This window comes from Calidris pugnax, unplaced genomic scaffold, assembly GCF_001431845.1.
Source record: "Calidris pugnax isolate Ruff unplaced genomic scaffold, ASM143184v1 scaffold24, whole genome shotgun sequence".
NCBI classification, from domain to species: domain Eukaryota; kingdom Metazoa; phylum Chordata; class Aves; order Charadriiformes; family Scolopacidae; genus Calidris; species Calidris pugnax.
Genome location: NW_015090922.1, coordinates 32,704,638 through 32,848,816, shown reverse-complemented (window position 1 = coordinate 32,848,816; position 144,179 = coordinate 32,704,638). Strand labels below are relative to the sequence as shown.

The window sequence follows — 144,179 nt, the reverse complement described above, 5'->3', positions numbered from 1 at the left end:
CAGGGAATAAACAATTAAAAATGAAGAGGCGGATGCAGGGACTCCCCGAAAGGCAGATTAATAGAGGGATTTTCTGAAAGTCAGTACCTCTCCCGTGAGCCCCAGTATACAGTCAGGTGAAATGGCAGCACCATTCCTGGGGAATATACAGGAAAATCTTCTGGTGTCCTGCTCCTACTAGAAAAGAAATGCAAAGTGGGATTCAACTTACCTAATTTAAGATAAAGTTAAGATATTAGCTAAATACAGATTTCTAACTAGTCTGTGACTAACTGGTCACCTTTCAGGTTCCCTTTCCAATTGAGGGATAGGTTTTTGTAAACAATTTGTCTGACTAAACATATGTCTGCTTTGGGATGAGCCACATCCTGGGAATTCTCATTTCTCTCATTCACTACAAAAGGAATTTAGTGTGATGAACTTGGCAGGAGACATCTACACTGTAGATCTCTGCATTCGATCAGATAAATCCACCTACAGTGTACATAGTTGCATTGAGACATAGCTTGCTTCACTTCCATCTGTTCTCAAGAATATGCTGAGCAAGTTCTCCTTCCACTTCAACATGCTCACCGTTAATGGGAAGGGAAAAACAGAGAACCTTTGGGCCTTTTTATTTACTCAGAGAGACTACAAGAGGTAACTGATTTGTCATCAAGACCCTCATATGCCTTTGGTCAGGGGACTGTGACTACACAACCTTTCTTTGGACAAGGTAGTCAAGCAGTCTCTTCTGCCATAATGTGAGTTTTTGCATATGATCATAGACTCTTCTGTGTGCTACCTTTCTATTTTTATTGATGGTTCTTCTTTCTCATACCTATGTAGCTTAAGGCTTCAGCCACTTCATTAAGTTATAAGGGGACAAATACTGACAACCAAGTGGCAGAATTTAGCTGAGAGAACAAAAAAGTGAAGTACTTTCCCTTGCCTGGAAAAGGAAGAGGCTCTGGAGAAAAGAATTTTACAGAAATGCAGAGAGATTTTACATTCTAGGCTGGAGTCACCTACCTGGCTATGAAGAGCCCCAGAAGCTGCTAAAGCTTCAGCATTTTGACATTTTCTTAAAATGGTTTTTGTGATAACCTTTGAGGTACTGTGGTTCAGACTATTACTTATTATGATTGCAATATCTAAGGAGCTTTGACACTCAAAATCTTTAGTTGGGGTGTGCAATTGATATAGCATTAATTTATTCAATTTTCCATGCTAGTGGCACTCATACAGATCTTGACAAAATTTCCTCATTTTCCACATACCGATATGTTCACACCATCAAAAGTTTTTTTAACCTTTCCATACCTTAGGTTTATCACTCATTATTTTATTCTTTTTATGGTTTAGTTTTTATTGTCATACGATTAACTGCTAAGAATTTCTTTCCTCTGCACAAACTAAAATAAAAATGTTAAACAGACAAATAAATGACTATTATATTTCATTCAATGTGCACATAAAAATGAGATCATCAAAATACTGCTGTAAGCAAGGGGAGTTGGCACAGACTTCAACGTAGTCAAAATACCATCCTCAGCAATATGGTGCAGGCAGCTGAGCAGACTTTAAAATGTACAAGTGTCAAGAAAAGAAACTCAAAAATACCTGGTCTATTTGCAATGCTATATAAATATTCTCAGTTCATAGTAATGTAGTTTTTTATGCTTCAACAAAAGCATTATCACATGTCCATTAACAGAAAGACTCTATTATTTTCTCAAGAAAATATCTGCTCCTTAAGGTATGGCATCCAAGCCTACACTCATGCATACTTGTAAGACTCAAGTTAGTCCACGGAAATCTGTCATAAACCATCATTTGTTTCTTTAGAATAATAGTGTATACTGTTGCTATTGAGAATATATAACCTGATATTAAAACAGTTAATGCATTTCCTTTGCATTGACAAATTTGGTTTATTTGTGTTTCAAGATGTCTTGAGTCAGACTTCACAAATAAGACAAATACCTCTATTGCCCTTTTCATCTATTCTTTTACACCATGCATAGGATACAGTACTGAGAAATTACATACATCGTTCTGAAACCCTCACAATACCTCTTCCAGTAATCAAGTTTGAGGACAAAAAAGAAAAAAAAAAACCAAAATACATTTTTTCCACTGGAAACACATAGACATACTCACGTTCATGTCTTTTCTGTAGCAGGCAACATGAGAAGTCCATAAGGAAGAAGATCTTCTTTCAAGAAAGAAGGAGAGCTCCCCACTGAAGGCTGCACAGGTATGGCATTAGCACAGACATTGCTAGATTCCACTGACAGTCTTTAATTTCAACAGTTGCACCCTTTTTTAAACCTGTATCATGTCTTTCTCATGCTCACTGTATTTGTTGTTTATCACTAAGATAGTGAGGACCGAAAATCACAGCTCAAAAATGTGTAACAGCAATGAAAATCTTTTCCTTCTTCACAGATTTTTTTAATTTCCTGAGGGAAAAAGCAAAAATAGGAATAAAATGCATGTACCTTCCATGTAACTTCTAATTGGTCTGCCTCCAATTTACAAAATATTATACTGTGGTTGCAATTAACTGAGCATTATATAAGAAATGTGGGAGCCAGCTTTTTGTCCTTAGGCAGCAAAAAGTCATATAGCCTAAGTGTAGACATGTGATCTGAAATCCTACTTCAATTTGGGCAGAAGATAGTACTGGTACATTTTTTGCCATTGAATCTGCTTTGGTCTCCAGACCAGCCAGAAGGGTGGAAGTTAAAGTAAGCTTTGCTTTTAAAATCATCAAAACTAAATTTTTGCTGATCCAATCCATCCTTTGGTCTTACTACATATCTGTACAAGTTTTCTTTTAAAAAGTGCTGTTCTGTGGATGTCTGTAAGAGTGCTGCTTGTCACAATTTATTTGAGAAAAATGTATAACAGCAGAAGTTCCAAAATTATAAGGATCCTAGTAACCACATTGTTGTACATAGGCAGGAGGTATTTGGTTATTAACTGAGTTAATTCACAGCTCCTTTGCGATTTCCTTGCCTTTTCCACTGAGCTAAATTTATACGGAAACTTGATTCCAGTCCTTTCTCCTCCCTCTGCTTCTTTCTCCCTTGTTGAAATGATTAAAAGGAACAGAAAGGAAAAGTGATTCAAGATTGAAATGTCAGTGCTGATGGAAAGAGAGGAGAGCTGTGCAATGGAGAATTTAAACATGATACCCAGAGACAGACTTTCACCTGTTTTCATTTGTAAAATCACAGAAACATTGCAGAGAACAGTAGCCATTATTTCCAGAGCTCGATCGCTCCCATAACATGAATGGTGTCTTGCCAATTTGAACCAGCCTCCAACAATAAACCGAGTAACAACGACAAGGAAGGTCCGAGTAAAGGTAAGAAAATTCAAGGTCTTACTCATATCTTGCAGCTTGGGAGCCAGATAATTGAATCACTAGCAATTTCTTTCTCTCCCTAGGAAAGTAATTCATTATTGAAATGAGAACTGATCAGAATAGCTTGTGGGTGCAAAAGTTTGACCTTATTAAGTGTATTGCTAGATGCCTCCTTCATTAAACCCAGGTGAGAAAAGAGGAGCAGACATCAATTAAAAAGTGGAGGAAGACTAAGTAATTAGGAAATCAATGATACAGACATTGGCAACAAAAGGACAATAGACGAAGCTATGAAAATGCTTTGAAAAGCATGAAGAAAAGCAGGCCAAAAGTCAAGCTTTCACACCAATTTGAACTAGAAGACCTCAGTACTCATTAATTAGAAAAGGTGCCTTAACATTCTATTTAATGTGCAACACATTTTAGGGGAAAAAAAAACAGTGGGGGTAATGAAAGGACATGTATTTTAGGGTCTCAAACTTTTATGGATACTTAACGCTTGCAAAGATCTGACTCCACATGGAGATCTGAATACCACAGTCACTGCAGCAAATGAAAAATGTGAAGCAAATGATAAGGCATATAACAGGGAAAGGTGAAGATTCAGAACAATATATCAATAAGAAATATTTTTCAGCTTTGTTTTACTGACTTTGAATGCATATATGTTTACTTTTTGTTCAGGGCTGCCAAATCCATTAGCCTGACAGCTGCTGCAGCTCGATGTTCCCAGCTCAGCCCGTAGCGAGGCTGAGCACATATTCCCAGTGTGCACACAACCACGTACACATTTACACACACACACATGGCCAGCCACATGAGCATGGGACCCACTTGTCCTACTGGTAACCAGCTCTCAGCCTCTCTGACCTCTCCAGTAACTGGGCCAGGTTTATGGCTGCTTTGATAACTAGCTCCCAGCCCTAGACCCTACTTACTGGCTAGTTGGGCTCGATACTTTCAGACCACACACTGACATACACAGTCACACAACATACACACACTGCTCTCTCTGTTTGCCACAATGACCCACGGTGTCACTCCAGTTGCTGCACTTAAACTTCCAAACACACATATGCACACAGAAAAACAGAAATGGAGTTTAATGGGAAGGCAGGACAGACAGTGCTGATCAGGTACAGATTGTGGCTAGACCCAGCTGTTTACGGGCTATCAGCCCCTTTTGTCCTCTTTTCCCTCTGTTTCCCCACACTTGTCCCTCCCCAAATGATGTTAAAACCTGCCTTTGTTTTCTCTTCTAAGCATCCCAAATTAAGTACTGTGTGATCCTAAAGTTCTTCCCCTGCATCCCATCATGAGTCCCACACGCCCCAGGCAGTAATCCCCCTTCAATCTGAAACAGATGTGGTGATAGTCCCTGCCCCTTGGCTCATCTAGACAGGTTTTCCACCTGCTCCCTGGCTCCTGCAGCTGCCCTGTGACAGCCCTGGGAGGAGCTGGGGTAGGGACTGCCTTTCTCCTGCTGAGCTATTTGACCAAACACCTGAAGGCAGTGGTAAGGATCTGCTTCCAACAGCCTCTCTATCCTTTCTGTCAAGCCTTTTATTATCTGATGTGTATGCCTTAGAACTGAGTTACAGGAACTTGGAGGAAAAAGAGTGTAGGGAACATAAAAGGAAACAATAATATTTTTTAGACAACTAAATGGAAAATTAGACATATAGCACCCATTTTACATGTGTTTTATTAGGGTAGGAAAAAGCATTTCAACACTCAGCTCTTTATACGTGAAGACTTGTTATATGGAGGCAGCAGCAAGTCATGAAGTGTGAGTACCTGTACACAGCCCTTTCAGCGTGGACACTATGCAAGCTCTTTCATTTGCTACTCTGCATTTTTTTCCTCTGATATCTGATGTTTCACAGTTCTCTCTCTCACAGTCATGACAGTGAAAAAGGAGTAGGATAACAGTCACGGGGAGTGGTGTAATAGACAGTAGGCACAGTGTTGTTCACAGTATCGCAGTGTTCACTTGTTTTCCAAAGTGAATGAGCTTGGTGACCTTTAAATCTGTTCCTGCTGCTTCTGCAGTTTGTTTCTTACCCACTGCCACTCCACCCAAGCCACTGGACCCCAGTATACGTTTGGCATAGTACAATTCTGGAAGAGAACATTATTTATGCAGTAAGTAGAGGAACTTTCTTTAAACTATTGTGTTTTGCTTTATTTGGATTTCAGCCTTGCCTGGGTTTTTTGATTGCTTTGGTAGCTTGGGGCTTTTTCTGTTTTGTTATACAAGATGCCATATCTAAAAGAATTGTTTCTTCTTAGTCATAACTATCATCCTGATTAGGATTGCTATGAGTTCTCCCTGCAGAGATTGGGACCCAGGGCTTGATGCCATACAGCTAAGCAGGCCAGCAGAAACAGCTTGGAGGTGAAATGGAGGTGCAAAGAAAAAAAATCTTGACCAAGGTTAGGGAACAAGAGAGCGATAAGGCCAAAACCTTTGATCACTTAGGCTCATTGCAGAATGCTGCTCGTTTTTCTCTCGTAACTTCTCTCGCAACTCCTCGCCACCTTCCTTTCCACCTGTGGTGGTAGAGCACGGAGGCAGAGGGGAGCTGCCGCCCTCTGCAGGCACCCCTGGCCTGGGCACCCCAGTGGGGTGGCACCCCGAGTCCTGCACGCTTAACACCAGCACCTGATGACCCACCTTGGGTAAAACAGTGCTTGCATTCCCAGTGAGTAAAGTGAGGGTGACAACATGTGGCTACCTGCTTCCTCAGTTTCTGGCTAGTGAGTTTGTGCTTGTTAACAGCTTTGAAAATGAAAAGCATTGCCTGCCTGCTCAGATAGTGTTACATGAGCTACTGCTGAGCCTCAAGTTCCTACTGAACATGTGAGGGGCTGGTATTTTAAATACCTAGCCTCTATGATTTTGTCCAGATCACCATAAGACTAAGTTTAACTTAAAAATAAAAGAACCTCTGTATTTGCAGTAGAAAGTAAGCTTTTCTTTTCTCGTCAAGAAATATTATTTTTTTCTTGTTCATGCTTTCCTAATCTGTGAAGCCCCGATGTGTGGTACATTTCTAGAGGTGCTTTAGGCTACGTAGGGAGCCGCTTCTTAGGGGAAGTCCGACAATAATTTTATTTCTCTCTCCTTTCTTTCCTACGGATGAGAACAAGCAATCAGACTGGGTCATTTGAAAATTTCAGTGCCCTCTGCATTCTAGAAAAAATAACTGAAGTGCCTAGATACTATTACTGTATGATATTACAGTTACTTACATAAAGTTAGCAAACCATCAAGTTTATCTCGGTGCAGTTAGAACTTAAATAATTTCTGTCTCTTGAGAAGATTTTGCCGGAAAACAAAACCAGTATGATGGTCTGCTGCAGCTTTTCTGAGTTGTATATCCCATATATGTGAATTTGAAATTTTCAGACACATGAGGGCAAATGTAAAAGATCATTCTATAGGCACAAAATACTCAAAATATATTTTGCTTTTGTAAAAGTACTTTAATTATTAAAATATACCTTCTACAAGTACACTGAAAATTCAGATAATCTGGAATTTAAAATGCTGAACAGGATGGCTTAACCTTCACGATACAGCCAGCTTTGGTGCTTTAAGATACTATTGCCTACATTTGACCATTTGTTCTCAGCTGTCTGCTCTGAGGGATCACCATCTTAAAGGAGTGCATCATCTGAGCCCTAGACACCAGCCTCTGGGCAAAGCTGCCTGGCTGAGTTTAAAAACCCCCATCTGCCATGGCACAGTCTAAGCTGGCTGCTTGTGTGCAGGAAAGCAACCTGTGGGGGAAGCTCAGTGAGACGGGCAGGAGTCGCCTGCAGAAAAAACCTACACTGTTAAGGGACAGCTAGGAAATGGTAACTTTTTAAGCCATTACAGCTGTTTCCAAATAAACCCAGGCTAAGATCGCAGCCTGATAAACTGTTTCAGCTGTCCCTGAGACCAGATTATCCCCCAGACTATTTCACACCATTAACCCATCCCTCCATATTCTGCCATTAATGGGTTGCTCGGTTTTCTCCTTCGTAAAATTTCACAGAACAGAAGAGCTTCACAGTAAAAGCACTGGAGGGGCAAAGCAGCAGCAAACAGCTGGGATGATAATCTTTTAATCCAGCTCCTCATAAGCGTTCACCTGACTTGTCTTTACGAAGCAGGTTGAAATGGCTAAGGCAGCAGAAGGGATGGTGTGACCGGCGGCGGTAGCAGAGGTGACTCCAGCCGCAGTCAGCGGGTGCAGGATGTTCCCGGCTGTGTGACTAACAGGCTGACAGGGATAAGGCCATCATCCCCTGATGGCCAGAGGTGTGACGGCTGCCCACGCCGCTGCTGCGGGTGCTCGCTCTCAGCAGGCTGCTGTGAGCTCCCACACCTCTCGCCGCACAGCGGCAGCGGAGCTGGGAGGGCTCGGCACATCTAAAACCCGAGGCCACACGTGCGGTTGAACTGGGGAGACCTGCTGCCAGGGGTGCTCTCTGGCAGACAGCAGGGTGTTGTGAGACAAAGGGCAAGTGAGGTGAAGCCTCCCCAGCCCCACAGGCAACCCGTCAATACTGAGGAACGCCCCACAGCGGCTGTTGTTCTCTGCTGGCCACCTGTAATAACCCTGGCCAGAAGAGCAGATACCATCAGAGGCGAGCTCCCTCGCAGGTCACCTCTGAGTCACCTCAGTGAGTCACCTCTGCCTGGTCTTGCCGGCTAGAGAGCGCACGGAAGGAGCAGTCTCCTTTCTGTAAGTCTTTACTCCATTGTCCCACTGCCACTGGTCCCTCAGCTTCTGCCCCAGCATGTCCTGTGCATGCCAGGCACAGCCACCCAGGAGGGCTGCTGACCATAAACGACTCAGGCAGTAAATCACTCCCTGGAGGGTAACAAGCAAAGATACAGCCTTGCCATGCCATGCATTTAGATGGAAATGGGAAAAGGTGCAGCTTCTCCTGGGTCGAGGGCAGAGCTGCAGCTCCCGGAGCCTGCCAGACTGCTCGGACCAGCCAGTGCAGGGGCAGTTTGGTGAACGAGCTGAACCAATAAGCCCATCTGTTTCACTGACGGGCAAGAAAACCCTTTCATTTGGCTTGTGCTACAGGTGCCAGTTCTGCCTCAGGATGTTCCTCCCCAGGGCTAAGCAGGGAACAAAGGGGCAGGGAACCAAGACGTCTAACACGGACAATAAAAATAAATAGTGCAAACACTTAATGATATCAAGAGAAGGCTTCTATGCTTTCAGCCACTCTCTCTGGGTCATACCATCTTAGTGCAGGAAAAAAACTCAAAAAACAAAACAGCCGGCTCATACAATTTTTATGAGGGCTTCTGCCATTGTAGTAGCTATTTAGTTTCACAGGTAGAGGAGTCATTTAGGACACAAGAAAGGCATTACAAGCAAAGGAAATCATTTAACAGAAATAAAATGATCTTGTGCACATACTGCAATGAAAGAATTAGTTCTGCCTCTCTATATAATGCAAACTTTCTGTTGTTATAATTGCCCATCTATCCAGAAGTCTTTTTAGCTTCATGTCCTTTTAAATCCCTTCCTTTTCTTAGCAGAACAAGCTGGCATTCAGCACCATAGGAAAGAATCCAAGCTCAGAGGCGTCTTTTTAAAGAAAAAAACTGTGAACAGTTTCTCTCAAAGGAGAAATTGAGTGTTCGGGGCACTTGGCTAGCTGTCATCCTTGTCCCTGCAGATGCACAAATGTAATACTAGCAAGGACCTTTTACATATTTTTTTCCATGCTTACGTTCACTGTGACTTTTCCTGCTGGGTATGGGGTTGGAAGTTGGGCTGACAAACAGGCTGTGTGTTATTATAATCACATTTTTTAAATCCTCTGGAAGAGCATGTGGGTTTTGCATTTCACTCTAAAGCATTTCATTAGGCAGCTGAGTAGCACAATAGCAGTTACCATTAATAAAATGGTTTTTGTCTTTTTTGTAAAATGACAGAGCTGCAGTACATGCAAATATCAAAAAAGTACAGCCAAGTATTTTGCAATTTTTACATCTACTTTGCAATATTTTTATATATAAATATATATATGAGCAACAGGCTGAAAGAACTCAACTGAAACAATTTGTGCTATCATTTTTGCAGGTAGCCTTGAAAGGGTGGCTCCCCAGGTAGCTGGTGTGAATGTTGACTGAAGAGCAGGATTTCACTTCTACAGAGCTAGAACCCATAGAAGGACAGAAACCCCCTTTTATCTCCTGTGGGGCTCAGGCCTGTTTGCTTTTCAGTGCTTTGCTGCTGAGACAGTTTGCTGTCCCTGAGGGAAGGTGGGGAGGAACTGCAGATGGTCAGGTGACAGAAGATCTTGGGGAGAACTGATGCAGAAGGGCTGCTGTGGCAGGTCATATTGCATAGTTATTGGCATAGTTCACTCTGCATATTGTTTTGTCTTACACATAATCATAATTTCTGATACTACCTGGATAAATCACTTGGCAATGTGTCCTAACGTCTCATTAATACACTAATGGTGTAAAATGGAGTAAGCCCGTCTCCTGTACAATCCAGAACAATCGCAGGTCATTCCTGAAGGACATTAGAGAGATAAAAATCAGGGATCCTTCCACATTCATCTTGTACATACTTAATGAAAAGTTAAGCTCTATTGAATAATGTGGAAGAATCTGCCATGCATGAGCTATCATTACACGGCTAGATAAATTTGGCAAATAAAGTAATCCAAAACACCTTTGGCATAGTTTTAAACCTGTTACTCTTTAGATTCATTGCCAGAGTTGCATATGCCACTATATTTTACAAACATGTCCCATTAAAGTATACGTAACATGTTCATATAGGTATGTATGGATAAGCAAGGTACAGAAGCAATAAATAGCTCGAATAATGCAACACATGATTTTGCACCACAGCGACAAGTTTTAGAAAAGAAGAACATACAGGAATTCTAGGCAGAATAAGTCACTTGAAAATCAAAATAAGACATGGAGAAATTTCCATCCTAGTATCTTCAAGGCAACAATGCAGGCACAGGCTTGCATACAGGCCAGTGTCTTGCAATATTCTCTGTTTTATTTTAGAGAAAAAGAGTCTCCCACAAAAGAACCCTGTTCTGATTGGAGCAGGATACATTCCCTTTTTATATTCTTCTCTTTGTTTTGAGGTTAGAGGGGGTTTTTGTACTGATCAATACAATGACAGACCCACCTGTGGTCTGTCCAGCTCTCCTGGGCTAGCACATATGGACCAGCTGGTGCCCTGAGGAGGTGCAGCTGTGGCTGACTGGTGCTTTCACAAGCCACACCTGGGTGAGAAGAGTCCGGTTGCCTCTCTTAGCAAGGGGATGGCCAGGTTCTGATTCTGGACATTAAAGTACCCATATTTGCGACTGGAGAAGTTTTAAGGAGTTTCTCTAGTGTTGAGGCTGCCAACATAGAACAGGAGGGACAGATTTTTAACATAACGGTCTTAATTTAGATCTAAAATACATATATATGTCAGAAGGCACATACGATAGAGAAGAAAACTTATCTGCACCACTCCAGATGTCAGCTTTCAAAGCCTGTATACTGAAATGAGGAAGTCTCCCAGATAAAGACCCAAACAAATTGATTTCCAGCACTTCCTTTGCTTTGTATTAAAGCTTTGGATACAACACTGAGACTAGGAACTGACCAAAGTTGTTGTTTATTTAGCACTTAACAATGTAGCAAGTGAAAGCCAGATTATCCACTGTTGTTTTAAACGAAAAGGAAAGTGATTATTTCTGTCCCAAAGAAACAACTGTCTAAAAGATAAGATATATTGAGTGGATAAGATCAATAAATTATTCAGACTGGGGCAGACGAGCAGGAAATGCAGGCAATTGGTTAAAGCTTGTCTGCGTTCAATAAGGAACACTTCCACAGTTTTCCAATTACATAGTTTATGGGATCACAGGGGCTTTCACTGTAAAAGGAAATAAATTTTTTGCCTGGTGAACCTGCCACTTGTGGAATTTCAATCAATTTGCATACTGTTGCTTTATGCATCATACTTAAAGAAAGAGTGATAGAAGGGGAGGAGGAGTGCCTCAGAACAGCTCCTGTCAGTCTCTGGCACTGTGGGGGGGCAAACTCTGAGGAGCAGAGAACTTCAGATTCAAGAGGCGATGTTGCATATTGATCTTTGTGGACATGCCCTGCTGACTGCCAAGGTCTGGGTTTCTTTTTTTAGCAGCTTAGCATGGCTTTTAGCAAGCATAAATATAGCTGCACAAATAGTGAGAAGCTATTTTTGAACATTTTGGTCACTGCTAAATACAGAATTGCTAACCCAAGCATTCAGAAGTCATGATTCAGGTCCCCAGAATGAGAAGGCTGGCCTAAGCATGCAGATCCCTATTTATTTGCTCTCTGTTTGCTTTGCTTAGTGAAACTTTAGAATATTTCTGGATTGTGTCTTCAAGCACTTTGCTTCAAAACTGAAGATAGAAATTTAATCTGAGTTTATATTTGCCACTAATTCACATGGCTCCTGGAGCTGGGACTTAAAATTTCTTCCTAATGCTCTAAGAAAAGTGGAAATCTTGGGAAACATAGTAAAACAATTTTTCTGCATCATGGTCTCACCTCTTGTTAGCTCTTTGAGAACAGTCAAGAGACTTCCTTTTATCTGCCACAGCGTATGTCATACTGGTAAATGAAATTTCTTTAATCAAAACCAGGAACGTCAGCAGTGAATGGACAGAGCAGCAGAGGACTGAGGCACCATTCATCTCCCACCTTCCCCTGCTTTCAGAGCTCTGATACGAGGGGAGCACAGTGCCTCCCTGTACAGGGGTGACATTAGCCAACCCACGGCAGAACAGCAGCAACCTTCTGAGAGAAGGCGCTTGCTCATGCAGCACAAACACGTCATGAATGTCACACAGCACACAAATATCATGGCACAAATGTCAAATACTCTGAGGAATACTTGCAACAGGCATTAGCTTAAACTTCTTTGATTAATGTTTTGCACAAGTAATTCCAATTTGTGACGCATTTGGGAGGGTTTTTTGTTTTGCAATTTTAAAAGCTGTTAATAGGCTGCTCATAAGCTGAACAAGGATCTAACTTTGTTCAGTGAAATGAAAATAATAAATTGCTTGTCCAGTTGTAACCTTAAGCCCAATATGATTTAGTACATCCTCAGCTCCGACTCTCCAGCAAATTTTAAACTTGGCCAACGTTGCTAGCAACTGAGACGTCCTGCAAGAATGGTTTATTGTCCTCCTTCCCTGGAAAGGATCCATTTTTAAGCAATCAGTGTCATAAGAGCTGGTGACTGTTTCATTTCTAAGAGCACTTGAAAATATATTTTTGTGGATGAGGCACCCTTTATTCACTATTGTATTTTTCCTGGAAACACCTCAAAACCAAATTAATACACAGTGAATACATTGGCCTTTTCAATAGTACAGATGAGCAAGCTTCCTTTCATTTAGTATCCTTCTCTATTGCAAGACTCTCAACTGGTCTTTGCTGAAAATGAACAAACTTGTCCTAGCACTGTAATACCTGACTATTGGTCTAGTAGCCATTTGCCAAATACCTCTTCTATCTTCTGCTTGCTCTTGTGAATTACAGAATTCCATGTTTTGTCCTACAGGGGCATCCTTTTGCCTAAATAAATTAACTAAATATACTTCTGTACAAATACTGTAATAATGCCAGGTTATTTCAGTCTGTAGCTCTCAAAGATGGCTGTTTTACCCTCCCCCCTGCTTAAAAGCTTCAGAGCCTGCTTGATACCTGTGAAGGAACAAATAGTCTGGCAGGGAAGGGCATGGGCAGGGCTTGCATCACCCTGACCCGTTCCTGCTTGTTGAGCCAGCTAGGCAGCCCGAGTCAGAGGTTACACCTTCCCAAAACAGGTGTAACTTGAATGCTCCTCCAACTCTACTGGAGAGCTTGGGGGGAAGAACCAGAGTCCCTGAACAACTTCTTCTGGGTTTTCTTCCTGTGGCTGAGTGTTGACATCCAACCAAGAGGCAAAGCACCTCCCCGGTCACACTGTTGGTACCCCTGCTCTTGTAGATAGCGTGGAGCAGGGTTATGACTCATACCACAGTAACCTGAAAGTCAAGTCAGCGTGGGCCACGCGCTCCGCTGCTGCCCATGGAGGTAAGGGGATGGAGCACTTGGGCAAGGGAGAGCTGAACAGACAAGTGCAATTTTCCCCCCAGGCTCCTGGCAGGTCAGGACTCCGCAGAGCAGGAGCGAGGAGGCCTGCAGCAAAAACGAGCTGGCCTAGGGTATGTCTGGCCTTCTGTTGTGACCTCATCCTCCTGCAGAGCCACAGGGATTTCTCACCAGGTCACTGAGCTGAAGTTGCAGCTCTTTGATTTTGCAAATGTTTTCTTTCAGGTTTAGCACTACCAAATGCAGATTAAATGCACAGCTATGTGCCCTTGAAAAGATGTTGAGCGACACTGAACATTGCAATTCCCTCTGTGCTTTTGCATTTCACACAGAAAATGCAAAACAGGCCAGCTCGGTTTAAAGACCTTGAACTACATTGAAAAATGTTAACATTAGGTATCTTTCTTACTTAGATGGGGCTTAAGGGCTTGAAAAAATGTCTTTCCTTATCTAGCACTTTAGGGAAATATGAACCGTGAATATCAAGGGCTGCTGGTGGCCCTAAGGAGAACATCCAGGCTTTTGTTTATAAACAAGAAATCTGGGTACTGCTCTGATAGTATATATTTGGCAGATGGGGAGCACGCAGCTGGATGTGCATTCAGCAGCTAAACTGTGCAGTGCAGTCTGTTCCTTAGAGAATTCCTTGTCCTTGGGAGGGAAAAAAGAAAAAAAAAGTGCATCTTTGGCACTGAAGCTGGATCTTATTTTATTGATATGAATAAACTTTTTTCCTACTTGTCTGCACAATAAATGAGACTTTCACAGTAAGCTAATCATGGGTGTCTATGATGTATGCCACTAGCAGCTCTATTATTGATTTAGTTATGCTGGTAACATTGCACACTGTATTATAGTTTTATGCTGTGATGGGTAGAGATTCAGTTATGCTCATAAGTACTGCTGGAGCTGTATTTATAGTCCTGCCAGTTTTTCCCAGTATAAATACACCAAGAAACCTTTTTCAGCTAGGCAGATCTAACAGAAATTATGATCACTCTGAGTGAGGATGCTTTGGAACAAAGTGCCACATAATCCAAGCACATGGAAGCAGAAAAATCAATCAATAGACAGAGGTGAGAAGCAGGTTCATATATGCTTCAGAATAAATGGCATAAATTAAACCTCAATTAGTTATTCTTAAGGCAGAGTTCTTACTTTGAAAAAAAAAACAGCTAAATTCGGTGCAGTCGACCATTGCTAAATGAATACTTAAACCCAGTTAGTAAAAGGCTCAAGTTACACTAGATGTGCAGTACCTACAGCATCCTCTTGTTTCTCCTGTCCACCCTTTCTACATCTGCTGTATATAAGTACACTTACTAGCAGAATCTACCATTAAATGTTACATCTGGATGTACCCTTTCATGGCTGTATTTGTATTTATCTAAGGATATTTCTTAATGTCCCCGCCGCTCCTATTATACAACATCAATGTTATATTTCTAAATTAAAATAAATAAAAACAACAGGTGAAGTATGGTAAAAAGTAACAGTTGGAAAACCTTCCGGATTTGCTTTGTAACATCATGTAGGTAAGCTGGCTGATTCTTTGTGTAGCTCTGAATATAGACACTGTACATTTAAACAGTATCTTTCCATTTCTTTTTATATGCAAATAGCCACATTTTCATAATCAGCTTCTAAGACTCTGATGACCAATATGACCACAACTGATTTATGTTGAATCGTCATATTTATGCATGAATATAAGGCTTCATGGATGCCAAGCTAATAATCAGATTCACTTCTGGTTTGCACTAAAAATTGCAAATAGTATAATATGAAGAAAACCTGTCAGTGCACTTAAGTTATTGATCTGTGGACCAAAATGCCAATGATTGAATAGGAAAGGAATTCAATGGCATATTTAAAAGGCTGGTTGCTTGTTACTGGTTTCTCAGGCAGAAATGTTTTAAATTCACATAAAGATCATTTGACCTTACAGGAAACCGGGCTCTGTGCTGACAACACTACAAGCTGTGACTGTGACACCTACAGCTTGCAGCTTTCTAGGAGACTCATATTCACTGCATTACATCAGAGAGTAATTTTGTTAGCTCTGCCCTTACCCTCTTTAGACAAGTGATGAGGTACGCAAAATATCCCTTCCTGAAGTCTATGACGTGAGCTGGTTACTTGAGGAAGAGAGATCCATTCACAGTTAAATCCTCTTATTCCACACTCTGTTTGGCAGGCTGTTGTGGATAGAACAAGGAGATTTGGAATAGCTGCAATAAACATAGTATGAAATCTAACTCTGAAAAATATTGGTGATGCAAATAGATTTTAGGTTCTTGTGACACTAAACGTGCTTAGAGATATTATTTTCAAATATTTTCAAGTTATTTTCAAATGAAAGCAGTGTGATAAAATACATCAGAAAACTCAGCTGAGGTGCAGTGCCATGAATGGGGAATAACACAATTAATCTCTTGGTTGGACAAGCCTCACACAGGGAAAACCACTGTTAAAATCAGAGGATTATAAAGTTTTCAGAATCTGACTTTGTACAAATGAATAAGGGTGTCATATTCACTTCTTGCAGTGCAGTAAAGCTGACCACATCCAAATAACGACAAGCTTGGCCTATTTGACATGTAAAACACAATGATTTATAATTTATAAAATTTGAATATCGGGATTTTGTATCGCTTGAAGTACAAAATCAAAAGACATTGTTTATGTTGTTCTTTAAAAGTTTCTTAAAACAATTAACATACAGTCCAAGTACAAAATCCCAAAAAAAGGCAGTATGATCAGCTTGGTTGTAAAACTTTATTAGCAAGAAATGACACAACTTTGAAAAGGAGGAGAATCCATATAGACTTTTGTGCACCTTCTTCTGACAGGAAGTTATAATTTAATATGCAGAAGTGGATACTTAACAGCAGTGTGAATGATATATTTTAGAATAACACTTCTTATCTCCAATTGTTGTTTACTGAAAATCCATAATTTAAAAAAACACTATTTGTTACAAAATTATATATAACACCAACAGTTTTATGGTGCTTTCTGCTTTCAAATAGTTGTATTTTCTAACGAACTTTCTGTATTAGAGATGGCTTGTAATTGAAAAGTATTTATGAGATTGATCACAAAATGGTTGAAGAGGAAAGGTTGCAATGCAACACTTTTAACTGAAGTGTTATTCTTGAAATTTTAAATCCAGAGAAGAATAGCAGTCCTGTTCTTATAGTAACCTTAACTGTCCCTTTAGAAATATAGTATGCATTACAGTCATCTTCCATAGCTTATAGAATAAATATCTTTGCATTCCATGAGTAATCATCTACGTCTAATGAAGACAATGAGACACCACCTCAGACAGATGGGCTATAGCTCAAACATCCATCTAAAGAGTTAGTGTCCATCTAAAGAGCTAGTTAGGAGATAAATAATGCTGTGATCTCATCTCAGGCAGGTTACAGTTATGCAACATGATGAAGTTTTGTGACTGACCCATACTGAATGCTTCCAACAGGTGAACAAGCAAGCTTTAGTCAACAGTCCTTCTCCAGTGCTACTGGCAGAATAATGTGTGCTCGCCTGGTTGAAAACTGGGTGCTGAATCTGCAGATAAGAATTCTTTCCCTAGCTCTGTATGCTGCAACATCCGTGTGTAATTAGAAAGCTGGAGTCTTTTAACTGACTTTGGTGTATTTCATGTTAGTATCTTAATGTCTAGGATAAGTAGTAGGCCTCATTGAATGATGTCTCTGCTGGGAGTAAGGGTGAAGAAAAATTCTCTCACAGACTTCAGACTATCTATAAACAGCAGAAAAAGGGCTCAAACTTGCCATAGCATTCAGCCTGCAAGAGAGAAAGAATTGGGAAATGGCAGATCCTCACCTTCAACAAGGTCATCCCGTTCTCCACCAACACACTATCTGATTCTGTTTTCCCTGAATAGAAACAAGAACTAACAAAATTTTGACATCTTTGGTTGTATTTCTGATTATTACCACAGCTGAGAGCCACTGCTGTGGAATTGAATGGCTTCAGAGTGCAATTTAGAGTTAAAATAGCTACTTTTAAAAAACAAAGCCCATTGTGCCCTCACAGTCATAGTGAAATCCATCCAAAGATGCTGATAGCAATCATATTTTAAAAAAGAGCATTTTCAAAAGCATTCCCAGTGACAAGAAAAACAGAATACAGTTACAAGTTAGTTTGGGTTACATAGTATTTTAACATTCTAATTGTTTAAAAATCAGTGACATCACTTTGGTTTTTATCTCAAGCAAAACAGTCATAGTATCGGTGATTTCATTGTCATATATTAATGAGCCTGACTATATACCCATAGGGATAACAGGAACTTCATCTCTGAAGCCAAAACAATATAAACATCTAACACTTGTTAACAGACACTGCTGCCTCAGATTGTACTACTGAACTTTCCTTTGGCAGATGCACTAGAAATAATTATTTCTCTGCTATTCTGCTCTTCCCTGAGCATTAGTATGGTAGTGACTGCAAAGCAGTAACTGTGCTGGCCTTAGACTGAGGAGAATTTTCTCATGGATTGCCTACCTGTGCATGGTTACATTGGCAAATGATGTTTTCCTCACATGCTCTTCACCTGATCTATTTCAATGCCACTTCACTGGGGTTTTTGGAATTTTCTTTTGTAGGAAAAAAGAAGGAAAACAATCCATATTTTTTTTTCTTAGAAATGAAAGAACATGAATGGGATTCCAAATTATTAAATGCATTTTGTCCAAATTTTGACAAAAACCTTTACTGGACGGAGTCTGAACCTGGAAAGTATTGGTTCATTGTGAAGATTTTTGGAAAACTGTGAGCCCAGGAAAAAAAGCAAAATGCTGCACCCTCTCACACTTTCAGTAAGGCCATTGCTATGGTAATAAAAAATACTTACATTAAAACAAAACCTTACACTATTTTTTAAACTTTCCCAAAATGTCTTTTCCTTTTTCAAAAACATCATGGTTACATGGGTAAATCTAAATCACGTTAGCCAGCACAGTAAGATTAGATTCTATTTCATTTGTAACATATTTTCCCATCAGCAACTAAAAAAGAAGGAACTGTTTTGCCATGTGTGAGATAATAGGATTAACAAGCATATGTAAATCTCCACTGGGCATCCAATGGCAAAGGCAAAACGTTTCCAAGTCATCTACAGAGGTAGTTCTGCTGGTTCTGTGCAGCCTCTGCAACTGTGATGGGGCATTGTTCAGGCAAATGGGGGAGAGGAAGGAGGATTTTAGAAAAAAGGTGTAACTGGGGTAAAATTTGTGCTCATCGCAACTATAAACTTCTGTAGAGCTCCACAAGAAGATTCTGCAGCCACAGAAGAAAACCCCTCAACAATCTGATTTCCCGTCTTTGTACCAGAAACATTTATTCTGGAATAATCTAATCCCTTCAATTCCATGGTAAACATTAATACTTCATCTCCATAGAGTACCTGGTTAAATGTTTGAGTTTCTTACTTTGGCTAATATGCAGTTTAATTCAAAAGACATACATGCTAGGGTTGAAATATTATAGTTGTGAATTTAAAGATGAAAATGTGGGAATTCTGAAATCAGAAGTCACATGATGCTTCAGTAACTTTGGTCATGGTTCAGACAGTCAGCTTGGCATTGCTTTTGATTCTGACCCATGTTATTCGAACCTATATCCATCCTTAGGAGAGGTAAAAATGTAGAGTACTTGTAGACAGGTTTCAGAAAGGCAATGAGCATAAATACGTTTGATACAGCGTCACTTCTTACTCACAAATACATGAAGGCCATCCTGAATAAATTCTGAAACTCTTAGAGAAAGGCTGCATGTGTTATGGATCTTACAAATAACACAGTTGCAATTACTGGGATTACTCATTTTCTTTTATTTAATCTACCCTCCTATGCTTCTGGAATAATAGGAATGGTTAGATCCTCCACTTTATCTGCTACTTGTTCTCCTCAGTCCCAAACAAACACAAGCCTCCCTAAACAATTTAGAGAGTCTCCTGGCTAATGAGATGAGCAGAGAGCTGCTCATGCTGGCAAGAGAAAAAGTCAGAGGAAACGGACTCAGAAACCTGTCTCAGTCAAGCAAACCAACAGGCATAATACATTGCCTTACAATTTATCACGTGGGCAACAAACAATATGTATTTACAATGCACCTGGAGATCCTAGGGATCTCACATCTCTGTGGGACGTACTGAGTAGGGCAGCCAAATGCTGTGTGATACCTGCAGATCTGTGGTGCTCTGATTCTTCACAGAAGGACGTGTGAACTCCATCATAAAAAATGGATGGGAAAAAAGACTTTAAAATCCTATAGAATATAGAAGTTTTCCTTGGTTGAACGTCTCTGGGGAGGGAAGAAAAAAGAAGGAAAAAAGAAGGAAGAAAAAAGAAGGAAAAAAGAAGGAAGAAAAAAGAAGGAGCTGTTAAGCTTTGCTGTCCAGCTTTTCATAGCTCTTCCAGAGATTCCAGCACTGTCCTTTATGGTTCTCCATTATTTTTGTTTAGGAAGCTTTCAGAAGTAGTGTCATTCATAACTACCGTCTATGACTCTTTTTGAACTGCCTCACAGAGGTGCTAAGTGCGTGGAGGCTACCTCTTCTGTAGCTGCTCAGCAGAGAATGTCACACGGATCTCAGCTCCCTAATACAAGGGTCATAAACTGGATTCCTCAGCTGGCTGTAGGTGGAGACACTGCTGCTGCCAGGAAAGCAGATCAGCTCACATCGTTCAACAGTTATTTCAAGAGCTGTGTGCTATATTTCCTAGCATGGATGTCTCTTAAAATAAGCATCAGTACCTGTGAAGAAGAGGAACTGCAGCACAATTATAGAAATGACAGGGGTCAATAAGACTCAAATGAGAATAAAAAAACTCTGAACGCATTGGAATAATGTCAAGTGGCAGTTGATTATCTCTTTAGAGTGTTTTATTCTGTAGGAACTGTGTAAGTATTTAGAAGGATGAAAAAAGTTATGTTCACAATAAGGTGACAGCTTTTTTAAGTAACGAAGTGGGCAGAAATGGAGGTTTAAGATAAAAACTGAAAGAACTGCAGAATTGGAGACGACTGGGAGTTGTAGAATGAGCTACTATCTTGCTATCCTCTAGTTAGGGGGGCGCATCACAACAAGTGGAGAACATCTTATTTCCTATTGCTGTTCACCAGAACCAAGCCATTAACAGGATTACACCCTGAAACTTACCTTGTGAAGTTGTGGGTGCTTAATTATTCCAGATGATTCAGAGCAGGAGGAAATGGATCGTATGAACATTTTCATATATGAGTAACTGTTCTGCCAGGGTTGTCCCATTGATTTCAGCATGCCTGTTATGTAAGTGAACTGATGTGTATGTAAATATTTGCAGGGATTAACATTAAATGAAGATTAAAATTTTCTCATGGCTGTTTATAACTCCAGGCAGCTGATGCAACAGCCAGGAACTGCTGGGGTAAGGGGCTGCAGGATTCTGTGACTACTCCCACTTTATAGAAGGAGTTGTTGGAAGGAGAGGAGATGGACAGGAGCTGTAGAAGAAACCCTAGGCAGGGAACTTTGATATAGATCTCACAGCTGTTTTCTGCTGGGATAACGCAGCTGCTGTAAGGCGGATATAGAAAGAATCTCAGATGCACAACCAGATATTCTAAAATATATAGTCTGGAACATTTTTTTGCTTTCTGGGCTGATGAAAATAAATAGCATCACTTTAAAACTTTTAATATAAGCAAGTGGTCAAATTTGCAAGATGCTTGAAAACATGAGTTTGCATGGAATGATGCACTAGATTGCACTGTCAGACACACACACAAACCAGATGGATATGGTCTGGGTCTACAAACACGGTTTCAGTGGATGGGCCCCAATTCTTCAGTGGAGCTTCTTTGAACATTAAATTACAATACTGAACGCAAATACAAACAAGCACTTCAGTGATCTTGGTCTTGTTTATAAATGTCCCACAGCTGAGTACATCTATTATACAGTTGGGGAAAGAATTACAGTGCGATTTAGCAGGAGCTAAGCTAGCTTTAAGCAAGCTTACTCTGTTCTTGATGATCGACTTCAAGTAGCACTAAATTCAGTGCAGTTTATTTTCACAGTTCCAGAGTAAGTTCTTGGAGTGACATAAGCTACTGTCTGTTGTGAGAGACTGTTAAAATACATCACAGAATCACAGAATCTTCATGGCTGGAGATTCTTCATGGACCTTTGAGATCATTTAGTCCAACCACAAACAAACAACACACAACCACAAACAGACACAAACCAACAATCCCAGGCACTAGAGCATGCCCTGAAGAGCCATGTCTACACGTTTCTTAAATACCTCCAGGGATGGCGACTCCACCACCTCCCTGGGCAGGCTGTTCCAGTGCCTGACCACTCTCTCAGTAAAGTAATTCTTCCTAATATCTAATCTAAACCTCCCCTGCTGCAACTTCAGACCATTTCCTCTGGTCCGGTCATTATTCCCTTGGGAGAAGAGGCCAACCCCCACCTCTCTACACCCTCCTTTCAGGTAGTCGTAGAGGACAATGAGGTCTCCCCTCAGCCTCCTCTTCTCCTTCTTTTTCTCAACATGTGTTGACTCAGAAACATTTTCAGCCTTTTTCTATCTAAGGTCAATCAGTTCTATCTCCAGTGTCTAGGTACCTTTGAACACCAGCCAGCTGTTTTAGCTATGCCCAGCTTAGCAGACAGTAAGCCCAAAGACAAGCTTTACAGAGCAGAAGCTTACTGCTTTGAGAGCAACCAAGGTTTACATGTCTCTTATGTGGGTCACACCATTTTAATAATGTCAGAGGCGGTGTTACACACACTTGCTTTTTAGGACAGGAAGTATCAAAAAAATTAATACCCAGTTCAGGTGATAAGACAATAATCCCAGGAATGCTTCTGACCTCATGCTACTCTTACTAACAAATACTCCTTTAATAGTGATGAGTTAATGATATCAAGCCCTATGTGATCTGACACGCAGCATGTGAGATGACAGTGTGTAGACAGAAATACTCTACCTCTGTCAAGCTGGCTGGCTCCTGTTAGAGCACGGGTGTTACACCGTGCTGCTGAACGAGCTTTGGCAGCTATCATGCGAGCCTCTGAAGTGAATGAATCACGGCGGTAACGGCTGATTGAACAGGGATATATACAGCATGACTCCTTAGTTTCTTTCAGTGGTTCACACTTCAAATCAGTTGCAGGAAAGCTCAAGCTATACAACATTGAAAGCTGAGTTCAGTTTCTTGCAAAAAAAACCCCCACCCCAACCTCATCTCCTGTGAAAGCAACAAAACTGTAGATGGAAGAATCTGCATATTTCCAGGTAGAAATACATCTTGGTATTTTATTTTGATTCTGGAATAGCTAGCTGCAATATCTACTTAAGAAATAAATGGTATCAGATTGTCATAGATATTAAATGCAGGTATTATTCATGTTTTACTCTGCATTGCATTCCAGAAGAGCATTTCTAACCTATAACCAATAAAAAATGTAGATTCTATCTTCAGCACATTTAACTTGGTCTAGACTAGCTTTATCTAACAGGCTGCTTTCCAGTGTTTACTGCTGAAAGTGGGACTACAGCTAATTAACTTTGCTTTTACTTTTAACAAGCTTTTAGTGGAACTAAAATAAATAATTTATTGGAAGGAAAAACTAAATCTACAAAGCTGTTTTTGTTGAGCATTTCATTTTTTGCGTGTAGTTCAGAGTGAAGAACCATCCAACTACTATGTTTCATTAACTGGTTAAAAAAAACAAAAACAAATCGTGCCTTATTCTGCATAACTTTCATAATGTGAAAAAAAAGTTTGGCCTTATGACAGGTACTGGGAGAAAAATTTTGAAAGATTGTCTTATATTTAATTACCTACATGGACCCAATCTTTCTTTTTCTTCATTAGGATTTGTTGGATTAAAAAAGAGCTGTAGAGCTCACTAATGATAAAGGCAGAGCTGCATGTGCAATCCTGGAGTCTGATACTTGTGATGAAAGGAGATGAATAACAGAGTCTATGTCCCAGCAGTAGATAGAAACATAAAGGGTAGTTGCAGTAGAAGTTAAAAACAAACTATTTGAAAGACCTATTTCTGTTACTAGAATTCTATTGCTGTCTCTTAAATTTTTATTGCAAGTTCTAGGATTGCTGGTGTAACAAAAGGCATGGAATAAAAAGCAATTCCTAAGCAATCGCAGTACCTGTACATGGTGGGTGAGAAAAAGAAGAAAATTTATCCTCAAACTTCAGAAAACAGAAGCTGAACTCAAAAAAAGTTTGTCTATTTTGACAATTGCCTGTTTTATTTTTAAATCTAGAATTTTTGGGTCATGATTTTGCAACATCAGGCAATAAAATCCATTAGCATTACTAATATTTTTAACTCAATTTTCTGACAGTTTAAGACATAATTTATTGTGACATCTGTTTTAAATTTGTGCCACCTCCTTTTTCAGTAGTGGAACAAGAGTGAACAGTTTAATTTATCAATTTCCATGCACCTGTGCTCTGTTGATATTTTTAGACTCAAAAACTGGCAGTCAGGGAGTCTTTGAAAGAAAAACACATTTCTTAAGACATAAATCATTAAAAGATTTTTTTGCATATCAATTTATGTAACACCTCTGCAACTTCTTTAAATCTTGTCTTTGCTAAATGTTATCTCTTTATAGGCTCTGACAGTCTTAAGACATCTGCTTTTTCCTGTACTATCAGCCCCACAGGTTGCTGCATCTCTTTTCCTTTCCTTCCAAGTTCTCTGTAGGCCATTCATAAACCCCTCCTCTTACAATTTTCTTCTTGAGACCAGGAGCTATGTTGCTCACTATGACCTAGTGCAGACAAAGAACTGCCATGGCATCAAACTTAGAGCCTTGCTTTGCTTGGCCAGTTATCTGTACTTTTAGCACGTTCTCTATGGTATACCACAAGAATGTGATGCAACCCAATCTACTGGGTTGCCCTAAAGGGAAAGGGGAAGAGGCATGAAGGGAAGTTTGTCCTGGACCTCCTTGTTTGCGAGGCTGCAACGAACCCCAATTTGCTTCAGTAAATCATCTTAATGTTTACAGAAAGTAGTGGCAGTGGGCAGTCCCAATTTCCACCTTTGCCAAGGGCCCCCAGGATGTCTGCGCATCCACACCATCGTGCCATCACATCTGTGGCAGAAGGCAGCATCAGATACTTTCTTTCCTAGCTAATAAAAACTCTGGGCTTCTAACATACCACTACACTGATTGTTTTGATTGAAGAAGCAAAGAAGCTTAAAAATTTTGCTGTGATTACTAAACATAAAGACTTCTCCACCCTGCAAATATCTGAAGAGATGCTGTCAGATAACGATCCATAACATAGTCTGAAAAAAATGCTAAAAGCCATTGCTATGCAATTATTTCATCAATGACATTGAGCCTTTGTTATCTGCAATCATACGTCAAGAAATGCATACTGTGAAATAGGCAGCTTTGCTTTAGCTTTAGAGAATTTGTGGTTTTATGGAGACGACAATTAATTTATTAGGTTAGCACTTCAGAATTTCTAATGTTGACTTTCTTCATCTATAGCTTCTATGTTTAGTTCACAATAACAAATGAGTAGGGATGTATTGTTTGTATCTGCCCTTAGAACTGCTTTTTGGTTTTGGGCTCAAGTATTTGACCAAAAATTATTAATGTGCTAAGTGTTGCTTTTTTTCCATTATGTGAGGTGATCTTAAGTAATAATTCTGCACGTACATACTGAATGTCTTGATGTTTAAATGTCACGACCATCTGGGTTATGATGATACAGGTATTTTTCTTCAGCTAAAAAAACAGGGAACTGGCTTCCTGGATAATGTTATCCTGGACCCACATTTTAATGCACTTATTTATTACGATGACAAATGTATAGTAGAAACATCTTCTGCACTTCAGCTTTTAAAAATTTTCTCTTATTTCAAATGGACTGTTAAAATCAATTTGTAGAAACTTCTTTTCTTAAACTTGGACAGGTACATGGACAACTTTATATCATGAACAGTGACTTTAAAATTGAACTTTAGTATTAGGCTAGAAACCCGTGTAAATTTCCTGTACAGTGCATAAAGCAGGATCTCGCATTGATTCCAGCCCAAGCTCCAATGTCACTCTTCAGAACAAACACTCGGTGTCTGTGTGTGCTCCTGATGCCGGGGTTTGCTCCTCTGCTTCCAGCCCGATGGATGAGGCTCTCTCTCACCAACCGTAACCATTCAATAACTCACGGCACTTTTCTGCCTTTGAAGGGCGTAAACCCTGGCGCTCCAGCCAAGCTTACAGTTCAGGAAATTACATTTTTCCTCTCTGCATTTCCAAATGGATAACGTGGCTCCAGCTCCCTGTCCAAGGCCGATAACCAGCGCCGCTGGAGGCTTTACCAAGCCTGGGTTTATGAAACGAGACAAGTCGCTCCCCGCGCCGCAGAACAAAGAATGCCTGCTCGCTTATCTCTTTATTTAATTATTGCCTGCAGCGCTACGAGCACCCCTGCTCATTCTTACACCTCCCCCCTCCCCGAGGGGACCTCCAAAGGGGCTCTTCATGCTTTCGGTCTCCCCGGAGAAGGCCGTGGTAGCCTCAGCAGGCGCCGGCCCCCAGGGTGACCTGCCGAGGCCACCACCTTCCTTCCCCTCAGTGACCACGTTCTACCCCTGGCTGCCCAAGTCGTGCCAACTCGGCAGCTTCTGAGACCCCCCTGGAGCGGCCGGTAACGGCGCCCAGTCCTGTGGCGGCTGGGGAGGGAGCCCGGCGCCGGTCCGGCAGCTCCCGCCGCGCCTCCACCGCCGCCCGGCGCCGGGACACACGCCGCCCCTCCCGGCTGCAGGACGGAGGGGAAACCGCCTCCCCCGCTGAGGGAACAGCCGCAGCCCCGCAGCCCCGTCCCCGCCGCCGGCCTGAGGGGCGGGGGGAGCCCACGCCCCGCTGCCGCTCCCCGCCCGGCCGCGCCGGAGCGAGCGCCTGTGGCTCGGCCGGTCCCTCCTCGCCCGCCGTAGCGATGCTCCCGGCTTCGCTGCCCTGCGAGGCTGTTTCCAAGATGGCGGCCGCGCGGGCGGCTCTGCGCGGCCGGGTCCCTGCAGCTGGGTAGAGACACCCCCTTCCTCCTGCTCCCCTCCTCCTCCTCGCTGCACCCCCGGCGCCGCAGCGGGCCAAGCCGGGCCGCGCACTGGGATCCGCCGCTATGGCGGCCTCGGTGCATGCATGAGAGACGTCGCCGTGCTGGTCTCTGCCGCCGCCATGGAGGAGCCGCCGCCGCCGGGGAGGTCAGTAGCCGGGCGCTGCCAAATAGGGAGCTCCGTGCAGACCGAGAGCGCCGCGGGCCGCCGGCTGGCGGGGCGGGCCGGGCCGGGCCGGGGGGTGTGAGTGCCCGCCGCCCCTTTGGCAGGGCTCTGGCGCTGCCCGCTCGCAGGGCACGGCCTCGGGAGCGCTGCCTCGCTGGGGGTGCGACTTTAACCTTCCCACACCCCCCACACCTCCAACCCCCCCTTTCCGTCCCTCTCCCCCCCGCCCCGCTCCCTTTGGGCTGCAAAAGCTCCGTCTGCTGCTTCGGCGCTGCTGGAAAGCGCCCACCGAGCGGGAAGGTGCCGCGATAAGGAATCTCTAGTGGCTGCGGTGGGTAAGGCAGTGTTTTGTGGGCACTTTGCAATTAAAAACAAATCGTTTCCTTCCCCCCTTCCTCCCCCGCCTCCCCCTTAGTTGAGCAGCAGGAGCAGGCGGGTGCTGCTGGGGCGCTGCCACGGCCACCTCCCGGGGACAGCTTTTACCGGGGATGGAGGGGAGGGGAGGGGGGGCGGCTGCTGCTGGAGCCCTCCGGCAGGCGGGCAGCGTCACCCCCGCTCCGGGGCTCCTGTGATCCGCAGCGATAAAGCCCCCGCCGCCCGCTGCAAGGGTCCCTGCTCTTCCCCGGGCCCTTGGGTGCTCTCCGGAGCAGCGATAGAGCAGCCGGGTCTGGGGAGTATCGCTCCTGGCCATGTTGCAATCGGTATTTGTCAGAAGATGCAGAGGTTTTTGTTTTTTTTAAAAACATAAATAAATAAATAAGTTGCACGAAGTGGGCTCGCCTTGTGGTGCCTGGAGCTTTTTGCAACTGCTGTTGCCTCCTGAATGTGCTGACCTGCAGATTGGCTTTTTGCAAGTCTCCATCTGTGCCCTGCTGAGAGATGGGGATGCAAATTACTTCATGGTTTAGTGTTTCCAACTGGCTGTGTACGTGTTGCATAAGTCCAAGTTATTAATTCCCTGGCAATTATTTCTCGTTTTAAAATAACATCCTGTTGATGCGCTTCACTTCTCACTAGGAGGCATTCAGGAAACGTTTTTTAAAACACTTGTGTGATCAATTAGTACCGAAAGGCAATAGTCAGGCATGTTGTATTCCAGGTGTGCAGTGCAAAAAAGCTTCGTGCTGTCACGTTCCTCAGCTCGTTCTTGCATATTGCAAGGTACTCTTTGTACCGATACACTAAAAGGGAAGTGGTGATGCACTCTGCTTTGGATGGAGGCTGTGGAGTTGAACAATGTCTGGTTTGAGTTTTCATTAATGTACTTTAATGGTTTGTTTTTCTTATGTCGTGAGAATGTCAAAACCAGAAGGTATATAACAGTTAATTAGATTTAACAGAAATATTACGAAATACAAATGCCACCAGGGCAGCTGAACTCGTAAGCTTCCAAGCTCCTTTTTACAGTATCTTCAAAGAGTAATAGTGCAGGTCGAGCAGAAAATGATTTAAAATTAAGTTTGTACAACGGCATGACCCTAGACCTGGGCTGTCTTCATGTAGAAGAGTGATCTGCAGCGCCTGAATGGAAAACACCCAGGCATTTCCTGTCTCGGGCCATTTCTGACCTCTGCTGGATTCTGCTTATTAAAAGACAGTTTATATGAGTCGGATGTGGGTGTGGATAGTGCGGTGGCAACTTTACCCAGTAAATGAAAATTGAATTAGTTATTTCAGAGTGAGCTGGTGGGTGGTAAGGAGATGTCTCAAAACAATTAATTGTGTGGGGTAATGCATGTACTGCACCGTGATTCACTTCAGTGTACTTCGTGTATCAACTTCGCATCTGCTCTAGAACAGAACTGCTTGTCTGGCTTTACGTAGTACTTGCTTTTTCTTAAAAGTAATGCAAAAGTAAGGCGTCTGAAGCTTTTTCAACATGATTAAAGTTGATTTAAATTTTGGAGTTATTAGGGGTTCAGTCTTGAGCTGTGAGGTCAGAATCTTGTTAAAATCAGTGGGACTGTGTGCAGGCATGAGAATTTTAAATCCATTTGGTGGCATATAGCTTTTAATCCTGTTTATAGAGTGTGAGTGTGCTCTTGTGATAAAGAGTTCTTCTGGCTAGCCCTGAAGTGCATTGGTATAATGCATTCTTTTTACAAAAGAGACCTGTAGGTGTGCATTTGTTTAAAAAAAGAGGCTTATTGATTTATTTTGAGACTGCCTTGTGTGTTGGAAATCTCTTTCTTTGTGCAAGAATTCTGTGTCTTGTCAGAATCTAAATGCAACAGTACATTTTGTAAATCTAAAGCAAGCATACGATATGTTCATGTCTTTTTTTTAATTATACAGTCCTCCATCCAAAGCATTTGATCGAGAATCTGTCTCCAAAAGCAAACTGGTTTTCCCAGGTCTTCCTTTCTTTCTTGAAACATATACTTTGGGGTGGGGAAAGAGGGGAGGAAACTCTAAACTTAAAAATACTTTGGGGAACTATGAGCAGATGTTGATTTTGAGATAGGATTGCACTTGGACGTTGGACAGCCTGCTGTGGTTATGGATAAATGAAAAGATACTACTAAAATGTTTTGGGAAGAATTCACATTCAAGTATCAATCCTTGCAACAAAGCAAACAGAAAGTTTTCAAGTTAAAATGTTTCCACTTCGATAATTTAGAACGCTAATTTAAAAAGGTACATTTGGTTCTTCTTGATTATGGCCTATAGGCTTTAAATTTTCCGAGACCAATTTTAGGCTTTCCCAAGAGTTTTCTGGCACAAAATCCACTATAGAGAAAAATGAGGCCTTAAGCATTTCCTTTGTTGGGATGCCAATTCTGGTGGCACTGCAAAAGCATGAAGAGCCGTAGGGCTACTCTGACTTGTGCCTTGATTGCTCGTAGCCCTCTTTCTCCTGGCGTGCATCCAGTGCAAGGGGTGAAGGAAGGAGCAAGGCTGTTGAAGAAAGCAGGACAGAATTGTGAATAAGGTGGAGGCTTCCTCTGTGCTGAGGAATTTTGCAGTGGTTGGTCTATCAGATTTGTTGGCTCTGTGATGACAATGGATTGGGCTGTCAGTCTGCAGCATCTGTTGTTTGGGGGAAGCCTGAGGTCGTGTCATGAATTGTTCTCAACCTATTTTTCTGTTTGCCAAACTAGCTGTATGACTGATAGTGAAAGAGTTTAAAATGATTTTATTAACTTAGGATTTTTTTTTTTTTTCTCATGCATTTAAATGAGGTAAGATGTAATCTCTATTCTTCATGTATTGCATTTTCTTGTTTACATGTGCAAGGTTGGGATGAATGACTGATTGCTCCACCTACGCGCAAACACACACGAAGTGCTAGTTGAGATGTCTTTGGCATTTGTAGCAGCAAGGATTAGTCTGCCTTGTGTGGCTGCTTGAGTTGTTTTTATGTCTGTTAATTAGTGCTGTCTGTGTCAAGGTTGGTTTTACTATTATGTAAGCTAGTGATATTGGCCCTTGTGGAATGCAAGCTGTGCTGTGATGAAAACCAGATCTACTGAATTTAAAGGAAAGGATAAGGGATATGCAGTAATTTTTATTTTAGGGAGCGAATTGAGGATTTTAAAGGCTTAGAAAGATTTGGCTTCCATAACAACCACATTTCTTAAATTGCATACAAACCATTCTTTTAAACTGCGTCTAAAATAGATTTAGAAGACAATTTTTTATACTACCCACTGCTAGTCAAGTAGAATGTTGACCTCTGTCAGCGCAGGAAGATACGGGTATCTCAGCTCATATTTCTTCAGCTGTGTGGTTGGATTTGCTGCTGTATATGCCATTTATGTTTGCAGGGCTATTATGTTCCTTAAGTGCTTTTCTGCTCTCAAGTGTTATGTTTAGGCTGTAATTTATTAATTTCTGAATTTTTAAAAATATCTTAGAAGCTCATTTGTTTAAAGAGCTGATGATTGTCCCGTGCTCATCATTGGCCAACTGCAAACATAAAGCCAAACTGGAATGTTTACTCTTAACACCTGAGTTTGAGCATTACTGAGTTGCTGGATGTTCACTCTGTCCAGTCCAAGAACCCTGCATGTGAAATCCCATCAGCTCGCCCTGAACCTTGATCAGGTTTATTCTGGATCCAGACAAAACGGGATGTAACTTTATTGCCCTGATGAATGTCTCCTGTTATTACGGGGTAGGAGGAGGACGTTTATTCTTTTCTTTCTGTGTCCTGCTAATATTTAATGGTATACACGGTTGTGTGTTGCTTTCTAATGTGGTATACATACATGATTTATCCTGCCATTGGCTTACATGTGCTGCTGGTTTACTTGCTGATGGCTTCCCTGGGAGCACCATTTGTGAAGGTTTTTAACATTTTAGCTATGAAGCATCTGTCCACTAAGTGGTAACAAGGCCACAGTTACATATGGCTCTGCTACTTCTGGGCTGCACTGTAGAACTCTTCTTGGACATGTCCACTTTGGGATGCTCCACATAGCACAGAGTACTTCAGGTCCATTGCATTGCCTGGGTTTTCCAAAGATCACGGACTTGTAGTCCAGCATCCAGTGCTTGGGACTGGCCTTCCCTAAAAACATGTTTAAATTTTAATGCTTCACCTTCAGGCTTCTTGTAGACTTTGGCTTCATCTAAAAGATGAACTGAAATTTTGGGATCAAAACCAGTTGGAAGCGTTTTCTTATCTAGGAATGGAAGTTTCTGCCAGAAGAGTAAAGTTTGTGCACAGGAGTGGGGGGGAAAGAATGGCTGTTACAGATCTTCTTGTCTTTTATCCTAGGTCTGTGTCTGACCCAATGTATCACCTTTATATATGATATATTTATAGTCGAGCCTAGCAGACTGATGCTTGGAGTAGAATATACATGCATATTCTGTAAGTGCTGTTATGTAATAATCCAAACTTGCATGAAAATTTATAATAATCCAGGATGGGAAAATTAGTTAACTTTTCTCTGTTTCCAAATTTACTAGTAAAAAAGAACAGGAAGTTCTGATTATTATTTTTTCTGAGATGAGAATGTGAACAACTGCCAATCTATTTTATTTATTTTTTATACTTATTTCTAGTTAGTGTAGCTCACAGAAGAAAAAATACTTCATTAGATCATTTAAAGAGGTCTCACTAACTCTTATGTCTGCTTGCAATAAAAAGATATGAATAGTAATATGCTTTATTTATTTTTAACTCGTTTGACAATTTCTGTCTTTTTGAAGTTTATCACATTTTTATAGCGAGTCAAAAGGTGCTTCAACACTTGTCCACTGTTTCAATAGCCTTTGCTACATTTTTCTGTGACTTTATTTCTTTCTATCATAAATAGAATAATTAAGCACTTAAAAGCTTCTGCCCAAGAATATTGGAGACTTTTTTTAAAAAAGTATTAGTAATTTGCAAGATTTGGCAGTGGTAGTTTCTAGATCTTGAGAAGCAGAAGATTTTGTTTGAATTTCTCTCTTGAAATGAGCGTTGCTAGTCAGTGCAGTAATGTTCTAAGGACCTTTGTAATGGGGAGAACTTATCCCATGGTCTGACTACAGTCAGACATGCACTTGAGGTCTACTGTAGAAATGAAGTGTTCACACTTGCTGGGTCCTTCTGTTCTAATTAAACAGCTTAATTGAGAGTTAGCAAGGAGGAAAAGATGTCATTGGGAAGCAATTAAAAGATTTAACTGTTTAGCTCTAAGCTTTACATTAGTCTTTTCCCTAATAATGACTTTTTTTCCTTGTAGGTTTCTGCAGCAACAGTGGTGGTTCTATCACAGTGAAGTCTTGCTAGAAACCACTGTTGATCTGGCAGCAGAAATACTTTGTAATTCTCTCAGGCCTGAGCTGTTCTGGGATTTATTGTACTGTTTGCGGGGCTGGTGTAGTGTAAACCCATAGTTTGCAAGCAGGTGGTGAGATGTAGGTCAGGGCTTCCTGGCAGCATCGGGTGTTTGCATTTGTGCAGCCATGCTACTGCTAGTCCCCAAAGATAAACAAGGCACAAATAGTGAGCAAAGCATAGCTATTACAAGGCTGTTACCTTCTGACTATTTACTAATGAAGTTTTAGTGTTTCTGTAATTATTTCTATGTTGATGAGCCCTTGTTTGTAGGTTAGTTTATAAATAAGATACTGGAATTATGTAATTCAATGAGTTCTTGGTAGTGATTCAGATATTACCTTAAGCGTCTTCCTGCCTAAGTATTTTGTTTTTGCATTGTTGCAAAGTAAAAAAAAAATGCATTAGTTTTGCAGACTAGAAATTACTATTCCCATCTCCTAACATCACTCTCCCCCTCAACTAGGAGTATCTGCCATGTGAAACTTGCTGATGTAACATTTAGTGCATTTGGTGGCCTAATCAAAATTCAACTGGTGAAGTTGGAAAAATCCTGCTAACAAAGACATTCCAGCTGAGATGTATTGTTTCTGCAGCACCAGTGAAGATGCAGGGTTGGTACTTTCAGTTGTACCTGTGCATCTTTGGGGCTGGTGACTTCTGGTAAATGTCAGTGGAAAGCACAAAGTCATTTTATAAATTGCTTCAGCTACAGGCAGAAGGGAGTGCGACTGAGGGCACAATTTCACGTTACACTCAATGTCTTGGAACAGCAGGTTGCTTTCCTCCCCCTGGTCTCTCCCCAGGAGGAAAAGCCAACCTCCTTCATTGCATCCTTTCTGGATCTGGCAGTCACACGTCTGCAATTTTCTACTTCAGCTTATTGATCTGATGAGTAACTGACACACCAAAACAATTAATGTGTTTTTTTGGCCCATCGAATTGGTGACTGATTTCACGATTGTTGGCTTCGGTGCAGAGGGTGCAGGGGTGCGCAACCTGGGAGACAAAAGGTGCACTGGAACAGGTTCCCCTTTCTGTATCAGCTTACTGCGACCATAGTCTTGGGACTTTCTGAGGCTCTTTACATCATCCCTGTAGAAAATTGTGTGAATAAGCTTCATTATGTTCCATACTTGATTTTAAAAGTTTAATATTACTTCCTGGTTTTTGTGCTCTTACAAGCTTCTCTGCTGTAAGCTTTACTAAGGAAAACTTAGATTCTATAAAATCTACATCTGTGGACTTACGTGCTGAAGGATGCAAGTGCTTGTTTTTTCAGTTAGCATCAGCAGTAAATGGTAAAATTACTACCTTTGGTATAAGTGAATTCTTCCCCCCTGCCCAAGTGCCACCTTTCCCCAGCACAGTGGTTGTTCATTCCTAGACTTTAGAGACAACTGATGACATAACCTGCCTTCCCCTGAATCCCGTGAGAGGAAAAATATAGCTATGTACAGCTGAATTTGAGTATTTTTTAAAACTGAACTTGTTATGCTGCTACTATTTCTTCTTTAAAATGTTGTTTTGAAATACTTAGTGAATACAGAAAACCCCTAGATTTCTGCCTTAGGATGTAGTTTTAAGACAGCAACATGACAAAATGTTTTTTCCTGTCCTCAAATTATTTCCAGACATTATCTTTAGCTTCTTTGTCTCCTTCAAACTTTCTTCTAATTTTACGATAAGTTTCAAGTTGTGTTTTTTTCCCCCTGTTCATTTTACCCTTGACATTGCTGTGCCTTACATAATACCTGCTTTTATGGTTAGAGAAGTCGATGAAAGGTTGACTGTGACCCTCATAAATATTTATGTCTTGGTTTTCAGAAGAGATGGGAAATGGATGCATTTAGCTAGATAGGATTAGCCACCTCCTGTAGAAAGAAGAATAGCGCAGATGTAGGGGTGATCATAGGGATGCACAAATTGAGTTAGAGAAGTGTGCTTGAAAAACAGGTCCTGAGAAATGAAAGGAGTTAGCAATCTTGCTAACTGAAGGAAGGTTACAAGGGCAGCAAGTGCTTTAGAGAACAGTGTTTTTCTTTTGTGCTTCCTCCCTGCCTGTTTTTGTATAGCCTTCATGCCAGAAGAGATGATATTCTGAAGTTCCCCTTTTTCACTATGAGATTGCTGTTAGGTGTTTCTCTGCCAGGCTTTCTTGTCAAGTTAAGTTGTGCAGATGCCTCAGTTCTAGAGTAAAGATCTTTGTGAGCTGGACACTTGGAACATCAGAACTCTTGTTACTGCTCTTCTCTCCATCTTGAAGTTGCTTTCAGTGCTTTTTGTTCTACTGGTGGGATGTGGCATAGGTCTGTGCGCTCTTGTTCTCTCTAAAATTTGGGAAAGCAGAAGGTAACAGATAGTCCTTGCAATTTCTTACCCAAAAGCGTGGTTATTCTTTTGCCAAGCAGTGATATTTTTCCAGAAGTAATAAAGTTTGGGTTTTTTTTGTTTTTCTTTCTCAGGAGGAGGCTGATCCAGGCCTTCATAGAGACATGGTGCTTTTTACAAGTCTAATTGTATTCACTGTTCCTAATTTGAAGACTTTTCCGTTCTTACAATTTTTTTTACACTAAAAGAACTTTTTCTAGTTCTTCTAGAAAACAGACTCTATGTGCAATTTATCTTTGTGGTGGTGATTCTCATTTAAAAAAACAAACCCAAAACTTGGTGCTTTTCCATGGCTTACCCAAATTATCTTGAGGGTAACAAATTAAAAAGCCAGATGTGTCCTTAGTTTCAGGTTGAATTTAATTAGACCGTTAAAAACATTAGCAAATGTATTACCAAGCTTGTAATAGTAAGTCTTATTAATATGTTGGCAGCAATCAGAAGTTATTGGTGACTGAGGTTTGATGTTGAGTGCTCAGAAATGTTGAGCTCCGGCATACGAGATTCAACTGTGAATACAAGGTGAAGTATTTTCATTACTTTATGTCAGTACTAGGTTTTAATGTGAACAATTATTTTTTTTTACTGTCTCTGGAGGTATAGTTACAATAGGAATATGTGACATGTGCACCATTTAAATGTCCGTACTAGTCACAGAATTCTCGTGTCTTGCTAACCAGGCTATTCTCCCCCTCTCCTTAAGCATTGTGCCAGATTTACACAGGATGTATTTAGCAAACAAGCCCCAGTTTTATTTGTACAAACTGTGACCAAATTCCTGGTGCTCTGTAATGAAAAATAAAATAAAGACAAAAAAACCCCAAGATTTGTTTTTTACTGAAGGTTTCCTTGGAATTGCACTTGTAGTTCTTCCTTCAAGGTTTTTTGTGTTCCTGTTTCTTTTGCTGCCCTTAGAGCAGTTTCTAAGAACTGCTCTGAATGCAGTAGCTACAAACACTTAATTTTAGTATTCACAAATGTAGCTGATGTATATAAGAAGACTGTATGTAAAATTGGATTTATAGACCTTTCTACTTTCAGTTCAGGAACTTTTCAGAACCAAGTCCATTTACTTAAGCTTCTCTCAGAACAGGGAATTTTTAAAAGGTGATTAAAAAATAGAGATGTTTTCATAATGTTGGAATGTAGCACTAGGAGTTTACACCAGATAGCGGTCCTGTACTTCAGCAGAACTTCAATTCCCTCAAATCTCAGCTTGCTTTCCTGGTCAGGTTGTCTAATCCTCAGTCTTAGTTTCCCAAAGTGCTACAGGTTGATAAATGGGGTTCCTTCCTTGTGCTGTTGGTCTGTGAGTGCTGTCACCTTCTCCTGTGCCGTGCATGTACGACAAAACCCAGTGCTGCCCCACGGAAGTCAGAGCTGCTGACTCCAGAGCTGCGTTGTGCCTGGTGGTGAGCAGCTCCAACTGGACACCGGTTTGTTTTCACAGTTGCAGAGATGGTTCCCTGAAAATCACGTTTGCTTTTTGCGCTGCCAGCACCTGTGGGATGATGACATTTTGCAATTATGTTCCTATCAAGAGAATGTTTATCTTTGAAATAGAATAGAATGTTTAGGAAAACCTACTTTAGCTTTGATTGGCAATGTGTGGTGCCTATGTTTTCTGCTACTTTAGATAATTGACAGTGTCAGTTACTAAGAACAGGCTTATGAAGCTTTGTCTTCCTACAAACTTGAATTATCAAGCTGAATGCCTGTTAAGGGGCATGTTTGAAAAATAGCCGCTTTGCCTTTAAAACAAAGGGAGTGAGTGTCAAGAACCAAGTGCCTGGTAATTCAGCTGTGGACCTTGTACAGCTCTTGTGGCTCTCTGGCTGCTGTGGGAAGCGTTGAGAAAGAGCCTGCCTGATGCGTGAGTGGTGTCCTGGCTTTGAGACTGGAGGGAGCCTCTGACGGCAGCAGCTTCGGACCTGCGCTGGTGGGTGGTTATCCCAGCTCCTGCCTCCTCATTGCCTAACTCCCATTCACTGCTGGGGGCTCCTGCTCCACTCAGTTGACCTCTCCTGCTCGGATTCCCAGCAAGCTTCTCAGCTGCGTGCGGGGTGATAACCGGTGGCCGAACCCCAGTTAATTATGTAAGTGCCTAATGCATTTGAACTGTTGATTATGAGGATCAAGGGTAGCTGATACAAAGGGAAGATTAAAAAAGCGTTTCCCCATACAGCTGTCATGGTTTTTAGTATTGCCTCTTATTATGGGCTGTTACAAACTTTGAAAATTTGAATAATGCTTCCGTAAAGTGCAGAAAGATTATACTGGTTAAAAATCATACTCTTCAGTGTGACTTTAGCCTACTGAATTTTAATGTCCCCATGTGATCTTCAGTTATCTTTTCATGTGTTAATTTATTTTTAATGATAAATGACTTTATTTTTCCAAAGGCTTATGGCCTTTATCAACAGCAACAGCTACCAGACTTTTTGCTCCCTGTCCTGCTGCTTCAGATTTCATACCTCCCTTTTCCCCCTCTCCTAGTTTTGTTTTTCAGGCTTTTGAAAATCTAGATGATGTATCTCAGTTTTCATGACTGAGCTGAAATTGTAGATATGTTGCCAACACTTCTACTCAGTTTAAAAAAAAATAAAATAGAAAAAATCTCGTTGTCACCTGCATATGAAAAATGGAGAAAGTCTGTATTCTGTCTCTTCAGATTCTGGTTCAAGTGCACCCTAGTGTAATATAGAGTAATTATTTGTTGGAAACATTCTTGGTTATTCATTTTTTGTTGGATTTCAGAGCTGTGAAGATGTTTTGTTTGTTTGTTTTTTACCATACTGCCTTTGTAATTTTCCAAATATTCCTGACTTATGCATCTTGGCTACGGTCTCTTCTGTATTCCTAGAGTAAAACTGATGAGAAGCATTTCCTTCATTTAAATTGAGGTTGGGTCCAGCCTGTAAATAGACTGATGTGGAAACTATGCACTTCCAGTTTTCCATGTAAGCATTGGGTTTAAACTGTCCTTGGCAAATAGTAACTTTAGTTGTCACATTTCTAGCTTTCGCTTTTTGGGTGTACGCCTAATTAAGATTAGGATGGTTATCACTGGCTGTGGGGGAGAAAACCTGCCGTTCTTGGTAGCAAATGAGAAATTAGCTTTGATTAATGTTTCCCAACTCCGGTTGCAATGATAGCTAGGAACCAACAATTCTGTGTAATAACCAGTACTATAATCTGATTTAGGGTTGCCAGCAGAGCCTTTTATAGGTTTGCAGATTTAATTAGTCTTTGGTTATGTTGTGGCTGAGATACACTCTTTGCACACAAACCCTAAACTGAGCGTGCTGAATTTTTAAACTTGAGTTGCAACCTCTGCCTTCCTCCCTCTAAGCAGACCAGCCAGCTCTGTTTAGATCATCTCATCAGCTACTAATAAGAGTGTTTGTGTAGAGCATGATTGCTGTTTGGTGATGGGACTTCTACTGTTGGATGTTTTGTGATAAACCTGCTATGTTCTTTAACGAATTAAAGAACAGTTTACTAAATGACCCAGAAAAAAAATCTGAATGTTAAGTCAGTCATATTGAATCCCACTCTATAGGTATGTATGTTATGCAGGTGTGACATTGGAGGTGTGTTTTGAATACGTTTGGACTTCATGCTCTCATCAGGTGTAGCAAGAAACAAACAAGGTAGTGACTGTTGAGGGAAGAACCAGTTTATGGTCTTAAGATCAATTCAGTCAGCTTGGTGTAGAGGATTGATCATTATACTCTTAGAAGAGAATACTCAAAATCAAAAGGAAAACACTGTGTTCACTGGTCTTTTGTAAGGAGATAACTTTTCCTAGTTTAAAGCTGCCTTGAAACCGAGACTTAATGTGAGTGCTGAGGATCTGCTCTGCCAGGCCCTGCAAGAGCATCAGCACCCCACCCTGCGCCTTGCCAGGCCAGTGAGATCACTGAAAAAATAAATAGCTCCACAAGCACTGGAACTAATGACTTCTTGTTTCATGTGGTTTAGTCTCCTGTGGTTGATTTGTCTTTGGCAAAATCAGAAGGGCGTGCTCTGCCCAAAGTTTTTTCTGCAGTAGGGTTGTTTGAAGTAGTTCTCAGGAATAAAATGTATCTGCTGTCCAAAAAGATGCATGCTTGTGTTCTTCCTCCGCAGTTCAGCGTTTACAAGATCCTTTTCTGTTACTTATCCACCTGTTTTCACACAGTCTGTAGGAAAAAAATTAAGACTTTTTTGTTATATTTGGCGCATAGTGGTTAATTGAATCAGATTCTTAGAAGACGCACAAACAGCATGATTTCCCAAGGCAAGCAAGCTAGGCTAAAAGTATTGGTAATTCTGTGTGGTTGTCATTGTGGCCAAATTCTCTGTAGGGCTCTCCTTAGACTACAGGTGGTGCTACGGTACCACCTGAGTTGTTTTTCTTAGGTAACTTCTAAAGTTTATCTGTGATGGTGAACTTGCCTGCTGCCTTCTCAAAGCTGTAATGTGAGAAGAGTAATTTCACACACTAAATGTTTCCATGACTTTGCAGAGAACGAAACTGTTCTGCATGTTAAGGTGTTTATTTCTGTTTATAGCTAAAGGCAAAGAAAAAGCACGGTATCTGATTTTTAATTTTTTTATGTGTGTGTGTTAGCCTTACTGCTCTTCTACTGCCTGGGAGTATTTTGGCATATTTCTTTTTGCAAACACTCAGACTCGCTCCACCAGAGCATGAGTAACATTCCTCGTCTGCCTCAAAAATAGTAGCAAGTAAAATGTCATTTGTGATTCAATTGAAATTGAAATGGAAGTTATCAGGTACCGATGCTAATCTTTCACTGTCTGATGTAGGTTGAATGTTTCTTTGCTTCTATGTCTTTTACTGGAGTCAAGAAGGTGTTACTTGCAGGCCTGCTTCAGAAATAAAATACGTGAGAAGGTGGAGGCAAACTGCGTTTTTGTTCCCCTCTTCCAAGCTAGAGTGATGCATGTTCTTTTCCCAAATGTATGTTAAAGCCACACACGTATGGCACGAGTGGGGGTGATGAGAGGACTCTGCTGGGGCAATGGGCCCTATGTTCTTGGCGATGGCAGAGGTCTTGGTGTCACTTTGAGCTCCAGCCTATCCATAGGCTTCAATCAGTTAGGGACTTGTTTTGGCCTTGGAGTTCTCTCCTCCCCCTTCCTTTTTTCTGCCTTTTCTATATTTACCCTGGGTAAATAAACATCAGATGGGTATAGAGGGATAGTGAGTGAAGTTAAAACCCTGTCTGGCTGCCACTACTTTCCCCTGAAGCCTGAATTGAGCAGAGGATTTAATTATTTTGTGGAGCTTCTTTAACATTGTGAAGAATTCAAATGATATGTTATTGGTGGGGCAGTGATACAGTTCACAGATTGTCTTAAAATATTTCATTTCCATGTATGGATTTGGAATTTCCTAATATGTCAGTGAGCAGCATAAAACGTGCTGAAGTTTGGTTGTTCACAGTCTGAGAGTAATTTTGTTGTTGTGTGTCACTTAATCATGCAGAGGAGATCCAGGTATTAGTGGTATCATGCCCAACTGCCACTCTACTGAAGTAATCTTATTTGGTGGGACAGAGCAAGTGCCCAGGATGAAAGAAAGGGTACCTGACATGATTACTCATTTACTTACTGTATTTGTTATTTTATTTTTAAACCAAGTCCTTAATATAAGAGTGCATGCATGCCCCCCGTTGTGGTTGTTCTATATCTGACGTCTTCTTATGAGAGGAAGCTGGCACTGGAAGTTGTCTTTGAGCTTGCCCAGAGTTTACATGAAAAAAAAACTGTAGCTTTTCCTCTCTTTTTTTGCCATGTGAGTTTACAAATAGATCAGCTCCTGGAGTTGCTTATTGGGCAATTGCATGAGTGGCAGAACTGACTCAAAGGAAAGGCTATATAGGAGATTATGGCTGTGAACAAGTGGGAGGACTGAAATCACAGCAGCCTGGACTTTGTCTTGTTCTTCAATGGAATTGTGCCCTTGCTAAGGTTAACTGGGTGATAGCATGCAGCTATTGTTTTGGGTTTATTTGAAAAGGCCTATACTTCACTGAAGGAAAAAACTGTTGCTGTCTAGTTTTATCTTTGAACAATTTAAATCAAAATAGTTTAATGTTTTTGAAAATTAGGAAGACAAGTCAGCATTTTTTAAATAATGAAATGTTTTGTAATACGGTATGCAATGCTCGTCTGCAGTGCTTGATGATACTGCTAGATGTAATAGCAATGAAGGGTGGTACTTGGGGTTGGAAACCTGTCGTGCTGGACTCTGCTGACACAGGTACTAATCCTGCAGAGAAACATGCTTTCTGTTGAATTCGGTGATAGAATATCTAGCGGGTAAGCTGACCATCTGGATTTGAAGAACATACATACATTATCTTAATTTTGTGTTTGCATGAGCTCTTTGAGAATTACCAGTGTTTTTTCCAAAGCATCAAAGTAATCAGGGCTAATTAAAAGTTACTATGGAAACTCTGTTATTTTTTTGCTATCAAAAAAAAAAAGTTCTGAGGTTATATATACTTAATATTAAAATCAGTGGAAAATATGTGAAATACATTCAGGTCTTCTATGCTAGATAAAAGTTTTGTGAAGGGTGGAGAGCCTTTTTTGTGAACTTAGAAGTTGCTGTCATGGTATGCACAAGTTAGGGGGTGAAGGATGAAAGGGAAGACCTCTGTTGTTGTCCCTGCTGCTGATTAGATTGACTGTCTTGCATTATGTTTGTATTTTTGAGCCTTTGTTTCAACTACCTCTTAGTTCAGGCTTGTCACAAGTTTTCTCGCAAACGAATATATTATGTATACTGTATGTCTACGCGGTGTTCTCCTGGTGACACTCTGGCTGTATATCCTCTTTGTTGTATGTTGCTTTTACTTTGATTGATTCAAAAGTTGCCCCTATGGGAGTGAAAAAGCTTGGGATAAATCATAGAATCAATAAATATATGGCTTGAAATTATAGAAGGCTGGCTGGGGTTGGGATTTGTTGATGAATCCATCAACAGATACTGCGAGTAAAAATTCTTTATCTTGAACATCATGGTTTAATTTGTTCTCTACAGGAAAGAGTGCAAATCAGAAGATGCTACTTGCAAGATCTCTGAATCTGACCCTGAGGAATTATCAGATGAAGCAAGTACTGACACTTTCTATGGAACTTCTCCTCCTAGTACACCCCGCCAGATGAAGCGTATGTCAACAAAGCATCAGAAAAATAACATTGGGAGACCTGCTAGCCGCTCCACTTTGAAAGGTAGGTGTGGTGTGTTGTTTTTTTCATAAAATGATCATAAAGTCATAATAGTAGCCTTTTATTACCTGACAGAGGATATATGCAGAAGATGGAGCCGGATGCTGAGGGGGCAGTGAAGGGACAGGAGGCGGCTGTTGTAAGTTGCAACGAAGAAAAAAATCTTTTGGGTATTAGAAAAAAAAATTTACCACGAGAGTGGTCAAATAGCGAATGGTTTGCCGGAGAGGTTGTTGGGTTGTTGAATATCCATCTTTGGAGATTTCCAAAACACAAGTGTATAAGATCGTGAGCAAGCTAAACTAGTTTTGAAATAATAAACCCTGCATTGAGCAGGAGGTTGGAAAAAATTACCTTCAGAGATATTTTCCAATTAATTTTTTTCTACGATTCTATGGTCTCTACTAATGGAGTAGTCTCTTCTGTGCTGCAAATTCAAACTATGAAGTGCTTCAGAACATATTTTATAGAAAAACAGAGTTTTCAGTGATTATTCTTTACTCTTTCATGTCACTGAAGCAATTAAATTGTAGTTAGCACTGTTTACTTCAGTTGATGCGTTAGTCATAAAGTCATAACTGGGAAAAACAAAAGATCTTTGATATGTGTTGAAAAGATAATTTTAAAAAACGTGCAGTAGCTACATCTTTTCAAGCTGTCCTTTCAAAATAAAAGGCAAAAATATGCAATTGTAGTGGTTTTGCTGAGCTTGAATTTTCTAAGATTAAATGAGCAGTATTTTCATATAGAATATACTGAGGTTTGGGGTTTTTTTGGGATGTGTGTTTTTTGTTTGTTTCTTTCTGGGTTTTTTCCTGTTTGTTTTGGGTTTTTTTTTGGTTTTGTTTTGTTTTTTTAAAGCTATATCAGGCAAGGTTATTTGCCAGAGTTATTATGGCAGCTTCACTATTGCCAGTTAGTATTTTGGAAGCAATTTTTTAAATTGCTTCACAGAAAATGTTATCACAGAGTGCGTTTACTTGTAAGGATTGCATTTTCAAGGTAAAGCATAGCGGAGAAGAAGGTGTATGGTTTAGCATGAATAAGGGAATACAGTCTATTCTTCAGCTGCATAGAGTTGTGGAGTGCAAGTTCATAATAAAAGATGCAAACATCTTCCAAAGCTTTTGGTTCCCTTCCATTTCATACAGCCTCTGAATACTGTCACTGTGAAGAGAGCATTCACCAAAAGACACCTTCCTTAAACTGAATTGAAAAGAAATCTTGTTATACTTGCCAGTTAGTTATGTAGGCATTGGAATTATTAAAGCTTCTTTTACTGCTTTACTTTAACTTTGCCTGTATGTACGGTCTCAGAAAATGTATTCTGTATTGGAAAAAAAAACAACCCAAACCCAAAAAACAGCACCCTAAGCCCAAGAACTCAACAACTTTGAAGTGGACTAGTTGATTGACCTTCAATGTATATATGCATATGCTGTTATTCAGATTGAATTGGTTGTATTTCAGTAAGATAATTCATTCAGAGGTCGGTTTGATGTAGCTTATAAGTTTAAAAAATAAATTTGAAATAACTTTTCAGACATTTAAAAAGAGCACAAATTTAATGTATCTTTATTTAAACAACTGAAAGAATCCTGGGGACAAGGGGCTTTCTTACTTGCATTCCAGTGTTTGTTTAATTTCTGTCATACCAAGTTTCCTATAACTTGTATATAGTATCAGAAAATAAACTGATGCAACAATCTGTTTAAACTAGTTCCTGAATCGTTTCTAGTTTCTGAATCGTTTCTTGTGTAGACCAAGACCCGTGGGATTCATATTTCTTTGCTAAATGCATTTCAGAGTATTTTTTAGGTATGGGGATTGGAAGGAGGAATGTGGGAGGTCACACCCTTATTAAATTGCTTATTGCTCATTAACAGTTGAAAACAGAGTTTGTAATTGAAACAGAGGAAGGTGTTCTGACCACATACCTCTTCAATTTTGTTTTAGATGTCTCTGCAGCCTTAACACAGTGCCTTTGTGTGCCTACGTTTGATAGTCTTTAAACTATATTACAGCTCTAGTTCTTTTCCAGAGAACTGCTGTCTTACATGAGTAGAGATTGTTTGGAATTTTGTAATGAAGGAAACAGATTTCTGTATGACTGTACCTTCTTTTGTTGCAGATGCTAGAAGATATGTAGTGAATCAAACAAGAGTGAAGGGCCATCTGATAATTAAGTCAGTGAAGTGTATCATGTGATAACAGCATTCAGTCAGGAAAATTTATGTGATGCTAGGCAAATAGCACAAGCAAAAATCTTCTGTCTGTTTCTTGTTTTCCTAGAAGCAAGCAAGAGATTCTGGGATGTGGTTTGCAAATTGTTGAGAATTCAAGGTGCAATTGAAGTCAGGGAGCGTTAAACACGAAGTGCTCAATGTTTTTGAAATGCTGAGCAATAGCTCTTCCCATTGTTGGCAACCAAAAGTATGCTGGCTTGAAGGATTTTTCTGTGTCATGATTTTCCATATATAGAAAGGGAATAATACTGTTCTTCTGCTGAGCAGGCTTGTTTTGCAAATCAGCTTATTAGTATTTCTGCTATTAATGGCTGTTACAGTGAGGAGCACAATAACAAAGACTGTAAGGAAATTACTACATCTGGAGTGGGGAATGAGCCACGTGGAGCAGATAATCCTTAAAGTCACAGTGAAGAGTGAAAAGAAGACAAAGTATTCAGGCATTGTTCTGAAAGTCGCTTCTGTTCTTGAATAATCAGAGAGAGAGAGAAAGAGTGGGAGAGTGGGGAAGTAGGCTCCTGGTGTTAAGGCAGTGCATTAAGAGTATGGAGGGGTTCCCAGAACTAAGATCAAGAACCCCGAGAGCCAGTATCAGATCACTCAAGCTAAATTTCAGAATCTGTACGTGCTGTAGTTTTTTACGAAATTGCATGTGCAATGGAGTCTCTTTAATTCTGTTTGACTTGGGAACCTTAATAATGCTCTATTGCATTTTTAGTTTTTGTTTGGGAGGTTGTATGATTGCTCAGAAAATGTATTCTGTATTGGAAAAAAAAACAACCCAAACCCAAAAAACAGCACCCTAAGCCCAAGAACTCAACAACTTTGAAGTGGACTAGTTGATTGACCTTCAATGTATATATGCATATGCTGTTATTCAGATTGAATTGGTTGTATTTCAGTAAGATAATTCATTCAGAGGTCGGTTTGATGTAGCTTATAAGTTTAAAAAATAAATTTGAAATAACTTTTCAGACATTTAAAAAGAGCACAAATTTAATGTATCTTTATTTAAACAACTGAAAGAATCCTGGGGACAAGGGGCTTTCTTACTTGCATTCCAGTGTTTGTTTAATTTCTGTCATACCAAGTTTCCTATAACTTGTATATAGTATCAGAAAATAAACTGATGCAACAATCTGTTTAAACTAGTTCCTGAATCGTTTCTAGTTTCTGAATCGTTTCTTGTGTAGACCAAGACCCGTGGGATTCATATTTCTTTGCTAAATGCATTTCAGAGTATTTTTTAGGTATGGGGATTGGAAGGAGGAATGTGGGAGGTCACACCCTTATTAAATTGCTTATTGCTCATTAACAGTTGAAAACAGAGTTTGTAATTGAAACAGAGGAAGGTGTTCTGACCACATACCTCTTCAATTTTGTTTTAGATGTCTCTGCAGCCTTAACACAGTGCCTTTGTGTGCCTACGTTTGATAGTCTTTAAACTATATTACAGCTCTAGTTCTTTTCCAGAGAACTGCTGTCTTACATGAGTAGAGATTGTTTGGAATTTTGTAATGAAGGAAACAGATTTCTGTATGACTGTACCTTCTTTTGTTGCAGATGCTAGAAGATATGTAGTGAATCAACCAAGAGTGAAGGGCCATCTGATAATTAAGTCAGTGAAGTGTATCATGTGATAACAGCATTCAGTCAGGAAAATTTATGTGATGCTAGGCAAATAGCACAAGCAAAAATCTTCTGTCTGTTTCTTGTTTTCCTAGAAGCAAGCAAGAGATTCTGGGATGTGGTTTGCAAATTGTTGAGAATTCAAGGTGCAATTGAAGTCAGGGAGCGTTAAACACGAAGTGCTCAATGTTTTTGAAATGCTGAGCAATAGCTCTTCCCATTGTTGGCAACCAAAAGTATGCTGGCTTGAAGGATTTTTCTGTGTCATGATTTTCCATATATAGAAAGGGAATAATACTGTTCTTCTGCTGAGCAGGCTTGTTTTGCAAATCAGCTTATTAGTATTTCTGCTATTAATGGCTGTTACAGTGAGGAGCACAATAACAAAGACTGTAAGGAAATTACTACATCTGGAGTGGGGAATGAGCCACGTGGAGCAGATAATCCTTAAAGTCACAGTGAAGAGTGAAAAGAAGACAAAGTATTCAGGCATTGTTCTGAAAGTCGCTTCTGTTCTTGAATAATCAGAGAGAGAGAGAAAGAGTGGGAGAGTGGGGAAGTAGGCTCCTGGTGTTAAGGCAGTGCATTAAGAGTATGGAGGGGTTCCCAGAACTAAGATCAAGAACCCCGAGAGCCAGTATCAGATCACTCAAGCTAAATTTCAGAATCTGTACGTGCTGTAGTTTTTTACGAAATTGCATGTGCAATGGAGTCTCTTTAATTCTGTTTGACTTGGGAACCTTAATAATGCTCTATTGCATTTTTAGTTTTTGTTTGGGAGGTTGTATGATTGAACGACACTTTTTCTTATTGCTGCAGTCACATTCTTGTTTGTTTGTTTTTTTCTTACAGAAAAAATGAGTGTGCCAACTCAGTCTGTGCATAAAGACAACGGGAAAACCGTTGAGAACGTGGAGGAGCACAGCTATAAGCAAGGAAAAAAGATCCGAGACACCCTAAGGACAACAGAACGAGATCACAAGAAAAATGTGCAGTGTTCATTTATGTTAGACTCAGTTGGTGGGTCTCTGCCAAAAAAACCAATCCCAGATGTTGATCTCAATAAGCCTTACCTCAGCCTTGGCTGTAGCAATGCTAAGCTTCCAGTCTCTGTGCCCATGCCAATACCCAGAACTGCTCGCCAGACTTCTAGGACTGATTGCCCAGCAGACCGCTTAAAATTCTTTGAAACCCTGCGGCTTTTGTTAAAACTTACCTCAGTCTCAAAGAAAAAGGACAGGGAGCAAAGAGGGCAGGAAAACACCTCTTCTGTCTGGCTGAACCGATCCAATGAACTGATCTGGCTGGAGCTACAAGCTTGGCATGCTGGCCGGAGCATTAATGACCAGGACCTCTATCTCTATGCAGCCCGTCAAGCTATCCCTGATATCATCAATGAAATCCTCACCTTCAAAGTGAACTATGGAAGCTTCTCCTGTGTAAAAAATGGAGCCAGTCTCAATGGTACTTCAGAAGGAGTTTGCAAAGCAACACATGGAACTAGTGCTTTGGGTTACTCAAGTTACCATGAACACCTCCAACGCCAGCGGGTCTCATTTGAGCAAGTGAAGCGGATAATGGAGCTGCTAGAGTATATAGAAGCACTTTATCCATCTCTGCAGGCTCTTCAAAAGGACTATGAAAAGTATGCTGCAAAGGACTTCCAAGACAGAGTGCAGGCACTCTGTCTATGGTTAAATATTACAAAAGACTTAAATCAAAAACTAAGGATTATGGGAACTGTATTGGGCATCAAAAATCTTTCTGACATTGGCTGGCCAGTGTTTGAAATTCCTTCTCCTCGACCATCTAAGGACAATGATCCAGAAGATGATGAAGTTGATAGGGAAACAGAAGTAAAGGAATCCTCAGGAACATGCACAGAGGAGAGCGATGGTGATGAACAAATCTCTGAGGAGAATGTTGAGGAACTTAGACAAGCCATCAAGAACAATTTTAGTAATAAGCCAAATTTTGACTTTCAGGACCATTTTTCAAGAAGGCTTGATAGGCTTGAATCTGAGGATGACTCTGCCTCTTGGGCTATTCCAGAATGCAGTGCTGAGGCAAGCTGCAGCCAACACTGTTTGACCTCTATTTACAGGCCGTTTGTAGATAAAGCACTGAAGCAAATGGGGTTAAGGAAACTAATTTTAAGACTGCACAAGCTAATGCATGGTTCATTGCAAAGGGCCCGCATGGCGTTGGTAAGGAGTGACCACCAGCTGGAGGTAGGTTGTGTAGGTTGCTACTAGTGTAAATGGGTAACAGGAGTATCTCCCCTGCTGTGTTGTTTTGAACTGAAACTGGAGGAATTGGGTTCTTACGAAAGTTTTGGTTGCCTTGCTGGTTTTTGAAACAGTGTATGTTATGATTAAGAGCCCGGTTCTGCTTCTGCTGAAGTGAATCTGTCATTTGACCTGAATTAGAATTTATGCGAAGCACAAGCTAGTTCTCTGTCTTGTTTGTAATAGAAACGACAGTTTTATGGTAACATCTTTGCTCCTTACATTTTCTAATGTCTAAAGCCATAAGTCAGAAAAATTACAATGGAAAACAAAGCACAAAAGTTAAATAATGAGAAAAAATTGTGATGGAAGTGGTCATTTTCTTTTTCTTGTCTTCGAGACTGGATATCTCTGCAAGACATCCTTTATGAAAATGTCATTATTGTTTTGGGGTTTTCCTCATCGAAGGGAATGAAGGACTGTGGTGGCACGTTATGCTTGAGGCCAGATTGGATAAATGAGTGGACTCTCTTAACCTGTCTATGAAAGCAAGTCACGTTAGCATGTTGCGTTCTTCAGCTGGCTCTTAGTCTAATTATTTTTTTCCTTGCGTCATTTTATATTCTTAATTAAGAATGATTGTGGGTTAATAAAAACAAAAATGTGAAATAAGCAGCAAACTAAGGACAGTCACTGAAGTTTCATATGGTAAGTTGTGGTCAGTAATTCTTTCAAGGCGGAATATAATTTCTTAATATAAACTGTTACCTAACTTAGACATTTTTATATTAGGCAGAACTAGTAGTAAGGATTACTTTCCCTCCTCGATAAAGTGGCACTGTGTGGGGCCCTAACCATGGATTCGGGACGAAGAAGTTTCTTAGCCGATATGCCCATTCTAATATGGATACTGCATGTGGTCTTTGACACGTTGCCGATCTCTCAGTGTTGACTGTCACATTTGCAAAAAGAGCAAGAGTTGTTTATCTCCCCTGGAAGTTATTTTTTTAGAATGAATAAATATATTTATAAAGTTATTTGATTTTCAAAAAGTTTTTATTTGTACTGTTGCTAATGTAGATACCGCTGTAAAAAATGAAGCTTTTACTTGAATTTTTATTTATTCTCTAATTGGTTTCAACTTGTATTCTAGGAAGTTTTGAGTTAAGAATATTTTTGTGTATTTCTAGAGTCACATGCCTAAGTAAAACTTGCAGGTGTCTGTTACAGTAACCAAAAATACCCCCAAAACGTATATGTAGACAGAAAGTTTAGTTTAATATGCAGGTAGAAATACCTTAAAAAAAAAAAGAAGACTAAAACATAATTTAGGGGTATTGAAAACTACTTTGAATGTATTTTTGAAATTGCTAAATGCCTCAAATGTTTTGACTTCATAAGTGTTCTTAAAATAAGTTAATGAAACGCTAGTAGCTAGAGTCTTTGCTGCAGCTTCACTGAATTAAACTTTTTAATAATTTAGCATTGGATGACTTGTGTAAGATGTAAGGTTAATCTTTTCTCCCTCCTTCTGTACTGTTGCGACTTCTTTGAATGTTCATTTTCAGTAGTTCTTACATTTTCTTTGGAATATTGTCTCTTAAGAAATACTTTTATGACTAAAAGTGAATATTAATAAAACTGTAAACTTCTTTCCTGCCCCAAAATTAAAAGAATGCTGTCAAAAAAAGGAAATAGTTTGTCAGAAGTGTGGTACCTACTGCAGCAGAAGATGACATCAGGCTCAAATAGATGGTTTTGAATTGTTAGGTCTTTGCATCTGACAGTGCTTTGAATGTAGTGTCTTGGGTTCTTTTAGTGCAGCTCAGTTTGATATTTGTAGGCAACCAGAGCTGTTAGTGTTCTGTTAATGTTGGTACTTCTGTTATTTTTGTATCTTGACCCTGTGTTTATGTGTGTACATACATTTTAAAATCTCTGGGCATAATTTAATTTCTATTATTACTTAACCACTCTTTCATCTAAAAAGTGCTTTCTGGATTCTTCCACTGTATCCATTTTAATGCTCATTTCAGCTTAAATATATATGTAAATGTTTTTACAGACAGCTGGTTTTAATGGTTTTTAAAGTACAAGTTCCATTTATCATAGGCTCTGATAGAAGGCTCTAGGCACTATAGAGTCTGTTTTGTATAGAAGTGTATGATTTGATTGTTAAAGAAAATGGCTAATATTTCTCATTTTTAGTTTAGAAAATCAGATATATTATTTAGTAGAACAGTATTTAAGCTGCTTGTTGGTTATTCAACTGGCTGCACTTCTGAGCATGGATTTTACGTATGACCTCAATAAATGTCTTGGACTTTGTTTTTTTGGGGTTTTTTTAAGAAGTATTTGGTAGTCGCTTGAACTATTTCAGACTGGGCCCTCTGAAGATTAAGATTAGTCACACTGAATGATAGAAGTTTAGGTATCTAATACTAAGCCCGAATGTCATGTGCTGTTATCCGTAATGTTAGGAAATGAAATGACACCTTTATTCAATTTCATTGTGTCGTTTTTGCTCATCGACTAGTTCTTTAATATTTTTGTAAGAACTAGATTTTCCAACACTGTGCTTGTGTCACAATGAGGATTGTATTTCTTAAATATTTTGTTGTACTCTAGAAGTGTAGTATTTTCATAATCTGTTACTAATGAAAACTTCTTGTATAAAAGCATTTAGCTCTGGTGCTATACGTTTTTTTTAAAAGAGAGTTAGTAAAAAGAAGACATATCATCTAAGAAGATAAGTTCTTATGCTGTAGATCAACTAGTGATTAACTTCAACTAAACTAGGTGTAAAGGAAATCCCCACTCATGCATGTTTGCTGTCTCTGCATAACAAGCTTGTGGTTTTATAAACCACTTAAGAATATGCAGTGCATAATATATTTTGTGCCAATGTTAGACAGTATTGAATATGCTATCCTGTCCCCCATGACAGCTAAGAAACATAACAATATTAAAAATTAAAAACACTGAAAAAACTGACTTTGTCAGTAGCTGTGATTTTATGTGGCTCTTCTGAGAAAGCAGAGCTTGTATAAAACTGTAGGCACAAATGTCAGAAATGTATGTGTTAAAGAATAAACAATTTCTTTATTGTTTTTAATTTTCTGCTATATAATAAGCTTAAAAGTCGCTTAATTTTTTATTTTTAGCTTTCTGGGTAGCACTTAATCATTTGATCTAGTTTCTGGTAATGTTTTCTGCTCCTTTGAAGGAATGCTTTTTAAATTTGGCATTGAAGAAAAACCTAAAAAATGCTAGTTATGTCTAATATATGAATCAAGAATATTCAGGTGTCATAGCAGCTGTGAAATCAGAATTAGAATAAAGCAAACTTTATTGGAAACAAATCTTGTCCTTAGGCGATGTACAGTGTGTTTTTATCTTTAGGAGCTGCACACTTACTGCAGTCTGGATTTTCTTCCTAAATTACATCTCAGTCCCTCCTTGTACAGCTTTGTCTATTTCAGATAATTTGAATTATTTTCTCTAATTAGAAAGGTATTTTCATTTGTATGTAATGTAATTTAAATGAAAAATATGTTTATTAATTGACAAAACTAGCTTGATCTCTGTATATTTTATCTTCCTTTTTAATTTCAGTTTCAATTTCTTAACATCTACCAAAATTCATAAATTATTTTTTCAGTAGTTTTGTTCAGTTTAGCACTTTCTTGGATGTTGCATTACTTTACAGTACAGAGTTTTATATAATATATGCTCTGTGTATTTGAAAAGGAACGAGGTTACTTACCTGACATAGCCAAGTGTAAACTTGTTTTTCTAGATATAGTGAGTAGTGTAAGACCTTTTTATTTATTTAATTTTCTAATATATGTTGAAATTCTCAAGTATTGTATCTTACAATGACCTGAATATATGTTCCTATATATTATGTTAGGCTTAACTTGTATGTTCATCATAAACAGCAGTGTCTTTCTGTAGTGAACTCCAACTTTATGGATGCTTTACTCATTTTAAAACTGAAACATTAAGTAAGAGATTGTTTTGTTCACTTCCAAGGGTTCCGTAATTGTTTTCCTCAGCCTGCTGATCCTTAAAAGAAAAAAATTTAAAAGTTAGCTTAACAAAAAACAAAAAGAATTTGAAACTTCTGTGGTTGATTTGCCAGTTAATAGGATTTAAATTTAAAAACAGATTTTTGTGCATGCTACTTTGAGCAAATGCTAAATCCTAAAGAATTTTAAGGATCTTTTTCATGATACCTATTTCTTGTTACAGTTTTCCGAATTTCCAGATCCGATGTTGTGTTCAGATTATGTGCAGTTACTAAATTCCCCACCTTGTTGTGAGCAAAAATGCAGCACTGTATCATGGGAGGAGCTGAAATCCATGGATTTACCATCTTTTGAACCTGCATTCTTGGTCCTCTGCCGAGTTCTGCTCAATGTTATCCATGAATGTCTAAAGCTAAGGTTGGAACAAAGACCTGCTGGGGAGCCTTCTCTTTTGAGTATTAAACAGGTTTGCTTCGACTCTATTTTTTTTTTTATTTAATATTTGGTGTTTGACTTTGTAATTTCGTTATGATAAAGTTGTCAATTTAAAGAGGAATAGTTTAAACATGGCAGTGTATAATTATGTAATAACTTTTATAAATAGTCTTGTATTTCATATGGAGATCTGGTTTTTGCATAGTAAACAATTGGTCATAGATACATCTCTAATTCAGACTTCCAGGAATCAAAACTAGTGATTAAAGAATTATCAGCCAGCAAAGGTAAATAGTATTTGTTCCATTTGCATTATAAGCTATATAACCTTCTCCAGCACAGTCTTTCTCCATTTGGGTTTCTTAGTCAGCATAACCAGTTTTCAGGGTCTTCATATTTCTTTTTTCTTTGATTTGATCCTTTATCCTTTGCAAATGTAAGACCTCTGCCAGCATAGGTAGACACCTAGTGAAAGTTGATTAAGAAGAAAAATGAAATAAAAAATATTTATTTCCCAGCATATTCTTTTATATAAATATCTGATATTTCCTGTGGGTAGTGATCCAAGATTGTCAGTCCTGTCACTAGTTAAGAATGTTGTATGAGGATTTCTTTTCTGGTGGTTATCTGATACAATGAAGACTCTTTGCATCAATGCCATTTTTCAAAGTCTGGTCCAGGGCACACCAAAATTATGTGAAGTCATCTCCCTGCTCCCTGGCAAGCTTTACCAGGTCAGAGTTTTATCAGGTGATCTGTAAGGGTAAACATTTAAATAAGGTCTTGGTCTGATTATGATTTCACATTCCAATTATCTGCTGCTCCAAAATAAATTGCTAAGTTGCTTTATGGTCCCAAATAAATTTCAGTCCTCTCTTTTCCCCTCACCTCACTTCCCCCCACTTTTAATTTCTTTGGTACACTAGGATTTTGGATGCCCTTATATCCAAAAGCACAGTACCTACAATTTCAGTCTTAAGAGTGGTAGTTATAGTAAAATATATAATATAGCATACTGTATTGTGAAGCACAATATATCCATTTTTCCCAGAGATTGAGGCTATTTTTTTGCTGTTATATTTTGTGTTGTCCTTGTGGACTTTGAACCAAGTAAAAATGACACTTTTTTCCTGGAAAACAATGTGTTTGTTACAGACTGTTTTAATGGTGTATACTGTCTTGCGAATTACGTTGAAAAAAGTGAATTCAACTCAGCAAATTCTTGCTGTCCCACGCAATATTTCTGAGCAGGCAAAGGAGCTGTGGAGGGTATTTCATAAACAGATGTATTTGTTTCCTGAAGAATTATAATTCCTAAAACCTTGGGCAAGCTCAAAACAGTCTCCAGGGGTTTGTTTTGTTCTGCAAGTTCACAGAATATTACAGAATTACAGTGAAGTCTGTGTTGAAGATACTCTGGTCAAGCCTTCTGTGGTGGAAGCTGGGCCCTGTGTCAGGTTATCCAGGGACTTAGGTCAACACTTCTAGAAGATTTTTAGAGAGAGATTTTAGATAGAGAGGTGCAATTTATGAATAAGTAATTTCTTCTTTGTTGACATGCATCTAAATCTACAGCTAGAAGCACAATAGTGTATTGTATGTTAATGCAGGTGCTGATTTCTTAATTACCAATTCTGTTATCCACACACCTGTTAACCAGGTAGTATTTGAACACATGTTTTAATGGTTAAAGAAGCAGCCAGCTAAAGGCTGGGTGTTTGGATAAGGGAAAAGCATATCTGATGATCAGCACTCTGTCTAGATGATCTTAACAGCATGTCCTACCTCCTGGAATTTTTGGGTCAACAGTCCTCAAGATTTTGTGCAGAATGCTTCTGGTCTGTTACTGCCGTGTGGCACGTGCATTAACTGGAAGGTAGTCTGACCTAGTGGAAAAGTGAAAAGTCACACCTCCTTGGTTTCTGATAAGTGACTGAGACCACTGGGAGCGGGACCGCAATGGACTGACCAGTTACTGTGTTCTGCTTAATCAGGTTTTGTGCATTGGGTATATAGGCCACTTAGAGTAGGTGTGATGTAAATTTTGGAAATTACTGGAACAGAAAAATTTGACTGTTTGATGGCACATTCTTATTTTATAGGTCAAGTAAATGTGGGAGGGTGCAAGGGGAAACAAAAAAAGCAGACCACCAAAACCCAGAAAACTTAATATAAACTTTCTTGCTCTAAACTACAGTACCCTGGAGGCTGTGACCTGCCCCACCTGCTTTGCAGAAACGAATTTATTATAAAACTACCTAAACAAAAAGCAACCCATCAAACAAAACAGGAATAGTGATAACATTATCAGTTTAAGCTGCACTTTCTTTAGAGTGCTCATTATAGACAATATTTTTTGTTTGCCTTACTGCCTTGTGAGTTTCAGTTCCAAAAGCTGACTCTTAAAATAAGCACTACAGTTTATTTGGTAAATCCTCTATTATGTTATTCACTACAAGTCACTGTATAGCGGTATTATTTAAACAAAATATCTGTATTTTTAATGAAGTTTTTAGAGTATTTTATTTTGGAATAGACAAATTAGTCTCTGCAAGTTTTAGAAGTGAACTTTGCTTGTATCTGTAACATATGCCATACTATATAGTAAAAGTATTATGGATAAGTGATATCACCAAGCCCCATCTGTCTCTCTGATGGATAAATACTAATTTTAAATTAATTTTCTCTTTGTGGATCCAAGGGCAAAAAACCCTGATAGGTTAACAAAAGAGTACACTAGATGTGATTGAGAGGAGAGTGAAGAATGCACATTCGTTTTTAAATATATGACATGTTAGGAATATAAATGTGTAACTATTGGATTTCCACATTATAAAAAAAATATTTTTTTTCCTTTTTTCAGAATATTATCCTTGTTCTCCTTCCTGTGGGGGAACACAGCATAACATGTTCTGGCCTGTAAAAGATTCTAAAGACTGTTGTCATATTAATAACGTTGTCTATTTTTTACTTTTGTGCCATTATAATTTCTCATACTTTAAGTCCACTATATTGATATATTATTTTGCCAGGATAGCCATTATAGAAGATTTTTAAAAGCAGATTAACCAACAGTTCCATTCCCTGGCCCTCCAAATGAACCCCTCTCTTCCTCTCAGACTCTTGATGTAGTGAAGTTGTTGCTCAGAAAAGGTCAGAGGTTGTCAGACTTTTCAGGTTGGAGACTGAAAATACCAGAAGAATATGCACTTAGCACTGGAAAGACTTCTGAAAGAAAGAGATTTGTTAGTGTTGGTCTTGCTGCTTGTGTACTCCTATGTCTGTGGTTGTGCACGTTTCTCCAAATGAATAAAAGCTGGAAGCTTTCGGGGCGGGGTGACAGCTGTTTGGCCAAAAGTGACCACTTCTGCAGTTGAAAACATACCTTTTCTCATGTTTGCCTTGTCCAGGGGAGCAACAAAAGAAACACTAACTATTTTCCGGTCTGATACTGGTTTTAGAGTTGTGGACACCTGCCCCATAGATTGACAGTGAATTCCCTGCAGTAAAACATTTCTCATAGGTCTCTAAGCATCTGTCTAACACATTGCATATTATTCCTGACTTGATTCCATTTAAAGTGGTGAGTTGATAATTGTGAGCCTTCTTGCCCGCTTTTAAACTTTTTAACTCTCCTGTAAGTTCCTAGCTGTGGCCCTGAGCAGGGACTGAAGTCTGAAACATCTTTATTTGCAGTTATGTGGCAAATGGGGGCAATTAAATAATCCTGGAAAACTGGTCACATCTTTCCTGCAGACATGTAGAGCGACTGTATTTATTTCTAAAAACTGTTGAATGTAATGATAAACTGAGTTATTTATACAAACAACTGACAAATTGAGTTGGGGAATTTAGGAGGAATGCTTTGACTGATGGCAGTTTTGGGTTTTTTCTCTTGCAGCTAGTGAGAGAGTGTAAAGAGGTTCTGAAGGGTGGCCTGTTAATGAAGCAATATTACCAGTTTATGTTGCGGGAGGTGTTAGATGACTTACAAAAGATTGATTGCAACATCGATTCTTTTGAAGAGGACCTGCATAAAATGTTAATGGTAAGCCTCCAAAGGAGAAACTATTTGGAGTTCTAGTAAGTGTATTAATCTGAATACTGCTAATAGAAATCTGTTGTTCCTGTTGGGTATAGGTCTTGCTAATTTTTTTGTTGTTTTGCTACTTTAAGTAATTTTATTGTTTTAATGGACTTGTAAAGGTAACACGGTAGCCATTGCCATTTTAGCAGTGATTTTAGCAAGACTGATTTTTGTTTACTGGACTGTGGTACAGTATACTGGTAAATTGCCTGTATTTACAATTAAATGGTTCGTAAATAGAACTGTAAATTCCAGACATTTAAAATAAACATTGAATAACCTTTTCATGTCTTAATCTTTTGATATTGCATGCATCCATTAATGGTACCTTATTTTTAATGTGTATTCACTATTGCAAAAAGTTAAACCCAAAGAAGTATTTTCAAGACACACACTTGACCTCTGAAAGATATTAAATGAAGTATTCTTCAGTAAATTTAGTTTAAATTACTGTTCCCTTGGATGTGAATGGTTTTTATTCTTTGAGTTGTTTGAGTTTTGTCTTCACTATTCTGGGGGAAAAAAAAAACCCAAGATACACCTCAATAGCTTATTATTAGTGTTTTGTCAGCAGAGCTGTTGGTGCCATCTCTTGTTGAGTATGCATGGATTTTCCTATTACATGCTTTTCATTGCCTATAGTGGTGAAAATACAATGTTTTATCTTAAGTTTCTTATGCCTGAAAACAAGAGGAAGTGTCTTAACATTTCTAAGGAGGGACATTAGTTGATGTTTTGGATTACTGAACTAAAACATTGTAAAATTGCAGCTAATTTTTTGCACTCAGTATGATCCTGAAGGGCAGATCCTTGAAGAAGAATTGTACTTACCTGGATTTTTATGCTGTTTTAAAACAATAATAATTAAATAAAGGTGAGATATAAGATGATATAAAGGAAAACAAAGGTAGAATCTGATGAGGCTGTTCACTGCATTTATCCATAGCCAGGAGGGTATGTTCAGATAAAACCTTTTGGAGTAATTCACCTAATAAAAGATTTAGAAACCATTCAATAGTTCAGCTTTAAAAACTCTGGCCACTGCGGGTATTCACTGATGCAATGGTGAATGGCAGCACAGCAAGCAAGGTGGTGATACTGTCAATATTTTCAGAGAAGGATCATGAGGACATAGTATTTGACACTTGAGTAGCACTTTCTACTTCCAAAGCCACCTTTCTACTTACCAGTGCACCTTTTGGGTGGAAATGTGTAGCTTATTTTCAATCATAGCAAACAAAAAATATTGTAGAAATATTTTCTACTAATTGTATAATATTGAGATTGTTTGTTGATTTGAGAAGTTATAGTTATGTGTTGTATAAAAATTTGTATTTAATTAATCTTTTTCCATGTACAGGTTTACTTTGATTATATGCGAAGCTGGATCCAAATGCTACAGCAGTTACCTCAAGCGTCTCATAGTTTAAAAAATCTGTTGGAGGAAGAATGGAATTTCACCAAAGAAATAACTCCTTACATAAGAGGAGGTGAAGCTCAAGCTGGAAAACTATTCTGGTAGGTTTTTTTTTTAATTACTCTGCTTATGGTGTTGACTTGTACCAGATCTGTCATTCGTCTCAGTGGCCAGTCTGGTCCGAACCACGACAGTACTCAAGTCAGCACTTGTTCAGGGTTCCCAGATTGTGCTTCTTGAGGCCTCAGTAAGCAGCTGATAGGCTTTGTGAGTTTTCGGTTATTACAGTGACTGTTGCTATAGGATGCAGTACGTGCAGGTTGCTCTCACTCTAGCTGTAACAGGAATGACTGCTTCCATGGAAAGTCCCCGTTCCTGCGAGCCCGGTGCGTGTAGAGTAACTGAGGGCCCCCAAGATGCTGCTTGTTTCTGCAGGCGGACTTGGCAACACGGCTCTCTTGCGTTGGACAGAGTAGGAAGAAGTTTAAGGTGCCGTGCTACCCGAATAAGACTCTGAAGTTCCACCATTTCTGTTGCTACAGTGATATTGCAGGAATGCTGCTGAAATCTACAGGAATATTTTTAGATTCTGGACTACAAGACAGTTGTGATGAATTTTGGGCCAGTGCCGATGACAGTACTGCATCAGATGAAATCAGGTATTAAGCTCTTCAGCTTAATAATTAACACACTCATCTTTCTGTACCCCTGACAGGCTGGCAGGTGCATACCGCTTCCTATGTCTTAGAATGAAAACTTCGTAAATGCAAGACTCCATAGGCTTTATTGTGATATTTCTGTATGCAGTAGTAATGAAACATCATTTTGTTTGTTTGAAGACTAGTAACCTTCTTTTTAATTCAGGGTATGAGAGATTGTTTATGTAACATTCTTTAAATTAAATTTTTATATCCTTATCAAAACGGTGTCTGTGTAAGTTCAAATTACTTCACTCAACTGCTTGTAAATATTTATATTTTCTATGATCTTTCTGTTGACATACATGTAAATAATTCTTATTTTCTGATAGCTATAAAAGTGCAATATGATTTATTAAAACATTGTCACTTCATTCTTACCAATGTTTCAGGAGGTCTGTTATAGAGACGAGCCGAGCACTCAAAGAACTGTTTCATGAAGCTAGAGAAAGGGCCTCCAAAGCTCTTGGTTTTGCTAAAATGCTGAGGAAGGTACGTTAATAGTAGAATTTCATCTTATTTATATGTTTTAAAGAAACTTAGTCTGAAAGCATATTCTTTTGTTTTGTCACTGCTTGTAGGATCTTGAAATAGCAGCAGAGTTTGCATTGTCAGCCCCTGTGCGAGATCTTCTGAATGCTCTGAAAACAAAAGAGTATGTGAAGGTAAATTCAGTTTAGAAGCATGGAAGTAGATTGGGGATGCTAAGCAAAATGTCAAAGGATATTTATTGACGTACTTTCAATTTTTTAATGTGGCATCTATATCTCAGCATTTGGGAGTTGGACTAGATGACCTTCAAAGGTCCCTTCCATCCCAAGCCATTATATGATTCTATGATTTAAAATGTCATGCGTTTAATATTGCATTGTGGGAGTCAGATTATCTCCTGTACCTGTGTTTGCGTGAGTGAGAATGCTAGTCTGTGTTTTGGGAAATCAGTGTCAATCAGTGACAATTCCTTGTCTTCCCAAAGATTCTCTTGGTGACTTGGGAAAAGCCATTTTGCTTCAATAATACTTACTCATTTCTGAGAGGGGAGTAATAACACTTAGTAGGGAGTGTTATGAAAAATAAATGTTTTAAAGTTTATGAGGTAAACATATACATCAGTAAATGGACATGTTTAAGCAGCTAATGTCAGACTATGGACCTGTGATTTGTGTGCTTTTATAAAGCAAAAATATTATAGTGGTCTGCTCTAGCAAGCTTCTTTAAGAGTACTGAGGATGTGAGAAATGTAGGAACTGTGTTCGGTTCCAGAGTAACTGTTGCTGGGAAACTGTTGTACAGCAAAAGTAGGGTAAACTCTTGGTGACCAATATTTACTGCGTTATAAATTCCTGCATTTGTGGTTTTGCTATTTATTCCTTAAAAATTCCTAGGTCAACAAGTCTTTATTGTAGTTTGAATTTAAGTTGAGAAATTGTTTCAACAGATTAAATTTATTTGGATCTGCTGATTTTTTCTGAACTTCCATATATTTAATATATATGATTCCCATTTGGGAAATAATCTATAATTTTTGCATGACAAAATTCTTGTTAGATTTATATAAATGATTTCTAAAAGTAAAAATTGGTTCAAGGGGAGATGAACAAATTATTAGGAGAAAAGATCACAAAGGATTGTTAAATACATGGATGAAACATCTGGCTCAGCAGGAACCCTGGTCTGTGAATTGTTTAAGAGTGGGAAAATAGTCAGGGAAATCAGTATATGTTTACTTTTAAAAAATATTATTCCCCGGGTATCCACTCTAGGCTGCTTTAAGACACAATATTAAATTTGGTAGACCTTTTAGTTAAAGATAGTATCATTGTTCTTATGCACATGTTTTGAAGAAAAAACTGAATCTTGAGTTTGAAAAAATTTGTGTAAACACATAGATTATTTTGATCTCAAGATTTATCCTTCTTTATGTATTACCATTCCCCTTTTTTCACCACTCAAAATGACATGTTTGTGACTAATGCTTCATATGTTGGCCCTCTGCCATCATGTAGGGAGTTTAAATTTGTAACAGCCTTTTCAATTGGATGCTCATTGGTTTGGGGAAACTATTTTAGCTTTCAGTAACAACCATCTAGTTTTTCAATTGCCTGTAGATTATAATAGTTTTAACTATAAAATATGTCTGCCTGATAGTGAAAATGTTGAGTGCAGTGTTTTGTCTTCGCTTAATGACATCAAACTCTGAAAAAAGAGAATTAAATTTCACTGTAAGTCAGTTACCTTGTGTCAAATCACAGCTATCAACTATTTTACTGTTTTCACAGTCTGATTCTGATGCCTGATTTTGTTAAAGTACTGTTACCAATGTGACAGATATAATGGAGAAGTAGTTTTAAGTAGTATAAGTTGTATTTTACTAAAAAGAACACTCTTATTGGACTTAATCTCTCTTTCATGAATAGTAAAAAAAAAACTGATTTTTTTTTTTTTTTAGCCATATTTTTCCTTAGTCTTATCTTTTGTAGCCACTGAGAAATGTTACATGGATTCTTAGAGACACTGATGGAATCTTTCTTCTTTTGCTATTCTAGTCTGTGTGCTTCATAAGTCTTGACCACTTTACTTTTTAAAATACATGTGTATATATATTTTATACATACATACACAGACATGTATAGTATATATGTGAAATCGGACCGTTTGTAAGAGGATTCCTTTAAAAGAACATGTTGAAGAATCACTTGAAGGTGCAAGGAAAGACGTCACTGAAAATTAATGATCTAATGGATTTCAAGACAAATAGCTTATTATAATGCCTTTTGACTTTTAGTACAAGATGGCTGAATGTATTGTTTTAATATGTATATTGTACAGATGTTTAAGATGGAAACTCTTCCTGTTGCTTAAATGAGATGAGATGTATCTATTTTATCTTTGTTATGTATCATGGAAAACCATGAGATTCACTCATTCGGTATATCTGTAATTTTTTTCTGCAGGTACAAATCCCTGGACTCGAGAATTTACAAGTATTTGTACCAAATAGTATTGCAGGTGAGAAATCTGTGATTTTGCAGCTCCTCAACGCAGCTGCTGGAAAGGATTGCTCAAAGGATTCGGATGAAGTTGCGTATGAAGCCTACTTACTGATGACCAAACACAGCGATAAAACCCATGAACTGGATGACAGCTGGAGTTCGTGGGAGGGCCAGCCAGTCAAAGTAGTGCCACAAGTAGAAACTGTTGATACACTGAGAACCATGCAGGTTTGTTTTTTTCCCGTTAATGTGTTCTCCACACTTCTATGAATTCTTACCCTTTCAGATTACCCACAGTAATTTCAGTCAGGCATGTGTCCTTTTGTAGGTAATAAAAAGTTAAATTCAAGGATAGGATTGATTCTTACTTACGTTCATGCAAATATTAAATTATATGGATTTGTTAGAAGGATTAATCTCTACAATGTGCATTTTTCAGGGTTGGATTTTTATAATAAAGAGATACTTTCAATATCTAGGGGGTGTTCAGTATCAGAAATGTGGCTAGGACTTGAAAACTGTGCATTTTATTGAGGAGTCACCAGTCTCCAAGAATGTGTGGCAGTTGTGTGCTTTCCACACACTGAGACATGAAACCAGTTACTTTCAATCTTGGACGAATCGTGACATTTTAAAATTGAATTTCTGTGGAAGCTACTGGAAGTTCAGCAGTTCTGCAGGGAGAAATCTTTCCAGTCATACTTTCCTTCATCCCAGGCCAACAGGGGTTCCCTGCCAGCAGTTCTGCTACGCTCTGGCAGCTGAGCCAGCTGCAGCTCCTCCTCTTCTCATATCTTTATGTTAAGCTAAGTGAATTTTCCTTTTGGTATGTCATGCAGTTCCTTGGATCCCAACCATAAATGGGCTCTACTGTCCACAGAGTGACTTTCCATGTCACTGTGCCTGGCCTCTAGCGTTCAGAGGGCTGTAGCAATTACAGGCAGTTGAAAAAGTCACTCCTGTACATATTGCTATTTTTAACATGCAAGCATGTTACTTCTTGTTTGTCTGTTGCCCAGACTGAACAATAAAAAAATAGCCTTTGATTAAGTGCCTAGAATTTCATTGGACTTCTATTGAAGTTAGCATTTCATTCAGAAAATGAGAACAGTAAAAGATGGAATTTGGTTTGCAAATGGTGTTCTATCTGACATATATAAGTACACATAAAACACTGTGTGTTTGAGTATGTGTTTTTATGTGTGTTTGTATAACACCATTTATTAATTTTGTAAAATCCAATATTGAAAGATTAGGAAGTAAAAAGTCCAGCAGAAAGATTGTGTCCTGTGTTTTTTAAAAAGGTATTTTTATTGCAAACTATAGAAAATGTAAGGTGTTATTTAAAAAACAATAATAAAAGAGAAGAATCCCATCAACATTTAAAGAATTTTGAGCATGAGAATAATCTTTGGGGATGAGGTATTGAAAATCTAGATGAGTAACTTGTTGGAGATTCGTTGTCTGTAGTTTGAAATCAACAGAGCTTAAGTATGTGACTCATAGTGCCACAGCAAAGGCAACACCATCTGTCACTCGGTACTTTTATAGACTTCTGCAATATCAGAGCTCTGGTTTCCAAAACATATTCTTACATTTTAATAATTTTCAAAATTTGAGCAAATACTGCGTGGTAAATCTGTGGTTTTCCCTGTTCAATAGTAGGTTTTGTCCTGAGGTCAATTACATTACTTGGATAAAATCTGCTTATTTATGTGATAGTTGTTACCTCCATCTGCTTTGAAAAAATACAATTGTTTTGCTTAGGTTCTGCCTTTCTGTGTTTATACAGAGATAAAATATAGAGATATACAGAGATCTCTATTCTGGAGATAATTTTAATGCAGTGTTTCCCAAGCCTTTTCATAAATGAATTGGAGTATATTTGTTGAAAACTTGCTGTGGCATTTGCCCAACGGAGCTCTGCTCATAACATGAGGGTTTATCAAGTTCAGTTACCAGCATGAAGATTTTCAGTGGGAATTAAAGATTTTAATGAATAACGACAACAGAGGTCTTTAATATTTTAGAATTTAAAAAAGAAAAACAGTTGGAATTTTCTGTTATGGGACATGTTTTAATAGAGAGGGTATTGTTAATAAGAACTATTGGTATTTTGTATTCTTAGGTTGATAACCTTCTCCTTGTAGTCATTCAATCTGCCCACCTTGTGAGTCAGAGGAAAGCTTTCCAGCAGTCTATCGAAGGGCTAATTTCTCTGCACCAGGAACAGACATCCAGCCAACCGATCATCGCCAAAGCTCTACAACAGCTAAAGGTAAGCAGTTCTCAAGATGATCTTGGTCAAAATTGATTATGCTTTGCTTGCTGATAAGTAAAACTGTGGAAGGAGACTTGATTGCAATGAAAACAACATATTATGCAACTGTGGTTTATGGAACCTCTATGGACCTTATTTTCAGTACAGTTTTCGTTTTGTTTTTGCAAAGGATTTGAGAGTGTATTTTTGAGTAATATTGGTGTAATCATTTTTACACTGGCTAAGTGGGAAAGAAGTCCATAATGCAATAGAAATATTAATAGGAACAGAATAAATACATCTTTGTATGAGAGCATGATTGAATTGAAAGAAATTGTTTGATTTCATAAAAATAAATTCTATCAAAATCCATGATCTGCAAGAAACAGCTGTTTTTTTCCCATGTTTGGAGGAGATGGGTACTTTGTGATATAAAAAGGTCTCTCTTTTTTGTGTGTTTAGTGTGTTGTTTGGTGTGGTTTTTTGTTTTGGTGTTCTTTTGTTGGATGAAGGTTTTCTTCGGTGGGTTTTTAGTTTGTTTGTTTTGGAGGACCCAAAAAAGCAAAGATTTGATAGGTTGAAGTAGCAATATCAGGTCCCTACATTTTCCACCTGAGTTGAATAGAAGCTGTGCTTATGTACCAGGGTGAAAGTACAGCTAAATGCTTGGTCACATTACAGATAGTAAAACTCATTTTCTCTTTTCTTGTCTGTCTGATTTTGGTTGGGTGTTTTTGTTCGGGTAGTTTTTTGGTTTGTGTTTTTTGTTTCCCTTTGCTGTCTTTGTTATTAAAGTTAATCTCACTCAAGCAAACAAACTTAATTCTAATATTTCAGTTAATTATAAGTCTTGCTTAGCACAACTACTGCAGAGTGTTTGTTTTTCCAAGACTGAATGAATTGTAATGGCATTAAAATACATTTCCATTTAAAATAATGTAATTTTTAGATTCACTTTTGCCTCAGACTTGTCAGCTTTAGAATATAAATAATAACTTGGTGCCCCCCATCCCTTTTTGTTGTTGTTGCTCAGAGTGATGCATTACAGCTATGCAATAAGATAAGCAGTGCCATTGACAGAGTTGATCACATGTTCACGGCTGAGTTTGATGCTGAAGTGGATGAATCTGAATCTGCCACTTTGCAGCAATACTACCGGGAAGCCATGATTCAGGGTTATAATTTTGGTTTTGAGGTAAGGAAACAAAAACATCATGACACATTTGTTTTGTAATTTTGGTAAGAACCAATTGAAATGTCTGGGTTTGCGTTAATGCAAGTAAGGTAACCGTAACTCCAGAAATGCCACAGAAATCTTACGTGAAAATGATTGAAAAATAACAGATAGATCTATTAAATTCAGACTCCAATTAGCAATGCCTGGAACTCTAAAAAGATTTCAGACCTTGATGAATTCAGGTGTAGTCTCATAGGCTCTGCTACTTGGCAGCATTTTAGATGAGATCTGAAATATCCTTTGGTACTGAATGTCATTGTGTAACTTGGCTTCTCACAGTTTTTCAGCCTAGAATAGTGTAATACTGTAATATGAGCCATTCCTTCAGAGTTTGTGGTGGTTCTTTGATGCAGTGAATGTAGCCTTTGAGTGCCTTCCTTGGAGTACTGATGAAGAAATGTTGTGTTTGGATGCTTTTAGTATACTGTTTCACTACTGGATTTTTGTGAGCCCTGTGAATTTTTTTTAAGATTGTATCATATCCTACCTTACTTCTAAGGATAGTCTTCTAAAAATCAGCTAGTGTTTTCTGTTTAATTTTTTAAATGTGCGTACATACTCCTTTATCCCCTAGTATTATCTGCAATATAACTAAAAGTAAACAATGCTTCGCAATATAATCTCTGATTACAGAACTGAGCATTTATTTATGTAGCATGGTTCTTAAATGTCACAGTGTTACACAGTCTTAAATGTTGCATTGTTAAACACCAGCACATGCCCTATACGTGCAAGAATGCAATGTGTCTCAAGTGCTGCCTCTTGCTAAAACGTATTTTGGATCATATGCTTTTTCATGATATTTTTTTCTATAATTATAAATTTTTTTCCCTATAAATATAAAACTCGCATAAAATAATTTTGTCTAAGAATAGGATGTGATGGTTACCATACTTTAGCCTGCCGATACTCCAGGGGATATTGCAAATGGTATTTTTGTTCTTCTTCCTAATACGTGAAAAGTAATCTTTAGTTTCTTACAGTACCATAAAGAAGTTGTTCGTCTGATGTCTGGAGAATTCAGGCAGAAAATTGGAGACAAGTATATCAGCTTTGCCAGAAAATGGATGAATTATGTGCTAACAAAATGTGAGAGCGGCCGAGGCACTCGACCCAGGTAAAAGCCAACTTGTTACTGCCATAGTAGTTTGTGTTTAAATACCATGCAGGACTTTTCACACTGTGAACAAAGCCTTATTGTTTAGAAGTAGTTCTTCTGAGCTATTGATGTTTCTGACTCTTAAATTTTAAAAGTATTTTGAATAGTAAAGGCATAAAGCCAAATAACACTCCAACTGCTTAGAAGATTTTGTGGAACATTTTGCCTCTTGTTAGCTGACAGAAAAAAATGGGAAGAAAAAGTGGAGATTGTTGGACCCAGACAATTGAAAGACTTTAGATAAGGGTCATTAGGTTGGAACAAAAGTGCTGTGTCATCAGGAGTCAATAAAGATTGCAGAATGTGCAACGCTTTTTCTCTGGGTATTCTACAGAGAAAGCAGTATTCTTTTGTGCTAGTTGCAGAAACGATGTATGTATTGAAGCTTTAGCCTCCTGTAAAAGTCCTTTGATTAGTCCTTTCTGAAGGCATCTAAAGTATGGCCACAGGTAAGAAAGAACTGTTTCCACTCTGGTGAAAATCCTTCAGTTTTACGATCGCTGTAATGGATGTATTTGTGGATGTTTTTTGCTGTAGTCTGAAGTACTTTCTGTCTGTTGACAGAAGTGTTGTGCCCAGTGATTTCTCAAATTCTACGTACAGTCGGTGCTATGAAACGTTACTGCTGAGCACTATTGCAAAAAGCTAACAAGTTACATCACTTTGAGGATGGAAGCAGAGAAACTGGGAAACTGGCCCAAGCAGAACAATACCATTACTTGATTTATTTAGGTGGTTTTGCAGCATTTTGCAGTTGGTATATTAGAAATTATATAGAATTCTTTTGCATTACAATAGGTGCCTAATATTGGTCTGCACTAGCAGATTACACATCTGTGACAGTTCTGTTTCCTTAAAGTATAGGGCTGATCAGTCTGTCCTGGGGGTGGTTTGTTCTGCTTGCTGGAAGAAGAGGAGGAAGGAGTGGGTAGGCTGAACCATGTGTGGATAGGCTGGTTAGCTTGGTGTGCTGGTCTTAAAAAAAACAGGAAACAAAAAAGCTGGAAACAAAAGAAAAACAAAACCCAAAAGAAATTAAAAGGCTTTTTAAAGTAGGTTAGCAGCTAAAGGAGGACTTTAGACGACATTGGTCACCTCACAAATAGGGATGAAAATAAAGCAGAGACATTTAACGCTGCCTTTGCCTCTGTCTTTAACACAAATGATGGGGCTTGGGACCCCTAGAGCCCTGGGTTGGAGGACCACAACTGTGGGAGTGATAAGCTCCTGGTTGACTTTCAACTTGTACAAGATTTGTTGCTGCAATGAAATGCACACAAGTCTTTGGGGCTGATGGAATTCATTCCAAGGTACTGAAGAAGTTACTGCGAGGCCTCTCAGTTATTTATCAACAGTCTTGGGAATCTGTAGAGGTTCCTCTTGACTGGAAGCTGGCAAATGTTATTCCAGTTTTCAAGAAGGGCAAGAAAGAAGACCCTGGTAATTATAGGCCTCTCAGTCTCACTTCAGTTCCTGGAAAAATTATGGAGAAGATTATTCTGGGAGTTATTGAAAAACACTTCAGAGACGATGTAGTCATCAGTCAAAGTCAACATGGGTTCATGGAGGGCAAGCTGTGCCTTACTAACTGAATATCCTTTTAGACAAGGTTACCCACCTAGTGGACAAACAGAAGGCAGTGGATGTGGTTGGTTTTTGTTGTTTTTTTTTTAATTACTATTTTAGCAAAGCTTTAGATACTATCTCTCAGCATATCCTCCTGGACAAATTGTTCAGCATACAGCTAGACTGGCACAATATGATAACTGAAAAATTGGCTGAAGAGTTGGGCTTAAAGAGTTGGAGTAAATGGGGTAATATCTGGGTGGCAGCCAGTCATTAGGGTGTTCCTCAGGGCTCAGTTGTTAAGGCCAGTCCTCTTCAGTGTTTCTGGACACAGGAATTACGTACCTACTAAGTGAGTTTGCCAACAATATTAAATAGGAGGAGCCACTGATTTCCTCAAGGGTAGAGAGGTTTCAGGGATATCTTGATTATAAGTGCTGGGCAATCACTGACCTTATGAAATTTAACAAGGACAAATGCCAGATTTTGCACCTGAGGTTGTGTAATCCTGGATATACATATAGATCGGGGCCCAAGAGATTGGAGAACAGCCCTGCAGAAAGGACTCTCAGGGGTCTGGTTGATGCTAAGCTCTATGTGAGTTAACTTTCAGATTGCCCTGTATAGAGTCAGGAGTTGGACTCCGATGATCCTCACGGGTCCCTTCCAACTCAGGATATGCTATGATTGTGCTTGCATTTTGTAGGTTGCAGCTCCTAATTCTAGTAGGTCTAAAAGAAGGCAGTGGGGGCAGAGCAGGTGGCTGAAGAGAACTCTCTCTACTTTACCAATCTAGGCCCTGAAACCAGCGATGCCCCGTTGCTGCTGATCAGATAGTCATGAAATCATTAGTACTCTTCATCTTGTTTCTGAAAGAAGTATTTAGGCAGGGGACATAGTAGTTTGGTTTGTTGCCAGCATATTATGAGTGAATTGATGATGCTGTTCTTGAGTTGAGATGTACAGCATGGCCTGCTAACTTTATTTTGCAGTGTCCTTGCTAAAATCAGACTTTATCCAAATATAACTGGGGAAATATTAATACAAGCTAAATATATTACCTCTTATGTATTAATCAATTTTCTTACAAAGATTTTGTCATATTTTCCAGAGGTAAAATAAGTAACTAATTTACTGTTCTTGGATGTTGTTGAAATTCTTATGATGACTTCACCTGAAGAGCAATTCATTTTCTGTCTTGTCTTTTTCTTGAGATAGATGGGCAACTCAAGGTTTTGATTTTCTTCAAGCCATTGAGCCGGCATTTATTTCAGCTCTCCCGGAAGATGACTTCTTGGTATGGAATAAGTTACTCTGCTTGTTGTTTATTTCTAAATACATGTGAAGCTATCAGTACATGTTATCAGGGATATTTTTTATACAGTTATGTCTGAATACAGATGCAGTTCTGAAACAGTTGCTGTTGTATATAACTGAGGATGTTGATATCTCTTCAGTTTGTAAGATTCTGAATAGAGTACGCTTGTGACCATTGGCATTAGTGTTTTCAGATTGCTATCAAGTTGCTGGTACTGCCTTGGGAGGCTATCTCCATTTGTCTCTTGGGAAATTTGACAGCAGCTTGTCTGCAGTTACAATTTATAGTTGTCATAATAAATTTCTCAAGATAAGCTTCTGGGGCTTGCTTAGCATCCACAGTTTATTTATGGGTATGAATACAACATCACAGTTGTTTAAAGGCATTTCTTCAAACTGTGCCAATGTGAAACAGGCTTTAAAGCACCTTTCTTTTGTTTTTACTATGTAAAAAAGGGTAGACTAAAACTGGCTTTTTTATGTGCTCTGCCTTCCCTGTTTTCCTATGGAAATAAAACTCTGAGAATTTATTTCTCTGATCTTGGTACAGTACTACAGAGAAGTGAAAGCCCAGTTGCCACAAAATAGCAGAATTGTGAGTGTCAGCACCTCTGATTTTTATTAATTTCAAGATGTGTTATGAAATGCCAACCACATTCATCTTGCGTAATACAGAAACTGTATAGTTTAGTCTTTTTTCACATGTATTTTTGTCAGGAGCTCTCAAGTAAGTTGTGTTTTGGTCCTATGCATGTATTGTTGGGAAAGGCTTGTCTGTCTAAAAGACAGTTAGGCTTGTATTTGAAATACATGAATACTGTAGCTTTAGGAAGTAGCCCCTCAGCTTTATTTATTTGCTTTGACACAGTTTCTAAAACACCTGGTATTTTGAAAAGTAATACTGGTATATTTCAGTGGTACTGTCTTGCTAGAGATCCCTTCAGTATTTAGAGGGAATCTTCTAAGGAGGAAAGAAGCTCAGAAAATCTAATGTGGCCTTTGACTTTATAAACTGGCAATTTCTTCCAAAAGTGGAATTGATAACCTTATTGTGACCTTGAAGGACAGTTAAAAAGCAATCATGCATGAGTTTGTTTCTGTTGATTGATTACTAAGATATCATGATACTTCTTCAAACAGAATGTTTTTATGGCAGAGGTTTCACATGTACAGAGAAGATAATTTGGAGCCAGTGTTATTTAAGATGGAGTGAATGAAATGAGACTCTGAACAAGTGAGAGAGAAAAGGGGGGAAACCAAAACCTTAACTGCATTTCTGAACTTTTGCTTTTCTAAACTGGATTTCAGTTTTGGAGAACATCATATGAAACCACGTTGATGAATCTGACTCCCGTGTAACACAGATCACAGCATTTTATGTAGAAATACATTATGTCAGTCCTAATGTTTTATTTAAATAATACCTGATGTCACAGAATAAGGACAGTCTAGATCTAAAGCGGAAGTTCTAGTTCAGTCTGGGTTGATAAAATATGGCAATCACAGACTAAACACTTTTTTTTTCACCTTTTTTAAAAAAAAAAATTGTTGTTGTTCATGTAGCTTCAATTTCCTGGTTTTTACTAAGTTTTTGAATTTCTGGAGTAAACAGTCATTCAGACTAGTCAAAATTATATAGAAGTGGCCTCCATAGCAACTGTACTGAAGAATGTAATTTTAATTCTTTATTGTGAAGACGTATTTTATCCCTGGTATTCTAACAAGTAAATTGAACCAGAGGAAGATTTTATAACTTGTCCAAGGTTACATACACAGTGAACAGTACACCCAGTAATTAGGCTTAGATTGCCTCAGGCCCTGTTCAGTGCTTTAACTATTAAAGGGTCTTTCGTGATATAAAGTGGATTTATATTTTTTTTAATATGCAGTGCTTCCTATTTTCTGTTTTACAGACTTTAGTCTTGTGATTCAGGCTGTCGTACTCTCACCCATTTTCTTTGGGTGTTTCTTCTTAGGGTGGGAAGAAGGAGGGCAGAGGAGACTGCAAGCTTGATTTTTAATTTTGTTAACAATGAGTATTTTTAAGTTCCTTTAGATTTATATTACAAAACATTCTTTATGATAGATCACTGTTCAATTCTTATGGTTACATAATTTTAACAGGGTGAAAAGGCAAGAGAAGGCTAAGATATCTAGTTTAAAAAAAAAAAAAGAAGTCAAAAGTCTAATGTGGATCCAGAAGTTTTAATATAATTGATAGAGTGTAGGGGTGCTTACTTGACAGATTAAATACTTAACCAGTGTAATTTTATCACTGTGAGCTTTACCATATGACTGTCAACTCTCTTGTAACATAAAACGTTACAACTTAGTTCTGTTTGTCTGTTCTAGAGTTTACAAGCTCTGATGAATGAGTGCATCGGCCATGTTATTGGAAAACCTCACAGTCCTGTTACAGGTTTGTACCTTGGTAAGGCAGAAGTCACTGGCATTTGTTCTGGAGCTTTGCTGCTATTGTTACAGAATTTTGATTGTAAAGTAATTTTAAAATGCTAGAAATACCAATAAAAGTATTTTCAAGCTTTTCATGATTGTGGACATGAAACCATTATTGCCTGACAAAGTTACATGGTGGTTTTACTCAAAAAATACAAAAATCTTTACAGATGCTTTCCTCTGATTTTTGTCCTTGAATCTCTCTGAAGTCTTGCAGATCTTTTGGAAAAGGATTGTGATTTTTCTTTTTAAAGGCTGGGTAAAGAAGTGATTATAACTTTAAGGAAGGAGTTGCAGTTCCTTCTCCCTCTCATTGTGGCACTGCAGATATTTAAACTTCTGCCAGTATCGAGGTACAGAGGAGTTACACCTGGGACCTTGATGTAGACCTGTTGGAAAAAGTTCTCCGATGTCACAAAATATGTGACAGTGTAAAAAATACCTTTGGCATTAAAATGAAATCAACATACTTAATTGCTTAACTTGAGAAAAGGGTATTTTCTCAGCTGTATTTCCCTTTTATGTATCTCTGTTTCGGCCCTCTTTCTCTTTTCCACCTCACAAGTCCATTGAGTGGAGTAACTTTCAAAATACCACGTTGTCTTTCTCCTGATAGCCACTTCTGGGCAGGGTTGATGCAGAAGACGTGAAGGGAAGGTAGTTTGGCTCAGGCAAGAGGAGGTTTTTCAATATTTTAGGAAAGTTTCAGTTTTGATGTAATTTTTATGAGAAAAATCTTATAGCTGAGAAACCTTTCACAATGAAAATCAGTCCAATCCTTTGGAAAGAAGCATAGTCTAAAATAAGTTTTAGCTTAACTCTGTACTGGGATGTAAAACTGGTCCATTCGCTTTTGGTATGTTGGTCAGACAAAGGCCCACTTTAGGTAAATCACTAGCATGATGACCCCAAAGCACTGAATCTCTTCTGAATGCTACTGCAGACACAGCAGGTCACACAAACTAAATTGCGTGACAGCTTTTGGCTCAGGGGTTCAGGGAAGGGGCGAGACAGACTTGGAGCTGTAATAGGGGAGAGGCTGAAACTGTAATATGTGTGAAATAAACATAACTAAACATAAACTATCCTGGCTGCAGGTATTGCAGATACCCCTTTCTGTTTCATGGTTAAGAGAAAAATAAGAACTCCTAGTTGCATTTGAATACCTTGTTGAGGGACTTAAACCTACTGTGATCTTTACTCCTTTTCCCAAAGCTGAGGGTCCAGCTGTGTTCATGCTCCTGCCTGTACGCACGTGGCTGGGGGTCTCCCCATGTTTTATCCTGTCTCTTTGCTTTGTGAAACAGCCTGTGTCCATCCAAGTGGGTTAGGTTCTGCCTTCTGAGTCTTGTGCTAGTGTCCTTGTGAATTATAACAGGAAAACCAACACCTGGCCCTGGCCTCCCTAACTTGTCCTGGTACTGCAAACAACAGAATCTGCCAGTGACCCGAGTGAGTACTGGCTCATGTTTTGATGGACGAGCAGACATCTATCTTGCAGTGTGATTGCCATAATATTTTCCTGGATAGTCAAGGAGGGTTTGAGGGAAAGGAAGGTTGCAGACTACTCTTGTGGGCACTGAATGAGCTAGACATGAGGACGGTGATGACTCATTTAGGTTTGACCCTGTCCCTTTGTACCACTCCTTGAGGCAGACTGTCGGGGCAGGGGGGGTTAGTATGGGTAAAATGGTCAAATGGGATTTTTTTTTTTCCTCATTTTGCTTTTTATTATTGTCTGAGAAAACTAATTCTGATGCAAAAGGAACATTATAAGAGTTTGCTTTTTAATTTTTTTTTGTTAATATTTATTTTGTGATAACAAATCATCTTTAATCCGTGAAGTTCAAATAACGAAGGTGTACTTTTAGTGAAGTAAGTATGCATCTTCTAATTGCCAGTTTTTAATTCTCTGGAGAAGTTTCATTATTTTACAGTTAAGTTACATGATCTAATAATATGAATAATACTGACACGTGCAATTGATTTATTTGAAATTTGAATAATTTGGATTGTTCTTAAAGGACCAGAAAATATGTTCCAGATCACAATTAACTGTAAAATAATTTTCTGTCTTGTAATGGCCCTAACAGAAGTTTTTCTGACATCTGAGTAAATGTGTTTCCTTTTTTATGTTTGCAGCTATTCATCGAAACAGTCCCCGTCCTGTAAAAGTACCTCGGTGCCATAGTGATCCACCAAATCCTCATCTTATCATCCCCACGCCTGAAGGCTTCAGGTATTTATCATTAGTACAGAGTTCTAAACTGCTTTATCCTCTCTTATTATGTTGACTGACAGTAAGTGGAACATCTTTTCTTTCCTGTAGAGGGCAAAGCAGGTAGAAAAAACTATCACATTAGAGATCCAAATTTTATCAACGTGCTTTTAAGAACAATAATGTTTCTTTTTTTCTCCCCTTCTCCCCTTCCCCTTTATTTTACAGTTTTTATTGGGGCATGCTTTCTCACTTTGAAGTCATTCTTATCCCCTTTGCCTTTCCTGAAAACAGTGTTCCAGTGTAACAAGCTTTAATTCAGTGAAAGCTCTTCATTCACAAGACTTTTATTTCCTTCCCCACTTTGAATGTCTGTGTACACCCCCGTGATGCTTTCTGTAGCTTAGCATAGATAGGACTTAAAAATGTAGCATTTTGGAATATGGTGGCATTTCTGCGTCATTACCAACCTGCTGTGAAGAAGCTTAAAGCAAAGGATTATTTTCCCTTTGAAAGTGGTAACGTGAGAATTAATGTAAAAATAGTTTCTTAAAATTAAACTTTGCCATGCATATTTTTACACAGAAGATGTTTTTTCAAGAAGATGGGCACAGTGTCAAACTCTACGCTTGAAATGTTTTTTGAAAGTTGCTTATCTGTTGGCAGAAACTAGTACTGCTCTAAAGATTTGGATATTTTTATTTTGAAGATTATTATGATTATTTTATGTATTGACAACCCCTGAATCTTCAAACACCCAGACTTACCCAACATAAAAATCTTTATCAGGCCTCATTATGCACATTTCAGAATTTTATTTTTAAAATAAACTTTCAAGTCCATACATTTTTATATATTTTTTTTTTTAATAACTGTTTCCTAAGTTTTTCTTCTTGCCACAGCACGCGGAGTGTCCCTTGCGATGCCCGGAGCCATTGCAGCGTTGCTGTCAGTCGCCCCGCTCCCGTCGGTAGCGACTCAGCTCAGCCCAAAGCTGCCAGCAGTGCAAATGACACCAGGTAGCCCCGCTCCATGACGTAGCAGCCTCGTTCTACTTACATCACCCATATAACTGTTCCCACCTACTTACATCCCAGTACATCATTTGCACTGTGCTTCTCCGTCCCATCATGTCTTCCACTGGCTCCTTCATCCATGTTTGACTTGAGCAAAATCTTACATCTTAGAAATAGATAAGGCCACTTTCAGAATTAAAATGTCCGACCATTACCGTAGTAAAAGCATGCAGTTCTGACGTAGATTACAAATCTGCTCAGTCAAAATGTCCATGAAATTAACATACGCCAGTCAGTTCATCAGTGTAACTTTACTAAATAATTAGTGTTGATAACTAACACTTTGCACTAAGATGACTGTAACATGCAAATAAGCCCAATTATATATATATATATGTATGTATATTTCATGTTAACTAACAGTTTTGGTATTGTTATTTTCTGCCATAAATGTTTTGAAATACTACGTAGTGGCAGACACAGCATTAAACACCTAAGATTTCAGGGGTTTTTTTTATTTATTTCTTACTACACCTTTGGCTTCTTAGGGTTCTGCAGAATGAACTTAATACAGAAGAAAGCATTCCTGTACCAGGATACATAACAGAAATGACTTCTGTATTGTCTGCAGAGGTCATGAGTGAATTTTTTGGCGGACCTATGTCAGTATCTTTCTTGCTTTTTGGCCTCTGATTTGGCTGTTGCATTTCAGACTGTTGGTGTTCCTTCTTCCCATACCATCGTCAGACCTTTGACATGTCTCCTAAGTTCTCTAAATTTACTCTTTTTTTTAAATTATTGTTTTCCTCTGCACCTGACTGTTAAAATCCTACTATTCATGCAATGATGTTATCTTAGGGTTTATAAAGAGCTTTTTGGATTCTTATTTATACTGCAGAGTAACAAAAACTCTCTTGTACAACAAAGAGAATGGTATAAATGATCACACATGATCTGACTGTATCACACAGCTGTAGAGAAAAGGAAGAACAGGTGGTGAAGGAATAACAGAATGATAGTGACCAGTGTGAGCTTAGATATGACTTGATTGAGTTATTTATTTTTTAATAAATAATTATCAGTTGCTAGCCAGCAAACCCTCATGGTTTGTAGATTTCTTACCAGATGCACAGCAGAAGCACATGCTAAGGTGTTAAGAGGGAAATGAATTGCCACTGCTTATATGGACTTTTTCCTGCAAGTCTTTTCAGTTTATTTTTATGATAAGATGTGAGCTGCACTCTACATTAGCCTCTAGATGCACAGCTTGAGAGTCTGAGCACTTTTTTTGGTTGAAAATAGGTCCTGAATTTTTGTCATTCAAAATACATGTATTTATTGTGTATTTCTCATGCCTCTGTTTTTAAGCCCCCTGTTGAGAAAGACAAGCTAGGCAGCATTCAGGAGCACTATGCACTTGAAAAGCCCTTTTCAAATAAGGAACATTCTAGCGAATTTTCACTTGGAGGTTCTGGCAGCTGTATAAGCTGATGAGGTGAGGGTTAATTAATAGTTATGATTTTGAAAATGCAGAACTTGTTTATTTGATAATTAGTCTTTATGTGACATACGAAGCAGATTTTTTTTAGAATGCATACAGCATTTTGAGCCAAGGCATGTCTTTGAAGCTAGTTAATTTTTCCAGAGAGAGGTAGGAGGCTAGTTTTTTATTACTTGTAGGCTTTGTTGTGATTTTATACCACTCGATGCAACTGACAGGTTTATAATATGACACACTTGACTACAGTGGTGTATTCTTTTAATGTTTTCTGCATGTGTGTCCTACACAAATATTGATCCAAGTGTGAAGATTGGCACTTTGACAGTTTCTTGTAGTTCAAGAAGATATTCATTAGGAAGAAAAGAAACAAGCATTCTACTTCTTAGTTGCAATCAAATGCATAATACTTTCAACATGAAAGTTGATGTTAATGCAGCATTTTAGTCTAATTACCTAGGCCTGTTTTTCAAAGGTGTGCATTTTTCTTAGAGCTTCCAGTTTTTACATTTTTTTTTTACGTGTGTGTTCATTGCCTGGATTTTTAAGTATCTTTGTTTAACCCCCTGTATTACCTAGGAAGAATTTGAAGAAAAAAAATTATTAAAGCAGAGACAGGAGGCTGCTGTTGGGATTTTTTTAGGGGTGTTTGTTTATTGTGGAAGACAAAATATTACATTAATGTATTTATAGCAAATTTCAGTTTTTAGCATAGTTAAAAGAAAGTTGCAAACTTCAACACATTGCAGTGAGAAGTTGAGATTATGGATTTCATTTATTTGTACTCCAAAAGGGACATGGAATCTGTTGGATCAAGCGAGTGTTTCTAGGTTTTGTATGCCAGAAGTGTGCAGCCCAGCTGCTGGAATAGCACAGATACAGAAACTTTGTAGACTTTTGAGAAAATCTTTAGATATTTATGACATGATTGTAGGCATTGTAGGCATCTATAAAAAGTTGAATGTAGGAACTTGAACATGGAAACTTGATAAATCAATTGTGCTAGGCAGTGCATAGTGCACAAATGCCACCATAGTTCTATTGAAGTTTTTCTTTAAAAAAAAAAAAAAATCATCAGTTTAATGTAACTAGAAAGTACAATCCAAAGCAGCAATACCTGGTTGTTTACATTGAGCTTTCTGATGATTATAAGTTTTCACTATGTTCATACTAATGGCCTTTATAAATGTTTAATTTCTGAGCTAGCTGGGTTATTATTCATCATTTTATATTTATCCAGCACCGGAGCAGAAGTTTAGCAAATCTTCTTCTCTTTTACTCTATTTCTTTCCCTAATAACATGCACACAATCTTTCTCAACACAAACAGTAAAAGATCTGGGTGGCTGAGATAGGCCTAAAAAGGATTTTAGACACCTGTATTCAAAGCTATGATGCTTAAGGTCCTCTGTTCAGCTGCTGCCTCATTTTAGAGGTGCTTTAGCTTTACTTGTTTTTAAGCTCTGTGCACATCTAGAATTTTTGCTCTGTATGTGCTGAGAATATCCTCGGCCGCCTTGCTGATTAAAACCTCAACATCTGGAAGAGTACTGAGAATTTTCACTAGTTTGGTTTCAGTTCCTCCTCAAAAGATCTAGTTGGGAGCTGTAGGGAGTGCAGAGCAGACATCGTATTGAGAACATTCACATGGGAATAGGGTGTCTTGGGTTTTGGCTTCTGTTCTTAAGAATGTGAAGATTGTGTCTTTTTTTTAATCTTTTTTTTTAACTATCATAAGGTAATAATTTTATACAATTCGGAAGCAACTTTAGGGCTGTAGAGAAGTTCTCTCATACGTGCGTGCACTCTGTGATGCCAGGTATCTTTCATCTTTTTGCAGTTGTTCGCTTTCAGTGAAGGACTTTACAATGTTCCCTGCTTTCCAGTGGTGTTTAGCTCTGACCCCTAAACCATTATGTTAAAAGAGACATCAGTCACAGCTCTTGCCCACCATCCTTTAAAAATTGAAAGGGAGCTTTGTCCTAAAGGAGTTATTGTAGAAAGACTTCCATGAGGAATTTATTGCTCTGAAACGTGGGTGGATTGATCAATGTCTTGGGATGGAGAAAGGTGACTGAAGACTTAAGGTTTTAAGGCTCGTTTCTCTCAGTATTGTTTCCCTTTCTGTTCAGCATGTGTATTCATCTGGGTCTTATTCTGAGGTGTCTAATTCCACTCTGTGCTCTCTGGAGGAGCTTGGGCCTCCAAGGGGTCGAGCTGCTGGCATTTAATACTGCCCTTCCTGTCAGCTGGCCTGGGGCTTGTCTCGCTAGGTTTGACTTTGTGAGTATGGACTGTGGCTGTATTTGTGGGGCACTAGGGACGTATGAATTCAGTTACCACCCCTCATCTGATAATGTGGCTCACGTTATCACCCAGCTGAGTCGCTTCTGATCCTATACCCAAACCTGGCACCAGCTGCAGCCTCCAGCAGCTGCCTTAGTAGTGTGTTACAAGCAATTCAAAGAGATTCTGTTGTTACGGGCAAGTAACTGTTTCAAGTAGTTCATGCCTTTGAAGTTTAGGGTTTTTTCATAGAGCGGAATAACTTAAAATTATATAAAAAGCGTTCATTTGGGGGAAAAAAAAGCATAGAAAGGCTTTTCAGTTTACCTCTCAGCATCTGTTTTCCTTTCATGTTACTTTCATGGTTCATGTCCTAGGCTTCAAAGGTTCTTTCTCTTTGGAACTGCAGTTAAACTGTCACTAGTAGTTATTTAGTGCAATGCTAAGTTAATTAGTTCAATGGCTCTTTTTAACAGGGGTTCCAGTGTCCCTGAAAATGATCGACTGGCTTCAATAGCAGCTGAGTTGCAGTTCAGATCCCTTAGTCGCCACTCCAGTCCCACTGAAGAGCGAGAAGGTGATTGTCACAGTAACAGATTGTGGCCTGGATGTACAGATGATTTATGTCATTAATATATTTCTCTCTGTTCCCATTTCTTACTGTTTTCAAAATGTTTTTTCACCTTTTCCCATTCAAAAATCTTAGATTTTTAGCTTTTAGGCTTATATTGTCAGAGTCAGTTCTTCTGTTTTCAGACATATCCACTGTTCTCTTGCCTTTCATATCGTTTCTGAATTGTACCTAAAGGACTTTCCTGGTGTCTTACTAAGTTACAGTGTTCAACATGAAATATGAAAGTGTTCAAAATGAAAGTAACATAATTACTGAATTATATACCCCATTCAGTAGTAAATTTCTGAATGCTGTTAATGAGGTATGAACTGGACCCATCCAGAACAGCGAAGTTTTCTATCCAGTTCTTTAGCTACCACTGATGTATCCATCGTCCAAATACTTGCTGTTATTTGCATCCTGGAAGAAGGGACAAAGTGTGTGACTTGATGTCCTGATCAGGGCTTCCCCTTCAGGTTTCCCCAGCCCCTGTCTATGTGGTATTTATTACAACAAATACCTTGAAACATTGTTTGTTAAGATAGTGTGTTCTTTGCAAATCAAAATGAAGTACAAAATGCCAAGTGAATTAGAGTTGATACCGTGGTCATCCTGCAAAGTGAAGTGGATTTCTAAGAAAGAAATGCCTTAAGAATTTATACTAAGAGGTGTGGGGGGATATTTTTGGTTTGTTTGGTTGGTTGGGTTTTTTTTTCTTTTTAAGCAGATGTTGAAAATACTGTCTGCTTCATGCTTACTTTTTTATGTATCTGTGTGAATGGAAAACTGGCTTAGATTGGAACGAGTATGGGCCTTTTTCTGAGGAACCTTAGAAGCTTGTTTTCCTAGAGATTGCCTACATACTTGATTCTGAGTGCCCTGGCTTGAAGTGCTTCCCTCAGCTGTGGAAGGAGATCTCTGTGCCTGTATACATTGCATCCTATTTCAGAATAGATTTCATAATTTGTTTTTTAAAGAGAAGTAATTTTTGAATTCAAGAGCATACACTGCGATATGCTTGCCTCATATATTTATAGGGTGTATTAGTCCTGATATGTAAGATCTCAGCTTCTGCTGAATATTGTGGCATAATCCTTAATATGAGGTAAAGTCACTTTCATGCTCACAGTATTGTTTCTCTAGAACCAGCGTATCCAAAAGGAGATTCAAGTGGCTCGTCCCGGCGGAGTTGGGAGCTCAGAACTTTAATCAACCAGACCAAAGGTAGGTGTCTTGGAGTCACTATAATGTAACATCTATTAAACTAGTGCTGAACTGAAAGGCTGAATCTTAATGCTGATTGTGAAGAGATTTTCACAGCTTTGTACATAGTAACGGGGGAAAAAACATCCTGATTGCAGATAGAAGGTACTGCTAACAAAATCACAGGGTGTACTCTGAGGTGGGAGTAAGTAAACTTCACAAAAGTTACACCTTTTCAGTTTCTGAAAGATACTGGCAGTGTTGTCCTACAAAGTGAGTACATTTATTGCTATAGGAACTGCAGAGCTTTGCTCTCCCTATTAAATGTTTAATTATGAATTGCACTTCCTCACTTCCATGGGATTTTCTTATTTGGGATGTCCAACAGTGCGTGATCCTAGACCCTTTCCCAAATTCAAGGCTCTTATGGGGTCCCTTCTATCCTGCTGATTATTTTTATGAAATTTAAAGTAACTTGATTGCTTCCAAGACTGCTATACTGTACAGATAGATACATATAGCTTGCTTTACATATATTCTGGCAGGGTAGAACCTCATGAAACATTAGGTAAAAGTTTTCCGTCACATAAAAAGCTCATCTCTCATTGATGTAGCTCAGAGCACAGAAAAAACAGCAACGTTTTTTTCTGAAATCTAGAAGGCCTATTTTTTTTGTTTGGAACATAAACAGTGAAGGAATTGAGTTTGTTTAATCTAGAAAAGAGGGAAAATTGAAAATTTCTAGAAGAGAAGGATTTTGGTTTTATTTAACTTCCTTGAATCAAGGAAGAGATGATTAGGAAAGTACCAGTATTCTCATTTTACGTTAGTTTCAGATGTGATTCATAAGTGATAGTTTCATATGTGATTGCTAAAATGTTTCATTCTTTTCCTACATCTTAAATTAGACTCACAAAATAGTTGTCTTCTAACTGAGGTCACTTCACGTGATATCAAAAGGTAACGAAATATAAACACAGTGAATATTTCTCAATCAAGGACATTGTTCATCGCTCTTTTTAGACACTGCTTCCAAGCAAGCACCCATTGAAGCTGTTCAAAAGTCTGTTCAGTTGTTTGAAGAAAGGAGATACAGAGAGATGAGGAGGAAGAACATCATTGGCCAAGTTTGTGACACACCGAAATCTTATGATAATGTCATGCATGTAGGTTTGAGAAAAGTGACTTTCAAGTGGCAGAGAGGAAACAAAATTGGTATGTTCATTATACCTTCATTTATCGGGCTAAAATACCAAGCTTAGTATTTTTTAAGAAAATCTAAGACTCTCTTCTGAAATATTGGGTGTCTGTGTAGGTAATACCAGCTTTACTGAAATCAGAATACTAAAGGACAAAATACTATTGAAGCTAGGATTTCCTTTACATAGAACTTCAGTGAAGTTTTCACTGGTAAAATAACAAGAAACACAGGAGGAGAATAATTTGGTTAGAACAGTTACTTAGGTATGATCCTGTGATTCCTGGATGTGTTCAACCCTGGAAAATGCTTGAGTTCTGCTTTTGGAATAACTAGAAATATGAATGGAAATGAGCACAAACTTTGGGATTTGTTTAGTTCACCACTATTGTTGTTGTTTCCCCGTATGGTCATTGTTTCCTCTCTGGTTTGGGATTTGTGGGGAAAAGTTTCTTTCAGGTCAGCCTGTTAGTGTGATGTTTTTACTTTTAATCAGCTTGAATTCAGGACTGTAAGTGTAGTATGAGGTGTTACAGGTTAAAAGCTACTTGAAATTTTAAATGAAAATAAAGGTAAATAACATTGGGAAGCACAGTTTTCAGTGATGTTTTGTCGTATTTCAGTTTATGTACATGTTGCTTATTGAATGTAGTGTAATTAATTTTTCTTATTTTTATTTTAATTCTGCAGGTGAAGGCCAGTACGGGAAGGTCTATACCTGCATCAGTGTTGACACTGGAGAGCTGATGGCTATGAAGGAAGTGAGTACTCTGTAGACAAGAATCAGTGCTGCCCTGGTTTTTTCTAAACCAGATGTGTGTGAGTTAGCTGCTCTATTTAGCCAGCAGGGAAAGGATGGGAAGACAAACTGTTGTTTCATGTAGCCACATCTGCTGATATCACTTGTTTCTCCTTAAGTTGCAAAGCTTTTTCTTTTCAGCATACAGCTTTCATTTTAAATGTATGTAAAATGGATCATGTTTTTTACTAGTCTCATAGGGGTGTTCTGAACTTCATGAATGCTTGCTTAATATGTCTGAACTCCCATTAAGACATCTTAAATTATTTTGGAGTATTCTGATCAGTGAGGACACTGCACAAATTTATATTTACTTTGCAGTATTTAATCTCATACTTTATTCCCGTTTTCTATATTCCTTAGAGAAGATAAGAAGCATCACATCAGATGTTTTTCAGCTTCTCCTGTAGTTTAAGCAAGGCTGAGTCACAAAACTGTTGACTAACCAAGTGGTTAGTCAACAAATTTAGTTTTCAGGATAGAAGTAAATAAAGCTACGTAGGCATAAAGATCCTTTTTCCCTACGGACCTTGTTTTTTAAAATATTTGTATTGTTTAGTTTTATTGGATTTCCACATCTTCAGACAACTGTGAGCATCAGCTGTTCACAACAGTTACCAGGCCAGAGCACGGTCCATGTTAGAGCAGTTATATTTTATGAGCCGGTTCTCACACGCACATAATACCTCTGTGATCTCTCAAAGGTGTGGAACAGCAAGATTGGGCTTGTGTTTAACTTCTTGTACCATAGCCATTCACTGACTAACTAATACCAACACTTGACATTTTATTGTTGTGTTTTTTGGTGTGTTTTTTTTTTTTCTCACAATGACATAACATTTCCTCCCCCCTCATCAGTAGCAGACTCTATTTCTGGAATTCAAAGTTGCTTTCCAGATGCAGGTGCTTTTTGACAGAGCATGTGTGTGCTCTTTAGCAGAAGTTCAAATAAGTTAAATGGACGTTGTTTGACAGACACTTCACTACTAGGCTAAACATCCAGCGTGCTGCCTTTGCCTGCAGTATTTTGAACTTCAGAATTATTTCACCAAGAAACATTCCCTGCCCACCCACTGTGGGCTTAAATGCTAACTGCTTGCAACTTCAAAATAAAAGGCTTTTCTGGATTTCCTTAAAGATACCTTGGGAGAAGATTTATTTATTTATTTTTAAACTGGTTAAAAACATTGCATTCCTCCCATAATTTCTTCAGACTTTACTGTCTTAACCAGACTGTTGTTAAAATCTCTACAAGTTATCGTGGACAAGCTTTACTACAAATACATAGTATTGCAATTTCAGAACATTAGGAAATATGGAAAACACTTTAATGTCATTTGTCACCTTTTTGGAATCTCCATGTATTTAATTTTACCACTGAGTACAAAGTGTATCCTGGCATTGTTATACAGAACAAAACAATCGTAACATCATAGCAACCAAAGGTAAAATATGCACATTTATTTCTCTAGCAATTGTCCTGTACTCAATTAATGAAGTTTATGCTTTCTACCAGCATGGTAAAAGCAGCATCTTCCATAACTTGCTATGTATTTTTCTTATCTTTGTTTGAATAGAAGCTTTAAATCAGTTTTGCAGAAGACTTCGTAATTTTTCTCCTCCATGAAAAATCCATCACAATATGTAGGAGAGCTAAAGAAAACCTGTATTTTTTATCAAAACCTTTATGATGGTATTTGTTCCATGCCTCACCTCTGCCTTGCAGCTGCCTCATTCTTAGTGAAGAAACCCCTCAAGGAATCCCTTAGAATCTCTGTTGATGAAGTACCTGGAAACGAGTCTTTCCTTAACAATAGCTCTCACTGATGTTGCTTTCAGATTCTCTTGTACCTGTCTATCTACTATATTTAAGCGGGAGGGCAAGCTCAGAAGAGATATATATGTGCATGTGTGTATTTAGACATTTAAGTAACAGCATTTTGCTGTTAAAAAGTTTATAAATCATCATATTTGTATGTGCTTTTGTAAAAGTAGCTTAGTGTTCTTTTTTTGTTTAAGTTTGGGGATGGAGGAGTGGTATTTTGGGGCTATTTGTATGATGATGATGCTTTAAAAAAAAAAAAAAAGGCATTTTTAGTTGTTTTCTTGATTTGGGTTTGGGTTTAGGGTGGGTTGTTTATTTTCCGGGGATGTTTTTGGTTGTGTTTTTTTTTTTCCCTTAGTGATTTGAATTAGTGGCAAAATAATGGAAAATCTGTCTTGCAGATAAGATTTCAACCTAATGATCACAAAACCATCAAAGAAACAGCCGATGAACTGAAGATCTTTGAAGGCATCAAACACCCTAATCTTGTTCGTTATTTTGGAGTGGAGCTCCATAGGGTAAGAAAACCTAAATTATTGTGGCTTTTTTATAGGGCAGAGAGAAAATTTTAAGGAGCTTTGCATCATTGGAGGTTTTACTTGAGAACATTATAGTTCAGCTTAATTGTCTGGGTATCTCTGTGAAATGCAGTGTGTCCCTTTTTCCTCTGAACGTTGAGGTCTCTGAAAAACAGTTTGGAGAAATTTTTTGGGAACTGGTACATAAACAGAGGAGGTTCACATAAGTGAATGGAGTGAGTAGCGCTGGAGCTAATCTATGCTGCTACTCTGTTTAACTGCTCGAAGAGCCAGCTCTATTAGACACGGTATGGTAACTTCTGTGTGGGGACAAAGACCTAAAAAGGCCTAAAAACCGTCACTGTTAGCAGCAAAGGTTGTACTAGTATCTTGTTGATTCCTGGAAAAATTTTGTGCTGGCATTTAAATCTTGATGCCAGACAAGTATCTTAAGCAAGCAGATCTTCTGGGATCCAGCTAGTGTCTCTTTGGAAGGAAAAAGTTTTCTTGCTTGAGCAGCAGAACTGGTTTTCTATATGGGGTTGGATTTCCCAGCTGTGTGCTGAGATACCCTATGTTTTCTTACTCTCTGCATCCCATGTGCCCTTCCCACCTCCCCCAGTGAGTGTCAGGTCTTGCCTGTATCTCTGCTGAGTGAGAGGAGTAGGGAAGAGGACGCCTGTTGTGTGGTCATGATTGATTTGCTTAATATGAATGGGTTGATTTGCTCACCCATTGCTGGTTTAGAAGGGGTCAAAGGTTGCTTTCTGTCCGCATTCCAGTACTTAAAGGGGGCCCACAGGAGAGATGGGGAGGAGTTCATCAGGGAGTGGAGTGATAGGACGAGGGGTGATGGTTTTAAACTGAAAGAGTGTAGATTTAGATTAGATTTCAGGAAGAAATTATTTGCTGTGAGTGTGGTGAAACACTGAAACAGGTTTCCCAAGGAAGTTGTGGATGCCCCATCCCTGGAAGTGTTCAAGGCCAGGCTGGATGGGGCTTTGAGCAACCTGGTCTAGTGGAGGTGTCCCTGCCCATGGCAGGGGGGTTGGAACTCGATGGTCTTTAAGGTTCCTTCCAACTCAAACCATTCTATGATTCACTTGGGAACAGAACTTTGGGTGTCTGTCTCATTGGGTTGCTGGTTTCTCAGACGAGTTCTAAGACTTCAGTGTCTTTGCCATCATTTTGTATTAATAAGTGTGGCTGAAATTGGCTGGGCTTGGAGACAGAGAAAGGCAACTTTTCCTTGAAGTGAGTTAGAGTTGGCATGCTTGTTCAAGCCACAGACGACAACAACAAACTTGCCCTGCCCAAGACATTAACGCATGATATTGTAGGAACTGGGAGAGAAAAAAAACAACCAAGCCCAAAACATCATTTTACTTTTTTTCTAAAAATGCAAAGGATTTTCTTGTATTTCTGCGTAATATGCCTACCAGATTTCTGAAGTGCTTTTTGGTTGATGCCAAAGCAATGTATTTTGTACCACCAAATAGTATTGGTTACACACAAATGATGCAAATAGACGTGTAGCAGAGATTTTCCATAGGTGTGCAACGGAATATATTAGGTTGAAGCATGCCCAAGAGAACAGAATTCTGAAGAGATGATTTATTAGATATTCCATGGTAAGAGGTACTTCCGTTAAAACATTACATGGTACTTCCATTACTCTTTTCACAAACGATGAAGAATGGAAGGAAAACTTGATCCTAATTCAGTGTTTAAAAAAAATAAAAAATAAAAAAAAAATAAACCCAATCAAATCCGGTTTGGTTCCCACAACAGGAAGAAATGTACATCTTCATGGAGTACTGTGATGAGGGCACTCTGGAGGAGGTATCAAAACTGGGCCTTCAGGAGCATGTCATTAGGCTCTACTCAAAGCAAATCACGGTTGCTATCAATGTACTACATGAACATGGTATTGTTCATCGAGACATTAAAGGTAACGTTAACCAGAAAAAGGTAATGTTGTTGTTTCAGTGTTGTAGATGAGGGTGGGCCGGGGAGGGATGGGGGACATTTTTGCAGATTCAGTGCACGTGATCTATACAGCCATTAAGTGTATAAAACCTTCCATTCAATTTTCAATTTACAAGTTACATACTCCTTTTTAAGTGCATAACATAAAAAACATTCACAGTTGGTGTTGCAAACTCATAAATTCTGCCAATGATTTATGTAGTTTCTGTAGAAGTTGTTAAGATTGTTGGGGATTTATCCAAACTCAGATTTTGGTCCTTGTATTTTTAGTACTAATATACTGAGTTCTGTAATGCTGTTTTTCTTCTCATCTGTGCAAGAAACAACGGTGTTTTCTGGGAGCTGACAGGCAGTGTACAGAGCTAGAGTTGTTCATCAGAACTTTTCCTTGCGATTCCCATTTTCCACAAGAGTTTTAGGGTTTCAGAGGAATGGTTGATTAAACATGGTAACAAAAGCCTTGTTAAAGGAAATAAAAATTACTTACCTAGTGGATTTTTTGCCATACATTTATCTACTCGTGCCTGGGTCTCAGCTTTTGCAGACTGGAACTATAATAACTGCAGGGGGGTTGGTTTTGGCATTTGGTTTAAGGCACCCAGTGTCAGTCCGCATTTCACATTCATTTTTCTTTTCTTGCGCCTTCCGAGAACATCCTCCATGTCTAGTTATCTTGTTTTTGTTAGTCTGGCATATTTTGCTCACCCGTGGCAGAAGCTTAACAGGAGGTAGGGGAAACAATGCACACAATGTGCCCTGCAAATGCTCATTTTATGACAAGGCAGTGCAACCCAACGATGCTGGGTTTCTATGTCCCTCTTGCTCACAGGGTTTTGAATCACCGCAGCAGTGTAGGAGGTTCCCAGTTGCTCTTGGTCCTTTGGCCTCGTGCTTCTCATTTGGGAAAAGAACTATCTACGATCCAGAGGCCTCCCACTCAGGTAGGCCCCTCTTGGGTCAGTTTTGGCTTTTTTTCCTAAAAAACACTTTCCCTCACTCCCATTACCCAACAGTCTTGCCTTTTCTGGTTCTCCTTCCTGACCAAAGGTTTCTCTCCAGTTGTGGATTTCCCTCCCTTTTCACAGTGCCCTCCTTGCCCTTTACTTGATCATTCCATATCCAGGTTCTGCTTAGCTGGGTTACGCTCTCCTGGAAGCTTGTTGTGATCCAAATCCAAGGCTGGCTGACAGGATTTCTTTTGTGCTGCTCTGTGTCATTACTGAACTCTGGATATGTTTCTGAGTAGGTCTTCCTCTCATCAGGGCCATGCAGTGAAGTGAGAAGAGCTGTCTGACAGAACTGCAGTGCTATGTTATCTCAGGGCATTTCTGTTGCAACAGGTTCCTCGTACCAATGTTGGGGTGTTCCTTGAGAGTAACAGCAGCTATAGACAGAGGGGCCCTGCAGGCACGTCTGTGTACAGACCTTCCCGAGACTTAGTGACAGAATATGAAGACAGACCACAGAGGGTGTTTGTATAAAGGGTACCTGATGTGACATGGAAAGCCTCTTGCTTTCTGTCTCCTTTCATGCTAACATTACATCCCCAAGTTTTCAGGCTAATGGCAGTCAAGAAAACTCTGGTTTTACTTTTGGCTCTTATGTAGTCAGGTCCTCTTATTTTTCTGATAGGGAAGAATGATAATACGTCATTCAGTCTGTTAAAACTGCTTTCCTAGGGGAATCTCGCTGTCAGATCACACCCTCGTGGCCAGTTTTGCTGAACATAACTGTGGATCTGTTTCTTTCAGCAGCAGATAACCAGTTCTTAGACTGTTTATCCATGCCCTGCAGTTGGTGTCTTCAAGTGCCTTGTGCTCAAAAATTGAGTCTTTTGATTAGTATTGCCCACCAGTGCCACCATTGTCCTTCAGATGCCATTTTGGCATCCAGTTCTATGAGTGTAAAAGCTGAAGCAAGACACAGCTGCCTTGAATCCTTTTCAGCCCATGGTTGTGAGAGCAAACTGAGGGCAGTGTTGGCTGGTTGTTATGCTCAGCTGCACTGGTTTGGATTAGTCTGAATCAAGGTGTGAAGTAGTTGGTCTGGTGTGTAGCAGGTGATTAAGTCTTTTGGGATAGTTTTTCTTTGTCTCTGTCCTGGGTATTGGATTGTAACCCCTGTGGCTGAGCCCAGATTCCTCAGTTATAATTACTGCACTTTCTGCTCAGTGATTAAGAATGGAGTATTTCATGCTGAAGGGAGTCTCTGGACTTCTCTGGTTGAGCCCTCTGAGGGGAACCTCAATATCAGATCAAACCAATCAGACTGCTCAAGACCTTGTTCAGTTGTTATGAGTACCTCCAGAGATGGAGATTCCCTTTTCTCTGGGCTCTCGTCCCAATGACTGACCTATCCCCATTATGAAGAACATTATGAAGAACTTTTTCCTGATGCCTCCCTGGAATTTGCAGAGGTTACTATTTGTGTCCATTGCCCCAGATCCTTTTACAGTGTGCCTTTGAGGAAACAGTCTATTTCCATCTTCTTGATATCCTCACGTTACTGCTGAAAACAGCAATAAATTCCACACACACTCCTCCAGTCTTGCCTTCATCAAGCTAAACAAACCCATCTCTCAGCTTCTCCTTATACATTGTGTGTATCAGCCTTCTGACCATCTTGATGTCCTTCTGCTGGGTTTGCTCCAGTCTTGTACTGGGCAGCCCAAAAACAAAGACACAGCAGCATGGTCTTGCAAGTGCTGAATTGGCAAGAATTAATCACTGAGGTCATGTTTGGTGCTTTCTTTCTGGGAGAGAAGGGCATATTCCTGAACAGGGCTCAGATTGCATTTTCAGAATGGATTGAGAAAACCAGGGGTTATATCTGAAACTTCAGTAAATCAAACCTGTGAATGAGATGCTCAGGGCCAGGAAGACTTCATCAAAGTGTTACTGTGCTGTTGTTAACTTCATTGTTAGCTTTCTTAAAATTTCTGCTATTCCTGCCTTCGTGCCTTCATGGTGAGCACAGGGGAAGGAAGGCCATTCAACAAGAGACAGGAGGCTGTTCAATGGGCATGTGTCACACTTTCTAAATTAAAAGAGGATCGTAAAGCTGATTTCTCTCATCAAGGGGTAGTGTTTGGCCTGCTTGCTCCTTGAACAAATTTGGCTGCTGCACTGCTTAGGTACAGGCTGAGGAATGTCTCTGAGCTGCCCCTCTTTGTGGAATTATGTCACAGTCTTTGGTGCTGCTCCTCGGACTCACAGTTTTTACACCAGCAGCTCTGGAATATCACACCAGTGCGGTTGTCACTGCGCTGCCTGTGGGGCTGACTTGGTATCCAGGGGGTGAAACTTCAGTTTAAATGCTTTGGGTCATAGCTATTGTTTTCTCTAGCAGGGCTACGGGTTTTGACATTTGCTCTTTGTTTGCCATCTGCCCAGAACACCTTGTGATACAAACGGCAGTAGGGCTGTGCAGAACTGGGCTGCTTCTTCCCTCTGCCAAGTACATCCAACAAAATGCTTTTGACAGTGCATGTGTAGGAGGAGAGAAGGAACAGATGGGTGTGTTGTGTCTTTTTGCTGTTTTAGCTGTGGTCTCTGGTTTTATTATGCTTATTAACCATACAGATGTGGTAGGAATTTTGTTGCATTCCCAGTAGCATAACTGTGAGAGGTGAAAAGCATCAAGCACTCTAAAAGTACTACCCTTGGGTATCCTGTTCTCTTACCCAGGTCCTGCAGGACCTGCGCAGGTCTCATCTAACGAGGAGACCCTTTTTAAAGACTCCTCCTAGAGTTTGGTCTTGGTCTGGGAAGCAGAGACCAAGCGGCTTACAAAGGAGAGGCTCCAGCAATAAAGCATCAGTGGAAGCCTCGTTCAGCCGACAGCAAATGTCAGCAACAGGAGTCTTCAAGTGGTGTCTCTGCCTTTACGGTGAAACTTCGGTTCATTGCTTTGTTCTGTTTGACAGTTCCAGGTGCTTTCAGGACAAAGGAGCTTTCACAGTAATATTCATGCTAAACTGTCATTTCTCTTTTTTAAAGGGACGAACTTTAGTTTGAAAGGCCTTGTAAGTAGTTTCTGAACTGTATTAAACCATCACAATAGCTTTAGGTTTAGTCAGAAAAGAAATGGCTGCACTTCAGCTCTGCCGGTTCCACCCCCTGCAGTGGTCAGAAACCAATTTGTAGCCTCCCATGAAACTTGCATCTTGCTTTCTTGAGGAACGGGAACACAGGTTTCCAAAACAGCCTTGTAAAAGTGTTGGTTAGTGATGGCCGTTTCTCCTAAGCTCTTTGGGTGGGCTCAGTGCACCTATTTCTATATGACAACTAATTGCTTGAAAATTATTAGAAAAAGCAAAGCTGTGGGCAGTAGTTCAAAGGAAAAAGCTGCTGATGGAGTAACTTGCTCTTTTGATGCATTGCCCATATTTAGTGTCCTGTCGAGCTGCCTTGTATGGCTTTCTGGAGTCTCTTTCATTCAAGGAGCCGAGGAAAGGTCTACCCAGCTCCATTACATGGGCCTGTGGTTGCAGGGTGACTCAGGACACGTGTGTCCCTCTGATGGCAGACTGCTGAACCCAGCCAAGGAATTCTCATCTTGAGTACGTGCAGGCACCTGAGTGCCAGGAGCAGAAGACTTACAGACACAAAATGCAGAAGAGTTGTATTCACTGAAAGTTAATTCTTTCAGAATTTGTAAGGGGCTTACAGTAATTAAAGGTTGGAATTTATTTCTGTTAATGATTTTTCTCCCCATTTTATAGTGCAGTTCGGTGCAACACCTCTTGGACTAAATAAATCTTGCTGTAGTTATCAAGCATCCTCTTGTTAGTTAGGGAAGCCCTTTGAGAAGCGGGCAGGGTTTTGGCATCATTGACCTGCACTGCATTCTTTTTCAAACTTGAGCTTTTTGAGGATTCTTTTTATTTTCCATTAATATCTTGGGGATGCCCAGCCACGCTAACTGGAAAAAGTCATTAACTAAGAGCACATAACACAAAGGAGGAGCAGACAGGATTTCCTGCACTGACCTATGCTCAAGGTGGAACAAAAGTGAAAAACGGTTGAAGGCTGTATTCAGATGAGCCATTTCAGAAAGAATCTTCTGTGGCATGGGAAAAGGCTCTGTGTAACAAAGCCCCCAGCATTCACCTATTCCTAGAGAAGGTGGGCAGTTTTGTTCTGTGCAAACCATTCATCTTTCCTCCTGAGAGATCACAGCTCAAGCTGTGTTTCTGCCAGGTGACTCTTGTGGCCTACCTGTGGCTTCACTCTGATACTTGGCAGAATCCAGGATTTGGCCTGACATGTAGAGTGAGCTCCGCCTGTTTTCTGTTGGCTGTCAACGTGTCTTTTGGCAGGATGTTGAATGAAAGAAAACCACTTGTTATCAAAACCACTTGACTTCTGTTGTGGTGTTGTGTAGAGCAAGTGACTTGAAGCCAACTGCAGATTCCCCTTGGAGATTTCCAACTACACTTGGGAAATTTTTCCTAGTGTAAGCTGGCTAGTATTTTTTCAAGTGTAGCCACCAATTACAACAGTAGCCCTCCTCCAGAAATTCTTCTGGAAGTAGAGCACAATAGGAGTGGGCATTGGGAAGTGCACGTAATAAAATGCTAAAAGGTATAAGCAAGCCTGCCTTCATGACACAGCTGTGTCTCTGTTGACTCAGCAGAAGTGAAAAGGTGGCCAGTGCCAGGTACACAGCAATGGCCTCCGCCAGGAAGCTCCTTAAGGACAGGTGGTTTTTTGCAGTGCAGCTCTCACAAGGAGAAGCACTGGAATTCATAAATTCCTGGAGCAGTATTTTCTCTTAATGAGCATGTGTGAAAGCCGATGAGTTTGCCTGCAGTACTGCTTTGTGTTTTGAACACTTCTCGTTGTCAACTTCCAGTACACTTAGTGTTAACACAAACCCACCAAAAATCCCATCAGCTAATGGCAACGTACCCTTTGGGGGACATCTCTAATGCTATTGTATTCCATGCTTAATCTACAGGTAAAGATCTAAGTGTGAATTCAGCTATTATCTACTGTGTAACTTCCAGGAGTATATTGAGAAGCCCTTGTTCCTTGATTCAGCACTAGTTTAACAAGTGTTACTGGTTTTTGTTGTGTTTCCTAGGAGCCAACATCTTTCTTACCTCATCTGGACTGATTAAACTAGGAGACTTTGGCTGCTCAGTGAAACTGAAGAACAACACCCAGACAATGCCTGGAGAAGTGAACAGTACTTTGGGGACTGCAGGTAAGGCAGCACGTGCTGGGCAGATGCTTGTCTAGTTTCCATAAAAGAAGATACCTCTGCCAAAAGTCTGGGCTGGAGTAAAATTATGTGTTTTAGAGAAAACTGATTTTACTGTAGCTAGTTAGATGTGCTTTACATCCAGAAGCCAAAACAGTCAGTAACCAATGTAACTGGAAATTGTGTTTGGTAACTATAAAGGTGCTGGAGCTTGTGTTTTCTGAGGTTGTATCGTTCTCCAGCAGTACTGGTCTTACTGAACAGCTGTGTAGAGGAGCAGAAAAGGAAAGAGGAGACGAGAGGAAATGGCCTCAAGTTATGCCAGGGGAGGTTCAGGCTGGATATTAGGAAAAATTTTTTCACTGAAAGGGTTATCAGACATTGGAATGGGCTGCCCAGGAGGTGGTTGAGACACCATCCCTGGAGGTGTTCAAAAGACGGGTTGATGTAGTGCTGGGAGGTATGGTTTAGTGATGGTGATGCTTCTTGTTTGTTGTGTGGGTGTCTGTTTTTGTCAGTCAGGTTGATGGTTGGACAAGATGATCTTTAAGGTCCCTTCCAACCTAGAAGATTCTGTGATTCTGTAATCTAGTCTTAAAAAATTAAAATAACTGCTGGTACAGTACATGCTTGCAGTTTCGCTATCACTTTTCAAACTGGAAGACAGCTATGCTGCAAATGTGTCAAAGAACAAGAAGCCAGCAAATGATAAAACTTACCAAGAAAAGATGAGTGGTAATTCATTCATTACAGATGTATTGAAAAGCTGGTTTGCCCAGTTAATCACTTAATGTATATTGTTCCTTCTGCTGTATGAACTGATGACATCGTATGTGTTGTTTCATAGCGTACATGGCTCCAGAAGTAATTACCAGAGCTAAAGGAGAAGGGCACGGACGCGCAGCGGACATCTGGAGCCTGGGCTGTGTTGTTATAGAGATGGTCACGGGCAAGGTAGGGATGTTTCATGTGCTGAATGAGTGAAAACTGTTCTTAGCAGTTTCTCTGCAAATCCTGGTCCCCCTCCCAGCAATTTGTCACACTTAAGTCTGCAAGTACTGGGGTGGTTTTTAATTTCCTGGGGTGCGGAAACGTGTGCTCTATTGGATAGCAAGTTACACGCTAACCCTTGCGCTGATCAACGCTGTTACCTGTTGCAGAGGCCTTGGCACGAATACGAGCACAACTTCCAGATCATGTATAAAGTGGGGATGGGTCATAAACCTCCAATTCCTGACAAAGTGAGCCCAGAAGGGAAGGACTTCCTTTGCCACTGCCTGGAAAGTGACCCAAAGATGAGGTGGACTGCCAGCCAGCTCCTCGATCATCCTTTTGTCAAGGTTTGTCTCCTGACTTTGGCTACAAAGATTGTAGATGGGAACTGCAAACGGTTTGCTTTTAGTTGGCTTCATCAGTTGTAGCTGTGCCACAGGGCTCTGTCTCGTGGCAGGAGGCTGTCCAGAGACCACCTTGATGCTCTTCAGAGAACAAGGGTGGGCAACTTTTCAGAAGCACGTGGGATGTTGCCAACAAACATTTGGTGAAAAGAACCTGGTGTGCACTATACAATAAATTATGGCATAGAGATACCATTTCACTGTTTTGAGATGCAGTATCTTTACTTTAAAAAGACTTGTCAGGCTTCAGTTCAGTGATAACTAATTGATCTGAAGGGCTCTGTGCCTAAAACTTCAGTGAGTACATACACACAAACTCTGTAATGTAGAGATAAGGGTCCCCTCCAAAAAAGTGAAACAAGCACGTGCTTGAGAACTCTACCATCCTCCCGTGCAAGGGTCTGCTTTTCTTTGAAGTTCATATTTGAAGTTAAGTTTATATTGAATGTTTATCTAGCAGTTAGCAGAACAATCTGCAGTTCTTGCATGAACTTTGGTTTAATGCTTCGGTTAAGAATAGACAAATACTCACAGCTACAGATTTAGGTCCGTTCATAACTTCTCCTTTGAAGAAGTAGGTTTGAAGTGGGTTATTGAGTTCTGTCCCGTTTTCCAGCATAAAGTTGTTTGCTTTGGTATTCTGATTCAAGAGCAGTGTGTTTGGGGTCATCACAGCCACCCCGCTCATCAGTGCAGCTGTAAGCCACATCCCTTCCATCACAGGGGCAGAATGCTTTTTTAGGCACATAAGAGTTGCACGGTGACAGATAGTGGAAACACCAGTGTTCACATATAAGCATTGGTAATTCATTATCTGTGTAACATGGGAGAAAGAAGAAACCTTCAAAGAAGTCCTGTTACCTTTCTGTTCCATGGAGATGCTAAAGAAATTGATGTCGTCATCTTGCTGCAACAGGGAGACAAGTGAATTAATTGCCTTTTGTCCTCTCCACAGGTTTGCACAGATGAAGAATGAAGTTATTCAATCTCTGGCCTTTTTTATTCTGGCAAGATATCTTTTAATCACTACTGTATGTAATATTTACATAAAGACTGTGCTGAGAAACAGTATCAAAGTTGACCTTACGAAGACTGCACAAGTGACGCGCGTCACTTCCTCTGCTGCTCCTGTATGTTTTATTGGCACATGTTGCTCATGTGACGGTGTCCGCGAGTTGGAAGAAGCTGCATGTTTCAGTGAAAGTGCCATTACTACTGTATATGGACCATACCTTTTTATTTGTTCTTTCTCCTGTTTCTCATTTGATTGAGAACTGTAATGTTAATATGTAGTATTTTTGAACTCTTTAGGTTCGGAAAAATGCTGTAGTGTTATCAGGCGTTATGGACCGTGTTTTTTAATCTGTTTGTTGAGTGCACTGACTGTGAACTTTTACTGGTTTTTTTGTTTATTTGTTTTTGGCAAGCTTCAGATTTGTTATGCACAAGGCTGATTAATGAAATTTAAAAAAAAAAAAAAGTTTTTTCTCAATAAATGGTTTATTTTAGGAGTTACTGGTGAAGGGTTTTTTTTCTGAAAGTAAGTATGTATGTATGTGGGGTCATGTCACATCTTAAACTTAATTTTCAATACTTGTTTAAGACTGCTAAGCTCACCTAACTGGAATAACCCTTGCCTATATCACAACAGTCAATGTTTTGTCAAGTTCAAGATATGCAAGAAGTATCTTACATGGCACAAGTGATAATAGAATTAAGGTTCCCCCCCATCATCCTCTCCTGAGGAAGTAAGGTGATGTGCAATTCCTGGCCCTACCCATTACTTAAGGGGTAGAGGCACGGTCTGAAATAACTTTTTCTTCTGGACTGCAGGGAATGGTCTGCCTGGTAGTTCTGTGGCCAAGAGGAGAATCAGTTGAGATTGTTCTTGTGTTCTGTTTGTAAAACTGAGTACTTACTGTTAGCTTTTTAAAACTGATTTCTGATCCTGGACTTTGATTTCCCCACCCCCAATCATCATCAGCCTTAGAAAATGAAGAGAATTTAAAAGTGGTCAGCAATTAGAAGAAAAAGTCTGCAACACTTGATTTATATTATTTTGTTTGGTTTGCTATTACAGATGACTGACTTAAAACTGTAACTTGTAAGCATTAGTGCAGCTTTAGACTATAAAATGGGGAACGTGAAGGAGAGACCTTGCTTTATTCTAACACCCTGTTTCTCTTCTTAATCCTCAGGCCCTTGGTTTGTTATGGGTCTGGGGTGGCTTTAGCAGGTGAGCTGTTGGAAGGTATCATGGAAGCTGACACTTAAGTCAAGAAAAGCACAAGCTTCACTGTGCTGGTCACCAGAGCACTGTATCTTGGCTCTCAAAAATACAGTGCTGAATTTAAACAAAGACTTTCCCTTCTTTTCAGGTCTCTATTTTCAGATATGACAAGAGGGGAAGTACAATGTCATCCTTAGCAACTGACTATGAAAGTACCTGAGGTGAAAGTCCTCCCTGCCAGCCTGCTGTGCGCTTCCTGGTGCGGTGTATCAGAAACATCCCTGCAATCTGTGTCCTTAGTTGCCTTGTTTCAGGTGCCCTTGTACACAGCAGGAACCGAGGACAGCTTCTAGAAGCCAGGATAAAGGTAAAAAGTAAACTGTTAATAGTTCCTTGTTGCCAATCAAAAGAAAACTCACTGCACATCAGCTTTTTATAATTTTATTTTTGTATAAACAAACGTTAAAACTACTTTTGTTAAGGCAGTTGTAGAACATACAGTTGCTTGTGGGGAGGAGGGGCAAACACTGCTTCCCTATGACAGATGTCATTCTTTTAATACAGTGAACTGGACTGGTTTCACTTTGGCAAGTACCAATAAACTGTCTCTGTTTGCCAGTGAACGCTGGAAGGGCCTGGTGGTGCAGTCCTTGTGTGCTGGGACTTCTACAAGGGCTTCAGAGGATGGATCCAGGAGTGGCGTGGTTGGCCTTCAGCCTGTTCTAAGGGTTGATCCCAGGGAAACAGGTATGAAATTGTCTAAATACTCTTTCTTCTTACCTTCCTTCCTTCTTTCATGTTGTACGTTTTACTGCCTCCACTCTCAAAAAACTTTTCTTGCTGCCCCATGCTCAAAGCACAGCTCCACCTGCTCTTTAGGTGCTGTAGATTTAAAAAGACTAGTTTCTAGATGAACTGATGGACTGAACAGCAAATGCATATTTCATGGAATGATTCACATGCTGCTGTATTAGCCCCGCTTTCTTCTGGCCTCAGTTTTATTATAGGGAAAGAGAAATGGTTTTTATTCCAGCTGCTAGAACAAAGACTGCTCACTTTCTTCTCTAGAGCCATGCAGGCTTTTCATTACTAGACTATCACGGTTTATACATATGTGCTGTGAAAATGTAGCATCAATGAAAGTGCCAATCATAATCCCCACTGCTCAGCATCAGTATCTTTGGAAAAAAAACAAACCACCGGTCTTTTAAAATCTAATCGTAATTGCTGGTAGTTGGAAGTCCCCGCTTTTCCTTGTTCTTTTTCTAAACAAGCTCTTTCTAGTAACTTGCATATCCTTAACTCTTGAAGTTTAGAAACAAGAGGAGGCTGTCCTGGAATCAGTACCAGGGATGTCAGCACAACACAGTTTTCCCAAGGGGCTTGATTCTAGTTTTATTTAATTCATAAGGGTGTCAAAGCAAGTCCAGCCAGCCATAAAAAACTAAGCCACACCACTGTCCTAGGTCTCTCCTACTTCCCCTCTTCTCCCCAAAAGAAAAGCAAAAGATAATTTAAATATTGCCTCGGGCTGACTGCTATGAGGCACCACATAAACTAATTTATCAGAAAAGACAGACAAGCAGATTAATTGGGATCACAACAGTATGGGTGTGGGGCAGAACGTTTAATGCACACTTTGCATTACTCACAGCATACCCAGTTGTTTTGTTTCCACCTTTGTTAGGGAGGCCTAGAATTCTAATCAGTGTTTAAAGCTGAAAGGAATTTTATTACCTCAGTTTTTCCAAACGATAAATGGCGTTTACTCTCAAAAGAATTACAGGTTTCAGCTTATCCCTCTGATGTACTGCCTGGGGCAAGATGTGGCAGTGGGACACGTAGCTCTGTTCAGGCCACAAGGGCAAACTCCACTCCAGGTTCTGCCCCTGCAAGGCTGGGATGTAACGCAGCGGGCCCTCAGCTGGGGTCTGTGCCCCACGCGGGGCACGCTGCGGGAGTAAGTTCTAGATGTAGAGAAACTCTCCTGCAGTTCTGCTGGTTCAGGAGAGCTGCTTCAGTCCAACACTGGTATAACCAAGCAGAGCATCTTACCGTATTTAAACATTGACAGATTATGGTTGTTAAACTGTTAATGTGTAATCTACACAACTATCGATTTTAATCATCTTGTAACAATCTTTCGACATCCATTCCTTAGAGCAAGTTAAGAAAGATAAAGCCTGCACCTCTGGTTAGTTTCCAGGTAGAGTCTCATCATACAAGCACATTGGATATTTATTTTTTTCTTCAAAACTTAGGACACTTTATAGGAAAACAAACCAACCAAACGAATGCAAACCTGTTGTAGAGAGTATACGACAGAGTGCATCTTTCAAGCAGGTCATCCAGCCCAAACCCCCAGAGAAAAGTAACAGGAGCACAAAATCAGATATGCATGGCAGTTGCTCATCCTACCCTTCCTCTGATCTCACCTGAAGGACCATGATACGCACTTAAGAGTTTTCAGAAGTTGCATTTATTCCCTTTGGATTGAAGCAGTCTCTGAAGGTACTACTTTTGTTTCTGCTTGTTGTCATTGTTACCGTAGGTGGAGCCCTTGTTAATTTCTGTAACGGCTATCATCCATCTGACACCAACAGAAGCTGCAAGACAAATAAAAATAAAGTTAAAAGCTGCTTGTAGACAGAGACTGAAGGTCTGTAGAGGTTAATATATTGAGAGACAAACAGCATTCTCAGCCTTACAGCAGCAGAGCATTAAAGGCAACTACCCGTACTACCTGTACTTTACTTTTGATGAAGGGTATGAATTAAGTTGCCCGCAGTATTTTATTAAGGTTGGTCTTCAGTTGGTGGCCTCGGGCCAGGCATGTCCCCTCCCACCAGCAGGGAAGGGGCTACGTGACCCAAACAGGGGGTGAGTGGCACAGGGACGATGTGCCCAGCCCTGTTAAACCTTAGATGAAGCTGGCTGTGACACGGGGGTGCTTTGGGGCCACAGGCTCCCCGGCACAGAGTGACACACAGTACTAAAGTACCTGCACACGAGGTAAGGGAAGGGCATTCTGCCTGCCTGCAAAAGCCCCCCTGCCTGGAAGAGCAAGCGTAAGGGTGCTTCAGATCTTCATATGCAAACAAACAAACAAAAAGTAAGGTAAGTTTTGGCATTTTTTAACATGAAATAGTCCATTACAAGAGGCCAGGTAAACTTAAAAGACTTCTATAGTTGATTTAGTGGTAATAATTCACCACATAACAGGGATATATGTTTGGAGGGGTTTTTTTATATAGTTTAGCTGTAGCGCCCCTGTTTAACTCAACCACAGCTTGGCCTACGCCCTTCCCTCGCAGTTTGTGTTGGTTTAGTTTTCTGTTTGGTTTGGGGTTTTTTTTGGCAAAGGGGCTCAGCTGCCCAAAATCTCTTATTCCCCAAACTTCTGCTCAGCTACTCTACGTATAGAGAACTGCCAAGCTTCTTTCAGGCCTAAACCTACCTACAATTCACAAACACCTTCCCTCTGCTCAGAACACTTTATCCAAAAACAACCCAAGAAAGCCACAAACCTCCACTAAGCCTCCGAATCTCAGTTTGTTGCTGAGTGATGGTGAAAAGGCCCAGCCCTTTAGCACCTGTGAGGTGCTATAATTGTTTCATTCCCCTCTTTACCTCTCTAAGATGTCCCTGAACAATTCCTCACCACCAAATGACTCTTCATGGTCAACTCGGAGCCTGAGATCACCAACAGAACGCCAAGGCTTCATCCCACTACCAGGCATCAGCTGCCCAGATCCCATCATGCTCCAACCCTTCGCTCCACATTCCACATCGGACACCATCAAGTCACCACGGTCTCACTCAGGGTTTGGACTACGGCGCTGGAAAGAAGTCTAAGAGCACTGTGCACACACCGTGTGCCAGACACACAACAGCTCCCACGGGATCAAACCTGGCTCATTGCTACTCATGCAATCAAATGCAATACTGATACCTCACTGCTGGCCCCACGCCAGCAGCCCAGATGCCATTAAGGCTTTTACCATTAGAGACGGAAGAGCTACTTCTTCATTTAAAAGCCAAGAGAAGCCCTCCCATCTTTCACATACAGAACCAACCATGACCTTTTAATCTACAACAGAAGACGTGTAGAGCATGAAGGTTGTGCTCTTCAACATAAGGTACCAAAAGATGAAAGGCAACCTAACAGTGGGTTTTTTGGAGCCAAACGAGATATGGGAAGCACAAAGAGGGAAAAAACAGAAGCTGCTGTCAAATACAAATACTGACATTTGACAGACTTACTCACTGCTTTAACACTAAAATATCAAAATCTCTTGCCATGTGTCCTGTAAAACTAAAGCCAGTTTTCAAGAGACTTTTGTGCCTCAAACTGCTTCAGCATTTATCCTCTGGAGCAGAGACTGCCTTGTGTTGGTTCAAGTAGTATCACAAAGGGCTCCTGCTCCCAGACGGGTAGTTAGATATTAGCACAATGCAATGATTATGAGTATAAATAGCCAAAGTGCTGCACAGCAAAGAAAAGGGGATGGCTCAGCATTCTCCATATAAAGAGGAGAGATCATTTATTTAGGGCTGAAAGTGTTTGAGCTGAACCAGCAAAGCTATATATACATTGGTTATTTATCCCTTGGATCTGGGAGTTAGGGGCTGGGGCATTACAGCGCTTTCACTCCAGCTTGACCACCGTGGTTCTTACGGCTCTTTCCACCCCAACAGCCTGTTACTTACAAGCCAGTAAGTGTTTTACTGGAGAGTACAATTAGCAGAGACTGTCTAAAAGACAGACGACACACTGAAAACAACACAGGGAGTACCAGGTAAAAGGACCTCCTAGTTCCTCCACTCTTTCCTATCACAGAAGGTTTAGGAATATCTTCTGCCCATGCTAATAAAGGTAATGCTATCAGGTACTGAAATCTGCCTGTAGAAACAGCAATCTGCTTATAATGGGCTGTTAGGGACTGCAATAAACTTCTTGATACTGGAGTATTAGGCGAGCTGTCACATTGCCATGTAAAAAAATAATGTCCCAAAGCTACCTATGCTGCTTCAGCTATCGAACAGAGGGAGAAGGTGCATGAGGAGCAATGTGAAAAGGCGATTTTATCACCTGATTACAATGGTAAATAAATCTCTCTGATTTCCAGAAAAGCTCCCTTCTTACATTGTTAATTGAGCAGGTACCAATCACTGCTCATACTGGAAAAGACAGTATATACTCCTCATTTATTCCTGAATTAGGCAGTGAGTCCTCTCTGCTTTGCTACAGACTGGATCTGCCAGGCAGACAGCTCCAGCTGGCATCAAAAGCCACAACCTCCAAGGTGCATCTGTGTTCATCTACCCCTACCTCCCAGAGGTTGCAGAAGTCACTTCTGAGACCTTGCCTAAAGCTGGAGGCTGACTGCAAAATAAAATACTGGTTGTTCCTCTGTCAGAAGATGGCTGCATCACTCCTGGGACATTCATGACAGAGATAACCCTTAGGATATAAATCACAGTTTGGGGACAATGGCCTTGCTATAGAAATTCAGCTATTGGCTACAAAAGTCAATGTGACAGCTTGGGCTGAAGTTTTTAGATGCTGCCACAGAAACAGACAAATGATTATCAACGAGCAACAATCACTGCTCCATTAAATTCTTACACATTTTACATAAAACATTCCCAGGGTAAAAAGCACCAAGAATTTCTCCAGGTGAAGACAAAAACCCTTTCCCTCTACTTTGTCACCTTAATGTACCAACTAATACATTGGACCTTAATCCTTCCTTTTGCTTCATGATGCTTTGGTCCAGAGGAAGGAAAACAAATTGCCTACACGCATACACACAAATTCTTCCTTCTCCAATTATCTAAGAAGCTTCCACAGTAGCTTATTGAAAGTTCAATTTGGTGGGCACTTTCTGGAAAAGAATACTGTGTGCCTACCCTATCAAGCTCTTCACAGATGGGGAAAGGGACATTAGTGAATTCATCTTGATCAGGCTAGCGTGGGACCTGCTCAAGATTCAGATGTTTTGAGAGTACAAACAATTATTATATGTTAGGAATAGTTTCCTAGGTAGAGAGCAAAGTTGCACTTCTGAGACACGAAAACACTCCATGCCTTCCTATTTCCTCTGTGTTGCTATTTTGAACATGGCTTTCCAAGCTAACTCTAATAAGTCCATGTCCTAATTCACTCAAAGCCAGAAGGACTGTGACGCTCAAAGAATGTTTGTAATATGCATGGCATTAAGGTAATGAAACCATAAATACATGTGATGGCCAGTGCAGCCATAGAAAATCTTTGCTTTATAAACGCATGGCTTATTCTGGAAGGGAACTTACTCTTCAGGCACTCAACATGCCATAAAGCACAGACATCCAGATATGATGTTACTTGCCAAACTGACTTGGTTCCTACTTCCATGAAGGACACCAAATGAGGTCTCCCTCCCTTTCTGTGCATCACCTCCTTGTTTTGTTTTCCTTCCTCTTAAATAACATACTAGTTTAAACACAAATGAAGGCAGTTCAGAACTACCAAAGGAACTGTAGAAATCACCTGTGATCGTCTATGACCTGTGCTACATAAGTCAGACTAGATGGTCAAAACAGGCTGTTCTTAAAATTGCAAGTTCATGGATTTCTAGTAATGATGTACCAGACTATGAATAGATGAAAGAATTCTCAACAGAATAAATTAGCCTTGAGCACCTCTTCTAGGCATTCAAAGTGCAACCCAGAAACACAGTAGACAAAAAAGAAAGCCTCTTGTAGCAACCCACTGGAAAGTTACTATTTTGTACACAGTTGTTATAAAAAAAATAACACAAGTACACAAAAATAAACAACAAAAAAAGAATCTATTTAACGTGGTCCAGGCTAAAGTGGATATAGCATCAGATGGTCTGTTGATTTCACAAGTCATGTTTGTATTTAGTAAACCTCAATAAATCATGTCTGCCAGTTACCCTGCAAGTAATCTTTCTGTTTTAGAAAACTTACCTATTACAATGACAAACGCAAAACTAGCCAGTGTCAGCGATGATCCACTGTTGATCATGTTGATGAGCAGCTTGAATAAAGGATAGAGCAGCAATAAGGCCCAGAAAAGCCAGTTCAAAAGCGTCCATGGTCGCCGGGGTGGTACTACAGGGACGGCTGGGTAGGTTCCTGTTCGGTAGTACTCTTCCTGGAACGCATCCTAGTAGAACAAAGGAAGGCAACAATTAGATCCCCATCTGCCAACAAAACTAGCCATTCCTAACTTTGATGTTCCTCTTTCTGCATGCTTGTAACTGCGGGGGAAGATCAAAGACCAAGTCATGGCTGGAAAGCTTGTACTTTGAAGTCAGTGAACACACAGTCCAAAGTCAAAAAGAGCTTATGTTGATGGGCACATCCTTTCTTTCTCCTACACACAGAAGCCTGAAAAACGGCATGCCTGAAGAGTATAACAAGCCCAGTAAAGTCAGAAGGGTGAGGGGATGTACACTCCCACAGGAATGTAGGCATCACTGTTGAATCTCCTACAAGGGCCGCAGCCGCTGGACAAATACTGCTGGTAAGCCAGAGAAGTGCTTGGGCTACCTGTTCAGCAGCAGAACTCTCTAATGTCTTCTCCAACCACTGGTCTCAAACAGCTTCCACAGCCCGGTCAGAAAAGGTGAGCAGACAACATCTTGTCCCTTACTCCAAAGAACACCACCTCCTCCTGTCTGCTCTGTCCCATAGATGCAGCCTTGTTCACCCTGTTCCCATGAAGCTTACAGAAGGAAGTTTGGCTGCTGAGCCTCTCTACAGACAGTGGAGCATGCCAACAATTTAGAATCTCTTACTGGTTTTGACCAGAGGACTCTCTCTTTTAGTATAACATGAGGAAGATAATGAGGTGGGGTTTGGGTGTTTTTGTTTTGTGGGGTGTGTTTTTTCAAAGCACAGAAGACTCAGAATTAAATACCTTCCTCTAGAGCCCATAGGGGTGAATGGCATTGCCTTCAGCTATGTCATCAACCCAAGATATCAAAGCATGTGGGGGAAAAAAAAAAAACCTTCCTTCTGGTTCGAAAGCAAAGATTATTAATCTGGGTTATCACATGAAACTAGTTAATTAATGAAGTCAGAATTAGACTGACATGAAAAAGAACCTCAATTTAGTCAGAACAAGGTGCTAAAATTCTTCAAAGAAAGGAATGCTTCATGACTGTTTCCAAAAATTCTGGCAAAGCCAAGATTTTCCTAATCAACCACAAGAAGAATATTTCTACTATGCTATGATTTTACATTTACTTACACTCCAGCTGACACAGACAATGTTTTAATTATTTAATGGCAACTTGAGCAATTACAGGCTGCTACCATTTTATCTATTTCAAAGGGAACATTTAGCTTTTAAGAGATTACACAGTAATTAAAGCATCGCGCTCTCTTTACTGAGATTAGAAAAATTGTGACTGTTTTGCGCATGCGAGCTAGATTGTACTGGGATCATTATGGCCAATTAATTATCCGTCTTCAACAAATTACACAGGGTATGAAGTTTTCTTTACAGTGCCTTGAGGATTTTGGTTTGTGACTGGTTTAACGCAGAGCTACTAATCATCAGTAAATTGAATTCTACTATATATAATTAGGTTTCTAAATACTGGTATTACACAGGAAAGTCAAGAATTTCTGACTATTATTGGTATCGCCATTAGGGGGCCTGTTACGACAAACAGCAAGACAGACTCACTTACAACAAGCGCAGCAGCTTTCTCTTTGCTGGCCCTGCAGGACCTTAGGGGCAGCTACGCCGTTGACCACATACAACAGGCAAAACAATGTCAATTCCATCACCTCCACTACACATTTTACATCTTTGTGGAGAACAGCTCTTCAATTCAGGTGTGATACCTTACCTGTACAAACATTCACATTCCTTGCAGAAGGGATCTGTGGGTTGATCCGTCTTCTAAGCTTTTACAAGGGTGCCTGTGGTACCCACCAACAGCTCAAGTCAGCATTTAAATCCATGATGTACCTCCAAATTTCCCTCGGTCACCTCCTCCAAATTATGTCCCTTTCATTCCCCTGCATACAGAGCTTGTTTTCAGTTTGTAATAAATCCCACCCACCCAAGTTATCATATTTGGACATAAATAACCCCACTAAATTTGGGTTACTTTAGACAGTGTGGTGGGTAATGCAGGAGGGGGAATCAGGGAACATCCACCATCTCCTGAGAGACTAACTGGATTTTTCTTCCCTGCCCCCACCAGGGAGGTCTGACAGCAGTGGTATGCCACTGCCCTTTCACAAGGAAGCCCACAAAGAATAAGTATCCAAAAATATATCCTTTGTTACCAAACACTGGAGTTCTGTACACTTCCCCTCTTCAGTTATGCTTTGCTAATTCCCTGGGGCATTTCGGCATGTATTTTCATGCCCTGTTTTCCATGCCTCTCTTACAAGTGAGAAGAGTTAGAAGCTCGCTTTCTTTTTAATGGAAATTAAGATTCTCAAGCAGAACTTCTATTTCAGGCGCTGCGGCTGTAACAATGTGAAAAAAGAAATCAAATATGCAAGGACTAGCAGAGCTGTGACTATTAAACAGTGCCTGGTCAGACCAGGCAGTAAGATGCTCAACCCGGTCCTTGTTAAAGTCAAAGGGAGTGTTTACAGCAACGGGAGAAGAGAGAGAGAGGGAGAAGGCGAGGGGGAAAGGGAGAGCAAGGGGAAGGGAGGGAGGAAAGAGGGGGGTACGAGTGGGGAGTCCACAGAGAGAGAAAAGAGGAGTGCAACCCACATTGCACCTGTCAGAATTTGGCATTAACTGATGCAGTGCTGGCCAAGGACAAAATTCACCCCAGGTGAGGAAGCAGCACATGGACATGGTAAGCCTGGAAAAGGGCAGTACAGCGTTTGGTTTAGAACAACACAGTGTTAACTGTTTATCTGGCAAGGCTCTGTTCGTAGCTTTTGCAGCAGTGACTGAACCAGAAAATGAAGTGATAAGTAGCTAGAACATAAATTGCTAGAGAGCTGTATCTCAGATTGAGGTACATGCAATTGACATCAGGCAACGCAGTAAAAAACCAATGGAACAAGCTTTTCTCAAAGACTCTCAACTCCTTTACTAACAGCAATGAAAAAAAATATAAAAAATTATGTCCACTAACAGCTGTTTTCACTACTCATCACAAGTGCATGACACTCCAGCCTTGACCTCAGTACTTGTGGCATGCCCCACCTATTAAATCATGCTATCAGAGCATAATTCAGTGCACAGCATGTAAGTCTTGCAAAATTATGAAAATCAGTGAGAACAAGCAATGGCACATACAACCATAACGAAAGATAAAACAGGGGCTCTGTTTCTCAGTGTCATGCGTACCTTGTCTTACTTTGAAACAGAAAGTGAAGTCCTATAGCCAAAATATACAAAGCAGGGCATGAGTGCATGTCTTGTGATGAATTACTGCCCTTTGAATACAGATTTGTTACATTTCATCATAAATATTTGCTGGCTCTGAAGACATTAACCTGAAACAGAATTCATTTTTGGAAACAACACCTAGGTGGTGATGCTGCTTCTTATCTGACTTCAGAGCCACTTATCTTTTTAAAGATGCATAGCAGAAAGGTGAAACCCTGAGTTTTTACCCTGCAGGTGGGCTTTCACTGTCTCAGAACTTTGGAAGAAGTTGTCCCTGCTCTGTATTCTTCCAGTCTGACTTCAGAGAGACACAGGCTTGTGTAAACCAGGAATGACCTCAGTGAGGTAAGTTTCACTGATGTAAAACAGCTGATGGAAGAGGAACCTTCAGCAAAAATCCAACGCCAGCACCAAACCAAAAAAACCAAACACCAACCAACCAAAAAAATGCCACATAACCAGAAGGGTTTTAATTGAAAGGAAATCTGAACATACATTCCTCCCTCCTATACTCAAAATGGGAAACTATGGATTTAACCAACCAGCAAACCAAGTTGTTATGAAGAAAGCAGGATAGATGTACGCTCTGTTTGCACTAGAAATAACTGAGTGTTTGCCAAAGAGGGAATAACAGAAAAAACGTGAAATGATTTACTGCAACCCACATAATAAGGGATTCAGGAAAACAATCACGTTCTCGTCTGATTTATGTTTTTGTCTTGCAAATGTCTAAACAGTTCTTAGGAACATGAAACAGGCCTCGAGATAAAGTCACAGTAGCAGAAAGCGGACTTTTGCAATGTTCAGCAAAAGGACCATTTGCATTTATATGCCTGTAGAGAGGGCACGGGCCCAGCGTAAAATAATGCCTTTCTGCAGAAAGGTGTTAGAGGTTGTGTCTGAATTCGGTGTTCGTGGTACAACTTATAAGAAGGGAGATGAGAGGCAAAGCACAGTTATAGCACATCTATAACTGAACTCTCAACACATTTACTTTACACATCCCTGTAAGGAAGCTGCTTAGACAGGCAATGAATTAAACCAGAAGCAGTCACGGTTTGAAGCCGAGAAAGACTCGAACACAGTCAAACCAGAAATGCTAACATGATATTCTGGCTGGAGTACAGCAAATGGCACAGCAGAATTTTGCGCCCCAGTGAGAAGAAAACAGAGCGTAGCTATATTCTATCACTTCTAAATCCAAAACACTGCATTATTCCAGTCTGAATACATAACTTGGATCAATTTATTGAAGCAAACTGAGCTGCCAGGTGCTCGTGCCTTGCATACCTATGACTCCCACTGACTGAAACGGGAGTGCTATGTGTATTCAAAGAGCGCATCCCTCAGCCCTTACCTCCTATGGTCATAAAAACAAAACTCATGAGAAACAGCTTCTGAAAGTCTGAAGGACACATATGAGTACTTGGAAAGAAACAAAAAAAAAATCAGTGGGCATCAACAAACATACAGCCATTATTATTCTGCCTCCATCCTATGTAATTAGGAATCTTAAATGCACGCCTTCTATGCACACAGTGCGAAAGCAATTTATCAGCCTGCCCTATTAATGTTGGATCTTTGCCTTGGTAAAAAAGACAGGGTAAAACAAGGGACAAAAATTTTAATACACTGAAGCGAAACATATCTTATTTAGCCCACGAATTACTTCCTGATTTAGGAAGTGCCTTTAAGGGCAACTTCTACCAACCAGGAGGCAGTTGTGGTTTTTCTATCCTTATGCAACTTTCTAAAGAAGATTTTTAAAACTGCTGTATCAAGGCTTGCTTAAGTTTTCTTCCTGTTGCTCTTGAAGTTCAACATAAAGGCAATCATGACTGACAGCTCAAGACCAGTTTGTGTCCAGAGAAACGGAACACTTACTCTGAAAAATGAACAAACCAACCTTTTCTTGATACAATTTGTGGAGCCAGTTAGAACATTCCTGCTCATCTTCTGGGACTTCCTCTAGTGGAATCCGCCTGCCAATGGTAAACAAGAGAAATTGAAGAATATTAAATACTTCGGTTTGCATGAACAGCACTTTCATTATACACAGATTATCCGCTTGACAGGAGACTCACTACATTTTCCATCTTTTTTTAATTTGTGGTAACAGCTCCCAGATCAGCAAAGTATAGTTTGCTTCTAGAGCCACCTTCAGTTTTTAGCTGTATCAGAAATTCAGATTTCTGAAATAGTAATGCATTACATTTGAGCTCACTAGAGCCATTTTCTAGATAAAGGTTTGCAATTTTCGGTTTCCAACAAAGGTTTTGAGTGAATTAATTTCTTACCCCACCTAGAGAGTTCAAGGGTGTATTTAACCAGCTAGGCATTAGAGAGAAAAAACCAAACTATTCTCCTTGTACCTAGGGTAAAGCACTCTAGTACTTATTACTCAGGTAACATTTCCAATTCCTATAATGCTTGTTACGTGCAGCTTGGATAGATAATTTAACCAGCTAGGCATTAGAGAGAAAAAAAACAAACTATTCTCCTTATACCTAGGGTAAAGCACTCTAGTATTTCTCAGGTAACATTTCCAATTCCTACAATGCTTGTTACGTGCAACTTGGATGGATCATTTCCAGCAAAACGGCTCCTCTCACTGAAAAACCCTCTCTCGACAAAACAAAGGTTTCATCTTGTTACGTGCAACTTGGATGGATCATTTCCAGCAAAACGGCTCCTCTCACTGAAAAACCCTCTCTTGACAAAACAAAGTTTTCATCACATTTTGGTCAATAATCCTGTGACAGGAAAAAAATAATCCCCTTGTAAGCTTCCTTTATGCTAGCATCACATTTTGGTCAATAATCCTGTGACAGAAAAAAATAATCCCCTTGTAATCTTCCTTTACGCTAATAGCAATATTTAATAATTTTACATTTTTCAATATAGCACATATTTTAATTAATTTCTACTAAGAGCACCATCAAATTAAACTCATTCAGCACAGGAGAGAGCACTTTTCGCAGTCAGGACACTCCTGTTTGCAGTTAATACATTAAGAGGTGAGACACTAATGCTTTGTTCCTTTATTTAAGGAAGATCGTAGGATGACAAACGTTAGAAGTCAACACAATTTCAGCAGAGACAACCAAGGCCATCCAAATTTTACAAACTACTGAAGACATAGCAAGATGTACACCTCTACACTGCTGGAGGAACAGCCCACACAGGTAGGGCTAGCTGCTCCTCTATGAACACTAGCCAGCCAGGCCACCTACACCAAACACAAGGCCACCAGGCTGAGCTACCCATGAGAGCCAAGTGGGAATGCAAACGCATGTTGCATCCATAAGGAATGAAGAGAAAGTTTTTGATTCTTGGGCAAAATCAGTTCTGAAGAAAATATTTTTTCAAACAGGCAAAAAAAGGGCCATAGGAAGAAAAAAGTCACCCTACTCCACTTCATGTCGGGACCCAAGATAAACCAATTGGACCGGCCAATTATAGCTATAAAGGGGTTATGATGAATTCATGATCACTTGTGGGATCACTTCTAGGCTCCTGTGCTCCAACCCTAAACCATCACATATGCTGAGTGCCTGCAAGTGCAGGTGCTGCTGGTGGAACCTGGCCTAGCAATAAGGGCCTTGGAATTGGCCCATTCTCATTAAGATTATGAGAAATCATTGGGGTATTCATCACTTATAGAAACATTAAAGATACAGAATCCAGATAACTCTTTTTTCCCTTCTTGGTAGGAAAGGAGCAGCAGTTAAATACATCAACTACACCAGAGATGGGAACAGTCCTGGGCCTGCCCTCCACCTGAGTGGGGGTGACTGTGCCAGAGACAGGTGTAAAAATCACTCCATCTGAACGCTTGGTAGTAGTTTGATATTCTGGCGAAGTGGATGAAAAGAGGTCCCACTGTTGTTGCTGGACTGACACACAAATGAATAAAAAAATAAAAATAAAAAAATCCTGTAGACCTTTATAGAGTCCTCACATACTTACAGTCAGAGAACTTTACAAAAAACCCTTCCCATCCCATAAAAGTTCTTATCTGCAGTTCTGTGAAGCCAGGTTGGTAGAGATTTGCTATCCGTCATCTCCTTGAAAATATATCCTTACTTTTGCAATTGTGACTGCATGTACACATTTCTGTATGCCAAAAAATAATTAAAATATGGATTACTTGCCTTACATATAAATCTGCATGGTATTTCTTTCCATTTAGAACTCCCAGCAATGTTGGATTCTCATTATTTCTAAAATTGAGGGTAGAATCATAGACTGCAGAAACTACAAGAAGAGAAACAGGTTATGTGATTACTGTAGTAACAGAATGGAAGCAATTCTCTCAGACAAGGACCATATTTAAATATGAAGTCATCAGCAATAGCACCATAGTTTGAGCTGTCACCAAGGTAAAGATGACAATGGAATATTAAATATGTCCGTTTTAAGAAGCCAAATAACCAGCCACCCATTCAGGAACAGCACCAGTAGAAGGGAAGGGTTTGCTCTCCACCCTTCTCCCCTTCCCCATCAGGTGCAGGATGTTGAGCACAGGGAACACAGTTACAGTTTCTGACAGTTAATATACCTAGGACGTGGTAGGAGTCAAATGATTGAAAAACTTTTAGCTTTCTCATCTCACTGCGAATGACACAGCTCTCCCCCTCTTCTGGGTAAATAACCAGGCAGATACACACTTTATGAACAATGAACAATATACACAGTTTGACTAAGAATGGGAAAAGTGTGTGGGAGACACATTCTATACCAAGAGGGCTTAATGCAACTATGAGTCACTGAGGTTCAAAACAACCTCCCCATCATTTCCATTATTTGATAACTGAGGCACTTGGTAAGTGAGGGCAGAGACAGAATAACAGACCATGTCCTGTGCGAGCTGCACTGCTGCACTGTGAAGATGTGCAGCTGTGAGGGATATAAATCCAAGTTCTACAGAGCAGAACCACAACCAAACTTTCAGCCTCAAGAAAACACTGTGTCTGCAGTTCAGGATTGCACGGTAACAGTAAAAGTATTTGTGAAGGTCATTCGCAGCTAAACTAAGGCAGCATTAACAAGCAGTTTCCACAGAAAAAAGTATTTACTGATTAAACCACATAAAATGTTTCAAAAGAGTTTCTTGGAACACATCCTTAGGGACACTATTTTCCTGATGTCAGAAAATTAACCAGACAGCAATGAATTTTCCTGACACTGAAACCAAGGGTGCATTGTGGTACAAATTCTTAGATCAATGTCAGCAACAAAACTCTTTTTTTGTCACGTAAGTTGGTAACATGCACTTCGTGTGTAGCTTGCTGTATTTTAGGTTTCTGCTCTGGATTTCTGCAATAACGAACTCTGTGATGAGTCTTCATCGTGAGAGCTCTCGATCCACCTAAGGAAGCCTTTTACTACACAGAACAGATTTGCTTTTATTTTTGAAGCCTGTGTAGCTACAAGAGATAAATATGGCTTGGCCACAACATTCAGCCCCCAGAAACTCACCACAACATTTGTTATGGCAAAGCAGAATTCATAGCAGTGAACAGAACAGCCTGGCTTCAGTGCTGCAAGGAAATCCTGAAAACAGAGGCCAAAACCCTGTCGCTGCCTGCAGACTGCATCCCTCATTAACAACTCTATTCCTTCTGCAGCTGCTTTTTGAGTCCAAACTCAAAGCTACAACACATAAGCCAAAATCTATTCCAAGCACACTATTCTCCCTATACAACATAAGTAGGAAATAACTCTTTTTTTTTTTTTTAAATAAATTATCTACCTCCATTTTTAAGCTTCTTAGTGTAGAAGGATTTTACTAATCTACTCTAATTTACTAATCCAATGTAATTGAGGGAAGACAAGCTCAATTTGGTTTACACAGGGTAAGCTTCTTAGTTTATTCTTTAATAGCATTATATTATTCTAATGATACCAGGTACGCAATAAAGAAAAGTATGATGTTCTTGTTCTTTCATCTTTTGGAAGATGGCTACATTTGAGTTTTGATACGAACTGAGTCCTTGCTCAGACACACTGGAAGATGCTTCCCCTGTTGCAAAAAAAGTTCTGCAGAGTTGGTCAGAACATCTTTATGTGCTGACAGCCATACACAGCATCCTCCTCCTCTCCAGGGAAAAACCACCCCATTTCAGTTTTTAACAGCTCTGTCGTTTGATATTCAGTCCAGCCCTTTTTAGTACCACACTGAAACCTTTTGGTGCAAAGCAGGGCCAAATCCAAGCCAATGATAGCATATGCAGGAGTAAACAGACCTCTGTTACATCCAGATATAAAATAACTGAAGGCTTAAGCTTTTCTATTTTGAAAGTTCAGGAAAAGAGCAACAGTAGAAGTGTTGAACAAAAAGACTGCTCAGAACTAAAATTTGCCAGAAAGCTCCCACAGCCAAAGCGGTACTAGAATTCTGCGTGACACACTGAAATTGTTTTCCATTAAATGTGTATTTCGTAATTACATAATTAGAACTGGACATCTCATGATTTTCTCATACAAAAGCTGAAGGGTCCAGAAATTTCACATGCTAAACCGAGTAAAAAAATAACTCCACAGTATCTTGAAAACATTGCAACTGGCTCACTCTCAGCCTAATTTATTCAGCATTTGAGAAGTTTTGCTTCATTTGTGAAATTAAGTATTTTCTCAAAGAAGTTATCTTAAAACATCTTTTTCATTAAAAAACAACTACAATATTTGGAAGCCTTTTCAAAGGTTCAGAACAGATCATAACTGAAACCACATTTTTTTTCAGCTTAATTGCTATTTTCTGACAAAAAAAGGCTAGTTTTTCTGTTTTGTTTTCTCATCTCTGCCCAGCAGAGGTTATTTTGTATCTTGAACTTTTGGTTTCTTGTACAGTATTCTGACAGAGAGCTATGTACTTCAGAATTTAAGATTTAATTTCTTAATTTTGACCTAAGAAATCTTCAGATTACATATCTAGTGAGGATTTTTCTTACTTCAACTGTCCTCCTGAATTTCATGCATTATTTTGTGGACAGGGAGGATTATGCTGGAATGATCATCTGACAAATCAACCTATAGGCAATGAATATGCCTACACAGAGCTTCATACTAGCACACAATGATCTGAAGCGAAGACTGACAAAGGGAGGGAAGAGACAGTGGAATTCACTGAACTGTTGGTATGGCAGCCACCTTGACACAATCCTTTAATTTAATATCTCATTGTTCATCTTGGTGAAAAATCACTCATCCTCTCAAACTTGTTTGCTTGCTCAGAAGGATGACCAGGAGCCTCACTAAACACTTAAAAAACTTCAGGACTGAAGTGCAGCTTATGGGCAAAAAAAGTCATTGCAAAACCCCCAAACACTGTCATACTGAACTCCATGAGAACATCACCCTGGAATTTATTCTTATGCGTTCCCTGTAGGACAGTAGTTCCCAGCATGCACAATCAGGGGAAAAGGTTGATAACTTGAAGTAATCTACAATCCATCATGAGGTACATTTTTAAATGAAAGGCTGAACTAAATAAAAACAGCTGAAAGAAACTGCCTGATATATACCCAGGTAATAAAAGTGACAGTTAAATATAACTTTTGAAATATCTATGACTTTTTTTTTTTTTTACTGTAAGTAATGGAAAAGTGTTTTAGAAACAGACCTGTATTTTCATTTCCTTCCATGAACAGTACAGGTAGCAACCCCTACAATCTAACAGCAATTTATTAAGACAGCAAACAGCCTGTCGAAAATGAAGTTCCTGGGGACTGCATATGTACTACCAAACTGGCAGAGATGGCCGCTGATTAAAAATATCAGAACAAGTTCAAAAAATATTAAAAGCACTCATTTAATAATCAAACTGTGTGCAGAGATCTCAATTTGTGAAAGTAAGTCGCTGGAAAGAAAATAATTCTATTATCACTTATGAAGGATATGAGTTAGGAGGCAAGACTCTTTGTTATTTTGTGTGAGAGATATTTTTACCCAAATATATCTGCTTATGCTGACAGATATGGCACCTACTGGCATGAAGGCAGTTTCCCACGTATGCACATGAAAAACTTAGCTTCATAAGGAGTTTTAAAAACAGATGGACTTGCCAGACTGATGTCACCAATGCCTGCTTCCAACAGACACAGAACTGCTGCACCAGGTAGCATTAAGAGTTAATACAAAATTTCAAAAAGGTCCAACTGTGACCACTGCTATTGTGGGTAAATTACCTCTCCAGTCACAGCAACCAGCATCCATCCATCCTACAGCCTCAGAGAGGTTGAATCACACCCTTGTCAGAAAGGAGGAACAACGAATACAGGAAAATGACACGCTGACCTCTGTCACATCTAGCTTGGAACTGGATCCAAACATTTAGCTTGCCTTCGCTGCTGCTATCTCCCTTAGCAGGGCACTCCAGAAAGTGCATTAACCTAAGTGGCAGGCCCCAAAATGGGCTCAGCACCACTTTCAGAGACGTGCAGGGATACCCCCGCTGCAGACACGGCCACTGAAATGGCTGTGAAACGTACCCCAAGAGAGACAGGTCAGTCTGCAAGAGTCACTCCTGTAGACCATTAGAGATTTCACTGAACTGAAGTTATGAACATCTGCATGTTGCCATTGCTGCTTCTGCAGACTGAGCAGCAATTCAGCAGTCACAGTGGTGGTGTCTGGAACAAGTGATCTGAGGCTGTAATAGAGGGATACAGTCACTTGCTGGGCTACATTATAGGGCAGAGTGTAACAGTGAGACTTGGGCAGTTCACAGTGAACAATGTAAATATTCAAAAGAAAAAAGTGCCAAATGACTACAGCATATAGCCTCTGCATATATCGACACCTACAACATGTTACTGCTTGTAACATGGGTACCAAATGTCAGTGAAGGTTAACACAGATAAGTGGCCAAATCCTACTGGTATTCATGCAAGAATAGTTTCTAGATAGAACTTAAATTTCTCGATTATGGACTGACAAAACAGACTTCCATCATGTTCTCTATTCAAAAAACATGTATGGACTTCCTTGTTACCTGTACATATTGATGTTACAAGGAGCTCTACAATTTTTAAAGATGTTGTTTACAAAAGCCTTTCCAATGCTCTTCACACATACCCCTTGTCTCTATAGGAGAGAAACATACCGTAACCCAGACAGGAACTCTTACTATCTCCCTCTCATTGCAAAAAGCAACAAGGCAAGTAAAGCAACATAACCAGACGAATTTGCAACACCAGTCTGGGGCCATCAGCTGTTTCCCTCAGAGGTTTGTTAGTTATGTTTTTAATCTATAGAGTTTAAAAAAAAACACCTATAACAATTTATGGCTGTCTGTGCTTCTCCTTGGAGCCTCCCAGGAAAACATTACCTTCTTAGTAGCCTTACCCTGTTTGATCTAGCAAGTCACAGCTTCTGGATTGAGGTAGTAACATACATTTCCCTAAATATATAAATAATCCAGCAATCTCAGTCTTCTTTTTCTGAAAGTATTTCAAGTGTTTAAGATGCTAAGAAGTGTTACTGTAACGTATCGCGTCAATGCCCAAAACGTTTTATAAATGTCACTGGATTCCCTAAAATTGTTTCCTTTTGAAACCTTCTCCCACAAATCAGCTACTTGTCCATAATCATACCATGTTTTGCTTGCTTTACACAAAGTAGTAAAAAGAACAAAATCACCACCAAAATAACCTGTCCCTGATTGCCAGCTCAGGGCATTAGAGGTCACACAGTTTTGACTCAGCTCTTTTTCAACACCTCAAGCCTGTTTCCCCCCTGCCCTCAGCAAAGCAGTTGCCCTTATTCAGAAGGGCAGGTTAAACTGTGTCTTTAAGGGCACATAAATTATCTCTTCGCATATCAGAAAAGATCCAAGCTCTGCTATCCGTTTTGGGAGCGGGAAGTCGTGGATGCCTGACAAGCTACAACAGTGATATCATCTACCTGACTTGTAAGAGGATATGTAGAAGAAACATGACAGAGAGCAAGACAGCTGACTGCAAAGCTTTTTTTACAGCAGCTATCCCAGATATGCCACATGAAAACACGTCTTCAAAGACAAAAGAAGCTTTGACATTAATTTCAGCCAAGCTAGAACATTTTCTTCTAAGCCACTAACCACTTTGTCTTTCTTATTTATCAGCCCTCTAACAGCACACAAACCTACCAAACCTTGAAGATACTGTAGAGCTACGTCTACTTAGCACTGTCTTTCCTTGGCCCATGAAGTACACAGCAGAAGACTTGGATGGATTGTTTTAGTCAAAGAAAATCACTTCAAAGGCATGTACCAATAGCATTTTAAAGTCGGCAAATGCAAGTAACCAGAAATAACTTGGGGGTGGGGAGTTCAGAACAACATTAACAAAGAAAAACTTACTCATGTTCTGTAATGTAGAAATAATTTTTTTATAAATTTCTCCTACATGTATCTTCAGTCAAGGTATACTCCCATTCCTCAGCTCCACAAAGGTAACTATGAAACTCTAAAGAGTACATCTACACAGAAGATTAAAGCAGAATATTTTTTTAATTGAAAAATGGTGTTGAGGCAGAAATTTACCACAAGAATATAATTAAGACACACTGCCTCAGATTCTATAGTGATGTATTTGCTTCATTTGGAATAGTATTGCTCAGTAAATACTAAGAAACATTATCCCTTGGCAATAGGTACACAACATGAAACTTGAGATCCTCCCGATACAGACTCAGTAACAGAAAAAAATAGCAAAACAACAACAACAAAAAAATTACCAAGCTGCCCCAAGACTTTGTTTGTAAAACCTAATCTTTAATTTTCACAGGCTAGTGGAAGAAAGGTCAGAAAGGATCCCAGGGCTTTTCTGTGAGGACACATGCTACAGGGAAAAGAAGAGCATGGCAAAGTGACAGCAGTTACACGAAATAACCATTTAGAATTGTTCCTTGTGACTTTCCTTACCTACATTTCTCAAACATTGCACAGTGACAGCAAATCCTTTCGTTCGTGGCAGTAGGTGGTACTTGAGCTTGGGGAGGCCTTTGGCTTCAGCCACCTGCATGCTAATCTGGTGCTTCTGTTCTGTGAACCTTGTGCCCTCACAATGAATCAGAAACTAAAACCAAGAAAAAGAAAAAAAAACTACAGTTAGAAAGCAGCTCAGGTCTTCTGCATCTGTCTGACCAGAGGCACCTCTGATTCCCAGCCACACAGCCCAAATGAACACTGCTAGCAAGGACAGGAGTAGCAACATGCATATTTAGACAATTTAATTGCCCTGGAGTTAAAAAGCAAACAAACAAAACCAACCAAATCAAAACTCTCTCAATTTCCCCCACCCATCCAATTTGCCATCCTCTGGTTTGAGCTCTGGTCTTTGGGCTTGAACATCTGCTCTGCTGCTTGGTGTCTGAATTACTTGCTTTCTCTAAACCAGTCACTCCACTTCTACAGAGATATCAGAAAACACTCAAAACACAACTCCTGTTGCACATCTCTCACCGATGGTGAGGTGCTTGAGTGTCTTGGTATCTAAAACTTGTTAAATGTCTCAACCAAACACAGTTCTAAGAAACGCCTCAGTGCCCGGATTGCTTCCCCTCGGTCTGACCCACTTGCTTTCACTATGGCACGAGGACCACCAAACTGCAGACAGTAACTTTGATGCCAATGACTGAGCTGGTAACAGACAGGGCAGTAAATGCAGGACAACTGAAAGCATCACCTCTTTATGAACTATACAATGGAAGTGCTCAGACACAGACAATTTACAATTTTGCCACTGGCAGACAGGGGAGAGCAGACAGATCTTTGGAGACTTAACCACTTGCCCATCTGCTTTCTGCCAAGCCTCAATGCAAACTAACACATCAGAGAGCACTGCCAAATTGCACAAGCTAAGACTCCATAATGCACAGCAAAGATTTAGCCAACAGAGAGACTGAAGAAAACCAGCCAAGAAGCCAGCTTCAATTCCAGCTCATCTAAGAGCACTTTTACTCACGTCTCACATGCATACTGTTAAGCAGCTAGATGAAACATACAGAAATTGATAAGAAAATCCACCTAGCCCACTTAGCATGCTCTGTCTTTCCATATTCCAAGGTGCTATTCCTGTGCCTTTTGACATTATGTCCCCACACAAGGGCAAATTAAAACTGCACACTGCAATAACCCCAGGTGTACACCAACAACTGTAACTCTCAGTACAGGCAGTACTCTACAGCACTATATAAAGGATGGTGGCAGTTTCTGCTCACCGATTAGTGCTGAACTGCCTAGGTGCACAGAAAGGCATTCAACACCTTGAGTCACAGAGCACTGGCAAATCCCTGTGAGAGAGATTAGAAATAGAAACCAAGAATTGTCCCTTTGCCAGACAGCCTCCTGCTTGGAACTCTTTTAAAACTTATGCAAGCACAGAGCTCAGTTTCGATTGCTTAGCCCTCATTTAAATCAATGACAATTTTAAAAAAAAAAAAAAAGTTTTATTTCAGACAATGAGAGATACAGCATCTACATCTTCACTACGAAACCACTTCTTTAGCAATAGTTTCTGCAGGCCTTTGTGAAGCTTAACTGAATCCCTCTCTTGCCACCACCAGCTCATAAGAACTAGGATTTTTCTGATAACTGAGAAGAAACAAAATTCAAAGGCTTTTCATTCCCAGACTAGGAAGTGCTAGGCAGGTACAATACTAAAAAATGACAGTGATGCAAAAAGTAACACTTTCCTGTTACTGAAAGCGACACCAATCCTCTCCCTGTAATACAGCCAATGTTTCAATACAGCATCGTCACATGCATCTGTTACCCTGCCATGAACCTCTGCATCTACCCCTCTGCAGCTCCTGCCCAGAGGACCACAATGTTTACTGAATGGATAACAGTGGAGGTATTTTTGCAATAACACCTTTAGGGCTCCATACTACAGAGGAAGAAAACCAGACAAGGCTAACTATTACATGGGAAATTCAAGAGGGAATTCCATTCTTAAAGAACATTCTCTTGATACTGCCAGGAAGATAATGAACCATATTTCTTGGGAGCAACCTGGCGACTGTCACATACTGTGTATGCCCTTTGTCCCTTCCCCAAAGGGAGGGACAGCACCTCAGACTCCACTTGTTAGCCATCACTCACCCAAAAGTTTTCAGGGTAGTCCCGGAGATTCAGCAACTTCTGCATGACTGTTTTCCGATCTTCCTCCCACTTACGCTTGCAGAAGACTATCTCTAGGAAATACCACATCCAGCCAATGATAGGCATGTAGGAGAGCTCCTTCTTTGCAAGTACTTTGGAACTCTGCAAGAAAGAAGCAAAGCAAGTAGAACAGAGTTACACCACTTACAAGTTCTCTGTTAGACAATAATACATTGATTCATATTGACCAGCATAGTAAAATGTAACCTCAGGTATCTGCATGCAAGACGACGTGTGTGTGTGTGTGTTTGTGCTTCATCATTTCCTGAAAAACAGTGACACTTTCTTAAAGGAGAGATGGAGCAATTACATTCCAGTTTCTATCTATGATATCTTTATAAGCTATCCCATCAAAGTACTCTGCAGATGGCTTCCAGGACATTGGATTTGATTAGTAGGAATTATTTACTGGTAGAAATTACCATCAGAAATTATTTGCTTTTACTTTTTTTGGTTACTGTTGTTCATTTGGTTGCTAGGGGAAGAAACTTGACCTAATTCTTTATCTCAGCTCATTTCTCTCATCTGCTCTCCTTCCTTGAGAAGGAAAATACCATGAATAATTAAGCTATCTAAAACCTCATAAGACTGGAAGGCAAGTGCACATCACGTAGCCTCACTAGCAACTGTTACACGGAAGCAGAGCAGAAACAACAGGAGACAATTCCATTTCGAAGGATCCAGGAACCATGGCCTCCAGAGCAGAGTCAGAAAAGACAATTTAAGAGTCCTCCTGCCTAGACTTTAAAACACAGAAATCCTAGTCCACAAAGCAAGCTGAGTAACCATTTTACCACAGTTATTTTCTAATGTTTTGCAAATTTTTAAATGTGTATGAGTTAAAAAAGGGGCAAGAGAGAAGTGGCCACCATTGTTTTTTCCCCCAGTGAAACAAAGAATTGATTTTGTAAACTAAGGTGTCACGTAGTACAGGTGTAACCACAGAAGCAGAACAGAAGCTTGAATTCTTCCCCAGGGCATGTTCTTATTCATTTTCTGTGCTAATGCATTTTTAAAATTTAAAAGCGGTCCTTCAGACACGTGAGCGTACGACTCCTTAGATGCACATAAAAAGAAACTAAATTACCTTATGCTGTCTTGTGCACCCCATCTATCCTAGGAGTCAAAGGAAGGCTAATGACACAGAACTAATTAGAGAAAGGAAACCCTTCAGTTCATTACACAGGCAAGACTGCTCTCATGTGGGAGGAATACATTAGGCCTCCCCTCAGAAGCTACCATCTCTCTTACAATAACTAGAGCTACAATCTGTTCTGTCTCAGCCATCTACCCATGCACAGCTCCTCTGTAAATACCTGAGAGGAAAAATGCAGCTCTAGTTGACTTCAGTCACTAACTTCTCCTTTAAAAAAGTGCTTGGGTCACCTCAGCTTCAAATTCAGGTTGTTTAACAGAATAAATTTCATTTAGAATGCTGATTTATTCCATGTAAGATGTCTTCTTGAAGGAAATAAAACATTTTCAGTGCTCAGAACTGTGTAATTCCAACAGATGTCTAATGAAATTACTACTGAATGGGGACAACTTGTCTACAGTAACAGCATTTTAATTTAGGTTAATTTCTTTTGGCCGAGTTTGTTCAGATGGAAATACGTATGAAGTTCTCCCTTTGTGAATGACTGCACTAACATCACAAAAAAAAAAAAATTTACAAGCTTACTTTAGATGCATTTGCACAGCCATGCTGTCAGAGAATGAAAATCTTGATTTATATTGTCCAGCTTCAGTTATTCAACACATCTTGATCACAGAATGCAACAAAGAGCAATCAACCTGCAAGCTGAGGATGCCTAACAAAATTTGTTCTACAGTTTCAAAACAAATTCATCACAGCTGCAGACTGTTAGCAGCAAGAACTTGCCTTCTAAGTTTTTTACTCTCCAGGCTGCCCTCAGCATTGACATACTTTTGATGATTCCATTTGCTCTATTTTTGAAATATAGCACTCCTTCATATTATACTCTCTGGGACATCAAGATGGAAAGATACATTTCTTTAGGCCCTCAAAGCCACAGTTCCAGAAATTTGGTTAGTTTCCGAATTTCTAATGTTTCATATTGAATAAAACTTCTATGCTGCAAAGGTAACACAGCAGTATCTCAGCGCATATGCTAAGATACTATGTGAAAAACAAATAATACTGCAGTTTTGGCTGTCTACATGAGCAATTACATAACTTCTATTAATACATTAAAATGTACAATGAACTACTGCATTCACACACCCGTCAGTCCCATACAGTACCCTAGCAAAAGTTTCTTCTCACACCTATATTTAAGGTCATGCTCAGTTTTTCCCACAGCAAGCTTCAAAATAAAGAGCTTTTAAATAAAATTTGGGTTTCCTAGCATATGGAACAGATAGTTAGGGTTAAAAATTATTATATGTGCTTAGCAAGTCTTTAGGATAAACTCAAAGCAAGATAGTTAACAACTAGTTTTTCATAATGTTTTGTCATGTCTGCCTTGCCAAGGAATAAACAACTATGACCTCTTTAGGAAATGCACATATTTTGATGCCAATATAATAAGCCACTTAGAATAATGGTTACATTTTGCCAAGGTAGAAAGATCACCAGAATTAATAACTTGAAACTCCAGACACCAGAAGATGAACAGATAACCAGCAAGTTTAGCTTGGTGCTAAACCTTGGAGCAGGCAATTTTTGCTAATATAAATGTCTTCATCTTAGAAAAAGAGCAACTAAAACTACTAAAAAAGCTGTTTTATCACTGCTTGGTCAGATCAAGCAATGAAGCAGAAGGGTACAGTGAATCCTGGCACGGAGTGTACTAATGTGCTTTTGCTGTAAGTCCTGGATGACACTTCCCTCCTCAGAACATGCTTATGTCCTTATTTCTAACATTAAATGTTAGAATTGCCTTCTTTTTGTTTTGCCCCTCTTCCACACACACTTCTCAAATTCTCAGCACTTTCTTTGGTTCTTTTTGCTAGATTTTTCTTCCACAGCCAATTAAAAGCCTTCGTGAAAGCAGAGAACCTCATGCAGTCCAAGAACTGAGTCATTAGAAGAGAACTCAGGTTCACAAACCTAACAACAAGAGGCAAGAGACTATTCCACTCCCACTCCACCACCCTCAAACAGCAAAAAACCCTAAAACCACATTGATAAAAACAAAACCACATTGATTGAGCATTATAAACCTGTTGGGACTATGGCAATTTGGCTATAAGGAGAAAGTCAGTAGAGGAGAAGAGAGACAAAAGGAGGAGCAGAACAATGCACAGACTGAATGTTGCAATTAAAACCAGGGGGGGCAGTTTTCTTATCATGGTTAAAAACAAAAAGGGAAAGATTTTTTCTTTTGGGGTCAGAAGAGGAAAGACAGGCTTAATGAAATTAAATTTTGCTTTTAAATGAGCAAAACCAAGCAAAAAATTACAGCATTTAATGGCTTCATTTAATACAATTTCAAGCTGTAAAATACTGAGAGTCTGGACACAAGGTTAAAAAAAAAAAAAAAAGTTTTATTTCAGACAATGAGAGATACAGCATCTACATCTTCACTAGGAAACCACTTCTTTAGCAATAGTTTCTGCAGGCCTTTGTGAAGCTTAACTGAATCCCTCTCTTGCCACCACCAGCTCATAAGAACTAAGATTTTTCTGATAACTGAGAAGAAACAAAATTCAAAGGCTTTTCATTCCCAGACTAGGAAGTGCTAGGCAGGTACAATACTACAAAATGACAGTGATGCAAAAAGTAACACTTTCCTGTTACTGAAAGCGACACCAATCCTCTCCCTGTAATACAGCCAATGTTTCAATACAGCATCGTCACATGCATCTGTTACCCTGCCATGAACCTCTGCATCTACCCCTCTGCAGCTCCTGCCCAGAGGACCACAATGTTTACTGAATGGATAACAGTGGAGGTATTTTTGCAATAACACCTTTAGGGCTCCATACTACAGAGGAAGAAAACCAGACAAGGCTAACTATTACATGGGAAATTCAAGAGGGAATTCCATTCTTAAAGAACATTCTCTTGATACTGCCAGGAAGATAATGAACCATATTTCTTGGGAGCAACCTGGCGACTGTCACATACTGTGTATGCCCTTTGTCCCTTCCCCAAAGGGAGGGACAGCACCTCAGACTCCACTTGTTAGCCATCACTCACCCAAAAGTTTTCAGGGTAGTCCCGGAGATTCAGCAACTTCTGCATGACTGTTTTCCGATCTTCCTCCCACTTACGCTTGCAGAAGACTATCTCTAGGAAATACCACATCCAGCCAATGATAGGCATGTAGGAGAGCTCCTTCTTTGCAAGTACTTTGGAACTCTGCAAGAAAGAAGCAAAGCAAGTAGAACAGAGTTACACCACTTACAAGTTCTCTGTTAGACAATAATACATTGATTCATATTGACCAGCATAGTAAAATGTAACCTCAGGTATCTGCATGCAAGACGACGTGTGTGTGTGTGTGTTTGTGCTTCATCATTTCCTGAAAAACAGTGACACTTTCTTAAAGGAGAGATGGAGCAATTACATTCCAGTTTCTATCTATGATATCTTTATAAGCTATCCCATCAAAGTACTCTGCAGATGGCTTCCAGGACATTGGATTTGATTAGTAGGAATTATTTACTGGTAGAAATTACCATCAGAAATTATTTGCTTTTACTTTTTTTGGTTACTGTTGTTCATTTGGTTGCTAGGGGAAGAAACTTGACCTAATTCTTTATCTCAGCTCATTTCTCTCATCTGCTCTCCTTCCTTGAGAAGGAAAATACCATGAATAATTAAGCTATCTAAAACCTCATAAGACTGGAAGGCAAGTGCACATCACGTAGCCTCACTAGCAACTGTTACACGGAAGCAGAGCAGAAACAACAGGAGACAATTCCATTTCGAAGGATCCAGGAACCATGGCCTCCAGAGCAGAGTCAGAAAAGACAATTTAAGAGTCCTCCTGCCTAGACTTTAAAACACAGAAATCCTAGTCCACAAAGCAAGCTGAGTAACCATTTTACCACAGTTATTTTCTAATGTTTTGCAAATTTTTAAATGTGTATGAGTTAAAAAAGGGGCAAGAGAGAAGTGGCCACCATTGTTTTTTCCCCCAGTGAAACAAAGAATTGATTTTGTAAACTAAGGTGTCACGTAGTACAGGTGTAACCACAGAAGCAGAACAGAAGCTTGAATTCTTCCCCAGGGCATGTTCTTATTCATTTTCTGTGCTAATGCATTTTTAAAATTTAAAAGCGGTCCTTCAGACACGTGAGCGTACGACTCCTTAGATGCACATAAAAAGAAACTAAATTACCTTATGCTGTCTTGTGCACCCCATCTATCCTAGGAGTCAAAGGAAGGCTAATGACACAGAACTAATTAGAGAAAGGAAACCCTTCAGTTCATTACACAGGCAAGACTGCTCTCATGTGGGAGGAATACATTAGGCCTCCCCTCAGAAGCTACCATCTCTCTTACAATAACTAGAGCTACAATCTGTTCTGTCTCAGCCATCTACCCATGCACAGCTCCTCTGTAAATACCTGAGAGGAAAAATGCAGCTCTAGTTGACTTCAGTCACTAACTTCTCCTTTAAAAAAGTGCTTGGGTCACCTCAGCTTCAAATTCAGGTTGTTTAACAGAATAAATTTCATTTAGAATGCTGATTTATTCCATGTAAGATGTCTTCTTGAAGGAAATAAAACATTTTCAGTGCTCAGAACTGTGTAATTCCAACAGATGTCTAATGAAATTACTACTGAATGGGGACAACTTGTCTACAGTAACAGCATTTTAATTTAGGTTAATTTCTTTTGGCCGAGTTTGTTCAGATGGAAATACGTATGAAGTTCTCCCTTTGTGAATGACTGCACTAACATCACAAAAAAAAAAAAATTTACAAGCTTACTTTAGATGCATTTGCACAGCCATGCTGTCAGAGAATGAAAATCTTGATTTATATTGTCCAGCTTCAGTTATTCAACACATCTTGATCACAGAATGCAACAAAGAGCAATCAACCTGCAAGCTGAGGATGCCTAACAAAATTTGTTCTACAGTTTCAAAACAAATTCATCACAGCTGCAGACTGTTAGCAGCAAGAACTTGCCTTCTAAGTTTTTTACTCTCCAGGCTGCCCTCAGCATTGACATACTTTTGATGATTCCATTTGCTCTATTTTTGAAATATAGCACTCCTTCATATTATACTCTCTGGGACATCAAGATGGAAAGATACATTTCTTTAGGCCCTCAAAGCCACAGTTCCAGAAATTTGGTTAGTTTCCGAATTTCTAATGTTTCATATTGAATAAAACTTCTATGCTGCAAAGGTAACACAGCAGTATCTCAGCGCATATGCTAAGATGCCATGTGAAAAACAAATAATACTGCAGTTTTGGCTGTCTACATGAGCAATTACATAACTTCTATTAATACATTAAAATGTACAATGAACTACTGCATTCACACACCCGTCAGTCCCATACAGTACCCTAGCAAAAGTTTCTTCTCACACGTATATTTAAGGTCATGCTCAGTTTTTCCCACAGCAAGCTTCAAAATAAAGAGCTTTTAAATAAAATTTGGGTTTCCTAGCATATGGAACAGATAGTTAGGGTTAAAAATTATTATATGTGCTTAGCAAGTCTTTAGGATAAACTCAAAGCAAGATAGTTAACAACTAGTTTTTCATAATGTTTTGTCATGTCTGCCTTGCCAAGGAATAAACGACTATGACCTCTTTAAGAAATGCATATATTTTGATGCCAATATAATAAGCCACTTAGAATAATGGTTACATTTTGCCAAGGTAGAAAGATCACCAGAATTAATAACTTGAAACTCCAGACACCAGAAGATGAACAGATAACCAGCAAGTTTAGCTTGGTGCTAAACCCTGGAGCAGGCAGTTTTTGCTAATATAAATGTCTTCATCTTAGAAAAAGAGCAACTAAAACTACTAAAAAAGCTGTTTTATCACTGCTTGGTCAGATCAAGCAATGAAGCAGAAGGGTACAGTGAATCCTGGCACGGAGTGTACTAATGTGCTTTTGCTGTAAGTCCTGGATGACACTTCCCTCCTCAGAACATGCTTATGTCCTTATTTCTAACATTAAATGTTAGAATTGCCTTCTTTTTGTTTTGCCCCTCTTCCACACACACTTCTCAAATTCTCAGCACTTTCTTTGGTTCTTTTTGCTAGATTTTTCTTCCACAGCCAATTAAAAGCCTTCATGAAAGCAGAGAACCTTATGCAGTCCAAGAACTGAGTCATTAGAAGAGAACTCAGGTTCACAAACCTAACAACAAGAGGCAAGAGACTATTCCACTCCCACTCCACCACCCTCAAACAGCAAAAAACCCTAAAACCACATTGATAAAAACAAAACCACATTGATTGAGCATTATAAACCTGTTGGGACTATAGCAATTTGGCTATAAGGAGAAAGGAGAAAGCCAGTACAGGAGAAGAGAGACAAAAGAATGAGCAGAACAATGCACAGACTGAATGTTGCAACTAAAACCAGGAGGGGCAGTTCTCTTGATTGAGCATTATAAACCTGTTGGGACTATAGCAATTTGGCTATAAGGAGAAAGGAGAAAGCCAGTACAGGAGAAGAGAGACAAAAGAATGAGCAGAACAATGCACAGACTGAATGTTGCAACTAAAACCAGGAGGGGCAGTTCTCTTATCATGGTTAAAAACAAAAAGGGAAAGACTTTTTCTTTTGGGGCCAGAAGAGGAAAGACAGGCTTAATTAAATTTAATTTTGCTTTTAAATGAGCAAAACCAAGCAAAAAATTACAGCATTTAATGGCTTCATTTAATACAAGTTCAAGCTGTAAAATACTGAGAGTCTGGACACAAGGTTGTGACACTGTTAAGAGCACTGCCATTGTCTGCCAGGGCCGCAGGGTACAGCTGGATGTCACAACAAAGCTGTTCCCTCTGCCTGCTCCAGTCAAGCACAGTCAGTCCCAACACCTTAGGCCCTAAATCGTCTTCAGTTTCTCCCTCTTTCCCCTCCCCAGGCATCTCCCCTTTTTTCAGTGGATTAGTTAAGGCAGGAGAGAGAGAAGGGGTGTCTGAAACATGCCAAAACAGGGCAGACAAGTACTAGAACAGATGCAGAAGAGAGGATGGCACGTGCAAGATTTCCTTTTCAGCAGCAGTGGACACAAAATCAGCTTAGTAAGATGTTGGTAGCTACCTAAAGTTTGCATAGAAACTTCATGGAGTAAAAAATTAAATAGCATGAAATATAAAACTCCTATGGCTCACAAAGGAGTCACAAAATGAAGGCTGGAGCAGCACTTAGAAATCTCTCTGGATGCTTGCCTTTTTCTTGTAACTTCTTTTCCCAAACATAATGGTTGTCAGCATAATGGTTCTTACATTCCAGATGTGCTGCCACACCAAACCCTGAAGCTTTGCACACTGCAAAGTCGTGGAAGGCAGCACAAAGTCAAACCAAGCTGCATCCCCAATCCCTACACAATCATCCACTTCGGCACTGCCCCCAGCCAAGTACCAGTATGCCAATACCAGCAATCCAAACAGCTAACTGACTGTATGTGTGTCTTTTTCAATTAATTTTTTTTTTAATATGACTTAAGATCAACCTTGTCCAGTTGCCCCAACAGGGAAATACACTGCTGTGCTGTGCAAAGATAGCTATGCAAATGAGAGCACATGGGAACTCTTTCTTCCTGGAACAGTTTCTGGGAAGTACAATCACAGTACATTACTCCAGACTGAAATAGTTGGGGTTTTTTTAAATAAATAAAGAAAGAACTCCCAGCATATAATAGTTCCTAAAAAAACCCTAAGTTTAGTAAAAATACGAACTAAGTAGTAACTGTAATAATCTTATAAAAAAAAGGAAAAAATATTGTAAGTTAGTGTAGCACAGTCGTTGTTCAACAGTTAACACTTCTATGTAGTGGTTTTCTTATACATAGGGAACAATATTAAAAAACTGAAACATAATCCTGATTACCTTGAAAAGCTACAAAAAATTATTAAAGCCAATGAAGATTGAATTCAACCACACAGCACCAATGTAAAACAAGAGATTTTTGACCTTGTAGGCCCCTATTAGTTTGTACAAAAATAATCCTTTAATTTTCTACAATGGTGCTTTTAGAAGCAGCACCTGACCCTCTAAAATGCAGTTTTATTTACAGAACTGTAGCCATTAGGCTTACAAAATTAGACAGACTATACTAAAGCACCACTGTATAATGAGCACATAGAAAGGAGAAGGGTTTTGGCACATACATCTGCCTGCCAGGAACGGGTTTCCCTACATCTCTTGCTGTCTCATGCTATCCAGCTCTGTGCTCAACTCCTAGACATGATGGTAGAATTGCTCCTCAGTAACCAGAGCCAACAGCCATTTGGGTAATATGCAAGGCCTGCAACCCTCACGTTTATTTTCCTGCAGTTTTATGGCCCCTTTTCATTATTTTAAGCAGACTGTCATTATTATAATTTGAAATTTGACTGAAGTGGTGTCTAAATGTCCAGAAAATGCAAAAAGTCCAAAGGAAAGGCCATAAAAAGTCACACAATCTAAGGTCAGGAGTTTTGACAGTGGCCAGTAGCAAAGTTAGAAGATGATGCTGCAGAAGACTGCCAAAATGAGGTTTTAGTCTGCTTTCTTAGGAGGGAAGAACTCTTGTCTAAATCCTTTGTAGACAGAGAATGTCATCACCACCTGTCCTGGTTTCAGCTGGGACAGAGTTAATTTCCTTCCTAGTAGCTACTGTGTTTTGGATTTGGTATGAGAATAATGTTGATAACACACACTATTTTAGTTTTTGCTAAGTAAAGACTATATTAAGTCAAGGACTTTTTCAGTTTCCCATAGAAGCTGAGAGGGGGCAAGCTGAGATAGGACAAGCTGGCCAAAGGAATATTCCATACCACAGACACCATGCTCAGTATAAAAATGGGGGTTGGCCGTAATATTCCATACCACAGACACCATGCTCAGTATAAATATGGGGATGGCTGGGGGGCAGGGATATGCGATCGTTGCTCAGGACAGCCTCAGCAACCCATCATTGGGCGGTGAGCAACTGATGGATATTCTTTCAACAACATCATATTATTTTTTTTCCTTTTCCTTTAATGTTCTATTAAACTATCTTTATCTCAATCCTTTTGTCTTTTTCCTTTTTCTCCCTTTTCTCCCTGTCCTACTCAGGGCAGGGGGGTGTGAGTGAATGGCTGAGTGGTCCTGGTTGCCATCTGGGGTTAAACCACACCACCACCACCAAAAAGTCAAGCTGGCTTAGGAAATGAGCTTGAATCATCCCCATGAGTTGAGAGGGGAAACAAAGAAACAACCCTGAAAACAAATGCTTGTGTACTCCTAGCCTAATGTAATAGTGTATTCAACTATGGATAATTCATTCCTCCCCCATCTCTTACTAGCTATAACCTGGTTACTGCTTTTACTTGAGATGGCAGCTCTTTCATTCTGAGAGACAGAGACCACATCATTCAAACACTAGCTGTGGATTTGTAAGACTACACTGGAGAAAGCAAACAAATTCTACAATTTGCTGGGAAAGAATCACAGAACAGCTCATCTTTCTGCAGCTCAACGAACCGTAATAGTCACCTATTACGTCTGTGCAAGTACACAGAGAGAAACAACTGCAGTAAACTCCACAGGTTTAAAAAAAAAAAAAAAAAAAAAATCTCTATCTCCTTCATCAGCTTCAACTGCAATTCTTTTAAAATCTCTGTGAATGCATAAGCAACCCTGTAACGCATTTCTTCAGGTTCACCTCTTTAAGCCTGGACAGTGGCTGAGTGAAATTCAGGCACAGATCTGTTAACTTTCAAAACCAAAGAATTTGTTGTTCAGGTTCACCTCTTTAAGCCTGGACAGTGGCTGAGTGAAATTCAGGCACAGATCTGTTAACTTTCAAAACCAAAGAATTTGTTGTTTTTTTTTTTTCCAAATCCAAGAAGAGAAAGTTTAAATGCTAAACAAAACTCACCCCCAAGACCCCAAATCTTTCACAAAAGTTCCAACCACAGAGAAAGTCAATTTCAAAGTTGTGATTAAGGATTACGATGGCATTCTCCTTCCCATACTTCTTGTAACTTTCTGGGTCAGTGTAGAGGGTGCAATTGGTGCCTGACCACCATTCCAGCAACATCACCATCTCTGGAATAAAGAACAAGAAATACATGAATGTATGAAGTACATGCAAAGCAACGAATCAGTAACATGTTGAAAAGCACCAGTCAGCTCAACAGGGCATGGCAAAGAAAGGGCTGTAATGAAGCTGAGATGCTGAACATAAACCATCCAGTTGCACATCTTGGTAGAGCAAGGGGAGGGACAGGGGAAAGAAGGGAAATAAGAAGACTGCATGGAAAGAAGGAACAGAACTTTTCCACGGTATATTGAGAAAAAAGGAGTTTCATTTGTTTGAAAATTGCAAATTCAGTGCTACAAATTATTTTATCAATATGCATGTAAAATTAGCATTTATGTACAACAGTACAACACAATTACATGAAGAACAGAACAAACCTGTAGGAAAACCAAACACAACAATTCCTCAGGTCCTCATGCTCCTCTAAAAACTGCACAATTATAGACCAGAAAGCAGTTTGGACACAACACCTGGAACCAGGTCTGTTACATGTACACCATATATCTCATTCTGTTAACTTGTCAGGTGTAACAGTCATATGCCCTGCTACAACTGACGCATTCTACATTTGACAGGGGTGTATCAATCACCCAGAGCAAAGCCAATAGCTCAGACTGGATGAAAAGCATCCATCCCCAAATCAAAGACAAGGTGGATGGCTGGCAAAGTGTGTAGAGCCAAGAATAGCTATTAATGGTATAACTGTCTGCACACCCCTTAGTTGATGAAGCAATAGGGGGACAGAGAAGGGGTGGGGAAACAGGAAAATCACTGTTAAACACCTCAAAATCACCCTGTATTGGCACCAGTTCTGTTCCCAAAACCTAACTGTAAGAAATGATACAAGAATTGGTAGGACAGCAAGGGCTGTTTAAAACACAGCTGTACTTAGAAACTGGAGAGTGGTTTCTCAGCAGTCTCCTAGTGACTATCATATAGCTTTCACCTTCCTATTTGCTTATCCCATTATCAAGCCCAAGCAAGGAGCAGGCTTTGTATTTGTTTTGCTTGTAACTATAAGCCTGACCACAAGACTTGTGAATCAAACCTTTATTTAGCAAAGTATCTCTGGGCCGGGGCATGGGAAGTTGAAGTGAGCCAGTAAAGCCAACAAGCTTGGAGAGCTCTATCTCCATGGAGATGGAAAAAGAAAACCCTAAAAGCAGTGGCTCTCCTCGAACAACCCATGTCCTGAGCTGGGTGGAAGACAGGACTAATGAGACTAATGAGAGCTGTCTGTCAAAACAGAAAAGAGGGATTAAGGGACACGTTTGCTTCCTGTCAAAGCTACCGCAAAACTTCTGCACTATGCAAAGCTCTAATGTGAGGGGTTGCTCTTTGCCAAGTGAAACATATTCCCTTCTCAGAGCATATCTGTGTCATATGAACGTCTGTGCTGGAAAGATGAGACATCTCAGAGCTCTCCTGGCTTCAGGCAGGCCTGAAAGCACCACAAATCCTCCTTCACCTCAGGGAAAATCAAAACCAGGCCAGTTGTTGAAACACTTCAGAAATCCTTTCAATTTAGGTCCCCTACTGGCCTCAACTAGTGACCGAAAACGGAAAACAGCTAGGAACAAGTCGACTACATTTTCAGTCATCATTAGCGAAATTAATTGCCCAAAGCTTTTGGATGACATTGTGCTGTACACTGCAGAATAGGCGCTAGTGACATGAATGAATTTTATCTAACAGTGTTGTAGCCAGGCTAATAGACAATCTCTATTCAAATAACATTACCATAATATGATAAAACCACGTTTATGGCACAGATAAATGATTGACTTGTCAGTCGCCCTGCTTATTTCTAATCAGGGCAGGTAACTACTACCGTGGCGGCAGTACATATCAGTCAATGCATGCTATTATGCATCAAAACAATAGTCAGAGATGTGGAAGGACACCTTAACTGCCATCAACAATGATTTCACTGGCTGGAAACCCATTTCCCAACAAAAGCCAAAGCTGTTCGTATCTCAGTGAGAGAGCTGTGGAGATCCAGGAGCGTATACATGGCTGGCTGCGCTTCCAGACTTCCACTGCTAAGAACTGCCTTGTGACACACATTCACAATTTTACATCTTTCCAAGCTTTCTATTGGAAATAAAAGCCCTCCACTCCCCAAAACACAGCAAAATTGACTAATAATTAGGAAGAAACCCCTCCACATAGTAATTTACAAATCTTTACAGAATCTACAGTCACATCCTGGAACAGAACACAATCTCAGAAAAGAAAGGAAGCTAGTGACAGGATTAGTTTGTCTTTTGCTTAACTAGGAACCCAACTAAGGGAAAAAGTAAATGTCAGATGGGATTTTCTCTTTTTTAACCTCTGCTGCCATTAAACCTATTGCCTAAAACAAACAAGTAGAAATGATGACTGTGAGGCCCTCTTGAAGAAAAAGCCATCTTTACCTGGGAAAAAACAACTTCAAAGCCATCCCACTTCAAGTGTGGGGTTTTATTTTGTCTCTTCTCAAGGAATTTGAACAAAACTAATTAATACATCCAAATCTCAGTATATAGGTGTGCCATATGCATAGAGCTCTTCAGGTACATATTTTCAGGCTCAAATACATTCCAAAAAGGCATAGACAAAAATATTTCTGTATGTGACTTGATTCTTCAGGCTTCACACAAGCAGGATTATTTTTTTTTTAATAAGTAGTGCAGAAATAGGTCCCTGTTCCTCACTTTGCATGCCCATTTATCACTGATGTGCTCAGGCAGTTGCTGCAGAAACACAAAATAGACACTGAACGCCTTGGTATTAAATACAAAATACAATAAATACCATCTGCCAGCCTTTAAGTTCTTAACATTTTTCTTTCCCTCATCTTCCCTACTCTTTCTTTCCCCTCCTTTCTCTTTGTGGTTCTCAAGCAATGATTACTGGTGTCAGTTTGTGCTACTCCTGCATCGTGTCACCAGTTTACTTCCGCAAGCCACCACAGATATTTATTACCCAGAAACTTGCTGTGGTGTCTCAGCTGCACAAGGTCACTCATACACACTCTCCCTCCCTCCTTCACACTGTAGACAGTCAGTGCAAATTTCCTCCTGTTTGTACACCAGTCAGACTGTATAACTAATAACCAATTTACATAGCGGGGGGGAAAAAGATTCTCTTGCTCCCAGCCAGGGCTGGTCCAAGATTTCTAAGGCTTCTCCCCATCCTTTTTCATAAGGTTTTGGAATTTGAACACTGCAAACGAGTTGGCAAATTCACATTCACATCCATCATGGGGGCTCCTACCTTGAAAAGCAACTCTTCCAGTGCCACTTCCACACAATTAAGCAAAGGAAGGGGAAAAAAACTTAAATAACCTTAAATCTCTAATCCCTGCTTTGAAGAGAGTCCTTGCAGTATGTTACAACTAGATTCAGGAGAGGTTGATGGTAGGGAGAAAACATGTCTTTAAATGCTTAATATGGATACTCTGCTTAATTGTTTTGAGGTTTTCTACCTTTCTGGAATAGGAAAACCCCTCTACCTTGCTAAACAGAACAGCCTCTACCTCCTGCAAGAGTATACTGCTCCCTAGCCCTTCACTGCACAAATCTGAACTGCCTTAATGCTTCCACTTGTAGCACAAATAACTAAAAAAAAAATAATCTCCAAGGCTGACCTGAACTATAACTAGTTATATGAAAAACATTTAAGGGAAGAAGGGAAACACACAGAGTTTACAGAGACTTGTTATTTTCCACCTCAAAGTTTTCAAGAATGAGTCATTAAAACAGTTAGCGCTGTTCTTCTATAGAAGTTGTTAGTAATTCCTTTAGCTAACAATTCTTGATAACCCACAGTAACATTTGCTTGCAAGATTAACCATAAAATGTCAATTTTAAAATGCAACTAAAAGCACAGTTATGTATTGACTCGAGAAGTACGATAACTTGAAGACCTCAAGTACATAAACTCTTGTAAACAGCAACAGAACTGTTTCTCTCCGTGATATTCTTCGTTTTCTTTAACCTATGTATCAATGCAACACCAAGAAAGAGAACTTTGAAATTCTTATTCTATGGTAAAAGCATAGTAAACTCTCCAATACAAGTAAAAGGCAAGACAAACGGGCAAATGGTGATCATCATTGCAGAGACCAGAAAGAGTGAATAGCTACATGATGAATGAGTACACTGCACAGAAGACTGGGGAAAGCATTAAAAATAAACAATATGTAAAAAATATGTAAAATATGTAAAAATAAGGCTAAAGATAGACTGACGGGTAGCGTAGTCCAGTCCATGCCTGCCTGTGGAAGAATGATTTACAATAATAACTTACTACCCTTCCAGATTTTCAGACTACATCTACTAGGCGCACGTCCTAAACATTTCCCATAGAACAAATTAAGTCTACAGGTAACTAAGAAGAGCAAGTCTATGATCTTCTCTGGACTACTCAAATGCAGTCTGCCCTGAACATTACCTACCACATTAACTGCAAAGCTACCTAGGAGATTTGCAAAACATTTCCAAGTATTGATGCCTCCACCACAGCCTCCTCACACAGGCTATTCTACTGCTTCACTCTGCCACCTAACCTGACCAGTCATTTATTTCTGGTGCCTACTCCCTTCTTCTCTGCAGGAGCTACAAATAATTATCAAGAAAACTTAAAGGCAGCAGTTCCGTAAGCTTGCACTGATTAGGTACATGAAACCATTGGAGCTCAGAGCTGGAACATGATTACTCGTCTACAAGAAAAAATTTCAAATAACTTATTACTATAAAAAACCATATATATATTCCCTGTGAGGGGAACAAAAAAGCTAGTTCTTCAGAAAAAAACCTGCAGCTGGAAAGTTAAGCAATGCCTTCCCTCTTTCCCCAAGATGAGGGAGTGAACACTCATGGAGCCCAGCCAGACAAGGCATCGACTCTCCTGTTTCAAGCAGATTCCCTCCCATTCTTTACTCTGCATTAGCAGCACATGAATGTGTAGTGTGAGCACCAATGAGATGTAATGGAGTAAGCTGGTCCACTCCAAGACAGAAGTCTCGGTCTTGAACCTGTACGAAAATGTATAAGCCAACTGGTTTAGACAGAAGAAAAAAATAAATTCCAGCCTCCTCTTGCCTCAGCACTACCACCCATTACTTACATTACCCATTACCCGCCATTTACCCTAGCTAGTGATATAATCACTGTTATCTTTGAACTTCTTTTCTCCTCCTTTAAAGCTGTTTTGCAGCAGAAGGTGGGAGGCTGATGTTGGGGGAAATCATGTGCACAAATTTAAAAACAAAAACAAACAAACAAAATCTTTCTCTATTGGTTGTAGGTCTGTTTTTGGAGATTTTTTGCCCCAGTCTAGTCAGGAGATCCTGTAAGCAATTCCCTTGAATGAATGCAGCTCCTTTGATGAGTTACGTGGCTGTGCTTTTAGGGACAGAAATCACCAATCATAGGAATTATGATTCTTAATTCCCTACTCACCACAATAAGTTACTGGATGCACTTGCATGGAAAGAGATAAACATGGACAGCCCTTTCATATACTCAGGCTCTGAGACCCATTTATTTCAGTATTTGTCTGCAGGAAACTCTTTTAATGTACTTTTCTTCACTAATCTTATACTCCAACAAAGACAATGTGCTGCTTTTGCCACAAATGATTGAGGTCAGTCAGTATAGCATGTGCTGATCAAAGGAGTTAGTACCAACAAACCAAAAAAGTGAAAGAAAACAAGCCGCTTGGCAAGTTCCTATGACACCAATGTTTGCTTCATAGGGGCTTGAAACCAGGCAGTTGCATCTCTTCCAGATGTGGTTTATTGCCCAAACCACTGGCTTTTTCCTACTGTGCACAGGAGCACCACCACAGAGGAACTGCTTAGCAAATCCAAGAACGGTTACAGAGCACTGTCTCACAGTCACTGTGCAAGAAGAACACCAGTCTCATTTCAACACTTTCTTTTAAGCAACTTCCTATATACACACATACTGAAAATATTTTTTTCTTCATGCATCCTTGGTCTACTTATATGTCTTACTGTTTTTAAGCCTGCATATCTTTAATTTAAGAAATACTGTCCCTACTTAGCTGCTTTGAGTAAACCTTTTCACTGTTAAGAATGGTACATTATGACCGTCGGGTTTATGATGAAGACCTCAAGGTTCAGTCCTTCATGAGAAATAGTTACCAGCAGGACCAAGATGACAGCCTGAAACAAAGTCCAAAAGCTACCAACCTCCAGCTAGCAAGCAATCCCCAAGAAGTTTTGGGGAAGAAGTTACTGATGCTCTTAAAGAAGACGGTTAATTGAGAAGATGAAACAATATACATCTGTCCTGAACACACACGCATGTTTTCCACATTGGTGGATTCATGTAAGTGACTTCTGCTTCCTCTCAAAGAAAGCCTAGTCTATATTATACTAAATCCAGTCAGAAGATAGCTGGAAAGGATGATTATGACCTTATGGTTTCTGTACCTTCAGCTAATATCACTGTTCCACAGACAATTCCTTGTCTTTGTCCTGCATCACTACTCTCCCCAAATCCACAGGTACTAACCCTTCTTCCTCTCAAAGGCTAACCGATTGTTAATGAAACAGTAGAAGAGTACAATTAACCACTGTAAATAGCAGATGTGTCCCTAGAGAAAGAACAGGATACCATAAATTAGTCAAAAAAAGGGAATACAGAGATAAGCACAAAGGGAACAGAATTGCTAACAAGGCCAAAGAAGAAGTCACTTGAACTTTGAGTGAATCATCCCAATTAACATAGTAAAAACCCTGCCCTCAGGTAGGGAGAGCCCCTTAACAAAAGCCCCCTCCACGGAGAGTGCTGTAGTAAGAAGAGAGGATTCTGTGACGTAAGAGACGAGACACAGCACCAACCAACCGAGTGAGGATGAGTAAGTGTAACTGCAGAGAGTACCCATAACTGTTGTTTCACTGTTGCTCCAAACGCATAAATGCTTGCCCCGTGCCAACCGATGTGTGCTCACTTTGTGGGAGAACCACCTAGCACCCATCTCTGCCCAGAAATGAAATAAACAAGTATCTCACCTGTATATGTACATCGTACACCAGGTACGTATGTATATTGCACACCAGGTTAAAAGAACTCAGATTTGGGACAACAGGATGAATAGATAAATTAACCTTTGATCAACTGTTCTCAATCTGAATTTAACATGGAGATTGCAATTTCTCTTTTCAGCTTGAAGAAGGACTTCTGCATGCAAATCCCTGCCAGTTTTCTGGGTATATCAACTGGTCTAATAAGAAACAATACCTGTATTATCCATTTTTCCTAACTCTATCGCAGCTGTCTTCAGCCAATCAGACAACATCATCCCAAACAGTAAAGACCAGCATCACTGTAACCAGTAAACACTACAGCATCCTGTTATCCCTGCGGACAGGCACTGTCTGTCACAATACTTCATGAGGGGAGAGAGGAGATTTAGATTAGAGGGGAGATTTAGATTAGATATTAGGAAGGAATTCTTTACTGTGAGGGTGGTGAGGCACTGGCACAAGTTGCCCAGGGAATCTGTGGATGCCCCATCCATGGAAGTGTTCAAGGCCAGGCTGGATGGGGCTTTGAGCAACCTGGTCTGGTGGGAGGTGTCCCTGCCCAGGGCAGGGGCGTTGGAATGAGATGATCTCTAAGGACCCTTCCAACTCTAACCATTCTATGATTCTATGATGTAGTATAACAAATAGCATTTCACACAAGTGATCTCCACCACCCTCAAGAAAAGCAGGTTGGGACAGCTTTCCCTAAACCATGAGAGAAAGGTACATAAGGAGTATGAGGAAAAATTTTGCTCTGTCCTTACTAGATGGAAGCATCTTACCTAAGCAAGCAGTAGCTGAGGTCCAGTTTCTGTGAATATTAGATTATGCGTTTTATTAAATTATTCAGTACTTGATGTGCACAAACTAGGAAGCCTACTATGTTCATCTGTATGAGCACTGACAGGCATAAGAGATGAGTGCTAGGAGAGGAAACATGGAAAGAGTAGGTGAGAAACAACTTAAAAGGAGGTGTTAAGTGTTCTGCAGCGATCAGTAGTACAGCATTTGATAGCTCTTATCAGTTAGTTTAGTTTGGGCTTCCACAGCAACCACTTTCTAAACAGACAACCAACCAACCTTCATACTCTGGCACACGGACCCACACTGGGACAAAGCAAAACACCACCTGATCCATCACACATCTCTCTCCTGGCATGCCTTCATCAAGTATGACCCTGCATCATGCCTTACCCAGGGGAGCATGAAAGGACTAACTGCTGTGTCCCACTGATGAAGTTGTTGGAGCAGTGATAGCTTAGAGGAACAGTACAACAGTATGAGGTTACTTCAGTTCTCATTTTGATGGTTAGGGTGGCATATTACTGTCTAAATCCCAAAACAGAAGCTTAAATGAGAGCAGGGTGACCTATATTAAGCATAAGTAAGTGCCATCTTAAATTGATAGACTCAAAAAAATCAAATTCAGTAATTATGCAGTGGTTACAAATCTACTCCTGAACTTTTATAAAACACCAAATACATGGACAAGTACCACATATCTGAGTCTCTATGATTTCTTTTCAAGCTCCTTCCCAATACCAGAAGGACTAGGAGCAATTTGCTCTGAATAAAAGTTTAATAAACTTTCAGAAGAAATATCAGCTATCTACAGGACTTACATCATGTAAAAACAGAGGATAAAAAGTAAATAATTGAAGACGCAAATACAAGTAAAAAATTCACTAGGTAACAAGAAGAAAAAATTCCAAATATTGTTAAACACGGGAGCCACTAGATGGGCACAGTCAGTGAAAGAATTTTTCCAGTCTTTACCAAGATTTCAGAGACCAGAAAGAAACACCTGATACAACTGTAAAATTTAGCATGGTTCAGGCCAAAAAAGAACCCAACTGCTAGTACAGAAAAGGCCAGGAGACACAGACTGGAAGCAAAAGTCAGCAACCTAAGTTTTAAACAAAATAGATTTTTGCTTCTTGTTCCTCAATAACTGAGGTCATGATATTTCTTTTTGTGAAAAGACAGCACGAGTAAGTCAGGTTGGCTTGGATTTAAGTGAATGGGAGAGGAGGGCAATAGACGGATAATCTGTTCCACTGGGATAGACCCCAAAGTCTGCTGATGAACCTCATACTTCATTTGATTATGGAAAGATATTTTTTCATATTATTTGAGAAAAACATATGTTACGGGTTAACCCCAGTCAGCAGCTAAGTCAAGTAGGTAGGAGGAGCTGCACTTCTGTACCAACTGCTTCTGAAGCAGCTCAACCCCCCTTATACATTGCCAATATCTTTTTAATTCAGAGTGCTGTGGACCTCAGACCCTCTATACCCCCAGAGGATTGGGATGTTATGATGCCCATCTTGATATACTGTTCCCCAAAACTTTATCTCTCATGAAGGTCCTTCTTTGTTTTATGGCAGTATCAGCTTTCAGAGAAATCTGGACTATTCTTTTCCCTTTCTCAAACACTTCCTCGGCTGTGTTGCCCCAAACTAAGTATGACAAAGGTGGGTTAATAACCCTGATCATCAGCAGCAGGAAGGCAGCGGGGGGAAGAATGAGTGATGTGAAAGCAATCACCTCCCACAAGCAGATCAGTGCCCAGCCTGTCTCGAAGTAACGTCTGCCTTCCAGAAATCAGCCTTCCTCTCAGTTTTTATTGCTGAGTGTGACATTATATGACATGGAACATGCCCTTGGTCAGTTCAGATCAGCTGTCCTGGTTGCACCCCCTCCCAGCTTCTTGCACATCCTCAACCTACTTGCAGGGTAGACAGACAGAGTGGGAAAAAAGAGAAAGCTGTGATGCTGTGAAAGCACTGTTCAGCAATAGCCCAAACTGGTGTGTTATCAACACTGTTTTAATTACAAATCCAGAACACAGCATCATACAGGCTATTAAGAAAAAAAAAATCCGTACCAGCTAGACCCAGTACAACTATAAAGAATTCACTCTTTATGATTAAATTCTGTCTCTGAATGGTGCGCAGACTAATGACTACAGCAAATGACTAAGACAGTCATTCAGTTATTCCTACCCAGGATGAGAGAAATGTCTTTAGATAAGCAACTGTGTCCCAACAACAAAACAAACACTTTTGCCCCAGTATCACCAGTAAGAAAGCAACAAGGAAGTGGACAAGGAAACAGTTATGAAAATAAAGATAATGCAAACTCATAATCTAAGGAATTTCAGCTCGGGGAGACCCAGATAACCTCCCAGAATACTGAATCAAGAGGTGAAATGAAGTCTTATCACACAAATAGTTTCAGATTGTCTCAGCACCATATTTTTAAAAATAATCAGGCCTCAGTACTACATGGAACAAAAATAAAACAAAAACAAAATAAAAGCTATTCAGTAGAGATGTCTGCAAGAGTTGGAATTTAGAAAAACAAACCCTCTATAATTTTTCAGAGGAAAGTCTGTATGTCCGTATCTGATAACTCTGATTTTATAGACAAAAGAGAGACTTCAAATCTAACACACCCAGGCTATATCAAGACATTCATATAGTACATTTATATAGCATTTCATTCATATTCATGAAAGAAATTGCTATTAAACCAAAGAGAAAGTGAAGATTAGTAAACAGCTGTAAAGAAGAGCTAAATAAAAAAGTGCAACTATCTGTTTTTGTTGCGTTGTGGTCAATTTGGACAAAGAAGGACCTCCTTGAAATGTTTCTGAGGACTAAAACATTTGCCAAAAATTAATAAATTTTGTGGATGATACGAAGTCAGAATGCACGTTAAGAATCAGATGACCTTGAGAGTTAAGGTAACAAATTGAATTAATTTTGATAGGACAAGATCAGTGTGTGATGCCTTGCAGAACTAATAAAATAGAGCCTCATAATTTGGAAATGATAAAGAGAGATATCTGGGAACATTAGCTTGCCACTGAAACTTTCTGCTTTGTTCCTCGTATGCAGTTTTAAGAAGGAGAAGATGGCATTAGGATGTTTGTTCCTGGATAGAAAGGGAAGAATGCATTGCACTACAAGATAATCTCTGGGCCAGCACATCAGTACCAGACATCCACGCTCAGGAAGGAAAACATGAAATAAAGCAGATACAGACCAGGGCTACCAGGATGATGGGAAAAGAGAAAAGCTTGGCTCTTTTGAGCTATCAAACAAGCGCTGAGAAAGGATTGGGTCGCTCCCCACAAATACAGTTTAAGGATGCGGTAAGTTAACAGTGCAGAAAAAGAACAATTTAAGCGAAATAGCACTAGTGTAAAAACAACAGTGTCTAAGTGACTGAAAATACAGGTATCTGATATTCTGAAGCTGCTTCTAGTTAATTTGACAGATTAAAAATACCTAAGAGTTTTATAAATTGAATGAGATTAATCTTAAAAAGAGTACATTATACTGCTGCTAGAAACAGTACTAATGTACTTCAATGACACAGGAACTCCTTTCTAATCCTATTTCCTGTCATTAGAAAAAAAAGCGAGATTTTTCCAAACAGACTGTCATCTTATGACGGTGTACTCCCCCGCTCCCAACAACCTGACCTTTATCTCCTGTAACTCTGTCCCAGCAATAACCACTCGTAGCGATCATAAAAGATGTGTCTGGTTGCGATGGCAAAGTAGATTCAGGGGAGGTAGATGACACAGTATCCAAGGTTAACTCGATCAATGCGCCCACCTAACCACAATATGGCTAATATGCAAATATAAGTCAATCATCTTACTCCTATAAATAGTGAATAGCTCAAGAGCCCATTGAGCTTGCCTACACAACATTGGGCTGCACACCAGGATCTCCCCTTGAGGAGGGATGCCTCACGAGGTTACTCCTCAAGGTTGAGAGACTCCTTGCCACAGCAGATTCTTGCTAAGTGATAAACAGCAAACTAAACTTTGAAGCTTCGCTAGGATTCTATCTTCGATTGATTGTGCACATATAATCCTTAAGCCATAAACTGTTGACTAGGACTGGATCCAGTCACACCAACACTCCTCTGTGAGGAGTTCAGAAAGCAAGGGGGTCCTCTCTGAACCTCGTGACTCAACCAGAGGGTCTCCCTGACGGTTTTGCACCAAGCGTACATTGACTGTCATCTTATGACGGTGTACTCCCCCGCTCCCAACAACCTGACCTTTATCTCCTGTAACTCTGTCCCAGCAATAACCACTCGTAGCGATCATAAAAGATGTGTCTGGTTGCGATGGCAAAGTAGATTCAGGGGAGGTAGATGACACAGTATCCAAGGTTAACTCGATCAATGCGCCCACCTAACCACAATATGGCTAATATGCAAATATAAGTCAATCATCTTACTCCTATAAATAGTGAATAGCTCAAGAGCCCATTGAGCTTGCCTACACAACATTGGGCTGCACACCAGGATCTCCCCTTGAGGAGGGATGCCTCACGAGGTTACTCCTCAAGGTTGAGAGACTCCTTGCCACAGCAGATTCTTGCTAAGTGATAAACAGCAAACTAAACTTTGAAGCTTCGCTAGGATTCTATCTTCGATT

General features: G+C 39.7%; 2 protein-coding genes across 10 annotated transcripts in view; one reads left to right on the top strand and one right to left on the bottom strand.

Annotated features, from left to right (window-relative positions):
* The first annotated feature begins 25,871 nt into the window (after positions 1-25,871).
* MAP3K4 (mitogen-activated protein kinase kinase kinase 4) lies at positions 25,872-96,239 on the top strand. Of its 9 annotated transcripts, none has more exons than XR_001413027.1 (27): positions 25,872-26,775; positions 42,015-42,205; positions 46,930-48,308; positions 52,560-52,802; positions 56,673-56,819; positions 58,219-58,376; positions 58,818-58,934; positions 59,366-59,465; positions 59,555-59,638; positions 61,928-62,194; positions 64,095-64,244; positions 65,260-65,421; positions 66,447-66,580; positions 69,407-69,485; positions 71,858-71,936; positions 74,105-74,201; positions 75,083-75,199; positions 79,456-79,556; positions 80,736-80,816; positions 81,819-82,010; positions 82,684-82,754; positions 85,019-85,135; positions 86,927-87,086; positions 87,954-88,065; positions 93,212-93,334; positions 94,179-94,285; positions 94,492-94,537. XR_001413027.1 is itself a non-coding variant. In XM_014951001.1 (27 exons), the coding sequence occupies exons 1-27, from the start codon at positions 26,714-26,716 to the stop codon at positions 95,702-95,704; spliced, it is 4,707 nt and encodes a 1,568-aa protein (XP_014806487.1). In that variant the 5' UTR covers positions 25,875-26,713; the 3' UTR covers positions 95,705-96,239. The 9 variants fall into 9 exon arrangements, 7 of the variants coding, with proteins under 7 accessions (XP_014806492.1, XP_014806489.1, XP_014806487.1 ...); XM_014951001.1 differs by lacking the exon at positions 87,954-88,065 and adding an exon at positions 95,684-96,239 and having other exon boundaries at positions 25,875-26,775; positions 71,858-71,924; positions 94,492-94,671; XM_014950999.1 differs by lacking the exon at positions 87,954-88,065 and adding an exon at positions 95,684-96,239 and having other exon boundaries at positions 25,875-26,775; positions 94,492-94,671.
* A 1,518-nt stretch (positions 96,240-97,757) lies between these two features.
* The window catches only part of AGPAT4 (1-acylglycerol-3-phosphate O-acyltransferase 4), a 75,500-nt gene continuing 29,078 nt past the window's right edge, over positions 97,758-144,179 (bottom strand). The window contains exons 3-9 of the mRNA XM_014951100.1: positions 131,509-131,678; positions 124,658-124,819; positions 118,252-118,405; positions 111,500-111,602; positions 109,252-109,327; positions 103,934-104,132; positions 97,758-99,564 (exon numbers count right to left, since the gene is read on the bottom strand). Of these exons, the coding sequence (XP_014806586.1) occupies positions 99,473-99,564; positions 103,934-104,132; positions 109,252-109,327; positions 111,500-111,602; positions 118,252-118,405; positions 124,658-124,819; positions 131,509-131,678 (956 nt within the window). The 3' untranslated portion in view covers positions 97,758-99,472. The remainder of the gene's footprint in view (positions 99,565-103,933; positions 104,133-109,251; positions 109,328-111,499; positions 111,603-118,251; positions 118,406-124,657; positions 124,820-131,508; positions 131,679-144,179) is intronic.

Excerpts from the sequence above, each read along its gene's own strand:
- MAP3K4 (XM_014950999.1), top strand. The coding sequence starts at position 26,714 with ATGAGAGACGTCGCCGTGCTGGTCTCTGCCGCCGCCATGGAGGAGCCG. Across the intron at positions 75,200-79,455 it reads AGCAGTGCAAATGACACCAG|GGGTTCCAGTGTCCCTGAAA; the intron begins GTAGCCCCGCTC and ends TCTTTTTAACAG. Across the intron at positions 79,557-80,735 it reads TCCCACTGAAGAGCGAGAAG|AACCAGCGTATCCAAAAGGA; the intron begins GTGATTGTCACA and ends TTGTTTCTCTAG.